At 37.4% G+C, this 138,768-nt stretch overlaps 2 protein-coding genes across 3 annotated transcripts; both read left to right on the plus strand.

Moving 5' to 3' along the window:
* The first annotated feature begins 6,590 nt into the window (after nucleotides 1–6,590).
* LOC116721688 (collagen alpha-1(XI) chain-like) lies at nucleotides 6,591–106,440 on the plus strand. Of its 2 annotated transcripts, XM_032565578.1 has the most exons (67): nucleotides 6,592–7,004; nucleotides 18,131–18,295; nucleotides 21,925–22,138; nucleotides 26,623–26,785; nucleotides 38,147–38,275; nucleotides 41,015–41,104; nucleotides 41,392–41,490; nucleotides 41,799–42,107; nucleotides 44,367–44,432; nucleotides 47,647–47,688; nucleotides 48,071–48,133; nucleotides 51,006–51,080; nucleotides 51,488–51,571; nucleotides 52,944–53,000; nucleotides 53,762–53,815; nucleotides 53,944–53,997; nucleotides 55,231–55,284; nucleotides 55,411–55,464; nucleotides 56,070–56,123; nucleotides 56,206–56,250; nucleotides 57,606–57,659; nucleotides 57,761–57,805; nucleotides 60,545–60,598; nucleotides 61,394–61,438; nucleotides 61,717–61,770; nucleotides 61,864–61,908; nucleotides 63,381–63,434; nucleotides 63,515–63,559; nucleotides 64,328–64,381; nucleotides 64,501–64,608; nucleotides 65,274–65,327; nucleotides 67,874–67,927; nucleotides 69,618–69,662; nucleotides 69,901–69,954; nucleotides 70,232–70,276; nucleotides 72,053–72,106; nucleotides 72,213–72,266; nucleotides 72,990–73,043; nucleotides 73,413–73,520; nucleotides 73,853–73,942; nucleotides 76,201–76,254; nucleotides 79,193–79,300; nucleotides 79,411–79,518; nucleotides 80,818–80,871; nucleotides 81,810–81,863; nucleotides 88,864–88,971; nucleotides 93,063–93,116; nucleotides 94,097–94,150; nucleotides 94,267–94,320; nucleotides 94,556–94,609; nucleotides 95,805–95,912; nucleotides 96,102–96,155; nucleotides 96,260–96,313; nucleotides 96,692–96,745; nucleotides 98,568–98,621; nucleotides 99,954–100,061; nucleotides 100,372–100,425; nucleotides 100,676–100,729; nucleotides 101,262–101,369; nucleotides 101,475–101,528; nucleotides 101,613–101,648; nucleotides 101,763–101,816; nucleotides 102,638–102,899; nucleotides 103,103–103,215; nucleotides 103,379–103,447; nucleotides 103,550–103,783; nucleotides 104,843–106,440. In XM_032565578.1, the coding sequence occupies exons 1-67, from the start codon at nucleotides 6,896–6,898 to the stop codon at nucleotides 104,987–104,989; spliced, it is 5,469 nt and encodes a 1,822-aa protein (XP_032421469.1). In that variant the 5' UTR covers nucleotides 6,592–6,895; the 3' UTR covers nucleotides 104,990–106,440. The 2 variants fall into 2 exon arrangements, with proteins under 2 accessions (XP_032421468.1, XP_032421469.1); XM_032565577.1 differs by having other exon boundaries at nucleotides 6,591–7,004; nucleotides 103,379–103,783.
* An 11,683-nt stretch (nucleotides 106,441–118,123) lies between these two features.
* On the plus strand, nucleotides 118,124–131,160 carry LOC116722250 (noelin-3-like). Its single transcript, XM_032566457.1, has 6 exons — nucleotides 118,124–118,625; nucleotides 121,383–121,526; nucleotides 124,713–124,868; nucleotides 126,274–126,493; nucleotides 127,411–127,517; nucleotides 129,559–131,160. Exons 1-6 carry the CDS (start codon nucleotides 118,557–118,559, stop codon nucleotides 130,234–130,236), a joined length of 1,374 nt encoding a protein of 457 aa, XP_032422348.1. The 5' UTR covers nucleotides 118,124–118,556; the 3' UTR covers nucleotides 130,237–131,160.
* Nucleotides 131,161–138,768: the final 7,608 nt, after the last annotated feature.

Consider the following 138,768-nt stretch of genomic DNA (forward strand, 5'->3'; position numbering starts at 1 on the left):
CTGCTCTGGAGTCTGCTCCCAGTGGGAACGGCCTGGAGAGGCTCCAGAGGGAGACAGCCAGAATCTGCATAGTGGTCATTTTAAGGTGGGAGTTGTGACCACTCAGTGCCTTACAGATGATTAATCCCTTAGAATTCCTGCAATTTGACCCAGAAGTACGTAATGTACTAATTGTGGGATTTAAAAAAAAATCCTTTCACAAACAGCTCAGTGCTTTAAGAACTGGTGTAATATGATTCATTTTCCTGGCCAACATTCTGGCAGCAGCATCGTGTATAAGCTACTGCTTATCCAAAATCCAAAAAGCTATTTCTAAAGAAGCTTTTCATCCAATAGGTTTCTTGTGCATTTGTGATTAATTTTCCTTAGCTGGGCTGTATTTCAATTTTTGTTTAGACTTTCTCCACAGGTCCCAGATCAACCAAACACTAGTTTAGTCTGGCATTGACCAATCAAGACAAAGTATGTGATTGAGTACTAGTTAACATTTTAGAGTGCAACAAAAAGCTAATGTATGCTATTTAAAAAACACTGAGACAGCTTTTGTTTGATTCTGATGGCTTCTAAACTCATGTTACTCATTTGTACATCTATTACTAAGGACCCATCTGATGAAAGGACCTCATGGACATCTCAATTTTTTTCCTTTTTTCCTGACTCACCACTGTTAATACCTTGGACTGGTTTTGACAGATGCTGACCACCTCAGACTATGAGCAACCAATACAAACAAAACACCACAGCCAGTCATTTAGCCCTTCTTATATTTCATTAAAGACTTGTGCATGCCCAGTTTTTCTCAGACTTATACATCAACTTTGACAGCAAAATGAATATACAGCAGCTGCTAACATAATGAGAAGCTAGACCATGTTATTTACCTCCCCTTTATGTCTGATCAGGGTTTTTGGGGGGGTTTTTTTACCCAAAGGTTCATATGTGTGATTTTCAATCCATTTTTATTGTTTGCTGTCATTTTCCCTCATTCCTGTAATATAATAACTTCACGCTCTAAAAAAGGATTAAAAGTGAAACTTTCTCACGTACAAAAAATAACTCTTGGTAGGTGAACTTATTGGAGCATAGTGAGGTCCTATTATAAGCTTGCCCAGACAAACATACATTCCTCTCAGTGGTTCTGTGGTCTGCAGCGTCTAGTGCGCAGTTCTCTCCACCCCATCCAGCTGCACGGCGCGTTTTAGCTAGATAATTAATAGTAACGAGAAGCTCTTGAGGTTAGATCAACTTGTGATCTGGTAGCGCTTGTCTGTGTTCAGAAGAGCTGAATAACTTTGTTCCTTCTGCAGACTGTGTTTTCAGCTGAAGCAGAACATATTCGCTGTCTAAGGTAGACAGCTCAGTCATTTTGTGTAGATTCAAACAGAGGTTTCCTAGCCTTTTTGGCGGCCTGGGCGAGCCACCTTTCTGGCGCCACCCTCACCTTCCACCCCTACATGACAGTGTTGGGAGGTGGGGGGATGATTGGTGATGGTGTTTTACCTAGGGACAATTGACATTCAGATGCTCCGGTTGTGAAGGGGGTTGGGAGGCGATCTTGGCGATCATGCCAAGTTGCCCCTCTGGATGGTTGCCCATGTCACCCAAATAAGAAACCCATATGATTAAAACCTTGATAAAATACCGCATTCTGCTTAGCTAATTTAAGACTCCCAAAGGATAGTTCACAGGGAGCGTGTGTAAAAAAAAAAAAAAAAAAAAGATTGCGTGCTGACTTGGATTTTTAAATTTCTGTGTGGAACGAGCTTAAAATTAACTCTTGCGATGGGTTCGGTCTCTTCCAGAAAAATGTGTCTATGTGAGAGTATTACAGATCACGAACCGCAGTGAACAACATGGTGCCATATATTTTGTGCAAATACATCTTTACAACCCATATATTTTTTAAAATAAATGAACAAATGCATGTTTAGCATGTTCAAGTCTTGAAGTGTGTATGCAAATGTTACTGTATTTAAAAAAGCACTATTGAGAAAAATCAACTTAAGCTCCAACCTGATCAACTATTTCAATAGCTAAAGGTGTCTTTAATAATCTTGCATCCACACTGTTTCCTCTACACCTCGTTTCCACCCCACACCTAAAAAAGAGTCTTAGCAGGCTGTTACAACAAATTAATCTGAATTTTGTAATGGCACAATCTCAGGTGTCTTTGATTATTACTCTTTGCACAATCTCTCTAAATTATCCAAAGTCTTGAGTCTTCCTGATATGTTCAGTACTTCTGCTCACCCAATCTCAGTGGTTTTTGTTTGTTTTGTGAAACTGAAGTGAAGCTTTCAGGGTTTTTTGCACAGTGCACCAGTTCTTTTTTTTAGATCTGAAATCAGGACTATACAATGTATCTAAAAGCATCTATCATAACAATATCAAGTGTGTGCTGTATGACTATTGAAAAGCACTCCTTTAACTCAATAACTGACTGGTTCATAGTTCAAGTGCCATTCATTCTTACTAATTTTTCTGCAGTTCCCCCTTAGCTATATGCTACGCTACACTACAATACAATATACCGAAAAATACAGCATGGGATATAATTTTAAGGTGTTCTTCAAATCACTACCAATGGTGCCATAAGCAATTTACTGCATGAGCCCCCAAGTTTTAACTGTGCAAAATAGTGTGTAATTTATACTTTACATAATCTGTCTATTTGTTAATTGCTATAATTAATCCAGGAAGGAGTTTCATCTGAAAGAACAATTTTAGATAGATATTTCACATTTCAACAAACAACGTAGGCTACGTTCTAAGAGATGTTTAAGCAACTTGTTTTTGTACTACTGAGTTTAAATCTATCACTGTACTGCTACATAGTTTAAAATCCTACAACATTTTATCTTCAAGGTGAAGTTTGTCTTCATTTTGAGAAACACTTTATTTGACAGGAAAACAAAACATTTGATCAACAACTTTGCTAAATGTGGACCATTTCTAAAGCTGTGTTTGTGTTCAAGCTTCTGAACATCCATTAACTTTGCAGTAAAGCCAGTGCAAACTTTAAACAAATTGTCTTCACCTTTAAAAATACAAGCTGCAAATCACGACATGGCATGTTTTTTTACAAGTCACAGAAACATATATTAATTTGGGAAGCTTTATTCCCTTCATTTAAACTCAGCATTTCTTTAATAGCAGAGCCAACTTGATGGTTTTGGACAGCAGTAAAACAAGTTTCTGTTTGAAATTGCAAAGCTTTGATTAAAAGCCATTTCTTCTAGGAAAACAAAGCAGCCAGACTGCATTTTGAAGACATTTTTATTTTCAAAGCTGCCCTTGTCTGACCCGTGCATGGAGTATGGACTTATTATAGAATAATTATACAATGTCATCTTGGAACACATTTGCAGTGAATGCACCAGTTGTAATCATATGGTTCCAACTACAAAGGGAACAACTTTAAAGCCAAGCATGTCTACAAATTGTACACTGTACAACAAACTGGACATCTGTCATTGTATTCAGCCCTGCTGACTGAGCCAGGTTGTTTTAAAAAGGAAAAGTGAACATTTCATGTTTGGTTTATCCCATTTCCCTCTCTGCTGTTCTATGCAAACAGAAATTAAACCAAAAATGTGGGCTGCATTCCCAGGCACCAACATGAGCAAGATGTTCTGACATAGTTCACCGAAGCACTAAACAAAGCAAGACAAAATAAAGATGCCAATCTGTTCGGCAAAAGAGCCGAAACCCAGACCGATTAAGAACTGCCATGGACAGCATTTCACAGAAGCCTTTAACGGTATTTTTTCTCTGAAAAATACTTCATCACATTCAATAGTTTGAGCAATATTTTTAGTTTGTTACTTAAACACAAAGGGACTTATAATAGCGTTCTTTCAAAACGCCACCTTTCTCTTCATCCTTCCATAGATGCTAAATTTATGGACTGGATAGCTAATAATTGTCATGTCAACTGTTTTTCTCACCTGAGCAGTGATGATCTACAGTATGTCTCTTACAGAGCTACCACAGGAATAATGGCTGTATCTCTGTTGAAACTCAACTTAAACTGCTCTTCTATTTTGGGGTGGTCTTGTTTCATGGTGGCTGTAAAATCCTCAGATTTCTTGCATTTTCTTTTATCACTCATAAAACTTGCTGTAGCAACTGTCTTTAGTGTACAATGTGCAAGACAAATTTCTCTTTGGGGACAGTAAAGTATCTACCTTCGAATCTCTACCAGCTGTGCCATAAGTGTGCAATCTGCTAATCTCAAAATTTAAATTTATGTTTTAGTGTTTGCCTTCAGCAAGTTCTGATGTTCCTTGATCAGTGAAAACCATCTGTCAATATAAAACCCAAATACCAAAAACAATTGGATAACTCAACCACCTGTGCTTCCAATCTTTAAGTCATTTTGAACATTAATTGTTATCAGGTTCCTGAAGTCCAGGTGTCAAAAAGAAAAAAAAAGATTTGACTCATTCAGGAAACTCTCAGAGCCTGGAAAACATTTTATTTTGGCAAGTGATCCTTTTATTTTTGCCACTGGCCTACATTGTGCCTATTTAGCTTTCTATTTGACTTTTTCAGAAAATGTCAGGGTGGAGCAAGACCTCCACCCCCTGCTTAATTTGCTTCTATTGTGCTGGATTTAGAATTTTGGATCTTGTGTGAAAATAGCTTCAGTTTTCTCTATTGAACTTCGACAGGTTTTTCTTCGACAAGAGCTGGGCTGAATGTTGTGTTGGGTTTTCTTCTACATCTTTGAGTGGTCTGGGAATTCAAGGAACACTTAATACCACACAGAGCAGGTTGAAAAATCTTCTATTTTTAAAAGATATGCGAACACTGTAGTGGTTTGATTGGTTAAAAACAGCACTGATATAAAACTCAATAAAATTTGCACATTTGGACATTTGTGATACCAGTCCACCTTGTGATGGCTGGTGCAAAAATGATTTATCATATTGTAGAGCCAAATGACCTCCATATGTGCTTTTAATGTAATGTACTTTAACAGCACCATGCGGAAATCTGTTGCAGGTTTTAGAAAATGCATTTTCTGTTTTCATTACCAAAGATACCTTTCTGAGAGGATTATGTAAAATGGAGGTTTGACATTTCAGCAGCAACAAAGAAAAATGATAGAGTGAGCAGCTTATCTTCAAAGATTATTTACACTGGAAATCTGGAGGAGCCTTGTGGAAGTAAATGGGTAAGAGGACAGATTTTACCTGACCCAACAAATGCAGTTGTTTAACTGAACAATGTTTTCTCCCAGGAATATAAAACGACTGAAATCTTGGATTTGATGGAAGTAACAACTAAAAACTGAGAGCTGCTGCAATTGATATCTCTGGCAAGGAGTCAACAGCCTGACCGCAGAGCCGACTGTTATTTTTGTTATACATACAAAAAATAACATATTTAAATAGTTTATTTTTTCTTTATGCATTTTCTGTAGGGTAAAACATCTACTTGTTTGTAGAGCACATAATTAAATCAATCAACAACTCTCCAAACTTTCCTAATACATTAGGCACAATATTTAGCTGCACCTTTGACTCTTTTATTAAAGTGTCAAACAAAGGAGAGAATATTTGACTGCATATTCCATTAAAGTAATTGTGCTGATGCCAATCCACATCTGAGAGGCAATTCTTGTCAGAACCAAAGCATAAAGTACTTGAATACTGCCAGGCTGGTGGTATTTCTTGGCATTCATATGTTTTTGAGTGTCCCTGACCCACACTCACACTAAGTCTCTTCATTACAGAGACATCCAACCCAAACCCACCTTACAATTGCCACGAACTCTGCTACAGTAAACAATAATTTTAAGATCAAGGAAAAAGGACCTGAGCATATGACTAAAAAGATTAGCATGTAAACATTTCCGCATGAGTTTGAGTGAAAATCATAATACATTTTTCAGTTTATCATAGGCTCTTAAAAAATATTTGTGAAGTGATCTAATTGGCTTTTTATCCAAAATCTTAACTGTCAAATTTTGTATCATCCTCAGTGATTAGATTGTTGCAGGTGTTTCTTTTGACCAGTTGAAAAAGTAATGTAAATGAGAAAAAAACCTATTTACTGAATGAACATACATGCAGAATAGAATGATAATCTCCTTCTCCTTGCTTAGTAAATGATCACTCAAATGATCCTTTGTGAACTTAAATTCAAGCTGGTAAATTACCTACTTCAATTTTTGTCTTTTCTGTGTCTTTTGTCCTGGGTGGACATTATTGTGTTATGAATTGATACACGTATTTACGTATTTGCTGTTCCAAGAATATACTCTCATCAGTTTTTGGCAACTTTCAGAACTGTCAACTCACTTTTTACTTTCAAATTGTACATTTCTCCATTTCATATAGGGGAATGAACATAAACTACCCCCTTTTAATTTAAAGTGGGTCCCCCTATCAAACCCTGCCCGGGGCCCTACATAGCCTTGGGTCGGCTCTGCCAATGCACCGGGATGCAGCGACACTCCTGCTGGCTGATGCTGTTACTTTTCTCTAGTCGTGTTCAGGGAGGCGGGCCAAGGCTTAAGTTTTTCAACTTCTGGTTTGATGATGTGATTCTCCCCTTCAGGATGTCACAGTCGGTTCGGGTTTAGTATTCCGGGGTTTGCCCTGCCTCCTCACGCACCGCGCAGGGAGCAAAAGTATCTTGCGCTTTTCTTTTTTCTTTTTTTTCTCCTTTCCATGAAAGCTTTTCACCGTCAGTCAGAGATCTGGGCTTAAAGGAAGAGGATCTGACGGGCCCAGTTTGACTCAGAGATAAATCCATATATATTTCCACACATGGCGCTTCAGTAAAAAAGATAAAGAAAAAAAAAAAACACATTGAGGATTTTGGAGGGGATATAACTTTTTAAATAAAGCCGCCCGTTTTTCTGCAGCAGCTGCGGGCGCTCACCATGGAGATGGAAAGATGGACCATCAGGTGGAAAACGAAAAGGCGTCTATTAGATTCAACGCTAGCCGCGGTGGGCACGTTAATCCTAATTCTACAAAGTGTCAGAGCAGGTAAGAGGCTGTTTATTGCTGAGTTTGCGTGGTCTGGAAAACTGGAGAGGGTCTGGCACACAGCCCGAATATAGCAGCAGGGTCAATGAAGCTACGTGGTACAAAGGAGTTGGGTCCCATCTTTTGGCAATTTAAATAAAATAGCTTATCTGTCACTGCGACTCTAACTTAACTTGCCTATCATTATAGAAAACACAGAATTTTCCAGTGATTTAATATTTCTGATATAGATAATTACTCAAAGGTTTAATTGAAACAAAAAAGGGTGCATCATGTGACTTTTGAAGTTCCCAAGCTTGCTGAGAATGTGGGTTATACTGCACTACAGGGCTTTTGTGATAACCTTTAATTTTTAAATGAAATTTTACCTCGTAAAGCCCATCAAGGGGGAAAAAAGTTGCGGCTTGATAAGAGAGTACTAGATTTGTCCTTTGAGACAAGAAAAGGCAAGGCAAAAGTTTATTTTATTGCAAGATTTGTACTATTCAAAGTGCTATGCGTAAAAATAAAGAACCAAATAACTTTGTAAACCTTAAATTTATTATTGGAATAATCAAATGTATTCATTAAAAGGAACAGGTAGTTTTTGTACATCTCAGACTTCCAGGGAATTGATTCCAGATCTTAATGCAGCATCCTCTTGTTTAATCCTTGTTCTGGGAAAACTGAACAGATCTGAGAGATGTCCAGATGGCTCATACATGATGAGAAACTCTAAAATGCAGGCTCAAGACTATTTAACATTTTATTAACCATAAATAAGAAATATTACATAATGCAAGTCATTCAGGTGTGTTCATCAGTGATTAATGCAACACTGATTTTGATTTCTGTGATAAATTTGGGCCACATTTTAAATTTTGCTTGAGCGACTTGAAAGCAATTCTTTCTGAACAAAACAGTTTGTTTTATTCCTCATCACTTGGAAGATAGCCAAGGCTTTTACACATAACTTTTACTCATGATATTTGGTATTATCTTAGGCTGACCACAGATAACAAAATATATACCGAAATTGACCTAAGCTTACTAAATGATTAAAATTGACATACTGCTTTCATAATAAATTACTGTGCTTTTTGATATTACCTGTATAGAGACAGTAGGACTGCACAATCTGACTTTAAAGTGTACATGTATTGTGATGAATTTTTAAAATTTATATAATACCTGGGCAGGAGACAGAATTCTTCAAGTGGAATTTATATTCTGGGCTGAAAGATCACCATCTTTCCACATTATTCAGACTCCCACTGAGTCCAAGAAGGGGCGTAGATGGAAAAAAATATGGGGAGAAAGAGTTTGGAGTATTTACTTTGCTTTTAAGAAGACATATGAGGGTCACACAAATTCTTTCCTTTGTGAAATCATAGTAATAGACATATCGTTGTGTATCCTTTGCCAGAATATGTTTATGCACTTAAATACGACATTTTTTCACTGATAGCAAGAAAGTTGAAACAATTTTAAACATTTGTTGCTATATTAACCTTTTATAGTATGATTTAATAAGCAATTGTTAGAAAATGGAAGTGATTTTTGAGTGCTTTTGAGAAAAGAAGCATAGAAAGAAATATTCCCATTTCTACAATATTGCGTCATATTTGGTATATTAGACTTTTGAGGTCATGTAACAAATATATCTAAAAAAAATCTTTTTTCCACACTTTTTTGATAACTTATAAGTGTGTAAAAGATATTTTTTCACTATTTTTGCTAAGTGCAGCTGGTTTATGAGACAGTTATCTTTGCTAAAGTGTAACTAACCTCCTGTGAAAACATAAACCCGCCCTGACAATTTTTTGAAAATTCCAGCAAAGTGGGTGGAGCCAAGAGAGACTGAGGGTCACGTCAAGTGCGAGGATGAGGTTAGGAGGTGATTGGAGGGGTGAGCGGGGTTGTGGTTAGGATGAGAGATGCACTGTTGTTAACCTATAAATGGCGCTATATTTAGCCACTTTAAACGTGGCTACATATAACCTCCTGTGACGTTTTACCAAAAAAGCCAACAAGTGACAAATCTAGCAACTCTTTCCTGTGTTGTTAGAGACTTTTATAGTGTCAAAGCATCTCTGCCGCTGTGTATCGAGCTAGCAGAGAGAGCTACCTTGAGTCTATCCAGCTTCCTGTCCTGCAACATACCGTCACCAGTAATCAGAGCAGAGGAGACCCATTCCACTCCTTGTCCACTTTGCAAATAAATCATACATTAATAGAGCTGAGTAACGCTATCAATCAATGCTTTCTGTGGCCACGCTCACTATTTCAACTCCTGACTTCCCACACGGCAAAAGTGTGTCTGAACACAGGACTTTTTTGACGAAAAGCCATACTGTTTTAAAAAGTAAGGGAATTCAACTGCTTAGGCATCATTTGACACTGAGATGGTTTTAGGCAACATAATGTCAAACTAAGCAAATTTGCACAAAATTCACAGAGAGACATGCAGATAGAACCCTAATTAACTTATTGAGACAATTTATCAGCAAATAAAGATGATTTGGGGATTAGTTCCACTTTAAAGAGGAAGAGATCTTAGAAGTGCTTGTATCAGAAGCAAGTCTTCTACCTGTTTAACAAAGTAACAAATGTATCACTTACCATCTGTGTATTTCTTAGATGTACACCTCTGCAGTAAAGCTAAAAGAGGTACACTTTCCATATTTGTCAATAATATTTATCTCAAAAATGATTTATTGAGCTTTGTTGGGTTAGCCTTTTTGAAGTCTAATACAAGATATAATGGACAGAAATTTCAGAATTTTAAAACTGAACTGTCGTTTCTTGGTCAAAAAACACCTGATTTTATCTATTTTCGGCATCATAAGTAATACATGAGGTGCTTAAGTCTGGTAATCGTAAACAAAATGATGTTGGGTTCTTTTCCACAGGTTTTGTTATTTGTATAGAGAATGTGCAAACAATATGCGTTCACCTTTGTTTGATGTAGCAGATCTCAGAAGGAAGTGCTAACGTTTTTACCCGCATCAAATTTTTCTGAAGGCAGATTTGTAATAACAGTTTTGTTATTATTGATAAAGGTTTTCTGAGATTTATTTGTTCTTATTTGGAGATTTTTCTATGGCAAGTGATAGAAAATATTCACAGAAAATCTGCCTGTTTGCAGATTTATTTGTAGCACATACCTAACATATTCAAAAGAAAATGCAGTTTGGGAAGCTAACCTACGTTGGCGTAATGCTACATGACATGCTATTGGCTAGCATTGCCAAGCACTCAATCCAGCAGCGACATTTGTTTTCTTTGGCGCTCTTTATCTCAAGAGCAGAGATAAAGAAGACTGTAGATATAAGCGTATGCAATAATGCTAAGATTGTTTCCACTATGCATATTAATGCATACAAAGGTATGTTTGGTTTTTGAACTGTTAAAACGGACAGTTATTAGCGCTTTCAGAGGAGATATTAAGCATGTATGGTTTTTAGCAGTGCTTATTTTACTTGTTTTAAAAATATACAAGTACTTTTCCCACTGAGGTTCATCTTTGTTAAAGTTATAGCTGTTTGATAATATGATTCATCAAATTATAATAAAAATAATATGCTTAGCCTTGTAGGGGTCTACTTAATTTAGAACCATCAGCATAATTTTCTTCCAAGTAATTGATTATTTCCCTGACACAAAAGCACATCTCAGAAACCTGAGCTAAAAAGATTATGAGCACAAAGTCTGTAGTGCCTTGCTTGCACATTTGCCCATGTGTCTGCATATTGACAGATGTTTAAGCTGGCCATAATTGCATGATGTGCTCGCAAACATTTACAGGCTTTCTAGCATGCTTTAATTGCTGCCTATATACTGCCAACTCCCTGTGGATGGTAGTGACACAAAATAAGGCAGGCGAGACATCCTGAGATGCTGTTGTAAAACCACAGAGCAGCCGAGACATGAAGTTATAATTGCCCAGGTTTGAAATGGAATCACAGACTAACCCTAAACTTCAAACTTTAATAAGTAAATAGATGAAGGGTATATGGACTTTTTGCCTGTGGAGGATGAAATTGTGTTTTGATGTTTTACAGTGTACAAACTGGGGTTTGTCATGTCAAAACATGCTAAATGTTACATAGGGATGACTTGTAAACATGGCAGATGCTATATCATAGGTTCTTGGCAGCAGTATCATTAAAATCATAGACTGACAAATTACTACTCAGACTGTGGAGAGACTACTTTGGTATGTTCACCATGTTCACCATGAGAGAACTGTCTGGTCTCTCATGTGGCTTTCTGTCCTTATCATTAGAATATGTTTTATTTCTCTTTCGGCTGGAGGGATGAAAGTTTTTTTTTTTTTTAAGATATGTTGAGAGAAATGCACATTTAGTTCACCTTCTTGGAGCCTGAAAAGTGAAAAAGCCATACCTACTTATTTTGGGGTCCATAATGGTTTTGGGATATTGCCCCATTTCTTCAGGGCTTCTGTGGAGCAGTGACTGTGGAAGGAGAGGGGGCTGACGAGTCAGGGGCGTCTGGGAGAGTCTGTGTGTGTGTGTGTGGGTGTGTGTGTGTGGGGGGGGTTCTTGGCCAATTCAGCACATCTGGAATATATGAGCCCTTGAGGTATGCAGTAATGCAGAAAGGCATTCTAAAACTCACAAAGAGACCTTCAGTCCAAGCAGTCTTTTTTCAGGAATCAGTAGCTCTGAATTTGGGATTATTTTCAGGCAAGCCACAGACTATTTTCCTTTTTATGAGGCATTTTGTGAGAGGTTTCAAACCTGCCATTTGATGCCTTCAGTTTGTCTTTTTATTCTGCCTCTGTTTAAATAATTGTACAGTCTATTAAACTGTTATTTGGCGGTGTCGCTTATGGAGACCTTTTCTGACCTTCACCCGATGAAGTTTATTCTGAATTTATCCGAGATGGGAAAGAAAGATAAATCGCTTGAGTGCTAGATTTCTCAGCAGTGTTACTAATAAAAACAGGAGAAAATCAGTTTCTCTGAGCCAGTATAGACTCTGTTCTCCCCCCTTGCTTTCACAGGGCAGATCTGGACTACTTCATATAATCTTTTGAGCATATAGAGGGTTGAATCACATCTCAAGCGGTTATTCACAGTGGAAGTAGCAACAGGGATGGAGGTTTTTTTCAGTTAGTATGTATGTTTTAGTTAGGGGTTAAAGGGAGTGGTGCCAGCACCATAATGGCTTCAGCATGTAGACTTCATAGCTCCACCTATCAGGACTGCTCCTGGTGTCTAGAAGCAAATAGGAACTGTGCAATCAGCACTTCCTGCCTTTCTTTGCTACATTAACTGGAGTGATTTTAAGAATTTTTAACTTGTTTTGATATTTCAAACAGCTTTTTAAAAGGTGGATTGCATTAAAGCACAAGCTATAATATACTGTACAACAATTTTCTTTTTATTTTGTTATGTTTAAATGTTTCAAATCATCAAACATGTTTTAATGTCAGAAAAAAGATGCATAAATCAATAGAGGCAATTTTTCCAATAACTATTTTATTCATTAATAGAAAGAAAACTATTTAAACCAGCCTGACTCCATGTCAAAAAGTAATTGCCTCCTCAACTTAATAAGTGGTTGTGCCACCCTTGGCAGCAAGGCCTGCCATCAAATGCTTGCGATAACTTGTAGTTAGTCATTCACATCACTTTGCAGGGATTTTGACCCACTCTTCCTTGCAGAATTTTTTATTTTAAGCACCTTTTCAAGCATGAAAAGTCCTGTTCCAGACCACAATACAGATTTTGGTCCAGAGTATTTCACTCCCAAACCTTTATTTTGATTCTTTTTTTTTTTTATGAGACATTCAGAGTTTAACTTGTTGGTGTGCTATAGATTACTGAATAACTCAAATGGACCCAAGCTTAAGGCCACAAACTGAGACTGGCACTCTGCTTCCAGATTTTACACACTGACAAATGTCTTTGACTACAATCAAAGCATCTTATGTAGCTTTCTGAGATTTCTTAGGTAACTTCATGTCAGATATTTTGTTTAGGTCATTTATTGATTCTACATGTTTGGTAGTAATTCGGTCTTGGTGTGGAGAGTGAAAATGAACTCTGCTTTTAAAAATATGTGCTTAATTACTATTAATTCTTGAATTGATGAGTGGGTCAAATCAAAACGTAAAGTCATGAAATCTGTGAGAGGGCTGACTCTTTTTCATAGCATGGTGAAATTCATATTTGCACATACAAATGGTATCTTACTAGTTAATCTTGGCCACTTTTGGGAAAATGGACACTAATCTTTCAGCAGAGGTCACGTTGGGCTTCAGGAATTTTAGTCTGACCAGTCAGATCCTGGTTTACCAAAGACTCATCCTGCTTCTTGATCCAGTTAAAAGCCAGATGAGCCCCGTTATGTCTAGACACAGCTGTAATGATTTTTCATTGTTTTGCTTTCTGTAATAGTGAAAACAAATAGCTGGTGGAAAGAATTTGACTTGGACTTCAAGTTTTACTACTGGTTGTTGGCCAGCTTATGTTTTTAACCAATACTACTTTATTGAAATGCCCTACTCATATTTAAGTGTACTGTTGCTGTTTAACAAAATGAAAAAATCTATAACTCTGGATTAAAGAGCTAAGTAGTTGTATTTTTTAGTTTCAATGGAAAGACAGTCTTGAGACTGGAGTAGATGTTCACCTTCAGCAGGACAACAACCCAAAACTTACAATCATTAGCTTCAATCATTAGCTTCATCAAATTATACAATCTTTGATGAATGCATGTATGTGATATTTGGCATCACATACATGCCAAATATATTGTGTGCATTATAGTGGTCCAATCAAAATCCATGCCTAAATTCAAACGAGAATCTGCGGCTATATTTAAAAATTCAGACTCTGTTCATTCAGTTTGACAGAGGTTAAGATGTTTTGCAAAATTAGCAAAAGCTTCCGTCTTTTGATGTGCAAATTAAAGCTGGTACAGACATAACCCAAAATAGGTGTAGCTGTAATTGCAATGAAAGGTTGTTCTGAAACTTAACAGGAAGGCTCAGCATGAATAACTTCTTCAGATTTTATTCATAAGAAGAAAAAATAATCATTTGCTGCCTTTTTATTTAACATCGATACACTATTTTGAAAGGTTGAGAGTATGAATGCCTTTTTGCATGGCTTTGTATACAATATAGTGGAGTTTGTAAAGTCACATTTCCAGCCACATATAAACAGTTCTGTCTACAGCAACAGGAAAATGATCTTCTGCTGGTGGGTTCTGATTGTGTATTTTTCTGACAAATAAAGCCTCAGGCAGATATGCTTTAATCATAGATGAAGCCACTGTTATTGTTTGTACTAGCACATTAAAACATGCACTCTATCAGGGCTCTGATGATGGGCTTCCCGGAAAAGAGGAAATTTGAGTTTCAGAATAAAAACAGTTGCAGCCCAACACATAAAGTAAAAGACTGCAAGGAAGTGAGAGTGGGAGATCAGGAATGTAATTATGCATTACAAGGGTGAACAATTTGGTCACATCCAATAATTCAAAATTAACTGTGTGTGTGTGACTAAAGCTTTGAAAATTCCAGGACATGGCCATGGTCTTAATGTATAAAAGAAAAAGTTACCCCAGAGCCAGAACGTGTCATCTGCCATTTAAGCATCAGCAAAATAACCCAGCATTGTTTACAATAGCTCTGCTGAGTAAATAAAGAGTCTCTGTGGGCTAGTCTTTACAACTCAACAACATGTAGCCACTTTTTTCAATCTCCTGTGGCAGCCATTGGGTGGTGCCTAAACACTTGCTCTTTCAAAGCGCTGTATATTTCAGATGTGTCTCTGTTCCAGAACACCTGATTCAAATGATTGCATGGCCTCTTCTGCAGCCATCAGGTGCTGCACAGGCATGTTAATAACTCACAGATTTAAGACGGGTGTGTGGCAGAAGGGAAACACTTAAAACATGAAAGGCATGTTGATCCAGTGTTTCTCATTTCTGAGGACCAGAATTGAGAAACACTGGCCTCCCCTGCGACTTTCCTAATCAGCTCCTCCAGACTAGTGGCAGCAGCAATAAGAAAACAACTGGCAGAACTGCAAGTCTGTGAAAGTTATCATACAGACATTGGACGTCTCAGTCCAATGCTGTAAATGGCATAATGGAAAGTCACTGTTGTGACGAAGTTCTGAAGACAGAATATAGGAAAGAATAAGAGCTTTTTAAAGAGACAGAGACCCCATTTAAGGGGGTAAAATTACAAAGTCAAATTTTTTTTTAATTTATTTTGGATATATACAGAGTTTTTACATGAACTGAAGATAGCATTGTTAATGGATTGTGGTATAAATAGCATTATGTGCCTGGAAAATACACAATACCACCCTTTTAATTTAAGCTAGTCTTAAATTTAAATAATATCCATCTTAAAAAGCTTTACATTTACCTTATTAAAACTTGACAAACACTAAAAAGAAATTGAAATGTATTCTTCTTTGTTTAAAAACAGATACAAGAAATAATGATCAGAAAATGTTTATTGGATGCTTTCAGCAAAAACATTTTTTTTTAAATCATTAACTGCTTTTCTGCAACAATGTCGGCATCATATTTGACACATTATCTGCTTGCTTGTACAGCAGTTATCAAAACTAAAACTATAAAACAAATTTCCATGGGATTTTACATTTCCATGGAAAATGTGTAAAATATATTGAGCAAGATTTACAGTATGTGCTTTATGAGTGAAATGGAAAGGAAAGAAAGGAAGGGATGTTGCAAAAAAAAAGTAATTAGGATTATAGAGATCTGTTTAGTGGACGGTCAGATATCGATGCTTCCTATCATTTCTTTGTACAGCCATTTTAAGACCAGACGTAAGAATCTGAGTTGGCATGATCTGGTTTTAGACTCTGATAGTTGACAAGCTGAGTAAGACATGTTTTCAGAGTGTGATCTAACTGCTTTTATTTAAAGAGGACAAGACTTACTACTTGTTTTTCAAAAACAATACAACCTATAGATTGTACAGTTAAAAGTTTTATTTTGACTAATGCAAAATGTTGAATAAAACCTCTTGATAATTAGTTGTGGTTTTACAATTAACATCTGATGTTAGTTTTTTATTTAGTTTGACAATAGACAGACAAAAAGATTGGCCAAAAACTAACCTGCAGTCTTCTACTTAACAGAAATGCTCACAAAATGACATTACACTAGTCAGAGCATTAGGTTATGGTGTTTCATTATCCACTCTGACTGTTTTCTATAACCAGATATATTTCCTGAGCAGCTGAATTTGCCTGTCTTCTAATCAAGAGAAATGTATGCAGCTGTCTTTAAGCCATCTGACCAGCAGTATGCAGCAAAAGGAATGTGCCATGCAGCCAGGGAAAACTTTGATGATTCTGGCCCTTTCTATGGGATCTCATTAAAAGGTCTTTAAACTGCTGGAATGGTTTGATGGAAAATCATAGTGGTTTTAAAACCATAACCTTTTAAAACTTTGGTTTATTCTGATGGCAGCAGCTGGCTCATATTTAAACGTGTGTATGGAAAATCGGAAGTTTTTTTCAAATCAGGATGCAATCGTAATGATATTTGCAAAAAACTGATTTTTGCCAGCATCGTGGAACACACTTAAGCATATGTGAAGATGTGTTGTCATTTCTACACAATTACTGTAAGGCATTATAAAGGTTCAGGGGTGGGGAAAGAATCAAAACATATGAATCCATCCATCCATCCATTTTCTGTACACCCTTGTCCGTTAGAGGGGTCAGGAGGGGTGCTGGTGCCTATATCCAGCTAATGTTTTGGGCAAGAGGCGGGGTTCACCCTGAACAGGTCGTCAGTCTGTTGCAGGGCCAAAACCATATTAATCTTAATCTAAAATCGTCAGTTCTTCTTAAATTCTATTTTTCCCGAACCTTAGGGCTTGTTCAGTAATTGGATAGATAAAAATGTTGTCCCAAATTCCTCCTAAACCTTCATATCTCTTAAATTAAAAGCTTTATCTATGAGTTTTTATGAGCAACAGAAATAGTAGGGGATTAAACAAGTGAGAGCCACTCACTTGTTTTTCTAAACAAATTGCAAAGTTGTTTGACCCAGGTCCCTGGTCCATTGATAGAAAAGTGCATAAAGAGAGCGTAAGAGAGTGTTTAGAAGGCTGTAAAGCCACCCCCCTCTGTGCTCCCCTTATTCTGAAGCCCTGTTTATCAGCATCAGACACTCCCGTCATCACATACATGCTGAACCTTTTAGCTGAAGGGGATAACAGCAGAGTCCAGGCAGGGGGCCAATTAGGCCTTTTGAATGGTTGCCACCATTTCACTGCTTACCAATGCAGCTCATAAAAAATGCCTCTGCTCATAGATTTGTTCAACAGTGCTTAAAAAGGCTATTGGTAAAATTGGTGCAAATGCTGATTTAACTTCATCTTGCCATGTCTGATTACCTATTACAAAGCTCTAGCAGTACATAGTAAACGTCATATGTAGTATTCCATTTTTCATCATCACATATACCATAATTTTACTGGTAACTTGTTGTTACAAGTTTTACATGACTTCTATTCAAGTCAAGCTGCTCTGTGTATTGGAGTAAATCATGTTCATATTATGTCTTTAGCAGTGAGTTTATTGTTCATTTGTACAAACACTCACCCTACATTTTTGCTGATTGTAAGTTAAACTTTTAAAATGTAATTGTGAAGTCATATCATATGCAATGTTGGTTCTAATAGTAGCACTTTACGCAACATTAAAGTTTGTAGATTTAAGAAAAACAACTGTACCATTGTAAGGTTAACCATTTAGTACCCAGTGTATCATTTTGAGACAAGTACTAAGGAAGTAAAAAGTGAAACAACAGCTAACTTTGTTAAAGAGGTAGAGGTCTCAAAAAAAAACATTGCGATGCTGGGAAATGTTTTGTTCATTTGATTTCTGCAATAATTTCTTGAATAATGTTAAAGTTTAAGGACAACACTTCAGTTTAAGTCTGTGTTGCGCTTAAATTTCATGTTATTTCAAGTTTCATGTTCTAAAAATTACTATACAGGTTAGCAACACAATTTGTATAATGGTATAACACATTTTTATTACATTTTATTTAATTTTGCTGTAAAAAAAAAGAGCAATCATATTTAATAAAAATCTTCTATTTTATCTCCTCAGCTGAACCTGTCGATGTACTAAAAGCGCTAGACTTCCAGAGTTCTCCAGAAGGAGTCCGGAAAACACCAGGTTTCTGCACAGTTCGGAGAGGATCCAAGCCCGACGTAGCATATAGAGTGACAAAAAATGCTCAGATCAGTGCCCCAACCAAACAGCTCTTCCCAGGTTGGTATAGATATTTTTTTCCTCTTTTGGATGGCTAGGAGTTTCACAAAACTACCAGAAACTTTCAGAAATACTTCAAAACGTCAGAAAGTGTTTCACTTAGTGAAGAGGTTTATATAATGCTGAACATTTCTGAAAATGTTCTTGTGCTCATGTTTGGGAAATAAGTATGTTGCACACTAGAACAATGTAGGAAGTCATTTGATCTAAAGTCATCTGTAGCTGATCTCCTGACACTTACATACAGCTTAATCTAATTCATAGAACAATGCAATCAAATTTAGTTGATGAATGCTATTTGTTAAAAAGTGATCTATCTAAGAAGTTCAGTTGGTTGCATTTATTCACTTGCAGCCTGGAAAAAGTCAGACTGAGTGTAAATGACCACCTTCTGTGACTGGCTGGGGTTGAGAGGACAGGAAATAGATGGATGGAAAATGCTGTTCAAGCAGTATTTTCTATGAAAAAGAAAACAAAGGGCGTACACATGGTTAATAGCTAACTGTTCAGTCAAAGGCTTTGCCAGAAAAGAATCACAAACAACCAAAGAGAGCTTTCAATGAAAGGCAAAAGCAAGACAGTATCAAAAGGTAATTGCACAGAAACAGAATTATCAGAGCCAGGTGTACTTACTATGCAACAACAAATGAAGTACTCAGATTCAATAGCAATAGCTTTATTAAATAAAGTAGCTCGTAGTCAAGAGTACTCTGAGCTACTTTACTATGGGTAAAAAATAGTTACAAAGTTTGGGGTTCAGTGGTTATGTCTTGGAGAGAAACATATGATTGATTACTTCTGAATCAAAAATTAGAATATCCAAGGCTACTAGCAGCAGTAGCTCTAACAATAATCCCATGAATGAAGAAGGCACTGCCAAGCACATAAGCACAGAGATAGGAATATGTTCTATGGAAAAGCTACAGCAAACAAAGTGTAAAAAGTTAATGGCAGCAACAGACCTGTCCATAAAACATTTCAGAAAAGAAAGAAACAAGCCCAGAAACAGCAAACAACAGATAACTTCTATGGACAATAATACAACTTTTCTGGTATTAATAAAAGGAGACTAATGGAATGTAGCAAATGGTTGCCTTTGTAATTAAAACAATGCAGTATGCTACAGAAAAACAATCAGCTGAATTTACTGTGATCTGGTCATGTCCAAAGAAAGTCTGCTTCAGTAAAATTTGATTGCCAGCAAACTCAAGTATGTGGTTGACATCACAACTTCTGGTGGGATTATGATATATTGGCATCATCTTTTATGGTTTACGACTTATTTCCTGGTTGATTTTAAGAAAAAAAGTCTACATTTACTTTAATAAAAAGAAGCTCACTCATAGCAACAAATATTTGCTTTTCTGGATAAAAAGTATTAAAAGTTAAATCCACTAACTGATGTAAATCTACTTTCTGCCAATTTCCTTTGTTGTTAATAGATTTTCCTGAATTGAGAAACTGAAATGAAACCATGTTTTTATGCATGGATATTATGAATCATGGTGTATATAATTAGAATTATATAGATGCATTTACAGCCTGTTATTTTCTAGTTACTGGTACTAATAGTGAAAAGAGTCCTAAACTGCCACGCCAGTTTACTTTACGTTCCCGGCAGGGAGAAATGTTACCTGCACTAATTACGTTTGTTAACATTATTTTGCTTGTTTTATTGTTTTGAACAGCAGGCAGCTTTTTTAAATAGATTTGAAGTCCTGAGCTCTGATCAGCACCAGCATTACTGGAAAAACTGGAATTACACACAGCATTTGGAACAGAAAATATTAATACTTGAATATCACCTTGAGATATTAAGACAAACCATATTTAAGAACTGAATTGGAAATGGTGAAATGTAGCATTTGCCTCCTTAAGCTCTTGGCAAATACTATGACAGGAAGTGTCATTGCCCTAATTCATTAGTGATCTGGTTTAAAAAACAATTATGTATACCAAAATTAGAGTAACTAAGGAAATATTAAGATGGTCTACACTTTAGGTCTTTTGCAAAATAGAGAAAGTAAGAAAACTTTGCTTTTGAGAGTAGAAAGTGTACATACTTAGCAGGAAAAAAAAGTAATTAATTTTGTTTGCTTAGTTTCAATTTGTTGTAGCAATCCTTTTTGGAAAAAATCTCATACCCAGCCACAAGAACCTGGCACCTCCTCCTCGTCCTGATCACCGGCTTGATCACACATTGCTGTGGGATGCCATCCCATTCTTCCACCAGCTTTCAAAGGAAGACAAGTGTGATGCTGTTTGTCCGTGGCCAGAACGGCACATCCACAGCAATCCCAAAAGTATTCAATAGGGTTGGGTTTAGGACTAGACACAGCTAATCCCTTTCCACTAAAAATTTCTGGAGGTAGTCTGTTAAACAACTCTTTGTGGTGAGAGCTTTATCTTATGGAGGCTAGAGATAGGGCTCTTAGATTGGAGCCATGGACTAAAAATTGTCATTTGGTCACAAGTAAGTGAATTAAGTTTGTCAAACTTACTTTATTTACATTTGTTTAACTTGCCAACTTATTAAACATAATAAATTAACATGGATCAACTAAATTTGATTACTTGTGACCAATTAATATGGATAAATTTAAATATGATCCATATTTAAATTGGATCATCTGTTCTCTTTTTTTCAGTGTGGGATTCCCTTGTAGTCTCTTCTGAATATCTATATACACTCAGATAATATCAAATGACAACAGACCTTGATTTTTTCCAGTAAGCCAGATGTCTTGCCTACCGTCACACTGCCTCTTTGTTTTTGAGTTTTTTCATACACACTCTGCTGCTAGAGCCACAAAAGCATTTTTCTTACAAATGTGGCACCATTTAAAGGTTTTATTTAACACGCTTTCCAATTTTAGAAGATTCATTGTCCAGAAACATTTTTACAACAAGAAAACAAATTGACCAAACACATATTTCCATACTTGTTGTGACAAGTTTACAAAGGATAATAATTAGAGTCTGAATGTGTTGCGGTAGCATTTTTTTTTTACAGATAGTTTGTAAAAACAATAGCCATGGTATCTTCTTTACAGATTTTTTTTGCATGGTAAAAAATATTCTTAATATTTTATTTTCTGAGACTTATTAGATATATGGTAAAACCATCTACACACAGCAAACGTAGTGTTGCTGTAGAATGAGCAGAAGACATAGTTTCTGTTTCTCTGTTGCATCCACCACTTGCTCTTAACCTTTTCATTTTAAAAACACAGATGGCTGCAGCTGCAGCGCTAAAGTGTCTCCATCTGTTTTTTACTTGCTGTGCCAAAGTCTATGAGCATCTTTCTGTCTCCTGTTTTATCCCATTTGTTGAATGTTTTCAAAAAGCCAAGTATGCAGCATCCAACTTCAAAAAATAAAAAATGTTTTTCATGAAACATTAAACTCAATGAAGCAACAGGATCAAAAAATTTGGAACAAAGGAATCTATTATCAGTTTCGCATGAATAATTCAATTAAATGGAAAAATTTAAGTTTGTTCTTGTTATTAAATCAATGTGTTGCAGAACAGTCCTGTAAAGCTTTATTTACTCTTTTTTTTAGATTACACATGTGCAAGTGCTTACTGACATGTCAGTCTCCATTCCTTTTTCTTTTGTCACTTTCAGGAGGAGTTTTCCCTGAAGATTTCTCCATTCTGTTCACTATCAAGCCCAAGGCTAGACTCCAGTCTTTCCTTCTATCTATATACAACAAACAAGGCCTCCAGCAGCTGGGAGTGGAGGTGGGCCGAGCCCCCGTCTTCCTATATGAGGACCAACATGGCAAGCCCACCCCAGAGGAATACCCTTTGTTCCGCTCCATCAACCTTGCTGATGGCAAGTAAGTGATTGCCTTTTCTGAAAAAAAACCCCCCACTGGAGATAAAACCTGGGTGGTTGACTTTAGTGCTTCCAGAATCTTCCCTGTCCTGTGGTTTAGCCAGATTTAAATTGGGTTTTGAGTGTTGGAACCTTTGTGGTGAAGCCTGTGGGGTTGTCTCAAAATGAGAGCAGCACGAATTAAAAATCATTTCAAACATTTTTAATATGATTGATAGGTCATATTTTATTTCAAACAAAACCAGTCTTCCCAAAGTATTTTCTCAAGCTCCTCTGGCCTTCTAAAGTGACTTACTACTCTGCAGATTAATTATTACCATGTGTTTGTTTAGTCATTAATAGCACATGGAACAAGTCAGGCTGTAATGGCAGATAAATTGTAGCTAACAATATAATGACAGCCTTTGTTTTGTCTTGATAATTTACAGCCATGGCGTAGTGATATGGTGCAATGGTGAGGATCCTTATGAACTGCATAGCTCCCTTGTGAAGCATATTCAAACCTCTATTAAAAGTTGCCATTAATCATTTATATAAATGGGACCAGAGAGGCATATAAATGTTTCAATGTGTGGCTTTTGTTCTGTTAAAAAAGTATATCACAAAATATATGTAAATGCAATGCTTTGGAAAAATATTCATGCTCCTGTTTTCACATTTTGTGACATTACATCTAAACAATTTTAAGTGACTGACTTAGAATGTTGCATTGTTTTTAAACCTTTTTACAAATAAAAATAAAAAGAGCGTTAGGGGAACTTGTATTGAAACCCCTTCATGGTGATACCGCTGTCTCTAAATAAAAGCCATCATCAAGGTGGATTTAAATCAAGGCTAAAAACCTATTTGTTTAAAGATGGTTTTGAATAATATTAACTAAAATTCCACAAATTTTAGTCTGAATTACAACTTTTGTATGACACTGCAATGTAATTCTTTCCTCTTTTTTTTTAGTCTTTATTTTGTGAAGCACTTTGAATGGCAAGTCTATGCACATAGACTTGCCTTGCTTATCTTCATCAATTCCCTTTTAAAATCACCTAACTAACAAGTGAATAACCACAGACATACCAAGATGTGACCTTTCATCTAAATTTTAGCTGGGGTGCCTTTAGTCAGAGAAAAAGGCAAAGGGTTGACAGTAACTAATTTTTCTAACTAAATAAATGAGTTTGTTATTCAATTTTGAGTATTTTGGCAATTTTTGGCTCCAAATGATTACATTAAGTTAAGTCAGTTTATTTATAAATTACACGTCAGTAACAAGGTGATTCAAAGTGCTTTGCATGACATCAATTAATGAAAGTCCACTCTAAACGTATGGGTTATAGCCTTGATTTAAAAGAACTCAGTGTTTTGGTTGTTTTGTAGATTTCTTGATGTCTGTTCCAGATTAGCAATACATAAAAACTAAATGCTCCAGAGGGGGCCAGAGTAAGGATTTAAGAACTGCTCTGGTTCACTAGTTATAATGAGAACACAAGCAACTTCAGCTGTGTCTTTTTAGACAGACCTGTGAAGTCATTGTTGCAGTATTCAATTGGACCAAATGCATGGATGAGTTTCTCAAGATCTTGTTGGAACATTAGTTCTTTAATCCCGGAAATGTTCTTAGGTGACACAAGGCCAACTTTGTGATCGTCTTTATATTTATATCTCTGAAAACTCCCATCTGAGTCCATAACTACACCCAGATTTTGGGCCTGCTCTGTAGATTCCAGCTGCAATACCTGGAAACTACTCTGCAATAGCTAGTAATGGTTGTGTGGTGATTCTTGGTCATTCCTCATTATGTCCAAAGATAATAACTTCAGTTTTGTTTCTGTTCAGCTGGAGAAAGTTTTGGCACATCCACTCATTGATTTGTTCTAAACATCTGTTCAGGTTTGAACAGATGTTCGAAGTCACCTGGTGACTTTGTAATGTAGAGTTGTGTGTCACCTGAGTAGTTATGGTTACTAATCATATTTTTTGTTATAATCTGAGTTTATGAGAGCAAGGGGCCCCAGGTTTGAACTTTGGGGTTCAGAACATGCAACTTCTGCATTCTCTGATGACAAGATACCTATTGACACAAAGAAGTCCCTGTTCTCTACAGTCAAGTACTATACCAGCTCTCCAGTCACTTTAATAAGATGTTATGGTCAACAATTTCAAATGCTGTGCTGAGGTCTAACAGAACCAGCACTGTGGATGCATTAGGAACAAGTTATTCAGTAAATCTGTTTTTGTTTTTTTCTAGATCTGTTTTACCTTTTTCAAAGTCTGAAGCCTTGTGCATTAAACTATTTTTTTCTAGAAGTTACAGAAGGTAAAGGTGGCAGAAAAAGTAGAGGAAAACAAGATCGAATTGCCCCATGATCAGTACATAGCTTCCTTTGGTATCAGCACCACCATTTCATATCTGGAAATAAATCAATATAAAAGAAGCAAAACTGCAAAGGAGTCATATCACCAGAGACAGCAGCATTTAGCAACAGCAAAAGGAAAGTCAGCTGTTTTGTGTGCCAACACTTTAATTTGAAGAAATAAACAAAAATGCAAGATTTGCTACTCTGTGTTGTCTGCACCATTTGGCAACACATATAATCCATCCATCCGTTCGTCCATCTGCAGTCTACATCTCCTTGTCCTTGTGGGGTTGTGTGGGAGCTGCTGCTTATCTCCAAGGGTCGTTGAATGTATTCACTCTGAAAAGATCGCCAGTCCATCACAGAGACATACAGGACAAACAACCATGCACAGCTACACACCTGAGGACAACTTAAAATTTATGTCTTTGGACTATGGGAGGGAGTTGGAATACTTGGAGAGAACCTATGCAACCATGGGGAGAAAATACAAAATCCATTCAGAAATACCTCAAACCAGGATTTAAACTCAGGACATTGCTGCAAAGCCTCGGTGCTACTAACTGTGCCACTGTGCAGACAAAGCAATCCCTGCAACCACCTGAAATTTAAACATGGACAATTACTACAGAATGTAAATTTATGTATTAGTTCAAGTCACTAGAGCATAAGTCATGCACATTTTCACCAAAGCTGAATAAATGTGTAGGACCTTTCAGTAACTTCAGCAAAATGTAGATAGGTCTAATAGTAGTCATGACATTAATATTAGTTGGTAATTGTCTTATGTTATATTACTAATTATTAACTTAGTAATATAAGTTAATAATTATATTACTAAGTTAATAGTAACTTAGTTGGGGATTGTAGTTTCAATGCATGTCCATTTCTCATTTTTTTGTTTCTTTTTTTAAAGGTTTGGCAAGTATAGTTTTGCATGGTCCTTTACATAAAGAACTTTGATGTAGTTGCTTATGGGGTTATACTTTCTGACACACCATTTTGAATGGGGTATATACAATCTTTTTCTGTTGTGTTTGTAAAAACAAACAACAACTTTATGTCCAATTCTACTGAAAGACTAGCCCTACTGTTTAATGTCTAAGGGACTGTTTTAGAATTAGTTTGTTAGCTCTCTTTTGTTCCAACCTATATGGACATTTAATGACACAGATAATTGCAAACTTCCTGTCTTATAATTGCCTTGCAAATAAGACCACTTTTCAGTGTCATTAACGTTTTCCTCTTTGTGACTCAGATCCTTGCTTTAATTGGACTGTGTCTACAGCTCGCAGCAGATCACCTGGCGTACAGAATAAGAAATACCCTTGCCAGTTTATTTTGGCGTTAGACTCTGTCTCCATCAGTTGCAGACCAAAAGTAATACAAAAAATGACAGCTGGTTGTATAAAATTTGCCTCATTCTGTTCACTGCTGTTCTGACAGTGGTTGGTCAACCACTGTTGGATGTGTTAACATTTGTCAGTTCCTGTTTTAGAAGCTGTAGAACTGTACAACAACAGACTGCACTAAAGTGCCTTTAAACTTTGTAGAAATCATTTCAGAACTGGTGCCTTTTTCATTTGCTTATTTGGACTGAATGCAAATATAAATTTGTCTTTGAAGGTGTTTTGCAGGTGGAGAGAGGTTCTATGGAAGTGGGTTAACTGTTGATCAGATCTCTACGTTCTGCCAAGTGTATCTAACAAATCCTACCTTTAAAAATCCAAAGTCGCATTATGACAGCTCATATTAATATAAATAAAACAAGCTGGGCATAACCACTTAACAATTGGCAAACCAAAGGCTTGTCCCTAATGTGTAGAACAGGAAAACATTCTTTTCATGTCTGTACTCAAAATTTTATTGATGACCTTATGATTGATCTGGAGCTTTAGACAAACTACCAGGCAGATTTTGTTTCACTCACTGAGACAGCTGTTTTCCATCTACTGACTGGCTCTTGTATTTCAAAAAGTAGGAAAGCAAACAAATGGAATAGTCCCTGATCAGTGTGTGAATGTGTGTGTGAATGTGACTGAATGTAGAGTTGAAGTCCTCTGAACTAGATAAAGTACTATGCAAGTACTATTCTCTTAGTTCATAATTTCTGACCTTTCATTTTACCTGACAGATGGCACAGAGTCGCTATCAGCGTTGAGAAGAACAGCATTACCATCTTTGTGGACTGTAAGAAGAAGTTGACCAAACCACTTAAAAGAAGTGACCAAGCTGTGATCGACACTGAAGGCATTACAGTCTTTGGTACCAGAATCTTGGATGACGAAGTCTTCGAGGTAAATTTGAATTTTAGACTCTTGGTGTATCTGTCTGCGTGTTTTAGCAATGAAAAATGCATCTGGGGCACAGCTGAGTGATGCCTTTTTAGTCTGAAGACTTAGAGGTTTTTTAATTTAATTTTAAAAGGTATTGAATTAGACTTGTCCTTGGCGTATTCCAGTGACGGCTGGAGATAGGTACCAGCCCCTGGTTGACGTGTCATGGATAGATAATGGATGTTTAGATAATCTGGACTGATGACAAATGATCAAAATTAAACTAACAAGATTCAGCTTCTTAATAGCCTGCATGTGTGAAGCGCTTCTTGCTTTTGAAGAAAACAGTGCACATATTTGTGACAATGGGGTTGCAAAGACAATCTGTTAGCAATCTATTTACAGTATATGCTGATGGAAATGTATTTTTTTCCCACCATTGTATTTATAATTGTTGTTTTTGGTTATAACCAGAAAGGATACATATAAAAGTAATTTAAGGATATAACTCAGCTAACATATTCACATTCATGTATTGTGACTCTATAGCACTTGAAAAGATTTAAGACCATGCACTTTGGGATTTCAGATGCTGATCTAAAAATAAATGTGTGTTTGACTTTTATGCCAGCATTTACTAGATACTTGTTGACTTTGGTTACAGTTGAAAGCATAATCATTTTATTTACAGCTACCAATTGAGACAAGAAGAAATTAGAATTTTTTGCTCAGAGTCCAAACATTTCAGTGGCACATTTAAAGGCTATAGATTTTAGATTTTTTTTTATTAGGTTTTGAATACCACTCTGTGAATTATATTGGCCAGAACAATAATGATGGATTTGGTTGCATGTATCATAAAAGGCTTCTTGCACAGTGTGTTTTTCATTATGTTATTCTAACCCTCAGCACAGACTGAGTTGTTTTAAATATGTGACTAGAAGACAGACGTCTACTTTCAGAATATTTTGTAATATTATTTAAATATTTAGAGCACAATGGTTAGAATGGAAATCTAGACCATGCATAATTATTCATTTGGTTTTGTGGGGGAGTTTGCATATTTGTGGCCTGCACAGGTAGCATCTTGCTGAGTGGAAAATGTGAGCTAAATGCTACCATGGGAAACAGATCCTCTTTGATGTCACTGCATATGGAATGCATGCAAAGAGGAGCAGCCTGCAAGATGTTAGCTTCTGGGTCAGAGATTACTTTCCACTGTGAAGAAAGCTGAAAATGTTGATGCCACTTTTCATCACGAGCAACATGAGGTCATGAAGTTGAATTTGATTTAAAACTTTGTTTTGCTCATATTGTATAGATTTACTGTAATAAAGTCAATTACTTATAGGAAACAAGGGTGGGTGATTCAGTTAATTAGAAGATGAGAAAATAATCGTAGCCCTTGGTGTTTCTACTGTTAATTCAGGATGGAGCTGCTTTGCTCTTGGAAAGCTCATTGTTTAAAGACCTATTACACTAAATAGTGTAAATTACAGAGTAATTTGTTTTGCTCCTTTTAGAACCTTTTAATGGAAATTGCCATGTTTGTTCCAAGAGTTTGGGCTTTTCACATGTTGCAAAATGGTGTTAATTAGTTTTTAAGATAAAAGAAACCACAAATCCTAACAAATTCTAAGCGAATTATTTTCATGTTAAGTAGGATATTTTGGGATTGCTGATTACAAAATGAATGTTTATGGATAATCCACATATTTTCCTGATCTTTTATTTGTTCTAGATAGTTGTTGCATATCCAGCTTTATGAAAACTTGCCTAAGCCAGGGGTTCAATTTGTACTTTTTACCATCGCTGTGTCTGTATCTCTTTTCATCTATACATTTGTGAGTTCACGTCTTATACTGGTAAAATCCTCTGTTTTAAGTTAAGCAAAAGTTTAAAATATTATGAACATATGCTTTGATACATAAGTTAGGAATTATCCTCTGTTGTTTCCTTTTTTTGTTGAATTCAAAGCTACTAAACACTGTTTAGAGGTTCTGCAACACATTCAGGGTTTGTTACATTTAATTACTGAACTTTCTTTGCATTGTAGTTCTGGTAGGTGCGGCCACTTCCAGTATCAACCAGTAAAATAATTTCTGTATCTCTGCTGCTAACCTTAAAAACTCAGCATAATCTCATTTAAAAAGTATATATATCTCTTTCACATTATTAAACATGTGCTGATGTTCTCTTAGTCAGGTTCCTTTGTGATTCTTTGAGTTTGAAATAGCTTTTAGATTTTTATCTGAAGCAGTCTATCCTTGGGCTTTTAGTTATATACCAATGCTTATTAACAATTCTCAAAACTTTTTTCAAGCTTTTTTTCTAGAAGAATTGTTTGTAGTGGAAAAATCCTATGAAAAAAGATACTTGCTATTACTTTGTTGTTAAGTTGTAATTACTGAGCCTCACAGGTAATTTCTCTATTAAACTCCTTTTGACATTGAGCACATATCTATCCTGCCGCACTAGATTACACAAGCAGGTGTCAAAGTTGGAAGCAAAGACAAAAGTGAAGGCTAGAGGAAAATTTGAGCAGTGTGCTTAGTCCTCCTGGCCTGAAGAGCACAGATGTTTAAGAGATATGCTCACTGACCCTTTCCCTAAGTGCTACAGCTCTCCACCTCCCCTACATTCACCATCCCTATTTTTTTTTCTCTCCAACTTTTAAAGAATATTTTGAAGTTAAAATAATATATAGTTCTCATTTTAATCAAATCCGTGTGTTTTTTGTTTTGTTGTTTGTTTGGAATGAATCTCAGTCTGTATGTCTCGATGAAGAGGAGGAGGAAAGCGAGGTGAAGATATTTTGTTCATGTGCCTGATATAACTGTAGGGTGGATCGGTCCAAAAATGCTGTCTCTGGAGCAGGACAGACTCTGGCAGGAGAACAGCAACAGTCTGATGGGCTCCAAACTTTAAATGAATAATTGTTTACAGTTTATAGTTGAGCTGGCAGAAAGATAAACATAATGACTGTTTCTCATATGCCTCAGCCACACTTTTGTTTCAGATACAGTTAATTGAAATATTTATATTTAGTTGAGAATGCCTCTATTCATCATTGGATATTTTTATGTATTTTTGGAAACTGAGTGCGAGATGACCACAGAAATTAGTACTTAATTTTGAAGTGAGAGGATTATATATACATATACAGTACAGACCAAAAGTTTGGACACACAGTTGTGTCCAAACTTTTGGTCTGTACTGTATATATTTTTTATTATGTGTAAAACCAGAAAAGTGTGTCATTCATTCATGTCCAGTCCCCCAAATACAATAAATACACAAAGCATGTATTCAGGTGTGTTGAAGTAGAGATACATCTAAAAGTTGCAGGAGACCGGCCCTCGAGGCCTGGAGTTACCCACCCCTGATCTAAATAATATTTGAACGATCCAGAAAATGGTCACTTTACAATCTAAGAAACATACATTGTTTAGAGCTACTTTCCCACTGGAAGGCAAAGTGAGGCAACCCCAGTCTCAAGTCTTTCAGTTTTCTTGTCAATTTTGCCTGTATTTAGCCACATCAATCTCTGGCCATCTTTCCTGTCCCATCAAAACACCACCATTTTATAAGTAGGGATTGTTTGTTCAGCATGTTATTCACTGTTAGGTTTCCACTAACCTTAGGATTCTCAGGTACAACAAAAGGTTCAGTTTGCTGTACTCCAAGAACCAAGTTACTGTAAAAATAAAGCCATGAGAAGCCTCATCTGCAGTCCTTAGACATCTATTTTTGGTACATTTTAAACTGTGCCATATTGTTTCTATTTTCAAATGCTAGATTTAGATGTACAAAGCTTGGTATTGTTTTAGAACCTAAGCCTGCTTTTGGTTTCTCCTTAACTTTATTCCTGACTGTCCTGGTGTGCTCATTGGGCTCATCATGCTGTTTGTTCCCTACTGTTCTCTAACAACCCCCTCATGCCTTTACAGAAGTGTTTTATTCATAACAAGATTAGCTTACACACATACAAACTATTTTCATCAAAAGCATTTGAAAGGTCAAAGGGGCTCATTACAAATGAGGTTTGTACAAAATAAGCCATTGTCTGAAAACTCCCTAATAATTTAGTTTACTTGTTTGCTTTCTGACATAAATGGGATTTTTTTGTTTTGTTTTTTTTACTTTAAACCTCACTGAAATATATATTGACTATAATAAGTAATAGTTGAGACATATTAGGACCAAGGTGATTCCCAAAACCATTTTCTGACATTAAGGCGCTGAGAAAGCAAAGAAAAATAAACCTAACCAGCAAGCAGGTGGTTCAAGTACTTCAACAATCTTGTGAGCTACTGGGAGGGAACATGTTTGAACATTCAAAGGTTACCAGATATTGTACACCCACAGTGCTTGAAAAGAAATGTTATTCTTGTGTTGACAGCAAAGGCTGAATTTGACAGAACACTGGAAGAAATCTGGAGAATATTACGCTGTTGTACCGTTTCTGTGTTCAGTTCCTCCTGGTTAATTATTTTCCCTGTTCTGTTTTAAATATTCCATCTGTTCCTTTGTTCTTTCAAGATGAGAGGGACTGGTGAAGAATGATTTTTCTCATAACATGTCATGTTTTTTTTTCTTTTGTTTTTTTTGATTTACAGTCTATAAATTAAATGCATATACAGTGAATTTCTATTGTTAGTGCTCACCATTGCAGTGAACAGAGAGCAGAGGATTTTAACTTAAGGTAGTAGCTGCACAAACAGATGTTAGCATGACACATCATGTTAGTTTTTGTTAACTAAAACACCATTTGTAGCATTTTAGCTGGTGCTAGAATACCTAGCTTCAGCACAATCAATATTTTCCATTCAGTGTCTAATAATAACTGAAGAGTGAATATTATCATTTTAGGTTAATATTGCATTTTTTGATAGCTTCTGTTTCTTAGCATTGCAGATAATGTTGGCTATTGTTTACTAACTGCTATCTAATAACACCCATGTTTGGCATGATAAATGTTTTCTATCAATAGCAACATGCTAATGCTAGCATGTTTTCTTAGTCAGCATTATCCAAATAAGATTCATACTCTTTTGGCAAAATTATTACCAAGTTACGTTCATAATGGCCTTATAAGCTCAAAGCTCATGCATTATGAGCAGTAGGGAATTTTATTATGACAGTGGGTAACACAGATGGAGTGGAGTTAACATTTCTTCAGAGCTTTTTCTAGTGTATGCCGGGTTTTTCTTAGTTTTTTTTTTAAAGGTTTCAAATGTTATGCAAATATTTTGAAGAGCTGATTAGCATGTTATATACATTTTTTGATGAAAAAAATTGAACTGCATTTTGGTCTATATGGGGATTTCCCCCACTGAACTCGTTACAGTGATAAACTGAATAGTTTTTACGTAGCACTGGTTGTTTTGCTTTCCACCTTTAAATTACCTTAATCTCCTATTCTGGCTCTGGTAAACACCTTTTGTGCTTCCTCTAAGCTAATTATTACACATTTCAATGGTGCTGATAATAGTTAAATGAGTCTTCTTTCTTAATAACAACTTCCCCTCTGCAGAGTGTTGCTCAAGGAATCTGGTGTGCTTATGTCTTCTGCTTTCAGAATTCCAAAAAAAAAGATTAGACCTTAGCTTTTTATTGCTGATCAGTACTGGAAAGTGTGAAATCATCCTATTTCTGCTTTCTTGGGACAACTCTACCCTAAATTTAACACCATCAGTGGTTTCATTTAAGTCAGCTTTATTGAAAAGAGAACCTTTAAGTCAATGAGAGGAAAAGTACTTTAGAAGTCTGAAAAGACATTAGACCAACACACAGCTCTCTACCGTACAAACATAAATACAGAAGGATAAACACTCTACAAGCCAAAGAAAGGTGTTTAATTTCTTCCCGTCTCAGTAAAACTCATCTCTGTTGATTAAGTTTCTAAGTCCAATATGTTCTTAATCTCCTAGAGTCAAGGAACAAACCATGTATTTGTTTATGCCTCTAAATTAGTCCAGTAAAGACATGATTACAAAAAAAAGTCTTGCACCTCCACCCGTCTTATGATCTGTTGCCAGCAGGAGCTGTATGTATCCAATCAAAGTCAGATCTTCATTTTTCAGTTTTGGTTAACTTGACTGTGGAGGCTCATGAATTGCTTCTTGTAGCACAAACTGCGCTCACCTCCTGCTGGCAATCAAAAACATATTTATGACTCTCTAGTAACGAATCATTTCCAGAGACAAATTTTATAGTCAGCTGCGCACTTGTAAAAAAAAACAACAACTTTGCTTTTTGTTTTTCCACCCGTTGTGAATAATATCTTCTAGGTCCTCTTTGTGAGTCAGGAAGGATACTCCTCACAGCAGGCGTCGAAAATACCACAGCCCAGAAATAATAAAGCTTTGTCTATGTGCTTCCATAAACTTTTGAGTTTATAAATGAGCTTCAGGAACAAAGAGAAAGCTGTTTATTTTCTACTGTTTATTCTCTGTCTCGCATGAAATGGTTACTTTCTCTTTGAATGAAGTATAAATAGATCCACCTTATTCCTTTGTGCCTCAGCCGAGAGTTGACAATGTTGAGACATGTTGTAGTTGCGGAAAAACACATTAATGTGTTTACTGATGTGCATCCGTGACAGGATAATTTATCCCATTACGCATGGAAGAGTGTCGAACAGATTGAGCACATTGCTGTAGATCATTCCTGGGATTCCGAGGAGGAACATGAACAGATGCCAAAAAGATGTGCAGCCTGACCCAGACGTGAACGTCAACAAAATGAACTGAGATATGCACAAGGAAGTCAGAAGGATGAAAGGAAAAGCAGAGGGAGGCAGAGGATGAGGGTTCCACCAGGGAGTGTGGGATTGACTGAATCATTGCGAGGCCTAGGTAACTGTCTTGTGCGTGTGGTCTCTCTGTCGTTTTTAATTAACATATTTTGTTCTTGTAGTGACTGCATGTGTGCTTAACACAGAAACTTTTGTTTAAAAGAGGAAAACTCTAAGAATAAGATGTTTGGATAAGAATAAGATGTGACTTACAGAGAGGACAGCTTTTAGAAAAGGGGGAAGCAGACAGAACTCATACCAGCTCCAGTGTGTCCCTGTTTTATCTCTCCTGTCTTTTCTTGTCTTTGACTTATAAATTTTGTAAATAAAAAACAAAAGCAAATTGTAGGCTGCGCCATAACATCTACTCTGTTATTACTTTAACACATTTTGTTTTTCAGCTGTTGATTCTGTTAAGTAAGAACGTTTTTCAAGTGCACCTCTTTCACAAATGTTTGTCTCCAGTACAACAAACTGCCTTCAAAAATAAGGCATGCATCGGTGGAACATTGATCCTCTGTCTAATTTCAGCTGTGCTATAAATGTGTGAGAAGTTTCTTAGAAAACATTAGTAAAAAATCAGCATCATGAATCTCAAGAAAGACAGCCATTGTAGTTGTGGTTATGTTTATAAAATTATATCCCAATCTTTGAACATCTCAGAGCACGGCTTAATCCATCATCCCAAAGTGGAAAGGGAAGGACACAGCGGTAAATCTACCAAGACATGTCCGTCCACCTAAACCGACAGGCCAAGAAAGAGAGCATTAATCAGAAATGCAGCCAGGAGCCCCATGGTTACTCAACAGGAGCTGCAGAGATTCATAACCCAGGTAGAATAATCTGTTGACAGGACAACTATCAGTTATGGATGCACGGCAACGATTCAAAACATACCCGATTTACAGTTTTCCAAAAAACCTTTAGAGAACAAATCAAAGGGAAAAAGTTCACACTAAAAACATAATGTTTAACACACCATCCCAATATGAATCAGGGTGGTGGCAGCATTATTCTGTGGGGATGCATTTCTAAAGCAGGCACTAGGAAGTAAGGCAGAGTTTATTGGAGTTTATGGTGCTAAATACATTGCAACCCTTGGGGAAACATTCTTTGTTGATTTTTCATTTAGAAAAAAAAATACATTGAAGTTTTCCTTAATGTGACTAACTGTCACTGTTAAATGTATGGTACTATAACAATACAGATTCATAAACAATCATACACCAAAGAGACCGTTGAATTGTAAAGTAACATGAAGGATTAAAGTGATAAAATGACAAATGTTTTCAACCGAAGAGTACTGATCTGAACTGACTACGCCTGCATAAACCCAAAAGCTTAATGAATCTGTGTTTAGTTTAAGTTGGCCTAACACTACTCAGGTTTACTGGTTACATATGATGTGAGTGCAGAGCGATGGGTATTTAATGTGTTCCAGAGATCTAAGCTTATACAGATGTTGCCTCCTGTAATTTAATGCACTCTGCATGTATGTGCTTCCTCCTAAAGAGGCCACCCGGACTGTGTTCTCTCTTTGCTTTCCGAGAGTTATTTTGCACATTTTTATCATTTAGGTGGAATTCAAAAGATCTGAAAAAGGTAGATGGATATTAATAGCATTCTTAAGATTGAAGGCAAAGCACGTCCCGGTTTTGCTGTAAATCCGGGACGTGTAAATCACGTCCCGGCATATTTTCCATGATAATGGAAAAGGAGGAGAGGAGATCTAATTTCCTTTTCCATAGGCTCATGAAAAACAGACGGCTTCAGATAAGTACAGACTTTGGATTTTTGTCTGCTGAGTTCAGGGGCTTGCCAACCTTAATGATGGAGTAAGGGTAACTGTAGAATAGTTCTTTTTAAAAGCTTTCAGACTCCCCTACAGCCTAGACGCAATCTATAAAGCTTGATCTAATTAATAGTCAAGAGACTACTGTCTTTAGTATTCGACATCCGCCTTGTTTTTTTTATTGTCTCATTTTATTACCGTCATGCTGGTGAAGACCTTGGGCAGTGAAGCCAAAGGGAACAGGAGCACACTTTATTGGCATTAAAGAATCCCTGTTATGCTTTCTGAGTTTTCCCCTTTTTTCTTCAGCATTTTATAGCTTTTGATGCATGACTGTGTCGGTGGAACAGCAAAGTCAAAAAATCCATGTCAGAGGCAGTTATCATCACCGGCTGAATCACTGCTTCTGAATTTGTGAATCAGGTCTTTCGGACGGTAGTTCCGGATTTTCTTCTGTAGCTGTACTTATCTAAACTGCATGCCTGTGATATGCATTTCAGTGATTATTCCCCAGTGACTAACTTGGCACAAGTCAAAGAGAGAAAGTGCAGCTGGCTATACTCCTACAGTAGGCTGACCAGTCAGAGCAGACTGGGCTGAAAGGAAAAGAGGTATTCAAGGATTGTCCAGGAGCCATGCAACAATGAACAGTTCCTTTTCTGTTGACTTGTTTCACATTTCATCACATTACAAACATAAACTTTACTTTATTGGAATTTTATGTGGCACACCAACATAAAGCAATCATCCAATTTTGAAGTGAGAGAAAATTGACATGTTTTCAAAGTGTTTTGCTAATAGAAATCCCAAACTAAAATCCAATGCAACCAACTGCCTTTAAAAGTCTCCTAATCAGCTAATGAACCCCCTTGAGGGTAATTGTTCTGTGAAGGCCTCAGAGATGTTTTAGAAAACATTAGTGAACAATCTGCACCATAGAAACCAAGAACATATGTCAGTGATAAAATTGTGAAAAACTAAAAATTCTTTTTGTACATCTAATTGGACATTCTTCAATCCATCAACCAGGAAGAGAATATGATGTCAACACTGCAAAGCAACCAAAACAGCTACACATCTAACCTGGGAAGTAGACTTAAAAGGAACTTTTTGACCAACAATCACAACCCTATGTGTGGCAAAAAAGTTAAAATTCCTTTTGGTGAAACTTGGTGGTTGCAGCATCATTCAGTAGGACGATCTTTTGGAGCAGGGACACTTAAACTGAACATAGTTGATGGGAAGATGGATGTTACTAAATACAGGCTAATATTGGGAAGTATACCAATCAGAAGCTGGAAAAGTCATTCACTGAGGTTCACCTTCCAGCATCACATCCTGAGGTTCAGTGAAATTGTTCAGATTTAGAGTCAAAAACCTTATGAAGCCAAAGAGACATTTTGACACTTGATTCTCCAAATTCAGACCTTGCTCTATTTTGAAAAAGTTGAATTTTCTAAAAATTTAGTTTCTAGATGTTCAAATCAGGAGTGAAATAAAAGGATAGATCCACCTTTTGTAAAGTTGTTGTAAAATAACTAATGTTTTATATATATTTTTATATATATATATATATATATATTTAAAAAAAATTCCCTTCTCACCCACCGCGGGTGGTTCTTATCCTCTGAGCTCGGGTCCTCTACCAGAGGCCTGGGAGCTTGAGGGTTCTGCGCAGTATCTTGGCTGTGCCAAGGACTGCACATTTCTGGACTGAGATGTCTGATGTTGTTCCTGGGATCTGTTGTAGCCATTGGTCCAGTTTGGGGGTGACTGCCCCGAGGGCCCCGATGACCACAGGCACCACTGTGGTCTTCACCTTCCAGGCCCTCTCCAGTTCCTCCCTGAGGCCCTGGTATTTCTCTAGTTTCTCGTGCTCCTTTTTCCTGATGTTGCAGTCGCTTGGTATTGCTACATCTACCACAACGGCTTTCCTCTGTTGTTTATCCACTACAACAATGTCTGGTTGGTTCGCCATTACCATTTTGTCTGTCTGGATCTGGAAGTCCCACAGGATCTTAGCTCTGGCGTTCTCCGCCACCTTTGGGGGTGTTTCCCACTTTGATCTCGGGGTTTCCAGTCCATATTCTGCACAGATGTTTCTGTACACTATGCCTGCAACTTGGTTATGTCGTTCCATATATATATATATATATATATATATATATATATATATATATATATATATATATATATATATATATATATATATATATATTTATATATATATATATTTGAAAGCATATTCTAGGACATACTGTAAGGATAGTTTGATGTATAGTTTTTTTAAATTTTATTTTGTTTTCCTTGATGCAGTTACCAATCCTTAATGGTAACAGGAATGGTAACTGCAGCCTTCCTATTATCATGGATATTCATTCAGTTACAACAAGTTTATCCATGTATGAACTCAGTTTAAAACAACGTTAGAATTGTGTGTGGAGTAGAAATAAAATCTTTTGGTGTTTTGTTTCTTAGCTTGTCAGATTTTTCGCTCATTTTTACCTGTTTCTAACTTTTTTCTCGTGTACCTGATGTGGCTAATGCTCAAAGCTCCAGGTTGAAGACATTTTCCAAACCAAACCAATTTGGAAAAAACACATTTGTAAGAGGAAAATTAAATAAATGACACCACAGACCATCTCACAGCCTTCTGTTGGATATTAGCTGTAAATTAACCAACAGACTCCTTGTTTATCTATGCAGCCACAAAGGATAAAAAATAACCTTTATGTGGGAATTTTTTACTCGCTTCCACTGACTCACTTCTTTCTTTTTTCTTTTTTTCTAGGGTGACATTCAGCAGCTTTTGATATTGTCAGATCCCAGAGCCGCCTATGACTACTGTGAACACTACAGCCCTGACTGTGGAAAACCCAGCCACCATGACACTCCACAGGCCCAGGAACCAGAGGAAGAGGTCAGCGTCTATGGTTTGATTTGTTAAAATATGGATCAGAATCATATCAGGGTCCTATAGAAAGAAGACGTTGGGAAGAAGTGTGGCAGTTGGGAGTTGTAGGCAGGATAATGTTTCATTCTCTTACGCGCATATGGCATGGATAGAAAAGACCACAAAGGACAAAATAAGCAGAAAGGTTGGCTCACTGATCATCCCATGAATTTTAAATTGTTTTTTTGTTTGTTTTTTGGGGAAGGTGTGTGTGTGTTGGGGGTGGGGGGAGCTGCAGATGATTGAAAAGAAACAAATTTAAACTAGGTGCTATTTCAACCAACTGCACATATATCCTTCAATTTGGGGCATGCCAAAAATCCTGCAGCTATAGACAGGAAGCTTGAGAAAAGCTTGAGGAAAACTGTCAAATCTGTCTTTTTTTCCAGTCTGTGTTTTATTGGTGGAAAACAATGACATATCAAAATACATGCCTGGGTTTGAAATGAAAGTTTTATTGGTACTGTCTCCAAAACATCCCTCAGAGTCTTTTAGGCAGATTTGTGTAAAGGCTTTAGTTTCTTTTCATCTTTACGCTTTGTGCTCTTTTACAGTTTTATCTTATGGTTGATATTTTCCTTCAGTTTTGCATTAAATAACTGATGAACTCATTTTGGAAACTTGTTATTTTTTCCTGCCTCAAAGTCTTAGCCCACTTTGGAGTGGCCCCGAGATTTATATCACTAACGAGTTCAGCAGGCTCTGCCCAGACTCACAGGGAAATTTAAGCTTTTCCTTCCCCGGCTACTTCCAATACCTGGAAAAGCAGACTTTTGGTTCAAAACAAAAAAGAAGAGAAGCCTGTTCTTTATTCAAAACTATTGGCAGAATAGCAGGTACCAGCACTGGAAAATATTGCTTCATCATCAAGTTACTTTTCTGAGCCAACATAAGGAGGTTGTCAATTCCAAATAGACAGCAGGGAGCAGTTTGGCTTCAAGGACATTGTAAATCTGGTTTATTTATTGGCGTATTCTGTACAGTTAAGACAGGAATGTTCTTCCTACATTCCAGCTCAGTTTGTTAAACTTGCTGACTCTCAATATGCTAAAAAATAAATTCCACAATGTAGCTATTGTTTTTGTAATGAAAAAGCCTGAAGCAATTCAAAGTAATTGTGAATAAAACTTCTTTTGAAGATGTTTTATCTCATGAAGCTTGCTGACTTGCATCACCATTCAGTATCAGCTGTTGGGCCAAAGGAGGAAGAGAAAGTAAGAGTCACCTTTTTATGAGAAAACATCTATTCATGATTTTCAATCTACCCTATTATAAATCCATTCAGCTTAGTCCACGTACTTCAACACCATAAATAAATACTCTTTGTTTCCCTCTGAGCCTGTCTGGATGCTAAGGCCAGGACTTCTTTTATGTGACCTTCCCCCTCCAGACCACATAACTGAGGCCAACGTTGAAACTTATATTATTTTTATGAGCTTAGCAGCTGCCTAGAGACTAATATTTATGCTTTTGCTGATTGGGTATTGCATATCAGGGGCTGCTCTGTTATTATAATCTACCTTGCCTCTGTTTGGATAATGACAATAAACCTTTATTCACAAAGGACCGAGGAAGATGTTTTACGTCATTATATGTTGGTCCTCTGTGCTTCTGGCAGAGCTAGTCGGACTAGTGGGTGTTTCTTCAAAAAAAAAACTCAGATATGTGTTTATATGTATCTATGTATTTTTGAGGTAGAGGCACTTAAAGCAGTGTAGCGAAGGAAACACAATGGATATGCCATTCTGAAAACTGTAGAGGCAAAAAGGACTCCAGTCATTAATTTTTTTTTTCATTTTCAGAAACAAAATCATTTCTGAATACCACAGGTTAACAAAAATAAAAATTACAACAGTATGTGTCTTTTGAAAGAAGTCAAAAGTACAAGTACGCTCCCTACATTCAGAATTCACATTTGAAAGTTGTCGTACTTAATTGCATTTTTTTCCCCTCAGTCATGACTAACTGGGCTGCACAGTGACACAGTCGTCTCAAATGCTGCCTTTACAGCAGGAAGGTCTTAGGTCCTTCCTGCCTCCATGTAGGACCTAAGACCAGGTCACTGTGCAGGTTCTCTATGGGTACATTATCTTCTTTAGAAAATGGATAGATGTATTAAACTGAATTGACATTTTCTTTAAGTCCAACCTTATTTACCTGTAAAAGTATTAGGTGTAAAATGCTTTAAACTCTACTTTCACCCTCCCAGTTTTGATCAGTGAGTATCGCAGTAAGTCTTTTGATTTAATAATTAATATTACACAGTGAGCCTTTTATTACATCTTCATTTTTTATTGCTCTAGCTATAAAAATTGCTATGACTCCATGTATTAGTACTTCAATAAATATGGCATACAGTACAAGTCTTTTAAAGAGCCATTAATGACAATAACAAGTGTTTTTGTAGACAATATTAAGCAGTAACAGCAGAAAATTGTTACAGGGTTTATTTGAGAACTTTTTCATTAACTAAAGGTCAGAATGATTTGGAAAATTGGGAAACACACTCATGCATACAGAAAACAGATATTTTTGGGGGTTATTTTTTTATATCGATTTGAAATTTGGCCCCTTGTTCTTTAATTGGCATGGTATATATTTACTTTATGTTGTTTAAATATGAGGACCAGACTGTTTAGAAAACGGAGTCTTATGCATACTATGATTTTGCTTACATGTTGTAACATCATCTTTTGGTTCTTACAGTATCCGGTCTATGACTACGGTGAATTATATGAATACGGTGAAGGGGAGGTAACCACTGATGCTCCGCCTACACCAGGAGCAAAGACTGAGGTAAATATTGATTTCCTATACAACTATTATGATTAGTTGTATAATTCTTAGTATTTTTGATCATTTAAATTCTTCATTGGGTTCCGTTTGCTTTCTAAATATTGATTGCATAATTTATTGTATTTTGGGGTTGTTTTTTTTCCTGCATGCCACCCTAAACATCTTTGTAAAAATTAACATTCTTAAAGTTGCTCCTTTTTACCTGGTGGGAAGGGATATTCTGTAACCTTTTGAGTAGCCATTGCCCTCAACTCTGACTTTATTTTTTGAACTATTTCTTCTTTTAGACAAAAGCTGGTGGAGAATATTACACTAACGAGTATGACTACACCGAGGTGTATGGGAGTAAGCCTGATCCTCCGACAGAGACCTCCAGACAAGGCGAGGTAACTCTACTACTTTATTTTTCTTTGACTTGGTTCAGAGTTATCCATTTAACAAACATGTCATTATTCATAAAATGGGGTTGGGACCCAATTGAGCGGCATGTGATGTCGAGAGGGAATCTACAAGTAATCTACAGAAATAAACCTAAATTAAAGTGACTGCAGAAAGCAACTTTTACTGGAAATAATGAAGCTGTTTGACTAGTTAATTACTGGTGTTTCCTTAATGTAGCAATCAGTAAACCTGCAAAAAAATATTACCTTTTTGCACTAACAAATCCTCCATGTCTCCCCACTCCTGATCCCAGACTTACGATGCTGAAATAGGGGAGGATTATGTCACTGGTGTGGATGAGGTTGGAGTGGACCCCACTGTTGCTGTGGAAAGTGCTGTGGACCCAGTGGACCCACCAGTGAAGGTGCAACCTGAAACGGATGTGAAAGAGTTTAAGGAATACGACATGAAGGAATATGATACCAAAGAGTTTGTGGAGAAACCCTACGACTATGGCACTTATGTGGATTACGACGATTATGGTACCACCAATGCAAAGCCGACCCCCGAAGTGTATGAGGATGAGATCGGTCCTGGTGTTCCAGCAGAGACAGATATCAGCGTAAGTGGTTACAATTAACAACCTGACTTAATATGGAAAAAGCTAGAAGTGTTTGTACGAATGTGCTGGTCAGAATTGCATCTGGTTTCTGATCTCCTGCTTTTGTAAAAATGTGACCTTCTAATATTTACCCATAGGCATGTGAGTCATGTAAATCAAAATATTCTGATCAGATTCAGCTCTATCCAAATAAATTTATAGTCTGAATGAGAAGTGGTTTATGCTGCTTGATAATCTGTAAAGCGTGGATAGAAACACTTGTTCTGATTGCAACATTCCTGTTGTGGCAACCTGACCTGACTGTGCATGTGTGTGCCATATCTGGGTAGCAAAACTGGTCTGTTGATTTCTCGTCCTGTAATGTAGGAAGACCAACAGAAAACTGCTTAGCCTGTAGCTTAATTAGGGAGTGCAGTAACATCTCAACTGTTATTAGAGCATGGCGCTGGTCCATTCTTGGCGCTCAGAAGACATCGAACAAAAAAAAAAACATTTGTTCTATGTTCTATGTCAGCACAGACAGTGGTACAACTGCTTTTGTGTTTTTAGGGAATTTTTTTACAACACTGGAGAAGTCAGTGCTTCTATTCCAGTGCATGTTTGATCGAATGAATTCATTCTGTGCCTGTATAACTGATGCATCCAGATTATTTAATCTGAATATGCTACTGGGAAAGCCTTTGTATGTCATGTATGTACATGTGAAGCTTGTTTACATGTTTTCCATAAAGTCAGAAAAAAAGAACAAAAAACAATAATATTGTACACAACAAGGTTGTGTGTACAATAATTTGTTAAATTAAACCATCCATCAGAGCAGAATCGGCAACAGATATGTGTGTGTTTGGTTGTTTTTTTACCTGTTTGATTAAAATGTTGATCAACAGGACCTGACTAAATCTAACAAGATACTGTTACCAACATATTGTTACATTTAGTCAAAGAGTAAAGGGTTTAGACGCTGTGCATGTTGTGGCGCTGGAGTATACAGAGGCGAAACGCAACTACCACGGGTGTGGTTTCTGAGCTTGAGACCTTTTCTGCATGTCTGTCTCTCTGTAAAGGCCACTAGTGGCGCAAAATTTTGAAGAAAAGAAGAAAAAAAACAAAACTAAAACTAAAATGGAGTTCACATACCTGCTTCTAAAAGTCTGCCTTCCTCTCACTGTTACAGCCTGGCCTGAGTGACCCACATTCATGTCTCATATTCATAAAAATTCAGTTTCATATTTCATGTCTATATTTCCTTTGAATTTATTCTTAAAAACCTAGCTAATACTGAAAGCTCCAAGCCTTAAGAGAGTCATCTACACGTAAAAGTGATGTTCCTATAGTCTGGTAGAACTTAGTATGGCGTGTTCACTGACTGGAAAAAGATCACACATTTGGACTAAAAATTGGTCAGTCTTGGTCACCAACCAGCGTTGTATTAACTTGTTAGGGTGGTTAAGGGGCAGCTTCTTTTATTTGTTACTTTCAAAGATTTAAGCCCGGAATTTTACACTTACAAGCCAGATGTTCTAATATACTTAAGCTTCGACAAATACAGACCTTGTCTTTTCCAGATAAACACCTGTCAGCAATTAGCTTGCTCTTTGTAACCTTTCCACCCGAGAGGCCTCTGTTGTTTATCAAACACATGCCTTTCCCTGGATACTCTAGCGATAATCTGTGTGCTTTATCTAAATACACAGTTCCTGGCAATTGTTAGGTTTTTCTTTGTCTCCATCAAAGCTGTTTTTGCATTCTGTGAAAATTCTGCTGAGCTGGTGTTTATTCTTTCATTCACTGAAGATCAAAATGTGCAGAATCAGGAGGTGACATGGTCTTTATCTGAGCTTTTAGCTGGGATCTTTCAGCTTGGGCCAAATTTAAATTGTTTTCTTTGTCCTGCATGCGCTCTTGACTGTGTTAAGGTTTGGGCTCAGAACTGTGGTCTCTTCATGAATTCTTTTCTTCTGAAGTCTTTGTATGTATAGTGTCAGGTAACAACTCATATATTAGTGCACAGTTGGAGTCCTTCTTTTTGATTTTGGAACTGTTATACACTTCTTTTTGCAAACACAGAATATATAGATGCCTAATAAAGAGACGTATTAAGTTTCTCCAGAATTAAGGAACTTAGATTCATTTTTCAAATAGGGAGAAAAAAAATGCATTTTGCTTATTAAACTTCATTAAACACACTTTTTTCCCGCTGTAAATATGGTAGTGTTATTATGGCTTTAAGGATTCATATTATTTGTTCTACATCTTCAGGTGAGTGGGGGACACAATTACTTGGGACAAAAAGGAGAGAAGGGTGAACCTGCAGTCATTGAACCTGTAAGTATATCTAAAATGTTTCTTGGTTTTTTTCAAGTTTGTGATGTCTATGTTCAAAAAATAAATGTCCTAAATGATTTGTGTTTATAATTGCTCCAATTTTAATGATGTGAAACAAGCTATCCTTGTTGCAGATGGAAATTTCCTTTGAATCTGCTTATGTGCATTAGTCAATATCTGACTGCCTTGCCTGGTGCATTCACTAGAATAAAGTCATTACAATTAGTTCATTTTTCCAAATTTACACAATCTGTCCAAGACACAGTTAGTCAGCATGACTCAAACAGCTGTTAAAACATTGGTGAGCATTCCAAAACCTGGATATGATTGGGCAGATAAAGCCACCTGAGCTTTTTCTGGTAGGAATGCATTTCATATAAAAATGTCCAAAAAAAAAAAAATAGTTCAGTTTGTGTGAAAGAGCAAAAATGGCTGCTTCCACAAAATATTTTAAGCCAGGTCTTTGACATTGTCTGGGGTTATCTGATGAATCTATGAAAGCCTGAATGAGGCAAAAGTGGGTTAAATGAGGCATCCGCAGTGCCACAATGATCAGCATATTTTATGTTATGCTGATTGTGCAACTCTAGGTTCTAATGTAGCAATAAAAGATTGTCAGTGAGACCAGCTGATGAAAACTCACAGGGACATGGTATGTTTCCTGCTCAGTCCTCACTCTTAACACACATTGGACGAGTAGCTCTGAAGTCCAAGACAACACTGAACTTAAGCCATTAGTTAGCTGTGGTGGAATGCCTCTGCTGTGGTTTTTTTATAATTACAAAATGCTGGTGGTTTTTTCTGACTCTGATATATTTCACCCTGAGAATTTTATAACTGTAGAACTATGAAAATAATGTGCGATGAGGGAGTGCTTCTCTCCCTTTTTCCCAAGACCATTTTAACTTTTAGTATGTATTTATTTAGTATTAATGTGTTAATTTTGACTGTGCAATAATAGTTTGCAGAGCAGAGCAAAAGGCAAAAGCCACATCTCAACTGCATCGATGGGAGGTAGAAAAAAAGGTTGAAAGGGAGCTCATCTTTTTGTTTATTAGATATAACTGTTTTGTGTAAGAGCTTTAACTACAAGTGAAGGACTGATTGGATAAAAGCTTTATGCAGCCTGCTCAAGAGTAATATGCTCCATGATGTGTGTTGTTGTACTTTGTCTTTTTGACTAATGTCAGAGCTAAGCATTATAATCATTGGTGAATTAACAACAACTAGCAGGAAGCATACATCACTGCTTTTTTGTGCTTATCAAGATCTCAGAATCCAACTATGAACTAATAATTGTGGTTCTGCTGTGAAGCATATATAATGATGCTGTGTTTGATGTCTGAGCTAATACCAGAATGTAACGTGGTGTAGACTGTTGCCACACACAGCAGTTGGTTTCCATGGAGACGAAATGCAGACTGATGGATAGATAATGCTGAAAGAAATCAGTCAATCACACTTATTTGTATAGCAAATTTCAACAGCAAGGCGGTTCAAAGTGCTTTACATAACAAAACCACAAAATTACAAAGTTAGAAAGAAAACACCATACAGTCAACGTTTGAACAAACATTACATTTTGATGAGTGCATCACCATAGTCATACAAATCAAAATGTTGATCAATGTTTAATTCATTATGGTTCAAAAGCAACTCTAAACAGGTAGGTTTATACTCTTGATTTAAAATGTTTCAGCGATTTTTCAGTTCTCTGGAAGTTTGTTCCGGATTTGTGGAAACAAAGGCTTTCGTTGCCTTCTTAGATAAAATAACCCCAGATATTATACATAAGAACTAATTTCACGTGTTGGAGCATTGATATAGGTCTCAAATTAATATGGTTTTGTTACACTAATTACATTTATGACTATTATTTTTCTCCTTTTTACCTTATTGAGGTTTATTTATTTATTTATTGAATTGTTACAAAGTCAAAAAAATTTTAGTTTTTCCACAAGGTAAACACACTTAACAATTAGCTTCTGGGTAAATTTCTATCTTCAATGTTCAATGCTTAGCTAGTCTTGCCCAAGTAAATACAAAGGGGATAACACCTAATAAAGTCTGACAATAACTCTTAGCAGTTTGGCGTAGCTGTGCATCCACAGTTCTGTGTCTGATTTCTGATCTTTATTAAGCTTTGATTTTTTTTTGTTGACCTCTCTTTACAAGTTCATAGTAAGCATTACTAAAATGATATTGTAGACACTTACCTTAATCCTGAGATTTTTCAAAAGGATTCCAAGATTTCCAGATGCCACAGGTCCCATCACACATTAAAAGGATTTAACAGAGAAACCTTGCACTTTTCATTAAGCCTTCCTGTTTATTGCAGAAAGGTCACTGTCTGTTTAAAAGTAACTACTTGGATGAAACGCTAAAATGCCTCCACAGTAAACATGTTTTTTTTTTAAATAGCTTGTTACTCCTATTTTGTTTTCTTCAACTTAATTTTAAGCACATTGATGGTGAAAGAGGGAAAGTTTAAATATTGCCTCACTAACAGATTCCATAGCGGTTACCACAACCCGTCTGCTATTAGATATAGAACATTTACTGACCTGAATTTGATCACATTTTGAGTTTAACACATTTGTAGTCATCAGTCAGGGCTAGTCAGGTTTAAAATTGGTTGCAGATTCCTGTCACCAATTTAAATCACAAAACATATCCTTTAAATGATCAACTTTGTACACATGCTGAAAAACTGAGATGAAATTGTATTGATGCTTTAGGAAAATATTTTTGGCACAAACCTAATTTTTTATTGAAAGAGAGATGCCAAAAATTCACGTATGTGGGCTTTAAATCATCTCAAAAATATTTAAGGCTATAAAGGAAAACAGGTCCTCAACAGATTTTTCTCAGGAATATAAAGCTTTTCGTATTTAGTTTAAACACCTTTTGAATTCAGTTCATTTTCATCTGAATTCAAGCTGACTGTGTTACTTCTGTCAATCGTTCTCAATAATGAGATGTAGCAAAAACATACAAATTCCTAGGAAGGGCTTTAGATTAGTTTAGATTAGTTTAAACAAATAAATCACATAGCTTCATTTTTGTAGCCATCCTGAGGCTTTAGCAAATAAACTCTTTAGCCTTAAGCCAAAAGAACGCAAAGTTCCTATGCCCCTTACTCTTAATTGTCTCTTGATTTACAGGTTGCCATTAATGCTACTGTATTCCCTCCTTCTTTTTCTTCCTTTTGCAGGGGATGCTTTTAGAAGGACCCCAAGGAGCCCCTGGCCCAGCAGTGAGTATCACATTCTCCCACACTCCTGTCTGCCGTTCACAGATGGAGAACAGCTAAAGAGGGAAAAATGTTTTTATGGAAAGAACGTCAGCACGGATTGTCAGCGGAGCTTGAGTTGAGACAAACTGTCAAAATGTGTATTTGTGCATGGAAGTGTGTATGTCTGTGACTCTGTGCATGTTGGGGAAAGACGAGGGGTGGAGGGGTTCGAGGTGAGGTGGGGGGCTTACTTTTTTTGAGGTTTATTTCTTTCAAAATGATGGCTTTGCCTCTGTCTCTGTTGGCCTCTGCATGTGGCGCTACGGTGGGCTGACTGTGTTGGAAATGCTGGTTAGCAGTGGTTTTGGGGTAATATGCTAAATGTATTCACATTTGCTTTCAGGGTGTTCCTGGTAACCCAGGATTGCAAGGACCCCTAGGTACTCCAGGAGATCCTGGTGAGAGGGTGAGTGAGTGCTGGACTCCATTTTACAGTTTATTGCAGCTGAGTCAGAGACACTTTTTTTCTCTCTTTATGATGGTGTAAAGGAAATGTCTATGTTTTAAAATTACATTAAAAGTCGTTAGAAGCAAGCAGTCCAGTTTCCAAATTAGTTTTGATGGAGAGTGGAAATATTTGAAACCAAATCTTTAATCATTTGTGGACTTCGAGAGTGCCTTTCCATTCTTCTGAAAGGCTCTAGAAGCTTTAATCAAAAATGTGCTTTTGTCTGAAAGGATGTTCAGTTTCTGGCCCGGATGAGACACTTTTGATGTCGTCTCTGGTAGAGGATTGGATTAACACGAGTAATGTAGCACCTGTAACCAAGGTCCTGCTGCAGTCCAAGTGTTGTGAATGTACCCTGATGCCTTGAAGGGGCTTCAGAATACAATCCCCAGAGGTGGTTACCTGTGTTGCATAGGAATCTTTTTCTGCCTCACTTTTTCCTTCCACTAAGCTTTCCTTGAAAAATGTTTTGATGGGTCACTGTGTGAACAGCCAGGTTCTTTAGTAATAGCATTTTGTGGTTTACTGCACTTGTGAAGGGTGTCAATGACTGCCTGCTCAACAACTGTCAAGACTGCAGTCTTCAGGCAGTAACATTTTTGTGTTGTATGTACTTTTTCGTTTTACTTAAAATTGTAATGTGCAAGCTGAAATATGTTTCAGCTTTTTTAAATGAAATTCCTGAATTAAATTAACTGCTGCTCTGTGAAGAAATTTCTGATAAACCACAACAATGACTTGGAAAAAATACTGCATTTTGGTATGCAATCAGTTTATGGAAAGTTTGAAAAAATCAGCTGTGTTGCTGATCAGTGGGATTGCTAAAGAAGTTTTCTTTGAAATATGCAGAATCCCTGAAATTACTTTTTTTTTCATCTCTATTTAAATCTAATCATATATTTGGTTTACTTGATGATACAAAGCATGATCTTGCTTCCCCCAAAACTACCAGTTAAAAACTATTTTCTTTCTAACAGAAAACTTGCGGAACAAATAGGCCATTTGCTAGTTTATTCAACAGCTTTCACTAGTACAAAAGTTTTATTGTTTCACTGAGTCAGGGTGATAAAAAAGTCATTTTTGTTCATCCAGTAAGTCTGTCCTCCCTCTTCTATTTCCTCTCATGGGACGAAATCACTGCGGCTGACAGGGACATTAGAGTTGAGTGGTTTCTATACTCTCTGCGGTTTTCCTTTACGCAGTTTCTGCATGCCGCCTTCGCTCCCCAAAGCACTCAGAAACCCCATCCCTTCCAGCCGTCATTAACGCTAGATGCCGCTATGCTCATGATCACAACTGTGGATGGGGGAAATTCACAGACACTGGGAAAAAAGCGAATGGAAACACATGGCATCAATCAGAGCCAAGATGAGATTGCAGCACAAGAGAGACTGCTAAGTAGATTGTTGTTTCTCTCAAAGTATTAAGCCCTGCCTTCAAGTCTTCAATTAGTTTCTGATGTTTGTGTACGTCTTTATTCAAACTCTTGATGTTGTAATTCAATATAAAAGAATTTTTTTTGCAGCAGTTCTGAATTTTGATTTTTTTTATTTTTATCTTTTGCTGTTTCCTTTATAAATATCTAAACTTCTGTATTGATACCCATATCATTAGTTACAGACATTCTGGGAGTGCCTCAAGTAGCTAACCTCAGACAATGTGTTACTTTTAAAATAATGTGGCAACCACTGACTTTATATGAAAGACAGATGCAACATGCTGATGTCACCCCTTAGTTTGAAGAGGAGGGTTTTGAAACCCTAAACTCAGTGTTTGGGTCCTATCTTCGCGCTCTGGAGTTCTCGCATCCAAAAGTGATGAATGGCGCTAACTGAACCATTCTGGGATGTGGCGTAAATGTACAGGATGAAATCAGCTGTCACTGAAGAGAATGAGACATTTGTTTCATTTTGCATCAAGCTATAAAGAGATTGTTGTCAGAGCTCTAAACATTTTTGTTTCTGTGGGAATAGATTCACTTTTGGAGCCAGTGTCGAGTGATCATACAATAAGGTTGTGTATTGCTGCCAGCATAATCCCACCATTGTTACCAAGTTTTTACATTTTAAGATTTATAGCCGACTTATTAACCCAGTTGTCTCATGCAGGCAATATTCTTTCTTTAGATGATTAAAAATGTATTCTTTTTCAACTAAATACTAAACAGAGCAACAAAATTAACTTCCCATTAAGGCTAATATATGCATCATCCGCCAAAAACTTGAGGCTTACTGTTATTGAAAATAGCAACAATAATGTTGATTTTGATTTTTTTTCATCATCCCAATGTCGTTACTGATATCCCTGAGCTTTCTGCTCTTAGTAGCTAAGAACTTTAGCAGATGTGGGTCCTCAGGACAGCAAAAGTCCTTCCAACGGGACAAATAAATTACTGGAACACAGAGTTTGAAATCATGATATCGGAAAAAGATAGCCTACTAAATATTACATACAATCACTCCTTTACCAATGCAGTGTTACAGAAGCGGGTGTTGCAATGGCAAATATAATTTGATATATTGCAGAAAGATCTGGTAAGTATGGACCAAAATAAAGCAAAAAGTGGTATAAACAAGGTGAACCTGATAAGTTTACTGGAGGGGACATTGGGACGAGTTAAAGTCAACTGGCCTAATGAATAATTACCATGCTCTGCTCAGTTGTGTTGTACTACCCACACAGATGTTAACTTTAAACAGACTTTTAATATCGCTCCCTTTTGTATTGCCATGAATATGATTTCATGCTTCCATGATATTGTGCACTGTTTGAGATGTTTTGTCTTTGACTTTTTAGAAATATTGGATTTTCTCTCATTTTCACTGTGCAGGGTCCTCCTGGCCGTCCTGGTATTCCAGGTTCAGATGGTGTCCCTGGCCCTCCAGGTACCATTCTGATGCTACCAGTAAGTCCTGCTGCTTTCTATGTACTGTTTAGTTGTCTTTTTTCCCCTCACATATTGCGTGAGTCTAATTGTAGTCAATAACCCATGAACTCACCACAGTGGGTAAATTTACCACACTGCAGAAACAGTAGGCCAGCGATGGCAGCCTATTTTCTTTAGGTAACAAATCATTGGCCTTGTAAATGTCAGCCAGTTCAATGGAGTGGAACCAGTGACTGAGGTTTTCAAATGCTCAGCCAATGACACATATTTATGAGAGTTGGTGTTTGTGCTTGAAAGGTGTGGGGTTAACAGGTTTAATAGACTACCTCCTATGGGGGTCACTATGAGATATGCCACTCTGCAAAAGCAAAGACAAGTCCATTTATTTTTAATGTTGTTTTCCTTTTACTTTTTGTGGCCTACAGTTCCGTGCGGGTGGTGAGGCACATAAGGGACCTGTGATAACAGCCCAAGAAGCTCAGGCGCAGGCCATCCTGTCTCAGGCTAGAGTAAGTATCAATGGAAATATTTCATTCTGAAACTCTTTGTGATTTAACTTGCAAATAATATTCACCACATTTATGTGTTTCTTTACTTTAAGTACTAAAATACTCAAGTCAGCATGTATGTAAAGGAGGAGTGCAGACCCAGGTCAGGCTCAGAAGTGGCCAAAGCCGCAGCACATACTTATACCCACTCAGTGGTTCTGACAACTGTAGCACTGATGAAAACAGGTTGAACTTGGGTGCTTTCATCTGTGTGTGATATATTGTCATGCACATGGAAATTGTTAAGCCCCACACAACCACTGAATAGTTAAAGCTTTAGAAGTATGCTGAGCTCAATGGCTCCCACAAGTGGAGTTTATTCATGGTTAGAAGGCATTTGTCACCTTTCAATACTCAACTTGTCATGCCAACAATTCGGTTTGGCATGGGTAAATAGAAAATGTAATGCTTTTCCATACTTCTGTATTTATTTATTCTTTCTGACCTCTCTAGGCAGTGTATAATTGTTCATTCTTTCCAGGTGTTCCGTTATGTACAAATTAGGACATGAATAGGTTTCTTTCTTTTACATCATTGTGTCATCACACTACAAATAAATGTCAGACAACATTTCTGGCTGTCGCACACTGTGGTCAGCTATGAACGGAAGAAAATGCTGAAGTGGTAAACTGTGAACAAGACATGCTGCTCTCAGAGAGGCTGAAATGAATATTTCTGTGGTTGTATTGAACTATTATAAGATGGTTTATGATGTTGCAAAGCCCTACAAATAGCTTTGTTTTTTTAAATTTTAGACTTTTATTCTATTTTAAATTGTGGGTAGTTATAAGAATGATCTTACATGGTTAAGCAAAACAGCAGTTTTGCAAATTCACCTTTAACAAGAACTGTTTACAAGCTCAATTCACTGGTTAAAACTAGCAATTTATGTTCATTTGCATTGTTTTTTTTTTGTTTTTTTGTTAAAAAAAATCAAAAATGTGTGTTTTGGGATTTCATGCAACCATTTGTAACCTGGCTTTTGGCAGTTTTATTTACACTTGGTTAATTGTCTTAGTTCAATTATTACATTTTATATTTTATAAATATTCATAGACATTTCATTAATTGGGAGATTCAGAGTACCTTACATGATATTACATTTTTCAAATGTAAAAATCAAAGTCATCACAAATTATCATTGGGGTAAAAAATAAAATAAACATTTTTTAGTTATTGTTATACGAGTCATCTCTAAACAAGTGGCCGTTTATCCTTGATTTAAAGGGTTATCAGGTCTTTCAGCATATATAGACGGTGCGTATGTATGTATACATATGTGTGTTCTTAAATAGTAAGTAATGGGCTATACTTTATTTTGATTTGTCCTTAGCTAACAATGAGAGGCCCCCCAGGGCCTGTGGGGTTGGCAGGAAGATCTGGACTTTTGGTGAGTATCTTCATACATTGACATGTTGCCATCACTGAGTTCTCCATGTGATAAAAATACAGTGATTTAGATATATTTGAAGATCAAGTTATTTCACTATGTAATCGTGAATAAAAGGCAGAGAATTTAGTTTTCTGCGTAAAGACGTTCCAATCTAAATTTTGTGGCCATTTTTTGTTATCCAGTTTTTAGAAAGGCATAAGATAAAAAATATTATAAAAAACATTATTCAGCATATGTTTTCCTTGCCTTAATGTTGTAATTTGGGCCTACACATTTTATATTGCTAGTAACGGTGGCATCTTGCTGCTGTGTGAGAGAGCAGCAGTGTGAAATGTTTACTATAAGCTTAAAGCAAAGGCAAGAGAATGATGGAGTTGACATTTTAAAATGTGTTTAACATCTCGGGTTTCTAATGTTTCATGACAGAAAGAGCTTGAAATCTCCTTTGAACCTTCCTGTTAGCTGATGGATGGCTCTTTTTCTTAGCAAATTAAGACACATTCTTGTGAAATACAGTATGTTTTTCTTGTGACAACTGATATTTCACAGTATTGCTTGAAAGAATATGAACATTTCTATATTATGAATATGAATATTGTCGACCACATATTCAGTTTGGTCATATTGTTCTCAGACAGCACAAGGATGTTACTGGAGTCCTTCAATTCTTCTGCACTAGAGAGTTTGTGCACATGGAAATATGACTCAGGGATACAGCTATCATCTGTTTAAATTGCTTTCTTTCTGCTTCTACATAGGGACCCCCTGGGGCTGCTGGACTCAAAGGTGACAGCGGTGACTCTGGACCACAGGTGAGAGGCCTAGCTTTTTGTTGGTTTTCACAGTAATACCTCTGAATTATAGGTAACATCTACGTTGCTCCTGTTTGTCTGTTTCTAAAAACAAATAATAATAGTGTACATTTACATAATCTGTACAGGGACCAAGAGGTCTTCAGGGTCCAACTGGTGTACCAGGGAAGGCAGGAAAAAGGGTAAGAGTGATTTAAACGTAAAACTAATTGAGTGGTTCATCTTCTCTAATGTAGCACTGCAATGGTGATGTACATACACATAATTTGGGAAGGTACAATTGATGGTATTATGGCTTTGAAAGCACTTCATAACATTGAGTCAAACTAAGTCCCACTTATGGATGTATTTTAAGAAACCACTTTATAAGCCCTGTTTTTTTTTATGTGATATCATGAAAAAAAGGATCAAGCATGATATTACATATCACTTACAAAGAAAAAGATTATGTGTCCCAGAATCTAATCTGTTTTGTTGCAAAATGTGTAAAATCAAACCCAGGACAAAAACAAAATACTTTGTAATGATACTGGCTGAAAAACTTTACAGTTATTATCTATGGTGATCTGAGTCCCATGCAGATATATGCTGAAAGGCTACTCAGAGATGAAGAAGCTATTTCTCAAAGAGCAACAGAAAAAAAATACCAGATTACATTTTACAAATACACTTAATTTTTAGAGACTTGTACTATGGTTTCCCTAATGACTGTTGGATACATTGGATGGATGAATGTTATGTGGTTTGATGAAATTACATTTAATGTGTTTAGCCATAATGACCACTATTACATTTTGAGGAAAAAGGGGAAGCTTGTAAACCTGACAACATTACGGAGAAATATGGATGTTGCAGCTGAAAACATAAGTCAAGAAGTTAAAACGTAGGCACAAATGAAACTTCCACCTGGACAAAGGACCTTGCACAGCACCAAATGAGCTGTGAAGTGGCTTCAGGACAACAAAAACAATGTTTTGGAGTGACCATGATAAAGCCATGATCCTAGCCTCATAGTATCTTTATGAGCAGATCTATAAAAGCAAGGTAACCCATAAATCTTTACTCAGTTACACCAGTTATGTCTGGAGGAATGGGACAAATTCCCAGCAAAGGACGCTTGTGGAAGGATACGCAAAGTATTTGTACCCAGCTCATACAATTTAAATGGCAATTTTGATTGACCTGAAATTTGAAAGTTTTCTTTTTTCTATTCAGTATGTGTAAATAACTTTTTTTTTACTATAAGTGCAGTTTAATATATTTGCCGGCTTTAAAATCTGTGCCTACATAGAAAGGAAACTCCTTCCAAACTTTTCCTGTTTGAAAAAAAAAAATCATCTGCGTTCAATGACTGCACCTATGTGTTTACTTAACTATAAACTTATAAACTGAAATGATGTGTGTGTGTCTTCCAGGGTCGGAATGGAGCTGACGGTGCACGAGGAATGCCAGGAGAGGCAGGCGCCAAGGTAACTTGCAATTTTCCTAAAGAAAAACATTAAATTATAATTTTTTCAGTGTTAATTTTAAACAAATTCACATCCTGTTAATTACTGGTACACTTACCATCTTGAGATGTCTTTTATTTACTTTAGGGTGACAGAGGTTTTGATGGCCTCCCCGGTCTTCCTGGAGAGAAAGGACACAGGGTAAGCTTGAAGGAGTAAAACTTAGTGTTATTTAAAATCACCATTGTTCAAGACTTATGTGTTGCATGAAAAAGCTGATTGGGGTCTAGATGCCACCTGATTTATCAGCACAGTGTGATGTGAATGTTCAGCTCATGTATACCATTAGGCCATTTGACCTACTTAGAGAGGAGGGGACAGCTTCAGATCCACCTAAGCAGTGTTTAACCAGGCGAGGAGGCGAATGATGAATGTTGAGTTTAGAGAAACCAAACGGAGACACAAAGATCACAGACGGTTATTTTTAGATGGGATTTTAAACCTCGTCCTATACCAGATAATTACAGAGGTAGGCCGGTCCTTATAGAGCTCTATGAATAGTGAAAACCATATATTGCGGGGCCATGCCCATTGTGGTGACCATGCCAACTTTAGATTAAAGGCGGTTTTTGCTTGTTTTCGTTGTATTTTTTACACCCTCAATTTTCCACATTTCTGACCAACGTCATATTTTTGCTTTAAACTACAATCTTTTTTCTCAACTGCACAAATTGAGCATGTAGATTCTCTTTTGACTGCAGCATTTGTCATCTTTGTTGATGTTGTCCCTACGTGATCTATTCCAGGGAGAACACGGCCCCAGTGGTCCTCCAGGATCTCCAGGAGATGACGGGCCAAGAGTGAGTTTTTCGTCTGTCTTGTATCACTTTCAAATACCCATAAAATTGCTAAAAAGTCCAAAATATGTCTGCTTAATCCCAGGGCGAAGACGGCCATGTTGGACAGAGAGGAGTGGCTGGAGAGAGTGTAAGTATAATTCTAGTTAGAGGCAGGGTCATTGAGCTTAAAGTACAACACCTTGGAAAAATATTAATTTTCCTTGAACTACATCACATTTTATTATGCAAAATTTTTATCTTCCAAATCAGAATCTTAAAAGTGTGGGACACCTCTGTATTCAGTCTGCATGAGTCAATATTTTGTAGAACTATATTTTCTGCGATTACAGCTCCAAGTCTTTTAAAGTTTGTCTCTTCCATCTTTGCATACATAGCAGCTCAGACTTCTGCAAATTCTTTTCAAATCTAGTCACAATTATCGAATATATTTAGGTCTGGACTTTAACTGGGCCATTCTTACACATGAAATATCCTTTAATCCAAATCATTCCTTTGTAGCTCTTACTGTATGTTTTGTGTTGTCCCTTTGGAAGTTGAATCTTCACCCCAGTCTCACTTTTGCAACAGTGATCAGATTTTCTTCCAGGACTGCCTTGTATTTTGCTCCATCCATCTTTCCATCAACCAGCTGTCCTACTCCTGGATAATGTGCAGTCTTAGCTTTCCCCTGATGTATTGCTTTGGATTTGTTTAACAAAGTTCTTTTAGGGTCTCATGTGATCAGAGCGTCTTCTTCCCCAACATGGCTTGTAGCAGAGACTTGGGGCCTTATTTTTGCCACTCCTTCAATCATTGATTTCTGATAGTCTGTAAGGGTATCAGGTTCAAAGGGGCTGAATAAGTGAAAACCCTGTATCCATAAATTCCTAATCAGTTCAGATCAAAGGGTGAATGTCACCTTCTCATACCTTTCAGTTTTGTTTTTTTTTTTATTCATGGCTTTGCCAACCTTCTTTACTCTGGGGACCACTGCTTTTTGTGTGCAGGGACCATTGCCTTTCTAATCTCAACCTTGTTATAAACAGTTTCTGCATAAGAGATCAAAAAGTAGGACTGGAATTTCTTTTTTCTTTTTATGTCCGTGTGAAAGTAAATGGTCCGTGAAAGGTAGCAGGAGAAATTTGCTCCCTCTTGTACCCAAATTAGCAGTATCCTTTTAGAGAAACGGTTGCACCATATTTCATCACGCACTAGCAGGAAGGTAAAAGAGTAGAGTATTTTAGCTGACATTAAATGAATGTCTTTATGTTTTACAAGGAGAAACAACTTTCATATTAGCTTTCCATCGGCAGTGCTCATCTATGACCACATGGGGGTTTGTGTTTCACACAGAGCAACATTTAAATTCAGTGCCAGGCAGTTTTAGTTTATTCTATAGTACCTTGACATTTTTTTTTAAATGTTGCATTTAATAAGTTGTGTTGAGGTGGTTTTGTTAGTTAGTTTGTTTTTTAAACATTGTTTCTTTCTCTTTATAAACAGGGCCCCAGAGGTTTGCTTGGCCCCAGAGGGTCCCCAGGTCCTCCAGGACAACCTGTAAATATGATTTGTTTGTGCTCTGAACTGAGTCATACCATGCTGCATGATTTACTTCTTTCTTAACAACAATTTTCATCAACCAATTCTGTTCACTTTAGGGTCTTTCTGGACTGGATGGTCAAGCTGGTCCCAAAGGAAACATGGTGAGAAGTATTTGTGTTGTGTTTCTTTAAAAGGAGAGGTGAAAGTCAGACTTTTTCTGCAGGACCACCTACTTTGTGTGAGGCTTACTTTTTTGAAGGACTGTGAACTTTAACTCCAGTGCAACAATGCAAGGGAGGATGCCATGACTCAGCTGTTGGTGGAAGCAGAACCTATTTCATTTACTTTCTAACTGTATTTTGAGGGTAAACAAAAAGTCTGTTCTGTGGCTTAGCTTGCCTACATCACTTTTTTACTGGGATTTTCACAGAATACAAAATTGCAAATTCTACATTTTAAAGATTTAAATTACCAGCTCGGCAATGGTAATGTTATCAAACAATTTTACCAACACCTTTTTTCCCCAAATGAAAACTGAATAAAAACTTATTCAACTAAAAATAATGCATGTCTACTTATTGCAAAAATAGTTAAAAAATATTTTCTATTATTGTATAAACCTTAATATCATATTTTTATATACACTTTATGAATTGCATAACCTTATTTTACTTACTGTCTAACATTAAGTTTAAACAGCAACATCAAAAGCCTCATCACAGTTTGCATTTGGACTTGAGGACAAAAATCTAAATGTTGACTTCTGGTCAGAAGAATAGAATAGAATAGAATAGAATAGAATATACTTTACTGATGTCAAAGGGGAAATTGCTTAAAACTACCCTAAAACTTCTATGTTTGCTTGAATCTTCCAAGACTGAGAACACCATCACTAAATGTAAAGTACTGTGGTGACAGCATTATTTTATATTTTCCTCCATCAGTTTATATTTTGGTTGGGTAAATTTACCATAGGTTTAGTTAACTTAAATGTACTTAGTATTTGTCACTTAAACTAAAATGGAACAATGTGTGCTTCAGTCATATCACTAAGACCAGAGTTTTGACTTCAAATTATTGACTTCAGATTCAGCTTGATAAAAGACTTGGAACTCGAGCTTGTACTTATATTTTGACACCAGCAACTAAAGACTTCATCCTGAGCTAAGCATTCTGACTTGAAAACATTTAATATCTTACTCTATTATTTTAATTGCAGACTCCAGTTAAAATGTCAGCTTTTTATGAAAAAACATTAAACCAAAGTAAGTAATTTCTGAACTTTTCCTACCTTAGTTATGACATGAAGTCAGTAACTCAGTTGAAAAGTACAGAAAGCTTAAAAGATAAAATAAATATTGTAGATGTATGAGGATTGACACCTTTAAACTAATGCTTTATTAAATCACCTTTTGATTGTATTGCAGCATTCAGTCATTTTTGGATTGTACTATACTAGGCCCTTTTTTTTTTCTTACAAAAGCACTCCAAATCTGTCAGATAGTGTGGAAATTTTCTGTGCACAGCCCACTCCAGATGACCTCATTTTTCCCCTCCATTTCAGGTATGGTATCCAGTTGGGACATTCCAAATCTTTTTGGATCTTTTGGAAAGACCATTCTTTTGTTGATTACGATGTGTACTTTAGGTTATTGTCATCCTCAGAGATTATATTCTTCTTCATATTTTGCTTTCTAGCAGAAGTCTGGATGTTTTACAAATTAAAATTCAAAGTGAAGCACTGCACTCCACACTAGTTCATGCTGGACAACACAAAATGTACCTTTTTTTTTTTTTTAAGTAGTTTATCATGGCCAGATCTAAAGAAATTCAAGAACAGATGAGAAAAAATCATTTACATCAGTCAGGAAGAACAAAATTTGAGATAGTTGATTATCCTTAAGGCTTTTGGTAAAAATACTCTGTGGACTGATAAGGCAACAGAAATGATGTTATGGAAGGTACAGTATGTGTCCTTAGCAAAGCATTTCAGAATAAAACACATGTACTGATTGGTGGTGGCAGTGTCATGGTCTGGGACTGCTATCTTAATCAGGACCTGGACAGCTTTCTTTAACTGATGGAAGTGGGAATTTTGCTGCAATCCTAAAAGCAAATTGCAGTTTGCTGTCAGTTTACTACTTTAAGCTCAGTAGCTCCATATTTGTGCTGTAGGACAATGATCTGAAGCACATCTGCAAAGTTCATCTTTTTGCTGGTGTGCTCACTTTGGCATAATCTTAACAGGCTTTTCATGTTTGATCAACCTCCAATTTGGTTGAGTTTGACTTCTTCAAAGAGTGGGTCAAAACGGGGCATGACCCTTGACCAATCATGTAGAGGACTCAGTGCCAGTAACAAAAATACTTAATGGCAGTTGTTGCCTACAAGGGTGGCACAACCAGTTATTATGCTTAGGAAGCATTTCACATAGAAACAAGTTGCTTTTTGTTTGATGTATTTAAAGCATTTAAATACATTTCAACACAAAAAGGCAAAAACCGAAGGACTCTTTAAGGGGACAAATACTTTTTTATGGCACTGCCTTTACCTACTGTGTATTCTTAGTGACTTTAACTGTCTTTGAAGTTTTCCTTTGCACGTTTTTCAGCTCTACCAGCTGGAATAGACATGTTCATTGCGGTTCTTTTATAAAAGTTTGAATCCAACACTATTTCATGCTTGAAAAAGGACATTTACAATTTTTGTCTGTGTGTTTGCCCTCTGATAATGGATCCCTACTAAACCAAATACCAACACTAATGTCAGAACAAGATATCTTGTTTACCCCATGAGGAGTTATACTTCTTAATTCATCCTTTCTTTATTTTGGCTGCTGCTGAAATGTTCGGAGTTCTCCACGTTAAATAAACTGAATTGTTTAATTTTATTCTGTGAAGGGTCCGCAAGGAGAGCCAGGTCCTCCTGGGCAACAAGGCCTGCCTGGTCCTCATGTAAGTGTTTAGTTATTTACATTAATCCTGTTCGATCACTTTCTCCTTCTTTTTATGTATATGTTCTCATTCACTCTCTTCCTCCTTGCTCTGCTGCTTTTTCTCTTCATTCTATTTCCAGTTTGCCATATTGACAGTGCAATAGGGAGCAGTATAATCTTGAATGATCCCCCACATTTCTGGTTTTTAAATCAAAAACTCTTTGCACATTTTTTCTCAATGCACTCCCCCAGCCCAGCTACTATCCCTCTGTGAATGAAATCACACTTGAGAAAAGAGTAAATCTTTGTTTCAGTCCTGCTAAAAGCAGCAACAACACTTGGATCCAACAGAAATTGTTCACATATTAGACACCTAATTCCATTTTTGAGTCAGATTTGATGTGAAAGAGGGCCTTTTAGTATTTTCGCCAGTGCTGAATGACCTCTGCCAGGTATAATTTTCAGTCCTGCTGACAATCACAAAGTGAATAGAACAGCGTCATTACTTTGGAAAGTATTAGTGGGAACCTGCAGGATGGAATGCAGGTTGAATGCATAACTTATTCACAGCCAGAGACACATTAATGCTTTCCAGCAAAAGCACAGGACCTCTGGAAAGTTTCTCTTTGTAAATAGCTGTTTCAACTCTTTGTTTATGGGCTGAAATATGAAGTTTTAAAAACAAAATGTTTAAAACAGTAAAATGATGAGTAACTGTATCCCAGCCAATGATATTTATACTATAACTTTCTGAAACATAACTGGACTCATTCCTCGTGCTTCTTATAACATATTTCTTTTCTTTGTCTACAAGGGTCTCATTGGTCCTCAAGGTCCAATTGGGCCTCCGGGTGAAAAAGTAAGTACAGTGGGAACTCAAGTTCCTCCTTAGGCCTTCTCTACCATGCTGATAAGTGTATGTTTCATAAGTAGTTGAGCAGATTTGTGGCTGAGCTGTAAGCCCTTACCTTGCTCCTCTAAGGGCAGACACACTCACAAGATCACACATTTTATAGACATGAGAGCTTAGTTTGGCTGACAGAGAGAATTTTGTTTGCGGTTTTGAAAACGTATTTCAATATGTTAAACGTATCTGTCTGACTGACTGCGTCCGTATTTATTACTCTGTCTTTGTAGGGGCCTCAAGGGAAGCAAGGTCTGGCTGGACTTGGCGGTACTGATGGCCCTCCTGTAAGCCATGAATTTTGGTCCCTTTTTAATATTTCATTTATTGACGTAAATTATTTATAGGCACATAACTAGTAGGTACATGTTCTTCTGTAGGGTCACCCTGGAAAAGAAGGACCTCCTGGAGAGAAAGGATCCACGGTAAGTTGGAATATATTTTGGTAATCTATATTTTTCAATAAAGTGCCTAATTTGTTCAAAATTTGTTTTGTGTGATAAACACAGTGGTAATTTAAAGAAAATTATTAACACAATATTCACAAAGCATTATCCAAAGCATTTTATCAAAGCACTTTATCACACTAGTTCTTGGACATGGTGAGTATAATTTGAATGTATTCCAACAATAGTGCAAGAACAGGTGCATCTCAATTACATTATGCCTTATTTCTGAAATTCAGATTACAAATCTAAACTAACTTCACGGCACATAGAGTGATATATTTCAACCATCTATTTCTACTAATTTTGATCATTATGACATGCAGCCAAAGGAAATTCAAAGTTTAGTTTGTCAGAACATTAGACTATTACATAAGAGCAACATAAAGTGTGGGCAGACTAAACATCTTTTATTTTGGAAAATGTTTGTTTGATTTCAGGTCCTTCATGATGCCAATACTTATACTCGTATGGAAGGCACTTAACCCCAAGTTGCCTGCCGATCTGAGTATTGATTGGGTGAATGTGGCTCTAGTGTAAAGCACTTGAATGGTCAGTGTAGCTATAAAAGTGTCATATTTCATTTGCAAAGCCAATACAGAAATGTCAGCCTACTGAAAGGTGGCCTTCTGCTTGTTTGCATTGTCTCCTTTTGGCAAGAATCCATAGATCCTCTACAGGGTTTAGGTCATGCCAGTTTGTTGGCCAGTCAAGCTCAGTGATAGAGCAATCATTTAAGTCAACCTTTGTATTTTAACAGTGTAGGCAGGATCAGCTTATGAGCAGAAGAACGTTTAAAGTTTTGGTACTTTTTAACCAAAATTTTTCCTTCTTCTCAACTTTCAGTTAATATGCTTCAACATGGCATGTGACCTGTCAGATTCTTTAGCAATGAAGTTAGAGTTATTGTCCACTGTCCACTGGACAACAGTCTTAATATGCAGGCCATAACTTAGCAAGTAAACATGTTATTTAAGCTTTATTTTTACCACGATGAAATAAACTGAGATTAAAAAGCTCTTTTTCTAGCCCAGGCCAAGAGGCAGCAACAAATACAACACAAAAAATACAGTTAAAAGAAAATATCAAGCTATAAAAAACAGGTGCATGTCAAAGAATCGGCCTCAAGAACTTTATTTTTATTGTCCTTATGTAATACTTCAGTTTCCTGAGATACTTGATTTAGGAGTTTTATTAGCTGTAAGCCAAAGTCTTTAAATCTGATTGAAATAAACACTTGAAATACTATATATAACAAATCAGTATGAGTTTGACCTTTTGAATTCTGAATAAATATTAAATATAGTTAAAATAACCTTTCATTGACATTTTAAGGTATTAAAATTGACCTATTCTACCTATGATCTACCTTGCATATGTGCAAAAACTCATCAAAAGGAGCAAGAATGCAATGGAATACTGAACATTTAATATTTGTGTTTAAACTGCAGGGTTTTCCTGGTCCAATAGGATCTATCGGCTATCCTGGTCCCCGTGGTGTAAAAGTAAGTGAAAAAAATAGTTGTAGATCATTTTTACCCTGTTTGTGAACATTACTCTGACTGTATTCTCCCACATCCTTCAGGGCGCTGAGGGAGTTCGAGGCGTCAGAGGAGACAAAGGAGAAAAGGTAAACTCCTCTCTAACCTCCTCAACAAGGCTGACAAATGTCAGTCCTCTGCAAATGCCCGCCTCAGAATTGCAGTTCTTCCTCAAATGGGGCTTCCTTTTATCCTGGCAAGAGAAAAACCTCTTAAAGGCCTATTGGACTAGTGCTCAGGTCCTCATAACTTTGAGCTGTAATGGAGTGTGAATCACCAGGCTGGAATAATATTGATATGTGGTTTCAGTGATTTACTATATTTAGTTATTACCACTGAGTACTTATTAACAGCAAACTATTGGGGTATCCAAGCAGCATAACTATTAAAAACAAAGTGAGTACATACTGTATAAGCATCCTGTAATTTGATGTCAATCTGAGTTGATTATAGTTTCAAAACAAATGTTATTTTATTTCATTTTATTATCAAAAGGAAACAACTTTGAAATGGAAAAATAATACATTTAAAAGTGCAATTCTTAACTTACACCACCAGATGTCAGCAGAGCTAAATAGACAGCAGAAGACAAGCTAGCAATAAATCTGAGCTCTCATCAGATCTTCTCATAAATGACCAGTAGATGTCACTGTTCATCTGTTTTGAAGAAGATGTAATCCTCTCACGCCTGTATTTCAGTTTTACTTTCATTGACAGAATTCCTTTCTCTTAAAAAACAGATTTATTTATTAAATGGGTTTGTTTAATAATGTTTTGCTGCAAGAGATGTTGGTATAAGTAATTGGTCCTGCCTTGGCTCTAATAACACTGTTTTACAATAACTCTTTCACCACCAGGGAGAGGATGGATTCCCTGGCTTCAAAGGGGACATGGGCATCAAGGGGGACAAGGTGGGTCATCCGTTCTAAAGAGAAGGCCAGTCTTTACAGCTGCAGACATATGAAGCATAGAAACAAAACAAAAAACATGTGACATATAAAATTGTTGTCATTACTACGTCTTTATTCAGGGTGAGGGTGGTGTACTAGGACCCAGAGGAGAAGATGGCCCTGAAGGGCCAAAGGGCAAATCAGGACCAGGTGGAGAGGCTGGACCCATGGGTTTAGCAGGAGAGAAGGTAAATAGTAAGGGCTTTCGAAGGCTGCAAATTTATCCCTTAAGAGGTAAATATTCTTAAATTAAGTAAACTTTAAATATTAATTAATGATTTTCAAAACATAATTTGCCGTATTCGTTAGCTATATGATCCAGTCATACAGTCTTTTATTAAAGTTCTATGGTTTTGAACAGTGTTGTGCCAGGTTACCATTATCAAGTTCTAGTTCTCAGTTCCTCTTGTTGTGTTGAAATTATATTTTCAAATATTCTGAACTAAGTTCATACTCCCAAAATCAACTAATCTGATTTCATTAGTCAAATTGTTTATGGATTAGTAGCAAATAGATTTTTTGTAAAATTTTATCAGCTGGTGTTTTTAAACAGAAGCAATGTTGTTTTAAGAGTAAAAGCATGCTCATATTTTAAGTATGGCCACCATTTGAAAAATTGTCCTAATGGGCAGATTTTCTATTAAACATTCACCCCTATTTTGGCTTTTGATTAAAATATTAGAAGTTATACCAGGGAAAGCTGCAGTACTTGCAAGCTCATCATGTTAAAAAACAGCATATTTATATGGTGCTAATACATCTTTTCATTTCTTTGATCTATCTATGCTTTTCCTGTTATTGCAATAATTACCATGGGTGAAGCTGTATGTATTTTTTATTTATTTGTCTTCAGGGAAAACTTGGAGTCCCTGGATTGCCTGGGTACCCTGGAAGACAAGGCCCAAAGGTAGGTAATGGGAACAATATCAAATCTCTTGGATAAGTGAGGGAGACACGATAGTCATAAAACCAAGTCATGTAATTGGAGATAATTTATTTACCAAGATATTTGGTTTAATTATCAAAGTTCACTTTCTGTAGTTCATTAAAACTGTACAATCACAGTGCACACTGCAGCCTCTGAGTGGGATTTGAAGCAGTTTCTTCCAGGTGGATCTGCAAGTTACACAGAAACAAATGTTGGCACACGAACTCAAGGTCTTTATATACACAGTTAGCTACAAATATCTGAGACCATGAGCACGTCTAGTTGAATGAAAAAAGTTACACAAGTAATTGTTGGAAATATAATTCATTGAAGTCGCAGTGGTTTAAAAGCTGTGCACCCCTGAAGATAATTAGCCAATTAGGTTACAAAAGTATTAAGATAACCTTTTCTTTCCTACTCAACACCTACCCTCCTCTCACACGCCTTTCTAAAACCTGCTGACTAAATGCTCTGTCCCACAAACCTAAGCAGACACCTACTGCACACCCTCCATGACTCTTACAGGAAATCCTAACTGGCATGGTCATCTGCTTTAGTCATCAGCTGTCCCTCTTCTTAGACCTAAGCCATTATCTAAAAATCTGGCTCTGCTTGCACTCTAGCCCTGGCCATATTGCTACTGCTCCACTATCTGGATGTGCTGCTGCAGCTGCTTCCTCTTTGCTGCCGTAAGCACTGACATCTTGGCACTGATAGAACCTTCTCTCACAACATCGAGATCGGCAAATCTCCAGCTCTGCCTGAAAGTCAGCAAAACCTGAGCTGGTTATATACAAGAAATTATATTTCTAATCAGTTATCCAACAATTAGCAACAAAACATTTTTTGGGGGGGTTGGTGGGGGAGGTGCTGTTATGTAGTGGTGTTACGCCATGTGAATTGTATTATTATTAATAGAGCAATTAGTCTCATAATGTCAAAGACTTTACTGTTACTCTTAAAATCAATATAAAGGATTAATTCTTGACCATTAAGTAGTGCAACATCTGCTCATAAAAATCTACATGGTGATACCGATTTTTTTAACAATTGCAAGCTGTCTGCAAAGTTTCCAAATGGTTGGTTATGATCAAACCGTCCGAGAGCCAGTAGCTGCTCCCTGCATGTGATCATGGATAAAGAGTACCGGTTTGTCTCTTTTGCCTTGATTTGAATATAAAAAAGGTAATTTCCATCATATAAAAATGTTTGACATACTCTCTTACTTCAAAAAATCTGTTCAACTGTTTGTAACTGGGATTCTTTTATAGACAAATTTCTTTCAATTAAACTTTGTAAACTGAGGAAAGTTACTCGGGGGGGAGGAAAAAACCCCTCCACATTTACATCATAAAGTACCGTCTCTGTTATGAAATGTCACATTGTCCTCATGAGTAGCTTCAGGGTCACAGTCTTGGCTGGGCATCAGCCTTTATCTGCCCTCAATCAGCTCGCTCTGGAATTCCTCCACTGTCTGTGTTTTTGGCTGCTACAGCCCATCACTCTCTGCTAACAGCTTTTCCACATCGTTAATTGTTGATGCCATTTGCAAAAGCTTCAGCGGACTGTCTTATCTCCCTTTTGCAAGTCGTGCCCATCCAGTAGCACTCCTCTTTTCAGTTTACTGTAACTGCAACTCTGTGGAAAACAAATTTCGCACAACAGATTTTTCTTTCCTCGCAACTCTGTCCTTGTAACTCAGTTGTTATGTCCTTGCCTATTCCGCACAGTATTATGCTTAATATGTATATGCACATGAAGGATAATGAGCACTGTGAATGCTGCCTGAATTTTTTTTTGGGGGGGGGGGACCCAAATCACACACATGACCTTGGTTTTCAGCCGACGCAAAGGCATATTTAGTCTAGATTGGTTGATCTTATTTATGCTGCCTAATTCAGCATAAAGTGAGGTTATATTCATGACCTGCTTCGTTCTCTCGTTATTAGGCAAACAGTAATTACTCACCAAGTATTTGTTTGACCGGCACCATTACCACTATCAGGGAGCACAGCCTCTAAAAAGCCCAGTCACTAAATTGCTGATAGTTATCAAAGTGGATCCACGGTTTTCCTTTACTTTGTCTCTATTTGCACCCACTGTCTCTTTTTTCTCTTTACCTTATGCCTCTCATTTATCCTAACAATCTAACCTGTAACTTTTTCTTTTTGTCACCTTTGAAAGAGCTTGATTTTTGGGGCAGTTGGTAGATCATGCTCACCATGTGTAGAAGCTATAGTCCTCAACATGGTTGTCTTGGTTTTGATTCCCAGCCTCAGGCCATTTGCTGCATGTTTCCCACTTTCTCAACCCTATTTACTACTACCAAAAAATCTCAAAAAGAAAGAGCTCTGTTCATTATGAAAAGACAAAGCAGAAACCTGTCTGGCTTTGCAGGCATCTTCTATGCGTCTCTGTTATAGCCTTCTTACAAACAATTATGGGGAATTCTTTGAACATGAACAACTCAGTGAAATTTCTTATTTCTAAAATTCATCTTAATTTTTTTTTTGTCTTAATTTCAGGGCTCGAATGGCTTCAATGGATTCCCCGGAGCAAACGGTGAAAAGGGAGCAAGGGTAAGAATAAGAACTCATCAATAGCATTAAGCAAGTGAGAGCTGTCACTGGGTTTAGGTTCTCTGAATATGGAAACACAGAATCAATAGGGGTCTTACAGATATAAATAATGTACAGCTTCTTCTACCACTGATTAAAACTTTAAAATAACTATAGATGCTCCCTTTAGATCATAAAGCTTCCTGGGTCCAAAAGTGTGTTCTGCTGTTTTTAGCTAATCCAAACGGTTTTCTGTGAGAATCGGGTCTGGAGACTGAGACGACCATAGAAAAAAGTTGATTCTGGGTCTGGTTAACCACTTTTTGTGTTGATTTAGAGTGATAACCCATATTTATTTTATTGAATGAGTCCACAAGATTCGTATTTATAATCTTGTGGTATTTCAAAGAGTCATGAAACCATTCACTCTGACCATGTTTCCAAGATCTTTGGGAAAAAAATCAGGCTCATGGCATCACAGGTCCTACACTACTAACTAGTGGGCTTGCAGCATTTTTCCCATATTCCTTCTTTGTTTTACATCAAAGCCATTTCGAATGTTTGTTTCCACAAAGCTACAGTCCCAGTAGAATTTAGCATTCTCCACTTTTAAGAAGATAGAACAAAGGTTTCTTTCAGGAATGCCTCCCAAACAATTTCCGTGGAAAGAGATAATGTCCGATGGTTATTGTTGGAACTTTCTCTTTGCTGCACTTCTAATAGGTTTTTTAATAGGTTAAAAATAGCTTAAGAATTTTTCAAGCTGCTTGCCATCCTGCTCATTGTGCATTAATTAAAGATCAATGCACAATGGACTATGCAAGGTTTTTGTAAATTTTCTTGCACCTTGGAAGTAGTCACAGTTGTACCCGAAATTTTTGGATTTCCATTTCTTTGCATTGCCACATCTCAACTTGATTTTTGTGATCTAAATTTTGTGTGGCATACTCAGTTTCCTATTTACAAGTCCTTAGAGTCATTAATTTTGAAATAGAACTAATTACTTTCAGTTCAGATAGCAAAAAAGAAATGAAATTGCCCTATATCATACTTTACTCCATAAAATGTCCAAAGTGATCAAAGAACTCCAGAAAAGAAATGTAATAGCATGTAATTTGAAATTTAAAAGGCCAGGAACTCTATTAATTGCTTAAAGAAGGAAGATAATTGTGGAAATGTTGAACCTAAAATGTATAGAAGGGCTCCAGGAAGGTCCTCTTCAAAGTTTGCCATAAAGATGCAACTTTTGAGGGTGGAGTGACAACCTTATTCTGCTGTTTGAAGAAAGCTGTTGAGTCACCCCGGCGAAAAGGGTTACAGTTGAAGGGATGACAGTGAGAAATGTTGAAGGATTGGGGTTGTTATCGACAAGACAAGCTCATCTGGGTTCTCTCGCACACAGAGAGGCAGACACGCGTGGCCACAGAACGTTTGAGCTGACAGGTAGTTCAAGCTGTCAAGTGCCTCTGGGTAACCGCTTATCACAGCACTTTGATTATTTATTTTTTGTCCAAAGATTCCTAGATGATTCTATTTAATCTGTGACAAAGACTCCCATAGCAGCTGTACCTGTCTAGTGCTAAAGTGTATTCTGTAATCTAAAACACAGAGCTTGCTCTGCTTAAACTTCTGAAGAGAAAACTTCAGAAAAAAAAAAAAACTTGTTGATGTGACAGTGTCGGATTTTGTTGATTTTGTATTTTATTTTCAGGGAATTGCTGGGAAATCAGGCCCTCGAGGGCAGCGTGGACCAACAGTAAGCATCTCATTTGTCTGACAATTGAGCAGAAGCCCTTTACATATATTATTTATAGGATAAATATCAAAGTATCAGCATTGTTTAGCTGTGTACAAGTTCTGAGTGTGTGTTTTCACGACGTATGCACCTGGTGGCAAGTTGTTGAGAGATGTAAAAATAGCAAAGGCACTCGCTCATAGTCTTCATGCCTTTACTGCCTCATTTTCACCTAATCATAAATTTACAATGAATACAGGGTCCACGTGGGGGACGTGGAGCAAGAGGACCGACAGGAAAGCCAGGTGCAAAGGTGAGAACACAGGCAGACTTTCAACAGCTTTCATGATTTTGATGCTAAACAAGTATGAAAAACAAATCAATAAATTGTATTTTCACTGCAAACGTTTATCTACTACTTGATGTATCTGTTGTTAATCACATTCTTTTACGTTGTAAAGCATACGCATGCATGTGGTTCATTTTGTAACCTGAGTATCACGGCTTCAATACGATATTATTCATATTTTATAGTCTGTCAGTTCTGAGAAAGTTCATACTCTTCCTCTGTGGATTTCCTTTCTCCACAGGGCACCTCAGGCAGCGATGGACCTCCAGGCCCACCTGGAGAGCGGGTTGGTATTGAATTTGTTTCATCTGTAACTTGTATTCTGTTCATTGAGTTTCTGTACAGGCAGTGAGTGAAAGGACATCAGGAGCACTGGGTTGGGATTGGGACTCAAAGGCATCTGAATGTCTTTGCTGCATTCAAATGACATGCTGCACAGTGCTGCTGTTGTTAGCATTGTTGCCTCAGAGCAAGAAGGTCCTGGGTTCAAATCCCGGCCTGGGGTCTTTCTGCATTGAGTTTGCATAGTTTCCATGCACATGCTTGGGTTCTCTCTGGGTTCCCACATTTGAAAAACAGGACTGTCAGGTTAATTGGTCTCTCTAAATTGTTTTCAGATATGTGTGTGTCTGTGGATGGTTATTAGTGTTATGTATATATGTTGCTCATTAATGGACTGGTAACCTATCCTGATCGAACCCCACGTCTTGCCTAATGACTGCTGGAGAAAAGCACCGGCCCTCTGTGATCCTACAAGGATAAGTGGTATAGCGTAAACAGTTACATTAGTTATTATGATATTTTCTCTAAAATAAGCCTTCACACTAGATCATGACTGCAATGTTCAAACATTGATAGCTTTTGTTTTCATGTGAAAGCAATCATGGCATTAAGTGTTTCTATACAAAGCTAATGAGCTGATGTTTTCCTGGCTAGGATCAGAACTAGGATTTTCCCCAAAACGATCTTTGAGATTTTCATACGTCTATATGTGGAAAGCCTCTGCATCTACCCTGTTAGAGGATGCAGGTGTTCTGCAACAGATGCACTGCATCAAGAATGATGTGAATCCTGGAGTCTTTTCTCCTGGTCCACCACTTCCCTCCTCATTATTAACTACATCTTTTAAGAACATCTGTTTGATATTGTCAAGTTAAGTTCTGTATGGCATATTTAAGCAACAAGGCATCTTAACTTGTTTTACACTATAAAACATAATACATTAAGCCATTATGAAACAAGCAGTGAACAGCATTTTATCAAATCCATCATCAAAATTATCAAGCAAATGTACATCAAATATGTTGATCAATCCTCCGGTTATTATTAATCATAGGCAACTCATAACTGGTGGGTTTTTTGGTCTAATATATTGTGAATTCAGACTGCTGTCTGAAAACTCACAACTACCTTTGGTCTCTCCGAAAACAGTGTGGGCGTGCATTTTGAACTAGCACACACTTCTCTTCCTCCCTATTCCATTGGGAGCCAAACGCATAGAGATTTCTGTGCGCAATGGATCTGATTATGAGATTGTTTTTAATGGCATGGAGAGAATGGATTATTTGTTTCAGCTGCTAGGTTCTTTTGTTTGAAGCCAAAGAACCCACCAGTCACGATGAGCATATCAGCTACAGCTACAATGCTAAAATTACTTGGAGTGCTGCCCTGCTAATGTGTGGACATAATCAGGTTGGTGCCCTGGAACAGGGCCAGCGTGACAACACCTGCATGTTGGTGCTTGCAGGCCACATGCCATGGATAAACTGCCACTGCTGCTTCTTGCCCAGAAATGTTGTGAACTTAGTAATAAAGCCCCACAATTCTAAAAAGGAAGTTTCGTGCAAAACATTAATAAGAAAGGGCTTGTTTGTTCTAGTTGATTTTTATGTTGTCGTATGGTCTTCGTTAGATGTGTAAAGGGCCTAAATCTGTAAGAGAGATTGGGAGTTTGATTTTCAATAATAAGTAAATGAGATGAATTTCCTATTAAAACCCTTTAAAATGACACACACATTAAGTTATGCTTCCTTGCCTTATTTTTCCCAAATTCTCCCATTAGGGACCTCAAGGACCTCAGGGACCTGTCGGTTTACCCGGACCCAAAGGACCTAATGTAAGTGGCTGCCGTCAAACTGCCTGTGAGCTGCCTTTATTCACAACCATCTTTTTATAAGCCTGCTACCTTGATTTCTGAAACTGTCCAAATGTTTCATCTCCAGGGCCCAGCAGGGAAAGACGGGCTGCCAGGACATCCTGGACAGAGGGGGGAAACGGTAAGTGGGTAACTTTCTTTGTGAACATATTTTTTTGCCATTTTGACATCATTTTTTTTGGCCTCGAAAGCTGAGTAGCATTAGTGATGGGGATCCAAAGTGATATATGGAGAGAGTTTAATTAAAAACATAGTTCTTAATGTCAGTATTGTCTGAACCACTTTTATTAATACTGTATACAGTTCTGGAGCTTGTGGCATTTGCTATGAATTTTCTGATAACGTTTTTTCTAACAAAAACAACATATAAAACTTTCTACTTGCTCTGACTATTTTTACAAGGATTTATTTTCCCTTTGATCACTAAGGTGTTATTTTATCTGAACTGGAATAAAAGAATATAGATTGGAATTAATAAACACCTCACCAGCTATCATAAATGTTCCTAAATCAAAATAAATCCTAATGTTAAAATGAAAAGAAAAAAGTAACTCTTCAGCTATGGGAAAAGTATTTTCTGTCTTGCTATTTTCTGTCAAGTTACCCATCCAGCAATTTATCAAGATATCAGTCTGTTGAGCTGTTAAACTGTCTAATGAGAGATCAAACAATGAACTATAAAGTTATCTGTCCATCAAACTAGCAAGATGTTTATCGATCAAACTTTCAAGTTATATTCCCACGGATTTGTTAAGGTATCAACCTATCAAGCTATAAAACTATATGTCCATTGATCTATTAAACTATCAAACTATCCATCTATAAAACTATCTGTCTGTGTCAGGGTTTCCAAGGAAAGACTGGACCTCCGGGACCTGGAGGGGTGGTTGGACCTCAGGTAATATGCAACTAATATGCAACTTTGCTGTGTTTGTTAACCACGTTCAGTTATTGTTCATGTCTAATGCAGAAGTGTTTCGACCACAAAAGTTTACCCATTGACAATGACAGAAATATTTAATCAGATACAATTAAGAAACTTCACACATTTCATTTCTTTCAAACTGGAAAGCACAAGCTGAGATTATTATGTTTTATTCATCCATTTATGGCAGAAAATTATACAATTGTTTACAAGATCAAATCTGGGACAAATACACACCCAAAATTAATTATATTTGCTTTATTCATCAACATATGATTACAGAAATCTAAACCAATTATTTCATATACATAATGAAACATGTGCCTGCATTGCTCTTGATAGGGACCAACTGGAGAGACAGGACCAAGTGGAGAGCGAGGACACCCAGGGACCCCTGGTCCACCCGGAGAGCAAGGTCTACCTGGAGCTGCAGGAAAAGAAGGAGGAAAGGTGAAGAAGAATGAATATTAAATGTTTACGTATTAAACTTCGTAAGAAAGTTTAGAAAATTGTAGTATTGTCAGTCATTTTAATTTTTTCTCCATCTTGAAGGTCAGTTTTGTTCTTTGACAAACTATTGAAGCTGAAAGATTTTTTTTCTTCTAAAAAAATTTTTTGTTTTTCATCTTTTTACCTCTTAATCTCTTGCTTATGTTTCCAGATAGGGAACTAATTAAGCTATTATCAGACAACTTTCATAATTTCTCTCCTTTGCCCTAAAGACCTCACGGTAATAATGACCTGATACTCTGCCAGGTATTAAATTCTTTTCGTTTCTCCAGGGTGATCCGGGTCCTTCGGGTCATTCTGGCAAGGTGGGACCACCTGGATTAAAAGGTTTCCAAGGGGCAAGAGGTCTCCCAGGAGCCATGGTAACATTTTTTTTTTTTACATAATTATAGAGAAAAACATTTCACATGTATAAACAGAAAGCCAACCCCCATTTTCAGCATCCACCCAGCTGAATTTAGCCTACTCTAATTACCTAACAACCTGCTGTTAAACCAAATGTCAAACCTGAGAGTAAACCAGAAAAAAGGTGCAGAACTTGCTTATAGAAATATAGAAATAGAAATAGAATTACTTTATTCATCCCAGCAGGGAAATTACTTCGCAGTTACAGCATAGAGACAAGACACAATGACAACCACCACTGAGTAGCAGTTGTAGACAAAATAAAAAATAAAATTTAATGGAGGACTGAGACAAATAGCATATAATTGTTCCCCCCATGTCATTACATTAAACAATTTTAGAGACAGTTTGCTTGTTGTTATAACAAAGCACAGGTAACTTAGTTATGCTAAAAAGAAATTAGGGCGATTATACTCTTTCTTTTTTTTTCTTGTAGTAGTCCAGGCATTAAAAAAGTTAAAGTTGTTCCACAGTCCTTTTCATTTAGGAGGCATGTTCTGCTCCTAAACAAATAGTGAGTCAGCGTCTCGCTCTCAGTTTAAACCCTTTGCAACTTTTTAACTCTTCATCACATGTGTGGAGAAACCGGTGCTGATTCTCAGAAGCAGTGGGTGTGAGTGAGAAAAAGTTCAAGGTGAGAGCAGATGGCTATTAGAGGCTGACTCAGGATCAGCTTAGGGGACCGTGTGGCTGTACCTCATTCCAAGGCTGACCATTAAGAGCGCACACGACAGCACAGAGCAGACTTATTACAGCCGGTGTGTTGGTCCCATGTGAGCAGAAAGATGACTTTCTTTTAATAATGGAAGCACAAACATAATATGTGAGCAAACACATGCGTGCTCTTTCTGCTTCTTAAACTGATCCCATCCAGAAACAGAAAAGTCCAGAAGGACTCGGCGTGTCGACGTGGGCGCACATATAAAACAAATACGCATTATAGTCCCTTACTATACTGTGGAGAATCATTCAAGCCAAGCCAGCCAGTGGCAGCGCCTGCTTGGCAGCCACTGCAACCTCTGGCTCTGCTGGAACCTGTAAATTAGCCATTATAATAAAAGTCTGTTTTCCATATGCAGCCCCAGACCCCTTCTGTGCTGTGAATCAGCACAGCCATTGCCATTCAAGGACCGGGAACTTGACGAGGTGACAAGAGGCAGGAGATAAATGGGCCATACCTCAACCTGTGACTCACAGTGGGGTTTTAAAACTTGTCATCTCTTCTTATTCTTTTGGTTCCTTTTAAGCTCAAGCGGTGACTCCCATTGCATTGATAATGTAATAATTTTGAAAGCTAGGCTGCATGATAATTTAATAAATAACATGCGTTTTAATAGAAAACTGATTTGCACCGTAAATGTATTTAGCAATGAAAGGCACAAGTGCTTGCTTTTGTTGTCAGTAATTACCATTTTTATACAAGAAGCTTGGGTTTTAGCTAAAAAATATCAGTTTACAAAAAGAGAAAGGCATCTAGGTCCATGATAAGTGTATGTGATACATCTGACCAAACCTGTGTATTTAATTTATTTCCTATTTAAAATATTTTTGATCTGGGTTATACAGGAAATTGACCGTGAATTGTTTTTTTAAACAGTAAAGGGTAACTAAATGGTAAATGACCTGCACTTGTACAGCATTTTATCAAGTTCAGAGGACCTCATAACACTTCACTCTACACGCAGTCATTCACACATTCACACACTGGAATAATAATTATGGAGAGAAATTATTCTTTTCACAATTCTTTCACAAGAATACAAGACTGTAATTAGGAGAAACAATTTCCCAGGTATGATTGCAGAGTGCTTTATTAAATTGTTTTAATTTGTGTGATTTGTAGTCTGTTGATATCGGTTCATGGAGAAAACACATAAAGCTTTTCTTGTTGTTTTAAGAATATATACAATAAGCTGGGGATAATCAATGAATAAATAATTGTTTAATGCAATAAATAACAATATCCTCACCAACAGGCCCACTGATTCTTGGATCTCAACACAGAAAAAAGAATATCAGTAACTTTGGTCTGTTTATATCCTATTTCTCCACACTGAAGTCCCTTCAGCTCTATACAAATGCACGTATGGGCATACAAAAGTACATGCTCAAAGTTTTAAAGAGCTTTTCGACAGCTAAAATTGACAGTCTTGGAATAGCTTTGAGTGGAGGTTCACAGTGAGTGATATCTAACCTCTCTTCCCTCTCTTTTCAGGGTCCAGGTGGCTTAAAGGGAGGAGAAGGACCTCAGGGTCCCCCCGGCCCCATCGTAAGTAGCCAGTTACTATGGTTACCTCATCTCTCTAGCCACAGAGATTGCAAGGAAAAGTGACTCGTGCTTTTGGATAATTGAGCCGCTCGTGCTGTGCACAGCCCCATTCTCTAGTCATTCAGCAGTGCAATGAAAACTGCAGCACAGAGAATAGCTGAACGGAGTACAGTGGAGTGATTGGATTAAAATTTTATATCAGGATATGAGGAGGTTTTCTATTTGGTATTTAGCATTCCTATCCAAACCCTTTTCTTCTCTGTATGTTTTATAGTCATAGCAAGAAAAATATTTTTTTCATTAAAAGTTACTATTCTCAAGAAGTTTTCATTAGTCCAAGTTATTCAACTTTATTTTCTTTTAGTTTTTTTCTTTAGATGTATTGATCTTGCCCAGAGCTAGGCAAACTCTCCTGATTTATAAAATACTGTAAAATTGTAGCTAGTAAAATTAAAGAGCCTTACAAATGCGTAAACCACAGCTCAATAAAGGGCTGCTTGATTTGTTGTGTTTTTTCACTGAAATACAACCTAATCACTACTTAACTGTCTAATCGAAAAGCAGCTAGCAGCTTGCTTGACTAATTATGGATGTTCTCCACACATGCACTTTAACAGTTCCTATAGCAACTGTTGTTGCACAGATGGAGGTGATTTGCTTCTTATGTCCAAACTGTTTTGCTTAATTTGGTCAACAATCACTATTTTAGTCACCTTATCTTAATTTAGTCTGCCTTGTAAAAGTATTCATACTCCATATACTTTTTCGCATTTTGTTACGCTACAATAGCAAACTTCATTTTTGCATTTTCTTGGAATCTTGTATAATAAATCAACACAAAGTTCTGCATGACTGGGAAATGGGAGAAAAATTGAGAGCATTAATCTGAGGAGTAGCCAACAGGTCCATGGTGACCCTGGAAGGGCTGCAGAGATCTTCTGTTCAGGGTGTAGTGTCTTTTTGAATGGCAAATACTAGCCGTCATAAATCTGACATCTATAGAAAAGTGGCAAGAAGAATGGCATTATTTAAAGAAAATAAACCAGATGTCACCACAAACATATGCAATAAAGAGCTTCTGATATATCTTTGTGTTGTTCTATCACATAAAATCCCAATTTGTTGAAAGTTTATTGTGAAAAATCTGAAGGGATATAAAAATGTCCATCCTAAATCAGTTGAATAATATTTAAGGAAAGTCATTTCAAATATCATGGTTACAATTATTCTACATAATGCAGCATTGAAAATTATATATGCTCCTGTCCTACTGCAGTTTATGACCATGAAAGGGAAGCAGGGGTGACAGAGCAATTCATAAATAAATTAGACTTTTTTTTTTTTCTTCCTGCCTTTTGTCTCCGGCCCCTCAGTTAGAGATATAAGCAACAAAAGCCTCAGGAGCTGAGATGCTGTGCATAATCTGACTGACGGGTAGCTTTGAACTGTCTGTCATTTTGTTGAAGCGTTAAACCCAGGTTCCCGATAATTGCCCCGCTGCTCACCAGCAACAGAGCAACACCAGTGTAGATGACAGCGGATATGCATAGCAGGCATGAAAAATCGTGAAAGTGAGAAGAGGAGTATTTCACTCAATGAGAAAAGCAATTTCCACTGCAAAGAGAGGTGGTTTTTATAAATTGGCTTGAAAGTGAGTCATAGAGAGAACACAGGTGAAATACTAACTTCGTACCATTGTTGTAATAGGAAAAAGTGGCCAGTATGCAATGTGCATGCACACAGCAGATCTGATATTTCCCTCTATCGATTTCCTGCCACAGATTAAGCTGCTGTTGTGCATTGGGGATCTAAGTGTGTTGTGTGTGTGTTGCTTTTCCCTTGTCTTTTTAAAGGCTTGTGTGTGTCTAGCAGAGCCTGAAAGGGAAACGTCAGCACAAAAACAAAAATTTGTTCTACAAGTGGTGCTTCTTGTTCGGTTCTGGCCAAATGTGTGGGAGGAAAACATGACAAAAAACAAAAAACAAACAAGAAACATAAAGAAAACTAGTGAAATGCATTGAATCAAACAAACTGGTGTGGAGGCTTGTGTGTGAGTTTGAGGCCTGGTGGGTAAGTTGGCAGCTTTGGGATGACAGTTTGGAGCTGTGTACTGCATGTGTGTCACCAGAAAATGGCTGTCATGAAATGGGCCAGGCACATGAGTGCCAGGTGGCAGCTCGCATCAGCAGCCGATTTAGTGAGTGGGAATCAGGTCATAGTTTTGGCCCCGAACACATGCAAATCAAATTTTATTGTGTTCACTTTGTTAGAAAACCCTCCCTTGGTAGGAGGGTGTCATGATGAAGTTCTGATCAATAATATGTGTGATTTAGGACCTCATACACAGAGGCAATCACGAACCAGGGAAAAGTCATGAGGAGACATGGCTGATGTGGGGAAAGAGTGGCCATTGCTTACATAATAACCTCACTGTGGAGGTCTGCTTTTAGTTAAATAACGGCTGTCAGTCTGGTCAATATTCTACTGAGTGTATCAATGTCATGTTTGTTTTACTATTTTGATCATTTTGACTCTATGCTTAGCGATAATTTATGTAAGAAATATCAGCTTATACTTTGTATTGGATTTATGGCATATAAACTGTATTAATGATATGTGAATGATATCCTCACAAACTAGTTTTCAGTTTTAATTTCTTTTAAATTTGACTTAACAGCTATCAATACATGCACTTCAACAAATAGTTGAACAGCTTGTTAAAGACTTTTTGTTTCTTAAAGACATATCTCAGAAAATATTATTGAAATATCCAGCGGCCAGTTTTACTTGAACATTTTTTTAATTAAAGAAGCCCCTTTCTTGCAAGGTCAAGCCTTTCGTGATTCAAGAAAATATCCAGCAGATTTCCCCGGTGTGTTTAGCTTCTTTTAGCTTGATGGATTTAATGCAGTATTATCTGGCTGGTGTTTGATAACAGGGTTCCCCTGGTGAGAGAGGCCCTGCTGGTCCCGGAGGTCCTATTGGTCAGACAGGACGCAACGGCCCACAAGGACCACCAGGCCCTGCCGGAGAAAAAGGATCCCCTGTGAGTTTTTCTACCTTGTTTTTAAAAAAAAATTATTATTATGAAACTGTTTCCTAAACTCTAAAGTGTCCATGGTGTCATCAAATGATTGTGACAAATGCTATTCACAGGGAGAGAAAGGTCCCATGGGTCCAGCTGGCCGTGACGGCATTCAAGGTCCAGTAGGTCTTCCTGGTCCAGCTGGTCCTCAGGGTCCCCCAGGAGAAGACGGTGATAAGGTAAAGTAAAAGTGCAACTCTGTCTTTGTTAGTACAAGAAATCCACAAGCCTTTATTCACAAAAAGATCAAAAGAAGCACACAAAAAACATTTTTATTCTTAAAGATTATGACAAATACATATGTTATTTTATTAGATGTACAGCATACAGTTCTGGTCTGAAGTTTAAAAATACTGATTCACCTAAAAGTCATGTTAATTGGAGGCTTTTATTTATTTATGCATTTGAACTCTTCTTTAGGGGGCAGCAGATAATACAATTACATTTTTAAAATAATAGTTGGATGCACAGGTTTGCCTTTCTTGTTGATTTTCCTCCAACCCACACAGGCTCAGAATTTTTTGTAATACATTTGAATAAATATCTCTTAGCAAGTTGGAGAGAAAGTCTTAGGTTTCTCCATTAAAACATTCTTCTTGTTGTCCTCCTCTGAACACAAAACTTTTCTCCAGAAGATATTTGTCTTGTCTATGGAGGAGGCTGCAAATATTAGTTGCTACTGAGGGTTTCAACTTTGACATATATGCCTCTTTTTTGGTCTCACATGATAAAAGTTGCTTCACTATGGACAGTGAAGCCATAGTCTCCTGTAAGTTCCTAAACATCCTCACCAATGTCCCTTCATCAAAGCTGGCCCTTTGGATCAGATGGGTTTGGAGCAGTTAGGTAGGTTAGCATTAAGCTCATGGAATGGCGCTAACCTCCTTCATATTAAATATGTCTGGCCTACACCTCACATTCTTATTGACGATGAGTGTATGCAAACCTGTGACCAGCACTGTATCTTAAAAAAGCCTTTTGATGCACATAAACAAAAGTTCTTATTTGCTTTGTTAGATTTAATATTGCTACTGCTGAATGTGTGATTCCATCTAGACGCATCATGTGAACTAAATAGATAAGATGTTTCGAAAACAAAGGCACGCACTGAATCATCCTGCTGTTTACACAAAATGTTCACCCTTAGGCTAGCAACACCCACCCCTGTTACACTGAGCCACAGATCTGCATTTTGTAACCATCACACCTCCTTCATTCAAGTCACGTCTTATATCACACCTTTCTGTCAATCATAGTACCAACGGGGTGAGACAGGGAGCCAATCAATTAATTGAAAACACTCGCCCAAGGTCTTTCTGGGCCAATCAAATTAGAATCTCTTGAGAAATATTCAGTGGCCAATGCTGATAAAGGTGACACTTGAAGACATTGGACTTTGAATAAACATGGCAGGCAGGAGGTTTTTAAGATGTTAAGGAGAGATATGAGAGCTTTTGTGAATGTGTGTTGGATCACAGGGAGAAGTGGGCGGTCCTGGACAGAAGGGAAGCAAAGGAGACAAGGGTGAACGGGTGAGTCTTTATAACCCTACTTCTTTCATTGCATTTTATAACAAGGTTTCTCCGAAACCATTGCATTTTAAATTACACTAAAAGTTAATTAACTAAAGAAAACTAATTATCACTACTGATTTGTCATGTGGAATTAATATAGAGCAGAAGCTCTTCTCAGTTATGTTTGTGTTGAAAAGTCTGCAGCTTTTCTGAAATATTATCAAATAGATATTACATTTTTGGCTTAAATATGAATGTCTTGTTTCTTTATATATTTTTTCATAAATTTTGTATTTGGCTTTTCTTTTTTTTATTAACAAATGTATATCAATTTCTTTCTTAGAATTCAGTGTCCTGCAGTAATATTCAAACTGTTTGAACCTTTTCAATTATTAAAAAATTGCAATCATCTCAAATTATTTTTATGAGTTTGGACACTGGAATCAGTCTGATCTATATCTACTCTGTGCAAAGAGATTAGAAAAAAAAAAAGCTTTGTATAATCTGACTGAGCGTGGGCTATTTTGAACTGGAGAACAGGCAAAAAGTCATTCTTAGGATGTGCAAAAGTAGTAGACAACCCAAAAAAATTACAGCTGTAATTGTTCCAATAAATAGATCTATAAAGCATAGACAGAAGGAGTTGAAGTGCAAAGAAACCAAAAACACCTTTTTTTCAGATGTTTTCCGTAAGACACTTTGAAAACCTTTAATACCTTACCTCTAATTTTTCCATCACTTAACAACAGAGCAAAACTTTGGGTCAGTCTGCTGGATGTCAACCCCCGACCCACCAGCATAAAACAATGTAGCATCAAAAAATGCTAAATGGTTCCAGTGTCAGGGATGCATTTGGTTTTTTTATATTTATAATTATCAGGTGACATTTTTGACAGTGTCGCATAAAGAGCTGCTTCAGCAGACTGTAAATGTTGTTTCTTTTGCTTTTCCTTTAGGGTCCACCTGGCCCAACAGGTCTCCAGGGCGTGGTTGGAGCTCCCGGTCCAGCTGTAAGTATCACTTCCACTGAGCCATCAAAATTCACCACATGAAATATTAACAGTAAGTCTTTGATGACTAAAATTATTACTTTCAAGGATTTTACATTTTATATTCAGAAAATAGGCTCCAAAGACCTAGTTGACTTTGTAGCTGCATCAGTGTTCCCTCCAAATATCTTCTGCATATTTCTTTTTAAAAAAGGCTTCCAGCTTTTTTTTTTTTGCATATCATGCTGTTTAGAAAAAAAAGACTCGTTTCTGATGCCATAAAAATTTGCTGTTCTACTAATGCCTGCCTCTGGCTGCAGAGGAAAACAATGAATTGATGGAGATAGGTTTGAAATGTTTACTCCAGTCAAGGCCTCCTCAAAACAGTGAAAGCGTTATATAAATCAGGATCAAAGGGCTGCAAAACTCTAAGCTACTTATGAAATATGCACTTCTGAGATGATGTGACAGTATTATAAGTGGAATTACACCATCTTATCTGCTCATTTTAAGATGTGTTTAAAAGTTACAAGGTGTATTCAGAAACATCTGGAACATGGGTTTGATAAAATCAGAAAATTTTAAAAAGAGTCAAATTTAAATCTAATATGGCTACAAAATTACTAAGTACAGTTAGCCATTAAGGAAAATGTAAAATTGTTGTTGTCCACTAAGTTAGCATATCCTAACTCAGTGGATATTGAGTTAGGATATATAGTACAATATCTATACTTTAGATATTCAGTGTGTACTGAATATCTAAAGTAGATACTGTATATATTCAGTATCTACTATAGCTACAGTACTGATTCAGAATCACATTTATTGCGATGTTCATTGCTATGTTCTCGAACATAATTGTGCCCGTTATGCCTGCTTTATGGGCGAGTATCCATCATACACAAAGATTGCATGAATGCTTTACCCCACTTTACCCCACTCACCTTTTTCTCTTTGAGCAAAGATTTTCTAGATGGCCCAACTCAAAAAACTTTCTATCATTCTTCTACCGTTCATCCTTGTGCTTCCTGTAGAATTTCCCTCTGACCTCGATTATCTTCCTGAACTTGTTATGATCTGCATAAAGCCGACAGCAAAAAGGGAGATAAACCATGCACAAGAGTTTCATTTATAAACTACAAGCTGAGATTAAAATCAAAGTTTCCAATATAAGGTGGAAAAGTTAGTGAAATCAGTGGTGCATGAGTGGAGGATGCATGTAAAAGACTGTAGCATACCTGTGGAGGAGAGCAGAGAGCAGTTAGTTGGCAGTCGGGTTTAATAAAAACTGAGGGTCTTACCAGATAATCAGGTGTCCCATACCAGTAATCAGTGTTGTATCTGAACAATAAATGTCCAACCTAACCACAAGGGCCCTGCAGGGGCAGTAACCGACTGAAGTGATGCCTTTGCTGCTTCCCCTCCCACAAGGCCAATTATGAGAGCAAATGCACTCATAACCACCTTCTGCCAATGTTTAACAAACTTTTTCCTGGTAGCAGGATAAAACTGTACTGCCGGAAACTCTTGGACATCCTGAAACTTCTTCACCACTACAACTGAACCTCTTACCTCTAAGCTCTTTTTTGGTCACATTTGAATATTGAAGATAATGAAACACAGTTTACATTAAATATTATCTTCGTGAATAATTTTACATTAAGTCATTCATTAAAGCATAACAAAGCAGATGTTAGATCATGTAATAACAGTGAGACTAACCATGTTTATGGAACACTAAGTTCAGGTATGATAGCCACAATCAACTTTAATTACTGTCAAACCTGTATAATCAAGAATCTACCTAATTAGAACCTGTCTAGCAATATGAAGTAGGCTCACTTATCTGAAAAATAAGTGAGCCTTATTTTTACCTTGTTTTTACAGGTAAGATTTCTGAAATACCATATATATATATATATATATATATATATATATATATATATATACAGTCAACACTAAGCGCTAAACAACTAGTAGCTCAGTGTTCCAACATCCGCAAACGGCAACTGCTATCACAACTTGAGATTGACGAGATACAACACAAATGCTACGGCAAAAAGGAGGAACCTGGATGTCAGAACTGTGGGGACTTAACTACAAGTCCCCACCCAGTCAGGGGATACACGGCCCCATTGAGCGAATCAGAGCTGAACGAGACGGCTGCTGACCTGAGAGAGAAAATCATGACCCGAATGACAACCAGACCTCCTCGGCGCCAATTACAACGGCTGAGTGAAGTACCATCAGAGATCATTGAGAATGTGAATGCAGCATTGAGAACAATCCCTACCAACACCATAACAGAAACCAATGAGCTGATCTACAACTCAGCATCAGTGATCCTTGAGACACTTGGCTATAAGAGCAGCCATGAGACCCAATACCCACCATGGAAAAGACGGTTAGAGGCTAAAATCAAGGTATCAAGGAGGGAAGTGAGCCAACTGTCAGAGCTCCACAAGGGTACAATGAAAAGACCAGTACCCAGAAAGTACAGGCAGATGCCCATACCTGAAGCACTCGAAACTGCCAAACAGAGGCTCCAAGCCTTGGCCAGCCGCCTAAAGAGATACACAAGGGAGAACGAATCCAGAAGGATTAACCGGCTCTTCTCCACTCAACCAGCTAAGGTGTACTCTCAATGGCAGGGTAATAACAACAGAGTAGACCCACCAAGGCTGGAGACTGAACAATACTGGAAAGGCATATGGGAAAGGGAGGCGTCCCACAACAGCAATGCACAGTGGTTGATCTCTCTACGAGAGGACCATAATAACCTCCCTGAGCAAGCCTTGGTAACCATCACTGTGACAGATGTCCAAGAAAGAGTCTCAGGTATGAAAAACTGGACAGCACCAGGGCCTGACATGATCCATGCCTACTGGCTAAAGAAACTCACTGCCCTCCATGAGCGACTGGCAGACCAAATGAACCAGCTGCTACAAAGTGGGACTCACCCTGAATGGTTAACTGAAGGGCGGACAATCCTAATCCAGAAGGATCCATCAAAGGGTCCAGTCCCACCCAACTACCGACCAATAACCTGCCTCTCCACAACATGGAAGCTCATGTCAGGCATCATAGCGGCCAAGATAAGCAAACACATGGATAAACACATGAGCACGGCACAGAAAGGTATCGGTGTAAATAGCAGAGGAGCCAAACACCAACTCCTCGTAGACCGCACAGTTGCCCGAGACTGCAAAACCCGACACACCAACCTGTGCATGGCTTGGATTGATTACAAGAAAGCCTATGACTCAATGCCGCATACTTGGATCATTGAATGCTTAGAGATGTATAACATCAACAGGACTCTGAGAGCCTTCATTGCAAACTCGATGAAGCTGTGGAAAACCACCCTTGAAGCCAACTGCAAACCACTCGCACAAGTGTCCATCAAATGTGGCATATACCAAGGAGATGCTCTGTCCCCGCTACTGTTCTGCATAGGCCTGAACCCCCTCAGCCAAATTATCAACAGGACTGGCTACGGATACCGACTCAAAAATGGGGCCAACATCAGCCACCTTCTCTACATGGATGACATCAAGCTGTATGCCAAGAGTGAGCGAGACATCGACTCACTGATCCACACCACCAGGATCTACAGCACGGACATTGGGATGTCATTCGGACTAGAGAAGTGTGGTCGGCTGATCACAAAGAGGGGGAAGGTCATCCGCACAGAAGGGGTCTCACTCCCAGAAGGAACAATAGCAGACATAGAGGACAGTTACAAGTACCTAGGTATACCACAAGCAAATGGCAACCTCGATGAGGTCACAAGGAAAGGAGCCACAGCTAAATACCTCCAACGAATAAGGCAAGTCCTGAGAAGCCAGCTCAATGGCAAGAACAAAATCCGCGCAATAAACAGCTATGCCCTGCCAGTAATCAGATACCCTGCTGGAATAATTAGCTGGCCAAAGGAGGAGATAAAAGCCACTGATATTAAGACTAGAAAACTACTAACAATGCATGGAGGATTCCATCCCAAATCCAGCACCCTGAGACTGTACACGAGCCGCAAGGAAGGAGGCAGAGGACTAGTGAGTGTGAGAACCACAGTCCAGGACGAAACAACTAAGATCCATAAATACATCAGGGACAAAGCCTCAACAGACAATGTGCTCAGTGAATATCTCAGACAACAGGGAACGGAGGTTGAGGTGCCAGAGATACCATCATGGCAGGACAAGCCCCTACATGGGATGTACCACCAGCAAATAACCCAAGTGGCTGATATCAGTAAATCCTACCAATGGCTGGAAAAAGCTGGACTCAAGGACAGCACAGAGGCCCTCATCCTGGCCGCCCAGGAACAGGCCCTAAACACCAGAGCAATAGAGGCCCAGATATACCACACCAGACAAGACCCAAGGTGTAGGTTGTGCAAGGAGGCCCCTGAGACAGTCCAGCACATAACAGCAGGGTGCAAGATACTGGCAGGGAAAGCGTACATGGAACGACATAACCAAGTTGCAGGCATAGTGTACAGAAACATCTGTGCAGAATATGGACTGGAAACCCCGAGATCAAAGTGGGAAACACCCCCAAAGGTGGCGGAGAACGCCAGAGCTAAGATCCTGTGGGACTTCCAGATCCAGACAGACAAAATGGTAATGGCGAACCAACCAGACATTGTCGTAGTGGATAAACAACAGAGGAAAGCCGTTGTGATAGATGTAGCAATACCAAGCGACTGCAACATCAGGAAAAAGGAGCACGAGAAACTAGAGAAATACCAGGGCCTCAGGGAGGAACTGGAGAGGGCCTGGAAGGTGAAGACCACAGTGGTGCCTGTGGTCATCGGGGCCCTCGGGGCAGTCACCCCCAAACTGGACCAATGGCTACAACAGATCCCAGGAACAACATCAGACATCTCAGTCCAGAAATGTGCAGTCCTTGGCACAGCCAAGATACTGCGCAGAACCCTCAAGCTCCCAGGCCTCTGGTAGAGGACCCGAGCTCAGAGGATAAGAACCACCCGCGGTGGGTGAGAAGGGAATTTTTTATATATATATATATATATATATATATATATATATATACTGTGTATATATATACAAGTCATTTAAAACTCTGGTAAAATATATGTTTATACAAATATAAATAAATATAAAATGTTTATAGTTGTTTCACATTTTCACAACAATTTTTAAATCATTTTAATTACTGGTATTTGTGTGCATACATTATTGAAATAGTTCCCCAGAAATTATCATCAGTTATGTTTTTTTAAATTATTATTCTAAATTTTGTAAATTTACATCATTAGTTGCAGTTAAAGTACAAGTTTGGGCTTGATGTTCTACCCTAATGATGGTTCATCAACAAGCTGACAATCATTTTCATATATTAGTTAAAATAGCACATGTGCCAGCTGCAAATGCTGCAGAACATCCTCTACTCATAGAGAAAGTCCTGCTTCTACGATATCTGCTGGCCTCAGGGTAAATAGCAGCTCATTGCTGAAAATAATAAGGCCTTACCAACCATTCCAGGAAAAAGTACCGTCTGCAGGGCTCTGTGGGGGCTGCAGTAGACCTGGTGAGGCAGATTGCTGTAAGCAGCAAGTGCACCCGTTCTGAATAGAAAATTATTTAACAGTTGTTTACCCTGGTGAGTCAGTCTGCTTATGTGCATCCATGTCTTCTTCACAAGTGAATCCTGATTCATGCTGAGTAGTCTCGACTTAATTTGCTTTCATTAAAAAATGCTTTTAGATGCTAGATGGCAAGATTTTTAATCTGTGAAATCATTAGTATTTGAGTAGAAAGAGAATTAATTTCTTTCTTAGCTTTAGATTTTAAACTTTAAGCAAAGATGTGTTAACCATACAACAAAGGCCGAACATTGGCTAATGCTATAGAAGGGCAGTGTTGTCTGGAGACTTTAGACCAACATGTGCAGAGCTTTGCCCGTTGTGATGCCTGTAAGCATGAAAGGCACCCTGCGCATTCACAGCTTTGCATTGTGTTGGTAACTTTTTACAGGTGTTTACATTCTTTAAAGGTTATATTAAACAAGTCAGAGGCATCACTTACATAAATAAATTCAGGCATGTGAATTGTGAATGTTCTGTGAAGGTGACTAACAAATTGGGCACAGTTTAAATCTAAGCACTCTAACCTCGGAGGCAACTCTGTTTCCAATCTCTTTGAGGAGATTAGATTTGCGACTTGGTTTGTTAAAGCGTCTCTGAGCTTTAGGCCACTTTGTCTGTGACTTTTCTTTTTCAAAGCTGTGCTCGTTTCCCCCGTAATCACCTAACATTTCCCTCTAAACTGTTCTGCATTCACCACCATTGCCTGAGGCTCCCTACATGTCCCAGGGCTCAGCAAGAGCTCCTCAAGCACTTTCAAGTGCTGACACGTGTTTGAACTGAAAACTCCCAGTCTGTCAGCACTTCACTCTTTCCCCACAGTCTCGTCTTTCTACCCTCTGTAACTCGATGCACCTCTGACTTCACAGAAGTCAGCATCTTTCACATACCATAACCCTGTGGCAATTCTTTTCTGCATCTTGCTTTTTCCTGATGAGAGTCTCTAGTCGGAAAGCCCTCAGGTACACCACAAGGGCGTATCATTGAGGTATTGCCTTATGCTTGTCCAGTTTTGATTCAAGTTTTAGCTTCATGTTTTATTCTCAAAAGGATCAAATAGCTCTTACCATGCACCTATGCTGAATTCTATAAACGACCTACAAAAGCAAATGTTTAATTTTGGAAAAGGGGTTTTATGTGGCTGATATAACTACATGGAAAAACTCTAACTTGCAAAAAGTTATTGAATGCTAACTTTATCTAAAATCCATGAAATAGCTTTCTGTAAAGTTGCAATGTGGTTTCCAATTTCTGTTGTAATGTATTTCCTGAATCCATGCTTTTCCATGTGAGCTCAGATATAGTTTGCAACCTTGAAACGTATTAAGAATAAATGGATACAAGTGTTTGAGGGGTTGCATTTGCTGCAGCTACAGCTAATGAGATTTTATGAACCCTGCCCTCCCACAGGGCAGTGATGGTGAGTCTGGGCCAAGAGGACAGCAGGGCATGTTTGGCCAGAAAGGAGATGAAGGTCCCAGAGGATTTCCAGGGCTGCCAGGACCCATTGGACTGCAGGCAAGTCTCCATCAAATGTGTTGCTTTTTTACAACCATATTTCCAGCTCTCCACCCTTTTTTATTTTCAAAACATACAACACCCAAAGTCCCGTCGAGTATTGTCCTGCCGGGTATGCATATAGCTTTTCCTCTGTCGAAGCCATCTAATGCAATGAGATTTAGTCCAAACTCCTTGAGCCTGAAGCATTTCACCTCCCCATTTACAATACATCAAAACAGAGCATATTTTATTAATGCAGCTTTGACTCCCAATAACACTTTGCTTAGCTCTGGGGTAAATAATGCTTTACCCGCTCAAGGACTTTTCTTGGTATAGATGGGACTGAAAATCCATCACTATCGTCAACATTTGTATCTTTTCTGCTGAATTTTCTGTTGAAATTGCATCAAATTCATGTGCTAAATGTCTATCTGCCAGTGCCCTTGGTCCTAAAAAGACTCTAGTTTGCATATGACAAAACATTGAAAGCATTTAAATCCACTTTTCTGTCAATCTATTGTCTTTTGTGAGATAGGCTGAAAATTACCCACAAGGCTCATTTCCACCCACAGGCTTTGTGTGCTGATTGCTCAAGAGGAGAAAGATCTGAGGGCTTTTATCAGTAATTGATTCACAGTTTTGTTTTCCAACTCGACACACGTTAAGCTGTATTTCTCTTTATTTTTGATGGCAGCATTTTATTGATCTCTGTTGCTGTCATCACAGACGCAATAACACATTCATCCATTTGCAGATGAAAGCATGATGCAATAGACCCAATATGCACCCTGACGTAATTTATCCCACTCAGGTGTTTGGTAGGCAAAGCATTATAATTTTATCATATCATAAAAGAAATTCTCCATGGATGACCTGTAGGTTATTGTGATGTGATCTACATCCTAAAAGCTTATAGGAGAAGCCTAAATGCTGTCCTGTCAGTAAATAGTCACAGGGGTACCAATAATTGCACCACAGGCTATTTGTTATTTGCTTATTTGGGATTTATTGCCAGTGATTAAGTAAATTCAAATAAAGGATAGAATTTATTTTCAAATTTCCAGGGTGAGATTTTGCCACTATACATATACTGTATATTTACTGTATATATAGCCATATAACAGTTAACCAGAAGTTTTTTTGCACAACTTTTCCACTTTTCACTTCATAGTTTTTTCAAGTAATTTCATTAGTTAAGGACATTTTTAAATGGCAGTAATATGAATAAATATTTTTGATAAAATAAACAGTCTAAAATGTAATAAAAAAATGTCTATGTATGGATGAAACACTAAGAAACACATAGGAGGGAGTAGGGGCAAAACTGAAACTATGATATGGTCAAATCATCCCATCATTGATCTGCGCCAGCTTCGATATTGATCCTATTGATACTTGGGTCAATCGGCTGCAATAGAGAGGCTGTGCTCAGTGTGTAAGGTTCAGTGTGACTGCAGGATAATGTTGACCCCTCATGTACTGAAGTTAAGACAGTATTTCCTTACTGTGCAACCAGTGATAATGACATTATTTCTGTTAATCTGCTAATGGGAAGACAAAATGTAGTGTTTTTGAATATTGTACTGCATCAGACCAACATGAAAGGATTTTTTATGCACAATGTTTTGTTATGGCCTACACAATAATGGGGAAGGCCGCTGACCTCCTCATTACTTTCTTCTGTCTTGACAGTCCAGCAGAAAGTCATTCTCACCTTCCACACAAGGATAAGCCACAAAAGATCATATCTGTGGAATTTGAAAGTTGAATGGAAGGACAAACTTTTGTTAATAACGTATACAAGCAGCAGGGATTAGTCGCAGCCCTAAGAGGATTGTGATGCAAATTCTACTTATTAGTGTGAGGGAGGTTAATGATATATGAATTGCAGCTGGAGTCAGAGTTTCAAGAGCTTTTGCACACAGACATAAGAACATGAGTTACAATTACCATCTTCCTTGCAATAAGCCACTCATGGGCCAGAGACAAGGTCAGACATCTCTTACCTGTGCTAAAGAGAAAAAAGACTGGACTGTTGTTCAGCAGTGAAAGTAAATCATATTGTCATTTGGTAATCAAAGTCCCAATTTCTGCAGGAAGTGTGTAGAGGCACAGAAAATAAGTTAACAGAGGTCCAATGTGAAGTTTCCACAGTCAGTGATGATTTAGGGTACCATGTCATCTGCTGTTGTTCCACTGTGATTTTACCAAATCCAAAGTAAAAACACAGTTTTTACTGAGCAGCCATCTACCAGGAAATTCCCTCTGCTGACAAGCTTCAGTGGGATGCTGATGTCGTTGTCCAGCAGGATTTTGTAACAGTCCACACTTCCAAAAGTACCAGTACACATTTTAATGACCATGAAATCCTATGTGCTTGATCACTCTACAAGACAAAATGTGTTGACATTTTATAAAAGAGTGTTTCATAAACCATATTTAAGATTTAATTGTTTGCCCTGGTCCTTATCTATCCAGCTAGTAGCATCCATGTCTGGGATAAAATAGTTTAGTCCCACACAAAACTAAGGTGCAAAGGTAGTCATCTACTTCTATAAGATATGAACTGCTTATTACCTCCTAACAGTTTCTCACTCATAAAATCTTTTTAAAAAATGGAGCTTACGAAGGAGAAGCTGAGAATTACCACATTGATTCATTTAAGTTGATGAGCTGAAGTTTAAGGAAACTTCCTTTGATGGCAATGAATAAAGAAACTGCACTCTTCAGAGTACCTCAAAGTCAATTATCCAAGGACCCACTGAGGATGAAATTAGAGCGAAGCTTCGTTGGTCAATAGGGCTAGATAACGTTGTTATTAAGTGCAATTGGCTTTTAATTGGGCATAATGCACTCCATCTCCCCTCTTATAATTATTTTTTTTTTGGCTAAGCTGTCCTTCAATACACAGCAGCAGCTGCTGCAACTTCAGCTTTTCAATGCAATTAGCTGTAGCATTAATGATTTTTGACCAGGGGGAAGGAGTGTCTTTATCCTGAAATCCTTCCATCAATTTGTGCAGAGTTTGCTGTGAAGTATAGGAGTCCTCCCCTGAGAGGATGAATTGTTCAGATTAAGAGGTTACAATGAGGACGCAGAAGAAAGTAAATATCACATTTGTTCATATCAGTGTTGTTATAGTTCAAGGCTAGTGTGGAAATGGAGTAAATGCCATGTCTGAACATTTATTGATTTCTTCTGATGTGCACTCCAAGTTTGTTGTGCATAATGGTCTTTGCTAATGAAACTCATAATATTTATTTTCTTTTTTACTAATTTATATTCTTTAGTACATGTTTAATAAGCAAGGGTTACATGTATAAAATGCATCAACATGTTTTCTTTTCCATTATACATGACAAAGTACTATAGAAGAAATGAGTTTAGGCTTTATTTATTTCACCAGAAACCCACAAGGCCAAACTTTCAGTCATTGCTCATTATAAATTGTTTTCAGTGCTACTGTAAATCAACAAAATAGGCTGAAACTACATATATGTTACAGCACTGATTCATATCCATATCATTATACTTTTGCTTTCCCACAACTATAGCTGCTTTCCATACCTTTATGTGTTACACATGCTCCATCATTGTGGTCTGGCTAGAAAAACACATAAGAACTGCAATTATGCAGATAGACAGCAGACAACAATGGAAAGTGACGCCTTCTTCATCCTTTCTACACATCCACCTTTTTGAGGTGCATTCAACTCTTTTAGTTGAGCTTGACTGAATCCCAAAAGCTGCATAATAGGCACCGCCTGCACAGTCGCATTCGTTCCACTCCACTGTGGACGTAGATGGATGGAGTTTCCACCCTGCAATTTACACAGGCTGATTATACCCAAGCCTCCCATACCCTTTAATTACAATAGGTGTCCCTTTTGAGTAATTGTGTGTTTATGCTCCAGGGTTCTGTTAGTATTAATGCACTCTCCATCGCTTTGCATCCCAATGGCCTCCTATTCAAAAAGTGTCAAATAAAAGTACCTGGTAATGAGCAGCACAAATGTATATATATTCCTGTCTGTGGACTTTTTAATATGGAGGGTTGCCTCATTTTACCTTCGTTTCTGTGTGCTAAGCAGTATTTGTCGACTTTACAGGGTTTGCCTGGCCCTCCTGGTGAGAAGGGAGAAAATGGAGATGTCGGACCAATGGTGAGTGCAGATATTTCTGCAAATTTCCTATTACAATATAACCTTTACACTCAGTTTCACTCAAGAGAACTATTTCTTGGACCATTTTTATTGGTGGGTTAGTTTAATAACTCAACAAGAAATACATCTGCTAGATGCTAGAGTTGAGTTTCAACCTTTTATTTCTATTATTTTGATTATGATGACTAGAAATAATAACATAGCATATTTTTAGTTTACTGACAGAAGTAAAGAGCACCTAGCTCCAAATTACCTACTTGTCTTTTTACTGGTGTATAAATCTGAGTGTGAATAAGTGAAATTCACATTAGATTAATTACAAATTATTGTTTCATAATCAGCAAAGACTGTTGACTTGACAGATGTCCAGCATAGAGTCATAGACAACTTCCACAAGAATGGTAATCACCAAAGGGTCATCTTTAAAAAAGCCGGCTTTTCAGAGAGCTTTGAATAAAATATTTTAATTGAATGTTGAATGGAAGAAAAAAGTGCTTTTCAACAGGCATATATTTTCATATTTAAATTATTGTTTTTTTATTTTTCTAATTTTTTTCATAAGCTGCAATCCATAATTATCAAAATTAAGAAAAAAAAAATGCTTATATCAGTCTTTGTGTAAATCTTTGACTTCTAGCCAAGCAAATCAGCTCAGTATTTTTGACTCAATATTTGGTGAAAACTGTGAAACTAATGTTTAGCAGCATAAACCCAGCTTAATGTTATAGAAAAACCATGCATTTTTGTGTGTGCATGGGTAAAAACACAATCTGCTATGTAAAAAATAAAAGGATTTTTAAACTTTAAAATATGCTATTATGATCATTGCTATCAAGTAATGTAACTTTTAGAGTTACATTGAAATATTCTGCATGGTTGCATCTAAATAAAACTACTATCAATAAGCATTTAGTTCAAATTTTCCTCTTTCTGTGTTAAGAACAAAATAAATCTGCTAATCTTTAATCTCTTTCTGACAGGGTCCACCCGGTCCTCCAGGTCCCAGAGGTCCACAGGGCCCCAGTGGAGCTGATGTTAGTGAAATTTTAATACTTGCATATTTAATTTTGCTTGGATTTGATCTAAATAGAATATTTAAAAATCAACAAACAAAGATTTAAAACTGCATATGGCTGTGATTTGTCTTAAGGGTGCACAAGGTCCCCCTGGAGGTATTGGTGCAATGGGCGGTGTTGGTGAGAAGGTAAGAATAAAGACATCTGAGTAAAAATATAAGAGTGATGTTCTTCTCAACTCCTGTTCAAGTGCATAATTTTTTTAATGTTTTACTTCCTTAAGTATTCTCTGCCTCAAAACTCTAAATATTTAAGGAGTCTGACATTTAACCTTTCATTTGCATTGCTGCAAATCATGCAAAGCTATCCGATCTGACAACGCAATTATAAACATGGTAATACATTATCAATGTCATTTTACAGGGAGAAAATGGTGAAGCCGGTAACCCAGGACCACCTGGAGAGCCTGGTACTCTAGTAAGTTTAGAACAGTACAAAAATACTTTTTATTTTATTTCATACATATTGCATACATTTTATTTTCACCAATAGGACAATATTGTTGTACTCATGCTCAAAGTCTCTCCAGGATAGAAATGTGAATGTTAAAACAACATTCCTGGGTTTTTAACTTCTGGATATTTTACATCATTATTTTACATTTTATCTATTTGTACTTTTCTTACTCAACTTTTTTCATCTATATCTGGGGTTAAGATGGATCTTGATATTGGCAAAATAGTCCACCTCACAGGGTGGCATTTTTGAGGGGCAACATTGATGTTTGAGAAATAAAAATCTCATTTTTACCTAGGATGAGTTTTCAAATGCTTATTTACACATCAAGTCTGTTTGGAATGAATGCCCTAAGTTTTGTGAACATTTCAAACTAGATTTGTGGAAGAGGGATTAGAGATTGGTGGGGTGTTGCGGAAATAAAATCAGAAATTTTAGTTATTCAATCATTTTGGGGGGATTATACCACAGTAGCATAAACCCACACAGCACAAACCAATGTGAATTGATTCTGGGTTTGACAATCTCTTATGATTTGGATTGAGGTTGTGGCCTGGGCGTTGTGGTGACTCATGCTTGAACTCCCCCACAATTACCGCTTTTAGGGATGTATTCTTTTTATTAAAATATTCAAATCAGAAGATCAGTTTATAAAAGCGTGTGAAGACATTTTTTTTTCTTTAAGTTGATATAAATGGCTACATAATATTTGGATTTGACATGTGAATCTCTTTGTTGGTATTGATCCTTGCAAATAGTAGCCACTGTTTGCCCGTGACTAAAAACGTCTCATCTTAATTACAGCCATGAGGCTCCCTGTGTGTCAGTCCGTCAGAGGGTATTGATGTATCTGCCGGCTGGCTCATATCTGTTTACAGTGATAAATAGACCCAGTGCAGCAGAGCAAATCGAGGTCGAAAATTTAAGGTGCCTTGCTGACAGTGACTCATCTCCAGTCGTTCAGTTGATGGTTCTGTTTGAGTAACTGCTGAGCCAGAACCAATGTTTCAAGTGTCCATTTTTGCTTTTAGTAAAGCCGAAGTGATTATAGCACAAAACGTTAACCACGCTTGTCTTCCCCATCCCAACTCAACAATCGTGTCGTTGGCCTTTACCTGCTTCTGTGATGACAGAGCCGTGTCGCAATTTTCCTCAGGGTCTCCGAGGAGAGATTGGTGAGAAGGGAGAAACCGGGCCACCCGGTGCTGCCGGACCCCCTGGCGGCAGAGGCCCCCCTGGAGACGATGGTCCCAAGGGAAACCCTGTATGTGGGCTGTTCTTAAACACACACACACTCACACTGAGCTACGACTGATGCTTCATAAGAGCTGACAGCGACAGAGCAATTTTGACACATATCTCATTTTACCTGTCTGCTGCTAGAACTGTTCTTGACACAGTGAGACTCAGCTGAGTCAAACTCAGTCTTCTCAGTATTTTGATTTGTCTGCAGGGACCCGTCGGCTTCCCAGGAGACCCAGGTCCCCCTGGTGAGCCTGGTGCTGGGGTATGTTCTGCTTTTTTTGTCCTTTTTTGTTTACTTAATAGGATTTTAGGTGTTGAAGTAATTGAATAAGCCAAGTCTGGCTCATTTATGGTTTTTTTCTTTAGGGTCTTGATGGTTTAACTGGTGATAAAGGTGATGATGGTGAACCTGGACAACCGGTGAGTCAAGCTGATCAGATTTTTATGTTTCTTTCCAAGTAAAGGCAAAATCACCTCTTAGGCTTGTTGTTGTATTTTATATTTTCAAGAACTGTGTGGGATTTACTCTTTTTGGGTTTTATATTCATATTTTTCTTTACAGTGTTTGCTAAAAAATGTTGAACCTTTAAAAAAAATTACTAAGCAAATTTTTAGTACTTTTGACAACTTTTACAACAAGAGGAATCAGAAAAGGATGCAACTCTTGTAGTTTAGGTGTTTAATATTCATTCTGTGTTGCGGAATATTGTTCTTTTCCAATCACATGCAGAGCTCATTATCTAACACCCCTTAATTTCTATAAAGTGGAGCTAAGTGTTCCTATATGCTCTAATTTAGGGTCCTCCAGGCCCATCTGGTGAAGCTGGAGTACCAGGGCCTCCTGGCAAAAGGGTGAGTAGTTCTCAAAGTGATGCATCTGATGAGATACTCCTGTTCAGCTCTTGAGATGTTCTCTAGTTTGAAAGTGCTTTTAGCGAGCCCCAAGCTACTTCATTACGCACTGATACATATTTATGATGGTATACTTAGATTTTGAATTTATTTCCCTCTGTTTCACTGAACATGATTCCCATAAGAAAGCAGAGTCTCCACAGTTTGCATTGATTGTAGATCGTAATCACCTTTTGTCCTTTAAACTTGAACCTTTTGTAGTTTTCTATGTTTGCTGTTGTTGCCATTGCACACCCTTTTGTTTTCTGGGTGTGAAAAGGAACAGTCTGCAACAGGAAGTAACTTACTGAACCTACCAACACGTTCCTGCCAGTGGGATGTTTTGTGCCTTCTCTAGAAGCCATTGATGTAGAGTAGTGCTGTATAATCTGTTCATAGCTTTAGAAGAGGGAATGTGGAAATGTTCACATTACCATAAACTTCAGCTGTAATATCCACTAGCAGGAAGTCCCTTGGTTACTTGATCAGAGGTCATCATCTGCCATAATATATTAGGATCAGTTAGACTAAACAAAGATCAAAATCACAATCAATGACTAAAGGCAATAATATATTATATGTAATGTATTATATTTGGAAAATTATATACAAACAAAATTTACTTGTGATTAGAGCACTTTTATGAATATCTCTCACTGTGATTTGTTTAGATATTTATTCTTCATGCATTCTTGTTGTTGCACCAGGTTTGAAAATTGTGATCTAACTCTTAGCCTGGTGTCAAACTGAATAAAAAAGAAGATTTTTTTTATCCCTGATGAATTGACACAGATGTGTCTCAACATGTGATAGAAAATTGCTTCCTTTTTGAATTTGTTTAGAATGTATTCACTGATCGTAAAAAGTTTGGATTCTCAGTCACCAGCCAAGTTCTCAAAGTGTTGCTTTAATGGAGGGATGTGATCAAAGGCACTTTTGGGGATTTTTGCCAGAAAATAATTAATGGGTGTTTCTAATAGTATAGGATTATCTGTGATTAGACATTTCTATGTGGTTTTTATTTTCCAAGCTGAGAGGTTCGGGTTGCATCATGCACATCAGTTTACAATGCAACTCTGTGGCTTGACTTAAAATGCAGGCCGTGTGGGGTTGGTCATACATTTTAAAGACATTGGTAAGCACTTTTTATCCCCATAATTTGTATTCCTCCAGCTAGCCCTGAACAAATTAGACTCCCGTTCCGTGTTCGTATTAATGGACTCTGTGATATAATTTTTCATCCTTCACCAGAGTAAGTCTGGCTAAGTCTCCTTCCCAATATCTCCTTAAAAATGACTCCGGTTTGGTGTTCGTTGATGCATGTAGCTTCTTGACTACATTAGCACACATACACACACACCCCCAATAGTGCCTGCAAACACATATTTGCCAGGGTTCATAACCTACATTGATGACCTGTGGCTTTTGTTTGGTCTATTCGATTATAGCTTCTAATGCCACATGTCAGCCCACTTACAAGGTTTTGACCAGAGGCTGTTGTGTGAAAATGCTAATGCATTTTATCAGCTTGTATTTAGAATGTAGGACAGTTTGCTTGCACTTATGCTGGCCGACCTTGCAAACCTCTCTCTCTCTCAAGGTCAGAATATGCTTTAGCTAAATGATTAATGTGCATTAGAAGCTACTGCTTTTTAGTTTATTTTTGACTAATTCCACTGTAGATGAACTTCACCTGTGCTCTGGTTCTTTTAAATAAGCTAAAATTAGACTTGGGGACTGAGACGAAAAGAGTCTAACGGCGTTTGGTTGTTGTGCTTCTTAGGGACCTCTCGGATCTCAAGGTCAGGAGGGAAGGCAAGGAGAAAAGGGATCTAAGGTAAGTCCTAGCATTTGGATTTTACTCATTACAATTTACTTTTTCCAGTGATTATGAGTTGTTGTTTTTTTTGTTTGGATATTTCACATTATTAAGATATTACTGAAAATTATCTCTTGGATTTTAAGCTCTTATGTTATCTGAGTTGTTTTAACCATATAACTCTCAACGTATAACTTTTATGACAAATGTTCCTTATACTGCTACTTCTGCTGCAAAGTAATTACTATTGTAAACCCACTACTACAACCTACATCATTCAACTATATTTTCCACACCATATATATCTGGTACACATAATTGACACGCGTAAAAATACACATATATATGGGTGTCAATTATGATACAAAAAAAGGGAAAGCCAGGGGATGTTTGGATTTTCATTTTGCTACAAGCAGCAGGTAAAGATTTCAAATGCTGGAATTTCTCACAATTGTTCTTTGTATCAAACTTTAAAAGGTTATGAGAAGTTTGGCTCATTATATTGGGTCTAACACCAGCAGTGGTACTATGTAGGTTTAGTGCCTTGTGTTTTGCTTTGAGTGATATATGATTTATTAATTTCAAAATGTCCCAAAAACTCTCTCTGTCTTACAAAACAGCAGAAAAGTTACATATCTCCAACTCTTTCCACCCGATATCCAGCTGAGGTGTCCTATATATTTATAAAAATCTGCAAATTAGCTACATAAGAAGCAGTTGCGTTCCTTGACGTTCCAACTATTTCACTGTTACATTCTTGTTTGCACCAGCATCAAGGCAAAAATGTCTGTTTAAGCCATAAAGACAATGTTTGACTTCTAAGTCAGACAGCCTGACAAACCTCAGGCATAGTTTTGCTCTTTGTTTCATTCCTCCTCTTATTTTGCTTCTTCACATATCCCCCTTCTCAGACACCCTCTCCACGTTTCGGGTAAAGGATTAGAGACGATTTGACAGAAACAAGGCAAAGCCTGCGAGATGATTTGAGACTGTCAAATCTGGGCCTAATTGGTTGTCAGAGAAGCGTAATCTCCCCTATTCAATCATCCAGGTCAATATTATGCACCTCTGGAGCTTCAATACATGAAAACCTGATGTTTCTCCTGAAAACATTTAATCTTTTAAGATCTTACAAATACTCCAGTCCTTATTCTGTTATCCTTTGCAGCAGGGAACTTTACATAGTACCATATAATATGTTTTGTTAAAGTGCTATTTAAGCTTTTGTGAAGTTTGGGTAAAGGTAATGTAGTCACTGAACAGAATCCACACTTCATGTTTTTTTTCTTTTATTATTTCTGAATTATATACCTGAGATGGAAGCAGATGATGATTTTTCGTGTATTTCAGGGAGAAGCTGGAGCAGAGGGACCTGTCGGGAAAACAGGACCTGTGGGATCTCAGGGCCCCCCTGGAAAACCTGGTGCTGAGGGTCTGCGTGGAATTCCTGGCCCCGTTGTGAGTTTGGAAGACGCAAAATATTTGATTTTATCATCCAAAGGAACAACCACAAATAGCGACATATTTTAGGTCAGAAGTTGTTAAAATTCATCTTAAAAAGTGCAAATCATATTTTTAGGTGAGGTCAAAGGGCTGCAAGCAAAAAAAAAATCATTGTTGATGTCTACAATTATTTTTTCTTACCCAAGTTCCTGAAGTAGAAACCTGGGAGGGAATGAGTTTTTATTCACTTACAATTCATTCTGGATCTGGGTTGCATTGCAAATCTGATCCTAGCTGAAAACATTATGTTGTCCTTTTCTTCCAGGGTGAGCAAGGACTGCCTGGTGCATCTGGTCAAGATGGCCCTCCAGGTCCTATTGTAAGGCATTCCTTTCTATCACTAAGCTTTGGAAATGTTGTTAAATCCTACGCACTGCTAATGCGCACTGCAAAAGCAGCTGTTAAATTTCTAATATTGTTACACTGGAGACCAATTCCTCTTTAAAATATGCTGTTTTATCATGTATTTTGGTATTTCCATTATTTTTTAATTTCAGTTGCTCTGGGCAACATATAAAAAGGCCCATTTAACATGTTTTGTGTCATTTGCACTGGTTTCCTCTCCTCAGGGACCGCCTGGACTTCCTGGCATGAAAGGTGACTCTGGATCCAAAGGAGAAAAGGCAAGACAATATTATAATGCTAATCTCATATTGCTTTATAGTGCATGTCTCGTATCCAGTTTCGCACCTTATCTGAAGCTTCCAAAGCATGCACACATCTAGGCCTACGTGCACCTTGGCTTTGTTCGCCCCCTGCCAGCGAGATGAAAAGCCGCTCTGCTCTGTGAGAACGTTTCTCACTCGGTGATTTAATGTGCTAAATGAATATGCATAAGACCAAAAATATTGTCTTTGTAACGCACATTGGCTTAACGCCCGCATGCAGCATTCAAAAGCAGATGATCATAGCTCATCCAAAATGGCAGGTGCAAAGACACACCTCAATAAATATGCTAATTATTTATAGACAGAATCAAGACTCTGGCCAAAAGTTTGCCTGGCCAGACACTTACTATAAATTTTCCAGTGAATTTGCATATTTGTTTCTTTCTGCCCCGCAAAGTAATAAATGCTTTAGTAGTAAACCTTGTTAATTTAAGAATGTTATTTATTTATGTCTTTTAATGAAATAATGCTGCCTTTTCTGCTCCAGGGTCATCCTGGTCTAATTGGTCTGATTGGGCCCCCGGGTGAACCCGGAGAGAAGGGAGACAGAGGTCTACCCGGACCTCAGGGTGCTGGAGGTGGCAAGGGAGAACCTGTACGTTTCCTGACATTTTGCAGAAATAGTTATTTATCTGAACATTTGGGTGTATTGGTAAAATTATGTTGCCAATTAATTTAATTTCATCTTGTGTGTTGTCAGGGTATTGGTGGTGCATATGGCCCACTCGGGCCTCCTGGTCCTCCAGGACTTCCTGTAAGTTGTAGTTCTTGATAAAAGTTTGTCTTGCCTCATTTCTGACCTTCGTTCTTACATTGCCGTTGACTTGTTTGTCCCCAGGGTGCTCAAGGACAGAAAGGTTCTAAGGGATCACTCGTAAGTCACTTTTCCTTCATCAATGAATAGTTTGGATTTTTCACATATGGATAGAGGTTGTAATAATGTATTTAAGTGTTTCTAACATCCCCGTGATGCATGTTTCTTTTTCAGGGTTCAACTGGTCAGAAGGGAGATCCTGGACTCTTAGGGCCACCTGGACCACCTGTAAGTTATAGATTCAGCTTGTCCCTTATAATCTAGATTATTTTGAGCTTTAAAGAGTTGGTTAGCCAAAAATTCATTTCTTTGATGAAGGAGATCATTATGTATTTTTTGGGGGGGGAATAGATGGAGCTTAATACAGGTCACTCCTGCAGAAAAGCAGAGACATTACAGGGAGAATTACTTTCAAAATAAGACTTAAAAGAGTTTTTTAAGTCTTATTTTTACTTAAAATGGTTTTTTAAAGTTTTTTTACTGGCATAGTTTTTTGTGGAATAAACAAGATTGAATAATATTGAATGTAACCTGCAGACAGTCAAACTTCAGGCGAGCTATGCTTTCATAACAAACAGCAATTTTAGCATCACCATAGTGAGATCAGGAACATTCTGACCCACATTACTGATGTGAAGCGTAAACAGTGTTGGGAAAAACACTGAGCCTTGAGGGGCACCTTGCTTGGCATTTATGTAACAGAAAATCTGTTTAGTTACAGATGACTGGTGACAAGAAAGCCGTATTTAAAATCACACAATGACTTGGTCTTTAGCTTAACTGACAGAAAAGCTGAAAAGATTTGATCACTGGGCACAGGAATGGCTGGTAGGAATGTACAGGTTTACAATAAGAGACTTTATTATACATGAAACTGAAATAAAATGTTTGTTAAAGCAGCAAAACAGTTCTGATTTGTCTGACAATGACATAGAAACGACAAGAAAGATTTAATGTAGTCATTTAGACTTAAGGTTTTAGAGTAGATTTAGTAATAATATTATTCCTATACTATCATTGCAAGCTAATCTTTACCTCCTCTGCTGCAGGGTCCGCCTGGTGATATGATCCAGCCTCTGCCCATTCAGCAGTCTAGCAAAAGGAGCAGGCGTCAGGCTGAAACTCAAGGTGATGAGGCTTTGGCGGACTACGGCATGGACGGGCCAGGCATGGAGGGAATGGACGACGTCTTCGGATCCCTCAACAACCTCAAGCAGGATATCGAGCGCATGAAGTTCCCCATGGGCACCCAGGACAATCCTGCCAGGACCTGCAATGACCTGCACCTCAGCCAACCTGATTTCCCCAATGGTACAATGAAGACAATCCTTAGTGTTGCTTTTTAGCATAATGTATCAATAGCAGCAATTAGTAAACTTTTAAATAGCTTAGTTCAGTTTAAAAAAAAAAAAATAACATGAAAAGAAAAACAAGATGAGAAAAACACTAAAGAGGATAAAAGCTCTTGTAGACGGTTACCTTGGCAGTGTTTTATGGATCTGTTTCTCTCTCAGGTGAATACTGGATTGATCCGAACCAGGGCTGCATCGGAGACGCCATCAAAGTGTTCTGTAACTTCACAGCAGGTGGAGAAACATGCATTTACCCAGACAAGAAATCAACAGGAGTGAGTATACGATGTTAGAACACAGGTCATTTAAGGCATGCAGGCTTCAGTGTTTCACCAAAGGGGTTGTTTAGTAACATTTGAAACTGTGTAAAAGCTGCTTTTAGAAATTGAAATATATATTATGTTTATTAACTTGACTTTTTTGGGGCATTTCTTATAGGTTAGAATATCCAACTGGCCTAAGGAGTCACCCGGTTCATGGTTTAGTGAATTCAAGCGTGGCAAAATTGTGAGTCCAGAAGACACTGATATAAGTCTGAGTATGATTTTTGACGTTTGCTTCATGAATTTCTTAATTTCCCTAATTTTGTCTTCCTCCAACTATTCTCAGCTGAACTATGTGGACGGTGGTGACAACAGCATCAACGCTGTGCAGATGACCTTCCTGAAGCTGCTGAGCTCCTCAGCGCGGCAGAACTTCACCTACATTTGCCATCAGTCGGTGGCCTGGTACGACTCCAAGGCCGACAACTACGACAGAGCGCTGCGCTTCCTGGGCTCCAACGATGAGGAAATGTCTTATGACAATAATCCCTTCATCAAGTCGCTGATGGATGGCTGCTCGGTAAACAGACATTTTTGCTCGCTTTCAAAGTTTCACTTTGCAATTAAACTTTTTTTTTTTCTAAATTCCATGAAATCCCCCTAATCCTCACAAACACGTAGAGAGGTACCGAAAAAAAGTGTCAGAAAGTGTTCATATTTGATGTGGGAGAAACAGTCCTCCAAAATGAGGGATATCCAAGCTTAGAAGGAATTATAAAATGCGAAAATTGGTTTCTCACACCACTGCTCGCGTTATATAATTGAAAAGGAAAGAAATGAATAAAAATCCAAAAATGCTGTTTTAGATTGTGTCAAAAATGCATACATATTCATTACACTGCATGTTATTTGTGATTAAGAAATGGTATTCTATAGTGATTGACATCTGTCATCACTTTTAACGAGCTTTGAAAAGCACAAACTCAGACTTTGTGTTAACAATAGTACCTTAGCTGCATCAGCTCTAGATAAATATAACTCAAAAAGAAGAAACAAGAAGTTATAATGTTGTTTATCTAACCCAGAAAATGGGACTAGAGTCTGAGAGCTGGACGTATGCCACACAAAGACTTGGATTCATTCTCTGACTTGACATGAACTTTTGCTCTAGACACTCAAAACTTGTAGTCGTTCTAATAACTATATTATACGTGTCAAACTCAAGGCCCGTGGGACAAATTTGACAGTCTGAAGCTGTTTCTGTGGCCCTCTAGATGTCAGAATGCAACAGAAATAGAACTTCTAGACAGTTGTGAGCTCAAATACTGTTTTATCAGTCAAATCAACTCAATTTTATTTCCATTGGACCACATGTGAAAAGTTGTTGAATATCATTTAAGCTTAAGCAGACATACAATCTATTAACAGTTTGTTATCTATACATTCTATACATTCCAGCTGTTATACCTGAAGTCAAAATGAGTTTGACATCCCTGATGTAACGAATAGTGGATTAATTCTAGGAAGTTACTGCTTCTTTTGTCAAAAACTCCAGCTGGCACTGAATAAATACTTTGAAAGATACTTGAAACTACTCTGGATCATATGATAAATCTCTTTCTTCTCACTCTGTGTGCAGATGAAGCAGGGCTATTCAAGGACAGTGTTGGAAATTAACACACCTCGCATCGACCAGTTACCCATCATTGACGTAATGCTGAATGACTTTGGGGAATCCAACCAGAGGTTCGGCTTCGAGGTCGGCTCTGTGTGTTTCCTCGGCTAGACACGCCCGTCTTCCCCCCCCCGCTGAAGGACAGGGTCAGAGAGTCAACAGTAACACCCACATGAAGAGAGCCTCTCAGCCACCACCTATTGTCTCCTATGAAGTAAAATCCCATGTTCCTTTATTGCAAAGAAGATCCAACAAGCTGGGAGAAAGAGAAAAGCACGCTTTGACCCTTCCTTTAAAAGCGCTGATCAGGGGAATCTCCTCCTTGCCCTCGTAGGGCCAGAATCACGTGACTTTAACTTGTAATGAGAGTGACATCATGAAAAGGACTTTTGATGCCGTGGTGGACAGTGGCATACTTTCAGCATTAAAGAGAGGATCCACTCGCCCTAAACCTTGCCCTCTCCCCTCCCTAGCCCTCTCGTCTTCTGTTCCTCTCTGCATGCTCCAAGTGATGCTCTGAATTAAACCACAGAGGTGCTTTTGTGCAGAATCGCAAAACACTTAAGGTGCTACAAATAGTGCATTTGATAAAACTGTAATTAATAATATTTGAATTTTGTACATTACTGTTCCTCTCTGAATCCACTCTTAACAACTTGCATGTGCTTCTTCGGTTTTAAAGAAATATTTGGTCAACTTTGTTAGAATAAATTTTATGAGGATATTTAAAGTTTCTTAGAATCTGTCTGAAAACATCTATGACATACATCTGACTAAAGCTTCAATTTGTAAGTATGAATCAGTCCTCTTGTAAATATTATGATTCTTATCCTCTTTCATGAGCTTAGAAAAAAACTGGAACTTAACATCTAACCAAAAAAAGTCAGTTAATGTACCCAGTAGGAAAGTAAGCCATAATAAAATGAGGTTATAATATAAATATTCTAAGAAAGGGTTTATTCTTCCAGCTGTTATACCTCAGTTTCCTTAAAAAATCTGAACGTTACACACAGTCAAGTTTACATTTTCTGTGGTTTATAACTAATAAAACTAATATTTTTGTGTGGGAAAGGTATGTCTAGCTGTTTTCATTCAATCCCAAAGATGCCTTGTGGATATTTTCTTTGTAACAGTGAACAAAATGTTTTCATGTGCCTTAAATTGTTCATTTAAGAAATATATTAAAATTGGGCTCTGAAAAACATTGGGTTGAACGTTTGTGTGGTTGGCTGTTTGACTACAGAAACAAGTAATGTTCGCTTTTTGTGATTCTGTGCCACAAGACTAATATCTCCATCCTTTATCCCAATAGACAAAGAAAGATAAGTGACTCTTTGTGTTTGGGTTCATTTTACTGACTCTTCCAGCTTTTTCCTTTTTTTTTTACCTCTCTCTCTGACTCAGATTTGACCTCGATCAAGATCTGTTTGCATCGCCACTTTCTTGGTTTAAAAGCTCTGGCAACAAATACTTCAGAGCCACTTTCTAAAAACCTGTGTAATAACAGTATGTCTTCAACCTATGTACAACTGCAATAAATGTTTGGTGCTTTGTGCGCATTGCAATCTTTTTGCATTCACTTGCAATATAAATTGAGTAAACTGGAGCCACTTTCCCAGTTCAAACAGAGACCAATGGTGAATGAAAACACGTCTACTGTGGTTTTGGTTTCCTAAAAGCATGGCATGTCCTCAATTCGGCTCATTATGGCTACACTTAGAACAACCTAAAGTGTTCATACCCTTTGAAATTTTTGACATCCTGTCACTTTACACCCACACAAATGTTATGTTACTTTATGATAAATGTTATGTTACTTGTGATACACCATCACAAAGTAGAGCCTGAATGCTAAGTGGTAGAAAAAGTATACATGGTTTTGTTTTGTATTTTTCCCATATATATATATATATATACACATTTGAATAAAAAGAAGCATACAAAAACTTCAGGCAGTTTTTTTTCTCACTGTCTGAAGTTAGTCAGAGCAAATGTCAAAAGTTATGTCTGTTTGCTAAGCACCACAACAATGTGAGAATGTCAGAGATTTATGGTATGTAAAGAATGTCTTAAAATTTGAAGTTTACATATATTTCCTATTTTGCTATTTGGTTGTTTTGCCTTTGAACTGTATGACGTGGGTAAAACATTCTGGGTATACTTTTACAAGTTTTTCACAATAGTTTGCTGGAATTCTGGCCCATTCCTCCCAACAGAACTGGTATAACTGAGTCAGGCATGTAAGCCACCTCACTCTCACATGCCTATTCAGATCTACCAACAAATTCTTTTCAAGACTACAATAAGGGCTTTGTAATGGCCATTCTAAAACTTTAGGTTTGCAATGTCTTTCCAGTGTATGGACAGTTCAGGTTTCAACTGTCAGAACCAGGCATTTGTGTTATGTTGTGTTTTACTCTGATACAACTGAACAATGTCCTCCCAATACCCCCAAAGATCCTAATATTTGTAAAGACACCCCACTTGTTTGCAATATAATCTAAGGATGCACACGGCCATTCTGAGCAAATGAGCAAACATCAATAAAACCAAGGAGTTGAACAAGAGCGGAATAAATAAAATGTGTTCAACAACAGAAGACAAGTTATGGATAAAGCTCTGATAAAGTTTACAGCAGGTTTTTGGTCATAAGACATTATCCCTATCTTAGAAAATGTAACAAAGCATTAATCAGTCTTTCATCCAGAAATTGAAAAAGCAGGTTACAAATGCAAGCCTACGAAAACAAGAAATGTTCACCTACACTGACAACTTAACCAAGAGGCATGACTGGCGGGGCTACAAGGAGCCACATCAGAGGCCTGTGTGGGATTTCTGACCATTACTGCCCTCACCCATCACTTTAATTGATGCAATGGGCTGTTCAATAAATGCATATTCACTGAATATTTTATTGCAGTTGAACAAGAACAGAATAAATAAAATGCATTCAACAGAAATCTCTCCACATTTAATCACAAATTCTAAAAACAACATATCCGCTCAATGAAAAAATAAATAAAAAATTATCTATGAGACAATATTACATATGAAACCACTGAAAAACATTTGAAAACAATTATGCTGAATTTGAAATGATTTAACATTATTCAAACCAGTGGCTCAGAACATACAAATAAATTAAAAATGACAGTTAACTGACACTGGGACAGCTGTGCTCATTGAGATTTCTGTGCAGAAAGAGAATATTGCTGTGAGACTCTGGTTCAGAGTCTTACTCTACTGTAAGTGTTTTTCTGAAATGTGTGTACACAGACTAAATGCTCTCTGGTGGTTCACTGGACTTGCATTAAAGTGTTCTGTGTGAATTTTCCTCCCATGGGTTTGGAACTGGCTTCTCCAATGATTGAGTCCTGAGGTATCCTGTTATTTCCTCATCATCAGATGTTATCCCTGAATAAAAGGAGGAATTTTTCTACCTTTCTGCAAACAAATTGGTTTTTTGTTTGTTTGTTTGATTTTTACTGGTGGTGGTATATCGACATCAAAGCGCATGTCTTTTTTTTGGCATCTTTGGATGAAGTTGGTCATTTTTAATTCACAAGCAGATCAAAGTTGATAATTATTTGCTTTTGATTTGAATCATTTTTAAATCTAATTATTATCATACTTGATCGTGCGATTTGCTTTTCTCCAGTCTTAATCTTAGTCCAAGCTCAGTTGCAGGACACCGGCCCTTGAGGACTGGAGTTTGAGACAAAACCTAACTTGCAACATTTTAGAGACCCGGTCTGGTTTCAGTTTTTACTGAGGCAATTGTGCTTGGGCCACAACCCATTTACTTTTCTGAAGTCTCTCGGACTTGTACTGAGAACCGCCACTTGCAGCTTTTGAAGAACTGCAATGAAAAAAAAAAAATCCCATGCTTCCTGTGAGTGCCGTGTTGTCAAAAATGTTCAAATTATTTCCAAAAGCCTGAATTTTCCACGGTAACTCAAACAGCATGTTGGTGTCATACGCATCCACATCGACAGAGGCTGAAGAAATGGCTTCTGTGTTCAAATATCTTGATTTCCATTTTAATCTCTGTGTGATGTACACACAAAGATCGCATGAAGCGTAATTAACAGCATAATCCGTATAATGTTGATGCGATAATAGCTCACAGCTTTTATCTGTGCCACTCAAGTGTCCACAAAAATGCAAATCTGCAGTAATTATCTTTTCTTCCCAGGAAGCCTAGGGGTTTCACTGGGGTGTGAAAGTATGTTGAAGTCAAGGATGTCACTTATCAGTAATGTTTTGCAAAATAAATGTAGCAGAGAACCAATTAGGAGTTCTGTAACAAGAAATACTCAAAGCAAGCATAAAATGTCAGAGTTTTACTGTTTCTTAATTGTAAGTTTTCAGCTTTCCTAAGTTCGAGGCCGTGGCTCTCAGCCTCTAAATGGTGGACTGCTTCCTTCTCCAGTCTCTGGCACTTGCCTCATTCTCCTTCCAGAAAACATCTCAAGTGCCATCAGAATGGATGGAAGTTGGTCGCAAAGAGCCATTTTTTAAGTGTTGCCATAGAGACTCTACCGGATTTAGGTGCAGGCTTTGACTGGGCCATTTTAACATCTGGATATGATTTCTAAGCCACTCTATTGTAGTTCTGGCTGTATGTTTAGTCTCATCCTGCTGGAAGGTGAACCTCCAACTTCTAACATATCTCCTTAGAGAATTACCAAATATTTAGCTCTGTTCATATTCCTGTCAACTCTGACCAGTTTTCCCTCATCATAAAAGAACACCCCAAAGCATGATGCTGCCACTGCCATTTTTCACTGGAGGACTGACTTTATGTCCATGTGCAGTGTTAGCTCTTTAATTTTCAGCCTAGCCTGAACAAAGGCAAAAAGGGAAGTTTTGGTCACATCTGTCCTTGTGCTTTGAATGTTCATTATGACAGGAAAGGCCCTTTTTATAAATTAAGTTCATTTACCACTTTTCTTGATGCCACACAGTCAATTTAACTTTGTTGTTACTTTAAATATATTTTCCGTTGCCCCTCTTAAAACATTTCCGTGTTACAAAGAAGGTAATAAAACAGAAATGTGTATTCCGTGCGCATGAATCCTGCGCATACATCCCAAGATCAGCTGTGTCTTTCTGTTTCACTGAGCAGTTTGTGTGTTGCATTCTGGAACGTTTCCCTGTTGTGGCTTGGCTGGTGTTGACATGCAGTCGTTCCAGAAGAACTGTTTGCAGAAGAAAACAATGGATGACTGGCATTCATTGGTCCTCCTGCCTTTTTCCTGCTCAAGCAAGCAGCAAGCCAAGAAATGGTGGCCCTCCTCTAGAAAGAAAGAGAGAAAGAGCAGAAACCATCATGCCCTGGATGACTGAGAATCTACACCAGAGTTTAACAAAGTTTATTTTAAAATGCACTATAATGCAAAAATGTTTACAGTAAAAGAATGTTTTCTTTTATCTGGTCTCAGGGTCTAGAGAGCCTGACATTAAATGTAAGACAGTAACCTTACATGACTTATCCCAACACATGCATTCATATAATTGTACTTAATTTTTTTTTTCATTTATTTTAAAATAACTTTTGTGTTTTGAACATGTAGCAGTGATGCTCAAAATCTACTCATGTGAAAGTCCGTTTAACTGTTGCAGGAATCAGAATAGACAAAACAAGCATTTAAAAGAAATGATCACTTTCCTTAAAAAAATAAATAAGTTTAATAAAAAAAAATAAAAATAAAGGTTTTTAGCTCCTGTCAGACATAAAAATGGACATTGAAAAGTAGCAAAAAAGTACAACTGGACAAGTCTTTTATTTCTTGCTTTTCAGGAAAAACAAAATCTTGTGTGAATCAAAAAAATAATAATCCTAGATTAATTTTGTTCCGGAACTTTATTTTTTACTCACAGATCACATTTAAGTTAATGTGTAATATCACACAGAATTGGTAAGTTACTCAAGAAGTGTCATTTAATTTAAGACTGTGCGTCTTTTTTGTAGCTAGATAAATCTGTCAATGGTCTGTTTTTCCATAAATGCGTAAGGTATTACTCCTCTCATTTGGAAAGGCCGAGGTGAAGAAAATTAGAAACTGAAATTGTCAATTTCCTTGGCTAGGATTGTGCGTCTTACCGTGTCAGCTTTCAAACAGAGTAAAAACTTTCTTCTCCCCTGGCCTAATTCATTCTGTGATGGCGCCCGGTTGTTCATGACGCTCGAAAAGCTCAAGCAGAAAGAGAACAAGAAAGAATTTTGTAGAAGGAGTGTAACACTCCCCTTTTACTGAGGAGAAATCCAATTTAGCAGTCCCGATGTTTCAGTGTGAACTATCAAACCTATCAGCTGTGAGCTGTAGGGGCCTTGCAGGGGTTTGAGGAGGATTCGTAGGACAAAATCAACTGTACTTTCCAGCAGCTGTAAAACATTTTTCCTTTTATTGTCTCAAGCTCACAGGACATGTCCTTTCTTCTAAAAGCAGAAAACAAGTGATCCTGCATTTACAAAAAAAAAAAAAAAGGTTACCATCTATCAGCCCTAACAAATGTTTAAGCACGTTTAAGCAAACACGATTATTACTCAGCTCCATATGTGCTTTTGCTGACTGATACGAGGTGGCAGATTTCAGGGCTGAGAAGTACAGATCTTTGCTAACAGATGCAATGATTCATGAAGCATAGTGAAAACAGTTTGGAAAGAAGCAACATCACACAAGTGTTTTAGGACAAAACCAATTAGAAAATATCAAGGCATGTGGAGCTGTGGTACAAAGGCTTGCAAATATCATGCACTGCCTCTAAAGGAGCTCAAATCAAGATTTGGATTCTACAGCCAGGATCTCAGACCCTAGACTTTTCAAATCATGAATTTCCATTCGAAACAGCCACCTAAAGTTTGAAGCTCTGTGTGAAATGGTGGTGAAGGATTACATAAAACATCATAATCCTTTGTGTTCTCATAAGGAATACTGGGAGTCTGCTGTAGGGATTTGTCATGACAGCTTGACACTCGCAGAGAGGACAAAAACACAAAGGCAAGCAACAGAATACCGCTGTTTTTGACACTCTAATAACCTTCCATTACAGTTTACAAAGCCGAGCATGACATGTTTGTGAAGTTTTCATGACAGTAATGCTTCTAGGGGCGTCAATGAGATTGTCAAGAGAGCACAGCAGTGGTCACAAAATATTTAAAAACTTAAAAACTATTTAAATGTGTGATGATTGTCACTGTTGATTCGTTTGTAAGGACAGGTCATCAGTCCATCACAGGACAACACAGATTTACATGGACAATTATTTTAGCCTAGAAGTCAATTTTAGGACTGTTGGAAGAAGCCAGAGTAGAAGTAGAATCAGCAAAACAAACTAGCATGAAAACATAAATCCACAAGACATCCCTTCCATCTGTTCCTTGTCTGAAAAGGAGTGAACAGAAGTAAACATATAGTCCCACACCCTTCCCCTTTTAAGTTTTTTTGGCCAATCTAAAAAACTGACCAAAACAGAGTCCAACTGTTGAACTGTTCAGCAAAACAACACCAATAAACAACCAGCAACCGGCATTGCAAATTAAATGTAGCTACATTTAATTGAAGTTAAATAAAAATGTCATATCAAAAAAATAAATCAATAAATCTAATATACTCCTGTTAATAATCATTTCCTGTCCTTATTGATGAAAATCTAAACTTTATACTTTATTATTAATTGTTTCGCATTTACATGCTGCTTCAGCTCCACATTCAAACTATTCCGTGACCGAACTCTAAAATCTCTGTTTGCTCTCAGCTGAAGAATTCAATCGGTGTAAAGTCGCCTTCAGGACCCAATGAAAGCATCCCTGATATTTTCTCCCACCAAAACAATCACTTCCAGTTTGTAAATTGTTGTCCACCCAAGCAGACAGTGACCCTGATAAACATTGCAATTGCTTGCAACCTGTTGGTCTGTATTGCATTTAATGTAAAATAAAGGCATTTAATTACATATTCTACTGTGTTTCTTTAATACTTTTTCAGCAAACCTGCTTTTTCCCACACTGGGATCCTTATTTTATAAAACAAAATAGAAGCCTCATTCATGACTTGAATACTTGAATCTGTCACTCTTGTGATAGTAATACTTCCAGATAGCCTTTCTTTCATTAATTATAGCCTGGATTTCAAAGATAAAGTGTTTCTCCTAGAAAAGTGTCATAGTAAATTCAACAACACTGACAATAAATATGAGAGACAAGCAGCAATGATATGATTATTCCAGGTCAGACTTCTCCTTGGTGTCTGTTAATGATCCCTTTCACGGTACAACAAAAATCCTTTGATGCTGTATATTTAGCTTAACATATTGAGCTGGTTTGAAACCCTGAACAGATGGATATAGCATGTGGAAGATCTGTTATCAAGCTGTTGCTGCTGCTCTTAGCTAAAACATTTATTACAAATCTTCCTCCACTGAGCTGCTTATTGACCAAGTGTTGAAAACAGCTGTTGTGTTGGATAGGTTGTGTGTTTAAACCTATGTCAGAGACAAAATAAAACAAATGCACTCTTTACAATACAAAGGTAAGATAGCCTGCTTAGTATAGTCAAAAGACTGTTATTTTCTGTTACCTACAAAGCTGCTTCTATTGGCTGACATGTATTTTCCTGCAAGATAATTGCTTGTTGGTAGCTGTGGTGGCACAGGGACAAAGCACAACCCACATATTGAGGCCATAGTCCTCGTGCCGGTGGTTGCAGGTTCAACTCCCGGCATGGCGACATTTGCTGCATGTCTTCACCCTCTTTCCTGTTGAACTATGTTCAAATAAAGGCCACTAGAGCCAACAAAACCTTAAAAAAAGATAATTGCTTGTTTTCCATCCATAGATTCATTCTTCACATCCTGCATGACTCAATTCCAAATCTCTTGCATCATTAAACCTTTAAGCTCACTTACTTGTGATGTGGTCCTTGCTAGTAAATTAGCGTTCGGGTAAGTCTAATCATGAGTTTCTGTACTGATGTACTACAGAAAACCTTTAAAATTACTGTTTGTTAAAACTGCAGAACTGGAATACCCTGAAGAAGCCTGGACACCAGATGGCTCAGTGGTAGAGCAAGAGCATCATATTCAGAAAGCATGGTCCTTAATGCAGATATCTGGGTTTGATTCTACAACTCCCTCTGTCTTTCTTCCTGTCAAGCTACCAATGGATAGAGACCACTTGTGCCAATGAAATATTAATTAAATAAAAAGATTCTTTAAAGAAGGAAAAAACAAAAGTGTCCATGCCCGGGCTCATTTCTCTAATCATAAAGTTTCTCCAAGCAAGAAACAGAGAGCCTAAGATTATTTCGCCTCCCTAAAGAGTGTGTCTATGGAAAAGGGAAACGAGCTACTGAGAAGGCTGAAGGTGACTCCTGCTGCCAAGGCCGTGCTCTTGCTGCAGCCTTTGAAAAGTCTCAAAGGGAGTAAGAAAATCGAAGGACAGAGGCTATGGCTTAGATCCAAGCCCAGTTCAAGGTAGATTTGACATAAAGCATGATGCCAGAGCATTTTCATATGTTTGTAAACTGCAGGGGTTTTCCAGTAGGAAGGTGGAAGATAAAGTTCTTTGCGAAAGTATTGAGATATCTTGAACTGTTGCACATCTATGGTCATTGAAACAACAAACAATAGTACATTTTATTAGAATTTTACGTTATAGACTAAAACTAACTGTGAAGTGAAAGGAAAATGACATGTGATTTTTAGCAGATTCGCAGGTGAAACTGACTGACTTAATACTCTGTAGAACCAACTTTTGCCTAAATTAAGGCAGCAAATCTTTTTGCCTATGTCTCCACCAGCATTATGAATTCTGAGTATCATTTTTATGAGAAATATCCTAAGCTCAGTCACATAAAATGCAGATCATCTGTGAAAGTCAATTTTTAAGTTCACCAACAAAAATATCAGGTGACTTCAAGTTTGGACATTTGACAAAAATAATCATAAATACGAACCAGAAGTCTTATCAGACAAACGTAAATGTGTCTGGTGGTACAATTTTGGCTAACAAATCCTTCATTTAGTTAAGTAACCGAAGATGAGATGAGTAGTCAGAAATTGTGATCAAATAAGAGTATTGTTAGTTTATAGTTCTACTTGAGTAATATTATTTTAAAGCATGCATTTTTTTTTAAAGGCTTACTCAAGTAATTGTAATCAAACGAATGTATTTAATCACCATCCACCTCTATTAATAACGACCTGCATAATAAGAAAATCAGGGATAAATTTTCAGAGACAAACAGCCTTAATGATTTTAAAATTGTCATCTTATTAACCAAAGACCTTTTCAACCAGAAACTACAAAATGAACAGACTACTTAGACTTAAACTGAAATCACACAATAATATAGTATCGTGACAACATGAAAAGCATAATAAAAATTATTCAGTATAAGCTGCCATAACCATGTAAACGTAACCGCAGGGGTGCCCAAAGTCGGTCCTGGAGGGCCGGCATTCTGCATGTTTTAGTTCTCTCCCTGGTGGTACCAACAACCTTTTCAGCATGTCAGTGTTCTGCTTAGGCCTTCTAACGACCCATTATTGGATCCAGGTGCGTTAAACGAGGGAGAGAACTAAAACATGCAGGATGCCGGCCCTCCAGGACCGACTTTGGGCACCCTGATGTAAGGCACGTACGTGAATGAGGACTGTGATAATTTGAGGCGAGAGCTAATCAAGTGGTAATGAACTTCAGCTGTGCTGCCTGCAAATGTAGCTGTTTGAAATGTCACTGACTTTAGTTCAACTGGAAGCCAAAGAAGTGGACCCAGCCCCCAACAACGCGTCAAGCGACGCCGCCCCCAACAACGCGTCAAGCGACGCCGCCCCCAACAACGTGTCAAGCGAGGCCGCCCCCAACAACGTGTCAAGCGACGCCTGAACTTCCAGTTCATGAAAATTTTCAATAAATGCATTATACCTGATTCCCACTTTCTTGTAATTGCTGCCTGTTTAGTGTTGGCTCTAATCATCTGGGTATTTAAGGCCTGGGTGCTGGGTCTTTTCCTGTACAGAAAAGGTTAAGTCATCCAGGTTCAACAATAGTAATAGTACACAATACCAGAACTCATCTGGTATTTTGTATAGATTAAAGACTAAATAGCTGATCCAGCCCAAGGTCTCACAATCTGGAAAAATCAGCCTTGTACTTTAAGATCCATTGTAACTCCTGACCTTGTTTTAAGGTGGCTTGAACAGTGCTGGGATTCATAGGTGTACCTAACTTGAATTTTCCTCAACTGTGTCCGTGACCTGGATTCGTGATTTCATTCACTGTTTGAGTCAGAGGGCTGAAGTATTTTTACTGAACTTAAGTTAACGGTAACGGAATTCTATATCCTAATTAGGTTAAATCTGTAGATTGTATTTGATTTTTGTTATTGTGGTTCTAAACAGGATTGAACACAATTGACAGTAACAAACCTTGAACATAAACTCCAATTTATTTCTTTTGACTAGTGCAGTAATTTTTTATAGAAAATTTTAAAATTGACGGTTTTGATAGTGGCACACTCGGTGTTAAAATTTTTTGGTTGTAAATTTGTCAGCTTTTGCCAGAATTATGTGGCAAATAAAGTTAAAATTAAGTCCAATCTTATGCAACTCACAGAGGAAGCTGTACGTAGTCCACATTCCAATGGATTTATAAAGACTAAATTCCTGAAGCTAATAAATGTAATATTCATTTCTCTGACAGCAGAAAAAAAAATTGCCTGAGGTATCTTTAAAAAAATCCACTAGGGTGGAACAGCTTGAGCTTTACCCAAACAGTAAATTCTATTTGCATGCACAATGAGTGCCTCACACATTATTTAACACGGCGTCTCTGTTATTTGAAAACAATGTGTCATATTAGAGTATGTGACTAATGGCTCCAGCCAGACAGGCACATTACAACTGCACTGCACCACAAAAAGCTTTGTGTCATTAGTTTCAGTAATATGACAGGTTCTACATCCCTCCATGCAGTAATGAGATCTGCTTAATCAGAAATGTTTCATGCAGATCAGTCAAGTAACAAAAATGTCTTTTCTGTTTGCTCTTTACAAAGCAGTAAGATAGAAATTTAATTTCCGCAGTGAAACAGGAAACTGGTTTAGGCATATACATTAAGGAGAATTATCGTTCCTTTAAATGTGTTTAGTGACCCATCTTCTTGTTAACAGCCTTTATTGTTTAGAACAAGGTAAACTCCTACTCTTTGAAGCATTGTAGTAAATCTACAGACAGAAAGGAGGCGGTGAACAACCACACAGCTGAAAAACAAAGCTGAAATTACTGAGGAGTTGTGATGTTTTGCTTCGGATATGAATACATAATGCAATGGTCACCTAAGGCAAAATGAGCATTTGCAAAGCCTGCAGTCAAACATGAGTTCATAAAGAAAGGGTTAAAACCAGGATTTGTCCATTGAGGGAGATGTTGTCAAAAGAAATTTAATCTAAGAACAGTTGCTTAGCTGGAACCGAACGGACTAGCACCCCACCCAGAAATTTAAAAGCTCTTTTGGTAATCTCAGCCTGCTTACAACTGAATACTTTTGAAAGGTCTGTAAAACAAGAAACTAGATCTCTGGCATGATATATGAAAATGTTCCGATTTCTGCTCTGGTTCTATATGAACAGTTGCTCTGCTGTGGCATCTCTTCTCCATTTTTCCCCACCAACAACTATTTCACCAGGAAGACTAATATCAGTGATCCTTGCAGGGATTTTGTGACATTTGGAGCAGTAAAAAGCTACCAAAAGCTGAAAGTAGTCTCACTTTCCTACAGATAATCAGTCTGTTTTATTGCTACAAAGTAACATAACTGTAGAAACAATATTCTGTGGCTATTGTTTAGTTCTTGCGCTCTGTCTTCCAATTGGTTTCCCAACAACATGTTAAGGTTTCTATTGTTATGATTTGCATCAGTATATTTTATTACGCTCCACATAAGTTGTGAAACATAGCCTATAGTTTTGCTAAATAAGTAAACAATTAACTTTTTTTTTTCTTTTTCTTTTAGTTGTTTAGATTTCTAAACATACACGGAGTCCCATACACTGTTAACTTGAAAACGTCGTGTTGTGTGAATATGCTAAATTCGCTACAGTCTAAATTAAAATATTGAGGTCTAATAGTTTCCAAGCCTTGTTCTCCACTTCATAAATAATTGAAACTAAAACTGAGGGTTTTTGTACGCCTTTTATGTAGCAGCCAATCTTCCAACTCCTATGCACGGTGACAAAGACGCAGCACTATCAGCACCACCTTCTTATTTTCCGCTGAATACAACCAGCTGCAACTTTTGTCGCTGTGCAGCTGCTGCTGGATCCTCCTCACACAAGCAAGCTGGGCTCATTTAAAGCCAAGCCAGGCGGCTTGATGATGTCACATCCGTGGAGTAGGGTCCTCTGAACGATTAGCTCGGATTTTCGCCGCATGCGTGCCCACAAACTTTTTCCCTCCTCCTGGATGCGAGGCTTCTCCCCGCTCGGCCGGATGGCACGCGTGACGGACACGAGTGGTTGGACGTGCCGCCCTCCTCCCGATTCCCTGGAAGTCTCGGCTTTAACCACAGAGTAGTGGACGCGGCGGTCAAGGCGCACGGATATAAGAAAAAAAGAGGAGGGGAAAAACTTCAGATTTGTGTTATCTAGGGTGGCTGAGGTGAAGGTGGAGCAGAATGTGGTCGCTGTCCGTGGTTCTGAACCCACTGCTGTTCCTGTTGTTGTTCGGATACTGCCCTACTGTGGTGAGTTACCAAAACACAAAACTACCTCACATTTGCACCTGAAACATAATAGGAACACGAGCGGATCTGTTTTTATACGCGCTGTTAGAAATGTGAAGTTTAGGAGAGTTGGCATTTATTTGTTTTGGGAGGAGCATTGCATTATTTTATGATTTATTTGATCATTAACACAGGAATGAGTCACCTTAGTATCTATCTATCTATCTATCTATCTATCTATCTATCTATCTATCTATCTATCTATCTATCTATCTATCTATCTATCTAGTCATTAGCACAAGGTTGACTGTTTTCATTATTAGATTTTTTAGCTATCCTCTTTATATTGTACAAAAATACTAAAGTTAGACCACTGCTTCTTTTATGGTTTACCTTAGCTGTATAACAGTACTTAATTTTTGCTTTACATGCCACTGCAATTAGGTATTTATAAATTTGTATATTTTGCACATATTTCAGATTTGGTCCTTTAATTAGCATAACAATCAAATATACCACTTTATGGATGGTTTCAGCATTCTAAACATTTTGGGAGTAGTCTGGAAAACAGAACCAGCAGCTTGCTGATCACGATACCAAAACCAAGCAATGCTCAATGAGGTTCATCCCACCCATGTAGAGTTCTCCCATTTTTCGCCAGTGTCTTGATTGCAAAGCAGTTTTCCTCACCTTGCCATGACTGGCTTGTAACTCAGAAAGAGAGGAAATATTTTTAGACTGAAGAAACATTTCTTCAAAGGAAAGGAGTGGAAAAACTCATAATGAGTGCTCAAAACAAAGGAGGGACCAGCTGTCTGAATTATTTAATGGGGGAAAACGGGAAAAGTCTTTGTGCAGTGTTCCTTTTAAACAAAAAATAATCAAGTGGGGAGAGCATCTGGCTTGGCTAGGCATCAGAATCATTTTAATATGAGAAAATGTGAGCGTGAAAAGAGGGGAAAGGATGTGAGTCACTCAAAAGACAGAAGAAAGAGCTTTTTCAAAGATTACTGACACCAAATTATTTCAGAAGTCTAAAAAAATAATCAGAACTGGAGATGTTTCCTACTGTTATCCCAGCTGATTGTAGATTATAGACATTATGTCACGTCGGTTTCTCGGTGTGCGCACTTGTCCCCTAATAGTTTGTCATGATGTCATCCTTTAGCAAACTTGTCAACACATTTTTGAAGTGTTTTGCTAATTTTATGGAGCACACGATTAGCACAGAAGCTCTAGTTTACATGTAAATACGAGTTACTGTATTTAAATAACCCTTTCTGATGTGATGTGACATTCTATTAGTGTTTGAAAAAAGTTAGAAAAAGAGTAAATTTCAAAACATGATTATGTTAACGCCTTATTTATATATAAGGTAAATACACAAAACTCATGTCAAAAAGAAAAAAATAATATAAATATACATAAAGAAATGAAATGCTGCCTTTTGATGAGTCAAAAATGTAACTATCTCCATTGGCTCGCTCAGAGAGGATGTGCTCTTTGTATCCTGTGCCAAATGTTCTTCAAACTGCTCAGGCTGACAAACTGGGGTGAATGGCAGAGTGAAATGATGGCTGCACTTTAAAATCAGGACACTCGACTTTTATTTAAATCCATAGGCTTCCAAGTTAAGCGCATTGTTCCCACTGCATTCCCCCTTGGGGCTTCATTTTCATTATGTTGAACACATTCCAAACAGAAACTGATTGGCTGTCAAAAAGGCTACTATTTGGGACAAAATTTCCAACCACAATTAAAGTTTATTTCCATATGCTAACACTCCAGGATGCTCAGCAGTGTCTTTAGATCTAGTTTGTCACTTTGTTACTTTTGTTGTTCTGATTTTCAGATTAAAATGGCCACAGTTCTTATTTCAATCGCAATTAATTTATGACAAGTATTTCTGCAGTATTTACTTCTGCAAGTAGTAAGCTGTGGGCGGATTTATGTATGTATGTATGTATGTATGTATGGATGGATGGATGTATGTATGTATGGATGGATGGATGGATGGATGGATGGATGGATGGATGGATGGATGGATGGATGGATGGATGGATGGATGGATGGATGGATGGATCCTCAAAGCTGGAGAGTTATGATAAAAGTTTATTAAACACTCATATTACTCAATATAAAGATTAAAATCTCCATCCAATGATGCTAAACCACGGTGAAAGTTTATTTTCTGAGTCTGGAAATAGAATAATTTTCCTTTTCCATTACATTCTGACTCATCCAGACCTGATAATACCTGAATCTTATTCCACATTTCTTTTTAACATTTTCTGGACTGGGAACGTTTTTCTCTCTTTTTTTTTATTTATACAATAGCTTTGGAGAGCCTGTTGCATGTTCTAAAAAGGAGAGAAAAATGCCTGAATTTATGTTTCTCTGTTACTCCCTGCAGGGTTTTATATTAAACAATAACAGAACAGTACAATTTCAACACTTGTGGTATTCATCAAGACTAGGCAAGACTGTTTATAGTTGAAGAGGCAATTCACTGGAGACAACACACATTGAACAAAGAAGTATCTTACAGCAAAAGCATTTTGTTCTTCCAGACTTTGAAAATAAGTTTCTGGAACGGATTTGTGTCAAAGCTTTTGGGAAATAAGGCAACGAATGAAAAAGCCACAAAGGGAAGAAAATAACTGAACATTACAGTGATAGTATGTGCTACTTTTGTTATAACGATATAATCAGTATTCATTTTCTTTGTCTCCACAGAGGTATGTGCAGTGAATTTATGCTTTGCATGTTTGTGTGCAGACCATCAGGCCAAAGGAGGGTTGGCAGGTGTACAGCTCAGCTCAGGATGCAGATGGGCGCTGTATCTGCACAGTGGTGGCACCTGAACAGAATCTCTGCTCCAGAGATGCCAAAGGCAGACAGCTCCGCCAGCTCCTGGAAAAGGCATGAACACGCCTACACACACACACACTGAAGTGCATGCAAAGTCTTTTTACGATCAGCACACCTGAATTTATACAGACATTGATCTTCAGCTGTTACTCATATCACTTTGCTGCTGTAATCCTCCCATAGATTGTACCAGCCAGATTCACAACACCGTTTTCTGCCTCTGCATCTATTGCATGGATGAGATCAGCCAAATGACATGTTGTGAAGATGAGATTGCCTTCCATCCTATCTTAACAGAACTGGAGTGTCATCTGCTTTGCAACCAATGGGGACTATAAAGAAATATTGCAGTATTTTTGAAGCGAGGTTCCATTAGAAGAGATGAGTGGTTAACACCTTACCTGCAGTTGAGAAGGAATTCAGCTTAGTTCATCCTTTTTACCTTCTTAAAACTACAGACGTCACTGTGGTTAATGCAGACACTTTAAAACTCTCATCACATTTGCATTAGGTCATTATTTATAAAGAAGCTGGTAATTATTTATGGGGGAAGGTAGCAGTCCACCACTAATGAATTTCCTGGCCAGAAGGGAAACAGAGTCCCTCAGATGTGTTCTGGGTCTACCCTGTTGTTCCCCTGATGAGACATGTTTGAAGTTAACTCCAACAGGAGGTATTTAGGAGTCATCCTGGTCTAATGCCCAAATCACCTAAAGTGACTCCTATGCAGATAAGACCAGGCTCTACGTTGAGCTTCCCCCAAGCTGCAGAGCTCCTTGCCTGAGTGCAGCCACACAGAGGAGCTAGCTCATGCTACCTGCTTGTGTCCAGAATCTTGATCCTTTGGTCATGATTCATCATCCATATCTCTTAACAGTAGATGAGTTAAATAAATCTCTTTCTTCACCATATGAACCAGAACAGCACATCCTTTTCTGCAGAAGATGCCCAACCCATCTCACCATCTCCAGCTCTATCTTGTAATTACTCATTAATAAGACATTAATATGCATGAACTCTTCTGACTGAGGAAAAGACTGACCTCTGACCAGGAGAGAACAATCCACATTTTCCTCCCAGGAGACTCGCACTCTTCTGTGAGCCTCTCTAGTGGAACTCATGGTTTGAAGATGTCAACAGAACCATATCATCTGCAAATAGAAAATATGAGTGTCCTAATTCCTAAACATCCTAAAGTTCCCAATTCAAACACCATTCTTTCAATGACCACAGTGGAATGGAGACCAGGGAAAGTGCTGACTGCATCTAACCAGCATAGAGCACAAGCTTGACTGTTTTCATTGTGCTCTGATTATACAAGAACAGGATTTCATTGCTTCCTCCCCCCATACAATTGCAGAAATCCTGACAAAATATCTTAGGAAACTTGGTTTTTAATCATGATGATTCCACCAGGTCTAAATCCAGGATCCCAGGAAGATTCCAGTCCACACTTTGTGCTGGACAACTCCATTGTCTGCAGTAGAGTTGCTTTCTCCTCAGTCCTCAGAGTCTTGGTGACTAAATTAGGCGTAGACATTATTTACAAACCAGGGAAAACATATGGTGTATGTAGTTTATGTTTTACACATCTACTAGCAAACAAATACTACAGCACTGCATCTGCATTGAGTCTCTCTCCGAAGTGACTGTTACATTGTGATTTAGCCTACATTTAACCACTGTAAGCCAATGCATGCTCTCTGTCATTTGCTGGGGTCTCTGACGCTAATGTACTAAGCTGCCTCAGGGCTTCGGAAAGGCCTTTTCAGTATCCCTCTGCCCAGGCCAGGGATGAACACAGTGTGTGATGGTTGTGCTTCATTTCTTCTGATGTGCTCCAATAATGTTAGCTTTATTACAATTAGAGTCAAAGAGAGAGAAGAAAGGATCCCTTTTTTTTTCTTGTCCGTGTGCCCTACAAACCCAGTAAGCTTTTTGTTAAACCAGAAAAAGGGTCCCTGTATTCTTGTTCTTCTCTCAAAAAAACTACCAAATGCTGCAGATTCATTGATTTTTTTCTCCATATCTGAAAGAAACACACAAAAGTATCACAACAGAAGCAGGAAAAATGCTGTGTGTGACTTAACAGTGACTAAAGCCAAAGTGCAAATTGTCCTGATGCATGCAACATACAATTGAAGTCAGATATTTATTGAAATCAGACATTTATATGCACTGTCAACCTTTTGTTCCCACTAGCTGACATAAAATCAAACCATAATTTATTTTTGCTAAATGTCTTCATATAGGTTATTTAAAAAAAAATTGAGAGTTAAGGCAGACTTCAAATACATTGGTTTCTTGAGTGAAATCATGAAATCATCTAATAAAATTGCCAAGGAATCTGGTTCTGTGTCTTGCAGATGAAAGTATTCATGTGGGGAATGAATACTTAAAACAATCATAAAAAGCTGCGTAAGGATACTGGCAGAACCTAAGATTTGTAGCGGTATTGGTTAAAAGGCCACTCAGTCCAAAACTCCCTTAGTGCAGTTTGCAAATGCACTAAGGGACAACTAGCTTAATTTGTGGGGACACCTCCTCTGTTCTGATGAAACTAAATTAAGATAATTTTTCATAAAGGCTTGAAAAAAAGTGAATGTTCAAGCCTTTGAGTACTACCTCAACGTTAACGTGGTACAAGGGTGGCAGCATCCTGTTGTGTGGTTGTTTTGCTGCATGTCATAGAATAGAAAGAATATTAAGTGGAAATACTGATGTAATATCTCCAGACATCAGCCAGACATTAAAGCATCGGAAAAAATGGGTCTTCCAAATAGGCAATGATCCTGGTACTACAGCAAAGTTACATACAAAGAGGTTAATCCCAGCAAAGTCAATGTTTTGGAGAGGCCATTATAAATTTCTGATCACAGCTCTACTTCAGTTTGAATTGAATTTGAAGAAAATAAAAATCTAATCATCATTCTGGTATTTGGCAAATGGAAACAAGGAAGTTTAAGTGCCTTTCTATGACAATCAATGAGGACTATAAAGCTTGTTTCCCTTTTATACAGTGTATGTAAATCTGATTGAAATTGTACTTTTGAAGCTGATACATCCTGCAAGTTTGTTGAAAAGCAATCAGACTGGAGGTCAAGGAGTTGTTTTGTTTCTTTTCGTTTCTGGAGAAAGTAAAGTGAAGCAAGGCACTAAACAGCTGAAGAAGAAGGACATTTTAATCTGGAGGTGGACGGGAAAATCAATGCTGCACCGTCTGATTCTTTTCAAAAGGTACAGAACATGTCACAGTCAATCGAGGTGCTGAACCTGCGCACGCAGAGAGACTTTCAGTACATCATGAGGATGGAGAGCCAGATCAAAGGGCTGCGGTCAAAGTTCCGGCAGATCGAGTCGGACAGGAAGACCCTCGTCAACAAAAACTTTCAGGTATATTTTGTTTGATCTGTAACTGCGTGAGAAACATCTCAGAGCAGTTTTTGTACGAGATACCTGATGTGCATGTGAATACATAAAATTGAATCCTTGAAAGGATCATCAAAGGTCCACCTCTGCCCAAACAAGGACAAGTTTTAAAACTGAGACACTGTTTGACTGCAGCAATAAACCTGAAAACGTTGAGGTTTGTTTGATCTATAAAAGGGCAAAGAATGTTTCACAGAGCTGACCAAGGAGAACACTTTTATAGAATAGAAAATTACATACTTAATTACTTTCTATCTATAAGGTTACCTTGGAGTTTCAACTTTTATCTCAGTTTTTTTTCTCAGTTCTCTTTCCATTGCTATTTGGCAATACACCAGTTTTCAGATATTCCTAACAGACATTTTAAAAAAACGGTAACTTTTTTCCCATTTTATTACATTACAGCCACAAATTTCAACATATTTTGCAGACAACTTTAGTTACTAGACAAACACAACATAGTTCAGAAATGTGTCATGAAAGAAAAATGAAATATGGCATTCAATACAAATCTGAAAATGTGAGATGCGTTTGTATTTACCAACCGTCTTCCCTGTCACTCTAATATCTTATGATAAAATCTGGCTTATCCAACTGCCTTTAGAAGTCACCTAGTTATCAAAAACATTTGCTGTCTGTGTAATTAATTGCCAAACTTTGTACAATATCACTGTGGCTTGACCAAAAAGGAGCTAAGTGTCCCAAGCCCCTCTGGATCAGCTGCAGAAATGTTCTGGTCATGCACTGAGTAAATCTGGCCTTTATGGAAAAGTGGCTAACAGGAAGATACCTTAAACCTGTAAGGGTCCAACCCTACTGGTTTAAGCCCCGTTTACACTGAGCTGGCTTTCGGTGAAACCGTAACCTTGTTGAAATCCAGCTGCTCGTTGACACGCCTCCAGTGATCGAAGCATTTGACACCAGCACTTTTTGAAGCCAAGTCTTAGAGTGGAATTTTTCCAGAGGGGGCAGGGGGTTAAAATGTATGAATAAAAATGAGACACCAACAAATTCATTTAAAATGTTTAGAAAATGTATTCATTATTAATCTTGAATTTTAAATTTGACTTGAAAGAACTCAAGTGAATTAGTAAGTAGACTCAGTCTGGACAGGTTGTTCTTTTGGATCTATTCTTTATGTGAAAATTGAAGGACTCTTGGGTCCCCACTATCAACCTGAGAACCCTATGAATGTTTCTTAACATTTGCTTGGATTTTTATGGGATTTGATGTAAAATATGCTAAAATTGGTATTTTATGCAAGGCAAAAAAGTGAAAATGTCATGAATAAACAGAAAAGAGGATTTGTAGTTGTTGTTTTATATCACGTAATTACAGTCATTATTTATTTTCTAAATTACAATTTCAGGATCTGAAGGGGAAGATGGAATCCCTGCAGCCACTGATTCCTGTCCTGGAGCAGTACAAGACGGATGCCAAGCTAATCTCCCAGTTCAAAGAGGAGATCAGAAACCTGTCCAGTGTGTTAATGGGCATTCAGGAAGAAATGGGAGCCTATGACTATGAGGAGCTGCAGCAGAGGGTCCTGAACTTGGAGAACAGGCTTCACAGCTGCATGAACAAACTCAGTGAGTCTCTCCAATCAATGACAAAAACAGAAAGGATAACTGGCACATTTCCTGCTGGTGCAAGCAGATTGGCATTTTAGCTGGAGAGCAGGAAGCACGACAGAGCTGTAGTCAGAGCCAAAATGATTTTAGTTGATTGAGAAAAGCCTCATTTGGAGTCACATTATATTTTATTGCTGTAAAATTGTGAAGCTTTGTGCCATGGCATTATAACTTAAAGGGAAATCCCAGTTTTATTCAAAGTGGACAAAATCAAATTTAGCCTAAAAATGGGATTTTGTTTTCTCAGATCTGATTCTCTCTTGTTTGTTGACATTTGCAACAGGGACATAAGAAAGTGTGATTACATCACTGCACCCGCTGACGTTTAACTGGACTAATAAGATCAATTCTTCTCCCAGAGCTACCTTGTCTTGTGTTAAAGGCTTCCATAACTAGATCTCCAGTTTTCCACTACTCACTTTTGTCTGCCAAAGTGTCAACATAAAGAACTAACTGATCTATTCTAACAGGAAATCCTTTGGTGCTTAAAAAGATTGCTTGTCCATAGTGTTGGGCTGAAGCATTTGATTGATTTGGTAAAATATGTACTTAATGTGAAACTGAAAAACCTGTACAAGTGTTGCCTTGCTGGCATTTAGAAGTAATAAGGTGTCTAGCCAGATGAAATTAAGTACAACTGAAGAATCTCTGAAAATAAACCATCAAAAATAAACATTTCTCCAAATTCAGACAGACGTGGTGTGGTTATACTTCAGCACTTGTGTGTTACCTTCCCCTTGTATTTATTTAATAGTGAGAACTGTAGTGTTGGCAGTGCTCACAATGCCGCCCACACTTCTGTTGCTGCCTTTGAGTTGTATTTTAGTCATAACATGAGAACATAAGCGATGAGATCTGTGCGACGTGTTTTACAGCATGTGGCAAGCTGATGAAGATCACTGGGCCGCAGACAGTGAAGACTTCAGGGACACGGTTTGGAGCTTGGATGACTGATCCATTAGCTTCTCTTAAAAACAACAAGGTGAGTTGATTTGCTCTGATTTTCTACTGTGCAAAAGGATGCTTACAGACGGTCTTATATACTTAACATCGTCCTTAATCATTTCTTCTAGAAAGACATCTGTGATTAAAAAGTAAAATTACTGTAGTTCTCATCTTACCCTGTATAGGTTTAGTGCTGTGGTCTGGTAACATGCATTTACATTACATACATGTCTTTGATAGACAAAACTCCAGAGTAAAAAATGTCTAGCTAAGGTTTTAGTTTATTTAGGTTAGTTGTTAAAAATCAGGTGTACTCTTGCAAAAGATTAAATGTATATAATTTACTGGAGATGTTCTCTATAAATGTTATTTCAACTCAAAAATGGATATCATTGAGTGGATTACATATTTCACAAATTAAATCCAGTAAATCAAAATTGTACATCATATTGATTTATTTTAAATGTTGTAGAATTTAAAGGATACTTTAAGCTACTTTCTGTGTCGCTCTCCCTCACAGGGACAGATGTCTAAGCACAGCATGTAGAGCAGATCATTGAATTCATGTAGACAGGAAGAAGCTCACATTAATTCTCTTCTCTGTAATTATCATTGGAAGAGGTGGAAAAGGGTAACGGTACTGGGGAAAATGCAGTTTTGTTAACAAATGTGGAATTTGGCAAGCTATGCATACAATGGCAGCCATGTTGTCTTATTTTTTGTTTTGTTTTTCTGAAAATTGCATGTGTAAAATGTCATTTGCTTACATAAAATCAGACTGTAAACAAACAAGTATTTAAAAGTTGAGATCAGCCAAAGACTCTGAAACAGATAATATAAAATGTTTTGACTGAGACTCCAGTCCAATACTTTGGACTGGATCAGAAGACACTCGTTATTGGAAGTCAGAATAAACTTGGAATTTAATACTTCACATATGCTGCAAATAAACAAATATGAATATTATGCAGGGCTGCATCGTGGCAAAGTTGGTAGCATTGTTTTTCCTGGGTTTTTTGTGGAGTTTGCATATTTCCCCCATCAATGCTCGGATTATCTCCGGGTACTCCAACTTCCTCCCCCATTCCAAAAACATGACTGTTATGTAAATTGGTCTCCCTAAATTGCTTTTAGATGCGAGTGTGTGTGCATGTGTGTTCATCGTGTGTCTTTGTGTTGCCTTTTAATGGACTGATGTCCAGTGTGTATCCTGCTTTGCGCAAGAGACAGGCATCAGCACACCTATGAAGGAAACATGTTTATAGGAAAAGTTTCTCTTATTCACAGAAAATACGCAGATGGTGATGTTTAAAGTCTGTAATGCACACTGAGTGCTTACTAAAATCTTTTCCTTTTTTTTCAGAAATAATGTCAGATTATTCAAATTTGACATTTTAATAATTTAACTTTATTATAATCTTTTTTTTCTGTGTAAAAAAGTTGAATTATTGAAATATCTAATGAGCTGACCTTGTCCCACATCCTACGTGTCATCTGGACGATAAAGGATCTGCTGCTGAGTCTAAAACAGGCCCATACGGTTTATAATGTTAAGCTTTACTAATACTGATAAGATATAATTATACAGTGGCAAAGAACATTCAAATATATGTTTTTATGTATTGTGCCCCCTGTCTTACTGTGAATTCATTGCACTGACAATCATATTATCCCATCCAGGAAGTACATTCTTTTAATATTTACCATTTTTTGAGGAATTGACTCTAGAAAATGCATTGAATTAAGTAATAATTATAACATGGCCCTTTTTCAAAGACCAGATAGTTTAATGACCAGATAGTTTAATGCACCAACAGTAAGTCATGTAATGTTTCATATCATCAAAAACTGAAGAAAAGCGTACATTTCTTGTTGTCTAAGTATTGCTTATTGCAGTTCATTTTATACAACGTTGCTATCATAAGAAAAAGGCTGATTTTTATGTGGTCAATTTTAACAATAATTATGCTGCTTAAAACCTAATTATAAGAGCTATCTCTTATTTATCTGTGTCTGTAATCATGTTCCATGCTTCCAATTTCAAACATTACAAAAGTGTTTTCTGCATTTGTCCACAGGTTTGGTACATGGACAGCTACACCAACAATAGGATCGTGAAAGAGTATAAATCCATCAGTGACTTTGTGGCAGGAGTTGAATCCATGACCTACAACCTTCCTTTCAAATGGGCCGGAACCAACCATGTTGTCTACAACGGGTCTCTGTACTACAACAAGATGCAAAGCAACATCATTGTCAGGTACAGCTTTGAGACGGGCCTAGTCATAACCCAGAGGGCGCTGGAGTCGGCAGGCTTCCACAACGTGTACCCGTACACATGGGGGGGCTTCTCGGACATCGACCTCATGGTGGACGAGCTGGGCCTGTGGGCCGTGTACGCAACCAACCAGAACGCGGGGAACATCGTCATCAGCCGGCTGAACCCAGACACCCTCCAGATTCTCGACACGTGGAACACAGAATACTCCAAGAGGAATGCAGGCGAGTCGTTTATGATCTGCGGCACTCTCTACATCACCAACTCCCACCTCACTGGTGCCAAGGTGTACTACGCCTTCTCCACTAAAACATCAACGTACGAGTACACAGACATTCCCTTTCATAACCAGTACTTTCACATGTCCATGTTGGACTACAATGCCAGGGACCGAGCCCTTTACGGCTGGAACAATGGCCACCAGGTCCTGTTTAACGTTACACTTTTCCACATTATTAAAACAGAGGATGACTCTTAAAAGACACTGTGCAGGTGAGAGAAAGAAAGAAAATATACAAAACTGGAAGGTTGTGCCTAAAAATATTCAGATAATTTATTAAACTTTTAATTTATTCTGTTTTACTCATATTAGTTTTTGTTTTATTTTTGCCTTTTTCCACTGACATCAACTTACCTCTTTTAATATTAAACTTATTTCTGCACATTGATTTTATAGTTAGTGTATATTCTATTGATAAAACAGTTAAAAAGAAAGATAAAACTGCAGCTTTTTGACCCCTGAAATAAACTGTGGCATTTTCCTCTTCATATTTATTTATTTTTTCTCATGTAGAAAGCCCATCTATTTATGCACACTAATTTAATCAAATCTTTGACTGTGATCATTAATCATTTTTTCTTTCCTTGCCATTTATTCATAATATTATATACCTATTCCTGCTTTTCACTGCCTGCATTTAGCTTTGTATTGTTTCCCATCTCAAATTTTGCACTTGACCTTGTGACATGTGGGGAGGGACCATAATGTACCTGTACAGTTAATGTACTTGGCCGTTTTTGTGTTTATGTGGTCATCATGGTCACTGGATATCTTGAAGTACCAAGTCAAAGTCCTTAGCGACCACTAATATCTGACTGCCTTTAACTTAGTACTCTGAGATATTGTAGCTTTTTTGTAACTTTAGCAGCAGTTTGTATGCCTTATTCTGTGTAGTGTGTGCCGTAAGCCGAAGGATAACACTTCTTGTGCATGAATGTTGGCTATCCTGGTGCCATTTTTACTGTATTTGTGTGCATTTTGTATTTGCACAACATTGCATTCTCCTCCAATGAATCTATTGTCATGATCCAGTTTTACATACTGCAGTAGTTCAGTTCATTATGTGTTTGTGTAAATAAGATGGTATCCATAGGTAAATAAAATATTGTTTTCATAAGACTAGGGATGTATGTTTTTTTCTTAAATAATGAAAATTTCTTTAAAAGACTTATGGGAACAAATGTCAAAGATCACAGCAGTTTTCAAATAGCTCAGTGTTCCTGTAGGCCCTGGTTACACTACTTAAAATTTTTCAAAAGATAATTCTTCTGTTTTTGTGGGGAAAAAAACTCTAAATAGATTCTATATGCTATATTAAATTTGCAGTATGTCTACTTTTTGTCAAATACTCCCAACAGGCTGCTAGTATTTTCTAGTTCTACATGTATGTAAACAAATAATGATCTCCTTGTGAAATAATAAATTAACTTTAATGCTACATTTTTTGTTCAGTTTTACACAGTTCTGACTGAAGCCAGACCTTTGGAAGTAAGAAATCACTTAAATAAAACCCGACAACATAAAGTAGGCAAAAAGATCTCAAAAAGCAACACACTACACCCCCTTCCAAATAATTCAGAGATATGTACATATACTTTAGGAAACAAAGTAACTGACACCTATCAGTCTGAGAAAGGTTGCAAAGTCATTTGTAAGCCTTTAGAATACCAGAAACAAACATGATCCAAGAGAAAATACTAATCCGTTGTGAACTTTCCCATGAGAGCCTCGCTGATAAAACGTATTCCAGTAAAGTTTGGCTTAAAGTTATTGAAGCTTTTTGGAAGGTGTTGGTAATCAGAGTTGGTCAAAACCTTTCTAGAGTAAGACTTCTAGATGTTAATTGCAAATGGTTAACATCAGTCGTTGCTGCCAATTATGTTATAAGCAATTATTAGGTTTAGCATACAATTTTCTCTTCACATAAGGTCAAGTTAGTTTGGATACCTGTTTCCCTTAAGAAATAAAATCATCATTTCTATTTTATTATTGTATTTTGTATTTACTCTGCTTATTGTTGTATAAAATAAAAAACATCTTGTTTGATGATTTCAAACCTTAAATTGTGACAAAAAAGGCAAAAACAGAAAATTTATAAGATTGCAAATACTTTTTCATGGCACTGTATGAGTGTTTTATTGTGCAACATGTTTTTACTCATAAGCTTAAACTCTAAGAGAAACATCTGCCAGTACATGTTCAGCACCAACAAGTCTGAACTGGTGGCCAGAGCCCAGGATCCATGCCAACAATTGGTTCAATACAGATACTAAATCAGATCTGTGCTATTTTTAGAGCATCATATATGTGATGCTGTTTGAATTTATGAAGGATGTACTTTTTTAATCAGTATAGCTGCGCTCTAAATGCTGCAGAGATGAGGACAACATAAATAGGGGAATCAAACAGTGCAGCCAGAACGCGCCCCTGAGCGAAAGCATCAACAAACCGTGTAATTAAATCACCAGTGGTATGGCAAGGTTATGGATGTTGACTTTGACGTAAGGGATCATTTGAAAGAAACCTTGTTTGAACCTCAGTTTTAACAGGTTTTATTTATTTAAAATATATTGAAGTATGGGATGTTAAATTAGTGAGTATGTGTCATTTGTTTCAGTTTCCTGTGCAATAAAAAGTTGAGAAGGTAAGAAACACGTTTTCTTAATTCTTCTTTCTAAAAGTGAAGTTCTCAACGGAGGATAATATGTGCAAATCCCTGGACAAATAACACATTCTGTCTCACAAGCTCCAAGACAAGTATTGCAAGTGTTTCTCCTAATTTTCAGGCTGCTAGTCGAGCCAAACAAGCTGATGCTTTGAAAAGATGGAGTGAGATTATCTCCTGCCAAATCAGAGGTCTTATTTTTGCTGTACAAAAATAATGAATGTAAGATGAGCAGATTAGCAAGTGAAAACTGGAAAATGGATTTTTGTGGTAAGTAAATCTAACAGTAAATAGCATTCTGCACACAGTGAAACCCAAGAATAGAAGTTAATTATCAGTTAATTATCTGGCAAATCTGTTTTTTTTTTTTTACAGATCCTTAGGCTTAATGAGGGAAGCAGGATTCTCACTAGGCAATTCTAAAACATAATCCTTAATTTTATTTTCAAAAATATTAAAAACTTTCATTATACTCCAAATCATTCACTTTTTACACTTTGCAGAGGTCTGTTTACTTTTTGGAAACCCTTTCAATCTTTTGGCGACCTTTAGGACTGAAGATCTCTTATGTTGCTAAGGTAGATTATATACATAATCATCTCACCAGTCTCTTTATAGAAGTCACCAGTATTTTTGATAGAGTGAGCACAGACTTCTTACATCTTAATCTCTTGCAGGTTGGATGCAGAGCCTCCTCTCCATGTCAGATCAATACACACCAGCCAAACAGGAAACATCACAAAGGTCAAAGTAGCATGCACTGAATCTACCCCATAGGAAGCAGAGACAAGTATAGATTTCATGAGATATTGATGTCTCGAGGGCAAAGATGTCAGTGAACTTCAGGTGAATCACCATGCAGACTGAGCTAAATCTTTCTGGGAAGTGGCTCCAATATGGAGTTAACATAATTCCAGCATGCAATGCTGTGAAAAAGTTTTTTCAACTTACAGATTTATTTTCTTTTTGCTTTTTTATCATTCTGAAATGATTCAAATAAAATGTAAATATCAGATAAAGATGAAATGCAAATTTGTACTCAAGTACGAATAGCACTACTTCAAAATATTTTTACTCAAGTAAAGAAGTATTTGGTAAAAAAAAAAGAAAAAAAGTCACCCAAGTACTAACTGTAAACATAATATTTGACTTAATATTTTCAAATAATGTAATTAGAGAAATCAAATAATGAAATGAAGCATGAATTCTGTTATTTTAAGGACTGAAAACTAAAATAAAAAACAGAAATCAACAAGATATTTGCAAAATAACAAATTCAAATAGGAGAAAACACGTTTCAAAATCTATTTTTCAATATAAAACGTCTAAAACCAATATTTATAGTAGGTAACATATGTTGCAACATCGCAAAGTAGCAGTGACAATATTTACTCTGCTAATATTTGCAGTATGCTCACTTTACCTGCAAATGGCACAACAGGCTCAGCAGAAGGAAAATAACAGAACAACAAAGCTTGTGAAAAAACAAGAGGCTTCACTACAACATAAACTGTAGGTTTGTGTCTGTGTTTAATGCATTTTACTTAAAACATGTTTGTTCATCATTTAGTGAAGTCAATCTCAGTAGCTAGAAATTTTGCTCAAATAAGAGTAGCAACACTTCATAATAACATTACTCAAGTAAAAGTGTTGTTAGAATGCGCCTAAAAATACAGTTTTCCCGAAACGTTAGTCAAATAAATAGTTACAACCTGTTTCTACTCGCAGGACATTTTATTCCAGGTTCAGATGGTTTGATGCAGCACAAGCTGTCACACAACAATCACATGTTTTTGAGTGTTGGCATGATGTCCTTCACTGAAATGATTTACTTGTTTCATGGAATATGTAACAGGATGCAGGAGGTGTATGGAGTTGAGCAAAGTTTTATTGTTCTTTGATAAATCTAGATGCCCTGCGACAGACTGGCGACCTGTCCAGGATGAACCCGGCCTCTCGCCCAGAACGTTAGCTGGAGAACGTTCTGGGCACCAGCACCCCTGCTGGCCCCTCTAAGGGACAAGGGTGTTAGAAAATGAATGAATGGATGGATGAATGGATGTTGGAAAAGGGATTATCAAATGACAAAAGAAAAACCCAGAAGTCAAAGTAGAATAAGAGTCAATATAAAATATTTTTATGACTGAAGCTAAAGCTTATGTTCTAACTGTTCATTTTTACTTAATTTACTCAGAAATATTATAACTCTCTTGATGATTGAGGGAATGCATTGTTTAAAGTTTCTCTTTCATGCTTCACATTACAACTATACATGTACAGTATTTCATTTTCCAATTCTCTAGTTGTCAAGGTTTTTTTCTGAGTTATTATTGTGGCTTTGAAAATTTCAGCAGGCTGCTTTTGCATGTAAAGGCTGCCATATTAGCATAACCATCTGCAGTTGCTGTGCGAGCCATAAATTAGACATGGCCAGTGTCCAAACTGAAATGGATCAAGTGCAGCAGATTTCCACAGGTGGTACACACATTTTAATGTCGGCATGTTCCTGAAATCTGAACATGCAGATAAAAAATTTTTCAAATTAGGTAGTTTGGATTTTGTTTAGGAGTTTCTGTTCACAGTTATAGCAAAGAGATTGGAAAAAAATATATAGTTTTCCTCACAATTTCTAAGAAACAAGAAGGCTGTTTTGTGTGCTCTTAGATTTTTCCTCATATTATTTGGCTTAACTTTTTTCAGTAATCATCAGCTATTTTGCTTTCAGTATGCAAGACATTTTCCATTATTACTTTTTTCTTTTTATTACAAAGTAAAGCTAAATCCCTGCTTTGAAGGACATATTAAAATTACATTATTGATTTTCTCATTTAATTCAATTTCTTTTTGTGTTTTCTTTGGTTCGTGCAAATTAAATTCTTTAAATGAAACATCAGAGACTCGTATGCCGAGTTCAAAGAAAGCAAAAACCGCACAACAAAACCTCCACATAAACTCACCATAATGGGATTTGAGGATTAGCCTCAAAGTCTCCTTTTCGTAATTCTAAATGTGTTGCTGAGTAACGGGTGGAATAAATTTTATTTCATTTGTGAAAAAGTAAGTGTCAAAGAAATAAACACCATAGCAGAGTGAAAAATAGAGGGGGGTGTGCTGAAGGGCCCACTTTGTAGCATATGATAACTGTTTATGCAGAGCACCAATTACCATCACCTAAATGAGAACTCTAATTACTGTGATCCTTTTAGTACTGGTGTACAAGTATGCAGTGGGAAGCCTTATCGTCTGAGCTTTAACTTCCTCAAAGCTGAAAAAGAAAATTATAGCAGGTAAAAAGTTACAAATTGTCAGGACAACTTCAAATGATGACAAACAGATAAAGAATATGCAATTCATATAGACTTGAATTAACATTACAGTAAATTTGAACATAGTGTAATATCACCCTATAAGCTGCAGTTTAAGGTTGTTTTTTCTGGACTTTTTGCTTTTAATTGGGGAAAATCAAAAAGGGAAAACAAAGTTAAATTTATCAATAGCTCCATCAATGGCGTTCTCCACAAAAAACAAACAATAAAACACAGAAACGCTAAGCTAGGAGTATATCTACAGATAGAAAAAAGAAAAAAAAAAACAAAGAGTAAATGGCAACCATAGCTCCATCAATGAAAGACACACAGCTAAAAGTAGAAGCATGGGGTCAGTCATATCTGCCAAGGGAAAAGGCAAAGAGAGAACACACCGTTTTTTGGCAGCACTGGTTTCATTAATGCCTTTGTCCAGGAAGGAGACACAACTAAACACAGAAGAACTGAGCTACAAGTACTTAAGACAAACGATACAAAGTTAATGCTAGCAATAGCTCCACCCATGACGCTGTTCAGAAATAAGACACAACTAAACACAGGAACACAGAGACAGCGACTTTCTATGGGGAAACATAGAAAGTTTCCCCAGAACAGAGAAAATAAACAGTTGATAGCAAAATTCAGCCAACGACCCATTTATTTTACCTGTGTAAGATGTGCAAAGTCTCTAAGGGATAAGTACAGGCTTGTCTACCTGTCACAGGGCACAAATGGTTACAATCAATGGATATTATTTTCATTTAACTATAAAGTTTAATAAGAAAAGTGATCAGTATTTTCTGCACTTGTCTGTTGGAGATAAACGTAGATGTTTAAAGTCGCATGTGGATGCAGGCTCTTAATGATCTCACATACAGTCTTGAGCGTGCCTCTTGTGGAGGGTCCACCACATCAAGAGCCTTTCAGACCAATTAATAAGGAATAGTGATGGATGTAAAAACCCTCCGTTCCTCATTTCTGACTTGTCTATTGAACAACCTCTACCTTCATTTCTGAAATGTTTACACCTCTAAATGTCAGTCACAAGCAGCTGCTCCATAAGAAATAGCTGATATTAAAATGTCATTTAAATGGTAAAAATGGTAAATGGACTGAACTTATATAGCGCTTTTCCAGTCATTTTTTGACCACTCAAAGCGCTTTACACTAGAGTCACATTCACCCAGTCACGCTCACAAACACGCACACATTTATACACCGATACGCAGATCGGTAGGCAATTTTTTAAATACCACAATAAAAAAAAATGAGGAATGGGTTTGATTTGAAATGAGAATCTTTAGATTAATATTATCCACTGATTATTTTTTATGTTTGGCCAATATTCACCAACCAGGATATCCTGGCATCCAGTTTTATCGACTTTAATAAGATTTGGTTAATATTTCTTGTTTACAATACAGACCACTTTTCATTGCTCTGTTTTACTCCCTAGTAATAGCCTTAATTATTACTGTCATAAAATTTGTGTCCCCTCTTTCCTTCTCTTTCTTTTTAACTGTAGCCAAGATGGCTGCTCATCCTGATTCTGCCTTGGTATCTTTTGACAACCTCGTTTTTCTGTAAATGTTTGCCACATGCTTGATCACAATAAGGGAATAAAGGTGCATTCAGTCTTTCTTAGATGACTTTTTGTTCATTTATATTTAATATTTTCATGTGCAACATATTATTATTATTATTAAATTGAATTGAAACTGTTTATTAACTCAACTGATATAATTTTAGTTTTACTTTTGTCTGCTTGTCTTTTTTTCTGTTATCCCCTAACCCTGTAGTAAATTAGGTTTTTTTATATATTTATACTTTATTATTATCTATATTTATTAGCCTTTTTTTGTCTTTGCTGCACCAAGCTTGGTAAAAGATTTTAAGCCCTTCTGTTTTTGCAGTCTTGTGTTTTTGTTGCCAAAGCTTGGAAGTACACCATCAGCCTCCCTATAAGCTTTGATTCCATACCCACCCATCTCTCCTGCTGCATCATCGACCCGCCCAAAGCAAAAATTGCTTTTTTTTTCCTGTTGTAAACTGTGCTTATGGATGCTCATGAATTAAGAGTAACTTGGGGCAGGGTTTTAGATTCCAAACGCATTTAATCTGAAATCAAAATAATGGAGAAACCTTTTGAACCATCATCTTTTTTACTAAATTATGTTTACTTCTAAAATGCAAACGACATACCCCATTTATTTTCAATTCCTCAAGTTGTAGAAAGTTTGTCCCAACCTTTCCATAAATCATTTTATTTTGACAAGCTGCCTTCATTAACTATAAATACCCTTTGAGTGTTGAGACACTCATCAAAATTTAATAGACAGCAAGATTAATATCAATGGAAGGAAGTTGGTGGAGAAAACCATCAAAATGAGAGGACAAATGTTAAATACTTAAAAGAAAACATTTGAAGTGAAGTAAACATGTAATATTATTTCTGCTGTAGATAACTGTCCTAATTGTCAAAGATACTAAACCTAATGGTTAGTTTGAAAAAGCAAATATCTCTAAAGCATTTCCTGTCAGAAATCAGAGCGCTGAAGTCGTTCTTAAGGTGTTGATGGATTCTGCATGACTGACAAGACTTACTTTGAGTCTTTTTACATCCCACTTGTAGGTTGGTTAGCGGCATTTTGGGTACTTTGTAGAAAAAAAGACACAGTAACTAATAAGACACAAAAATGTTTTAAGCACTATGACAATATGGCAGTTTTGTAACAATTCGTCACTAATGAAACTAAAATT

Source organism: Xiphophorus hellerii, chromosome 6 (genome assembly GCF_003331165.1).
Source record: "Xiphophorus hellerii strain 12219 chromosome 6, Xiphophorus_hellerii-4.1, whole genome shotgun sequence".
Lineage (NCBI taxonomy): Eukaryota > Metazoa > Chordata > Actinopteri > Cyprinodontiformes > Poeciliidae > Xiphophorus > Xiphophorus hellerii.

Coding starts and splice junctions, on each gene's coding strand:
- LOC116721688 (XM_032565577.1), top strand. CDS start 6,896: ATGGAGATGGAAAGATGGACCATCAGGTGGAAAACGAAAAGGCGTCTA. Junction 51,572..52,943: donor CCATCCTGTCTCAGGCTAGA/GTAAGTATCAAT, acceptor ATTTGTCCTTAG/CTAACAATGAGAGGCCCCCC. Junction 96,314..96,691: donor ATGGTGAACCTGGACAACCG/GTGAGTCAAGCT, acceptor GCTCTAATTTAG/GGTCCTCCAGGCCCATCTGG.
- LOC116722250 (XM_032566457.1), top strand. CDS start 118,557: ATGTGGTCGCTGTCCGTGGTTCTGAACCCACTGCTGTTCCTGTTGTTG. Junction 118,626..121,382: donor TCGGATACTGCCCTACTGTG/GTGAGTTACCAA, acceptor GTTTGTGTGCAG/ACCATCAGGCCAAAGGAGGG. Junction 124,869..126,273: donor TCGTCAACAAAAACTTTCAG/GTATATTTTGTT, acceptor TTACAATTTCAG/GATCTGAAGGGGAAGATGGA.